At 43.0% G+C, this 127,525-nt stretch overlaps 1 protein-coding gene across 2 annotated transcripts; it reads right to left on the reverse strand.

The window, feature by feature from the left end:
• Window positions 1–33,974: 33,974 nt before the first annotated feature.
• GPBP1 (GC-rich promoter binding protein 1) lies at window positions 33,975–86,721 on the reverse strand. 2 transcript variants are annotated; one of them, XM_060235963.1, is made up of 13 exons: window positions 86,345–86,721; window positions 84,321–85,293; window positions 82,999–83,066; window positions 55,114–55,236; window positions 51,727–51,850; window positions 50,924–51,147; window positions 50,230–50,296; window positions 49,573–49,757; window positions 49,001–49,138; window positions 48,640–48,801; window positions 47,151–47,338; window positions 35,823–35,925; window positions 33,975–34,882 (listed from the first exon to the last, which is right to left on the reverse strand). In XM_060235963.1, exons 4-13 carry the CDS (start codon window positions 55,177–55,179, stop codon window positions 34,724–34,726), a joined length of 1,416 nt encoding a protein of 471 aa, XP_060091946.1. In that variant the 5' UTR covers window positions 55,180–55,236; window positions 82,999–83,066; window positions 84,321–85,293; window positions 86,345–86,721; the 3' UTR covers window positions 33,975–34,723. The 2 variants fall into 2 exon arrangements, with proteins under 2 accessions (XP_060091946.1, XP_060091948.1); XM_060235965.1 differs by having other exon boundaries at window positions 86,374–86,500.
• Between the last annotated feature and the right edge of the window lie 40,804 nt (window positions 86,722–127,525).

The raw sequence follows: 127,525 nt of genomic DNA on the forward strand, positions 1-127,525 counted from the left end.
GAGAGAGCTTCTAGTGTCCTGGCCCCACTGATGGACCTCCTGATGGCACCTGGATTTTTTGGCTACTGTTTGACACAAAGTGTTGGACTGGATGGTCCATTGGCCTGATCCAACATGGCTTCTCTTATGTTCTTATGTCAGCCTAGGGTTGCCAGCCTCCAGGTGGGGCTGGAGATCTCTCAGAATTACAACTGATCCCCGGACTACATAGATCACTTATTTATTTATTTTTTAAAAATATTCATTTCTCCTAGAGAAAACGGCTGCTTTGAAAGGTGGACTGTGTGGGATTATGCTCTACCAAGGCTGTCTCTTCCCTGAACTCCACTCTCCCAGGCTCCACCCTCAGATTTCCAGATATTCCAAGCTGGAGCTAACAGCACTCTTGCACTTTCCTCAACTTATCAACCCTGGCTGAAACAAAACTCTAACTGGATTCCTCTTTGCTGTGTGTTTGCAGTTAGCCAAGAGGAATGTCCCAGCGCCATCTTAATACTTCTGCAGACAGTTATGAACAGAGAGTCCATGAAGTTTTCCGTCTGCTTCAGGGGTCCCTAGGGAGATGTTCTGGGTCTCACACAAGGCTGGGGTGTTATCTTCAAAGCTTTGTTTGGGGGGGGGGGTTAAAGTTACTAGTTCGAATAATTATAGGCAAAAGGCTATCATATGTCTGCTGCCCGTTCTTCAAGTTCTAAATCCAAGAAATGATGGGAACTTGGCTTTTTACAGAAGTCAATCACAGCAAAATGCAAATACCCAGCCCACAGAATGAGACCTACAACACAATGCTAGCCTGAAAAGGAAATGAAATGAAATTTTTGCTAATTAGAAACATTATGAACCCTCCAGCATAATGTAACATTTACACTTCAGAAGAATCCATTATGTGGTGACCCATCTGAAAAGCCTCAATGACATCTGACAAATGGAATGAATTGAGGAGGTTTAAATCCTCTCAGTGTCTTCTACTGACATTTCTCTTCCCTGTAAGATAGCTGAATTTTAACTTTGCCAGCTAAACAGATCAATATGCCAGATGGCTGCGAACTCAGCTTCCTGCTTCATTTCTTTTTAACCACTTCAAAACAACAGTCTCTGCTTCTTAAGAGCCATTTTGAGGTCTGAAGATACTTGTCTCTCTTGCCAAATAAATGTTTTCAACACTTAATTTAAATGCTAGGGATTAAGAGTGCAATCCTAAACCTGTTTGCTCAAAGGCAATCCCACTGAGCTCAGTGGGGTTTACTTCCTAGGAAACATGCTTACCAGGGTTCTTTTTGTCTAAAAAGCCCAGCAGGAACTCATTTGCATATTAGGCACACACCCCTTGTGCCAAGCCAGCCAGAACTGCATTCCTACTCAAAAAAAGCCCTTCTGGTCATGCAAGGATGTTATCTGGCCCAGCCTCTCTTGCATGGCCATGAGCCCTGAGTCCACCAAACACCCAAACTCCAGCAGGAGAGAATAGTTCACAATTAGGATGTTATAAAAAGTGGATTCTCAGCTGAGGCACTTGGTGTGAGCAGACGGGATGGCTCAGAGCCCTGAGTCCACTTAACACCCAAACCCTAACAGGGGGCTGGACTAGATGACCCTGGAGATCTCTTCCAACTCTATGATTCTATAATAGGACAGAGGTATTCACAATCAGAAATAAATGATGAATGTGCTATGCTTTTAACAAGTTTCCTGTCTCTCTATCAAACTGCCAGTAGCCAACAGAGGAGAGGTTGAGAAGCTGAGCTGATATATAGTGAGCATTTTGATCCCATAAGGCAGGATGGAAACTCCATTACTGGCAGCCAGCAGTGTCTTTTAAGCAGGGCCGGATCTAGGGGGGGCAGAGGGGGGTGCTTGCCCTGGGCACCGACGGAGGGGGGGGCGCCAAATTGGGTATGGAGTCCGTTGTACTCTATGGGCCCGTGATAGAATGGCCCAAAAGGGGGTGTCATTTTTTAATTTCCCCCCCCCCTCAAAAAATATGTTGATCCATAGCTTTTAAGCTATGGAGGGCTCCTACCAGTGTTTCCAAGACTGGAGAATTCCAGATACACACACACACCTCATTGCTTTGAAGTTTTGTAAACAGTTTAGTTGAGCAGAGACACTGTCTGGAAATGTATCCATTCACAAACTGACATGAACAGCATCAAAGTCTGCGGAACGTTTGTGTCCATTGTCCTTCCACGAACATCACTTCATGAACCATGAACTGGCCAAAATTCATGACAGACTTTAGTTCATGAGTTGGTTTGCACCCATCTCTACTCACAGCTCTCAGATCACAAGGTCAACCATGCAAAGGAGGATACTTACAAAGTGAGTTCTAGAAAACTGTTATTCTAGTAGCAGTTGCCAAAAAGGGCTGAAGTAAGGGGTTCAGATTGAAGCCCCAAAACCTAAGAACACCATGAAGTATAATTAAAATTATTTCTTAAAAGACTTTGCCTGATCCAACATGGCTTCTCTTAAGAGTACTAAAATAACTTGCAGATGAGCCTCTGACCATTATTTTTGAGAATTCTAAGAGAACGGATGAGGTGCCAGAAGATTGGAGGCATGCAATTTTTGTCCCCATCTTCAAGAAGGTGGGAAAGAAGATCCAGATAACTACCGACCTGTCAGCTTGACATCTATACCAGGAAATGTTCTAGAAGAAATCATCAAACAGTCATTCCTTGAGCATTTAGAAAGGACAGCTATGATTACAAAGAGCCAGCAAGAACAAGTCACATCAGACTAACATTCTCTTTTTTTTTAAGTTACTACCTTGCTAGATTTACTTTGCTAAATCATATCTGCCTTTTAGGTACTGCATCACACTGATGACTCATGTTCAATGTACAATCTATTAAGACCCCTCTACAGCATTCCCCTGATACAGCAAGGTAGTCACTTTTTCCAAGTTACTTAGACCTTATATCTTTTCAATGGTAAAGCCTTGGCAGTGGCATCTACATCTGCATCATAAGAACATAAGAGAAGCCATGTTGGATCAGGCCAACGGCCCATCAAGTCCAACACTCTGTGTCACACAGTGGCAAAAAATTTTATATACACACATACACTGTGGCTAATAGCCACTGATGGACCTGTGCTCCATATTTTTATCTAAACCCTTCTTGAAGGTGGCTATACTTGTGGCCGCCACCACCTCCTGTGGCAGTAAATTCCACATGTTAATCATCCACACATCACTGGATATTGTGCTATCATAGCATTAATTCACAACTGAATTTTCCTGTGGGGACAAGCCAGTGCAGCTGCAAGAGAGTGCAGTAGTACAGTGAGAGTGTAATATCCAACCAAATGTGGATGCAGGGTGAGTGAGTAAAAAATCACACTGATTATTGTCTGTAGCAGGGTTATGTTAGTTTCCATTAGCCTCTGAGACTGAAATATATATATTACAGAGACACGCACCAAGCATTTCAAATTATTTCTAATTGTACAGTCATGCCCTACTAACAATGCAAAAGAACAATGACAATACAATATATGGAATACAAAAATATCAAAAATATTGTGCAAGACACACACTCTTGAATAGTTTATACAAAAAAGTATAGTGTATTGTGTCATATAATGAACAGCATACAAAAGTAGGCATACATTCATTATATGCTGTTCATTATACGACACAATACAATATACTTTTTGTATAAACTATTCAGGAGTGTGTGTCTTGCACAATATTTTTGATATTTTTGTGTGCCCTACTAACAGTCTGCTTCACTAGTTCATAGATGTAAAAAAATTAAGATAAGTAGAATTCCATCCACAACACACACACCCATTAGCACCCAAGATTCAGAAACATCTTCAGTAAGAAAGCCAATTTCAAATTAAATTAAGAGGATCACATAAAGAGGTACAGAAATCAATAATACCCTTTATGTGGAACACCATTACCGACTGATCCACTGACAAAGTTCACACTTTATTATAATTCTGTACTGGCTTTGGCATAGAGCAAGAGCACAATTCCATATCACAGCTGTACTCAGTGAGATTGAATTAGAAAGTTCATTATGTAGTGCTCTTTGAGAAAACAGAAGGCTAACATATTCTGAAAACAATTTAAGACTGAAGTAATACCAGTGACCCCGCTGACTCCATCATCCATTTTTCCATCATCATCATGAGAAGTTATATAAAAGTATGAAGCATCCTTTCATTGAACCAGACCATTGGTCCTTCTGAACTAGTACTGTCAACCCTGATTGGTTAGAGGGTTCTCAGGTACACATTTTCCCTAACCCTGCTGCCAATGATTCTTTAACTGGAGATGCTGGGGATTGAACCTGGAGCTTTCTGCATTCATTTCACAAACTAGAGATGGCCTAAAGGGGAGCAAAGACTAGAGGTATAAAATTGTGGTCCTCAGGAGCTAGATGAGGTGCCACTCTGAGACTAGCAGCATTCCTGTTTTAATTGCAAACTTGCAACAATTTTCTAAACAAATTATGACTGTTTTGATCATGAGCCTCATCCCATCCAGCCATGAAGTTAACCCATTGAAGGGAAACCTCACTGCTTCCTTGAAAGCAATCCCATCCATCTTGGTAACATAGGGCTGCCAAGCTCCCACCATAGAGTTTTACCGCAAACCTTAGAGCATCCCTGGTACGATGTGCCTGGTACAATGACATCACTTCTAGGTGACATCATCATGCTGCGCACGCTTTGTGCACATGAGAGAAATCCCTCACCACAGTGGAAGAGGGAGTTGGCAAACCTATGGTAATAATGTGGAACCTTCTTCTCATAATTCATTAACAACCGGCACATTAACAAGACATAAACATACCAGATCATTATTTAATTTAGAGCCTAATTAAGAGTCCCTACAATAACTACCTTTCAGTATATTGTTGATAGTTCCCATTATCAAGACAGCCATTAAACAATGGACACATAAAAGACGACTCAGCAAGAACTTCATTAGCAGGACATCTAAATCGGCATGATAAACTGAAGACACTCTTAGGCAAATGAGAAGCACCCATTCCAGATGTTGTTGAGTTAAGGCACTTTTCATACAGCCATACTTAATCACAGTCCTATCTAAAATGGAGCCATCTGCCATGAAAGTCCTTACCCTTGTCCTATATGTATGGGGAGGGACTGCCCTGTGATTACATTTTGCTGAAGAAAATGAAGACTTGCATGCATAGAAACATTGTTGTACTTACTATTCAAGGAGTCCGAGAATCAGAGAAATGAAAGCTGCCATAGACCACTGTTCCCACTGTGCCATAGACCACTGTTCCCACTGTGCCATAGATCACTGTACAAAGGAGAGAGATGCCACTCAGTTGCCTGCACTAAACCTTCCCAGTTTCTCTGTGACATCACAGCAACTAAACAAATACCAAACAGAGGAACAATATTTTGGCATAGATCTACTGTGATGCCAGTCTAGGCAGAATACCTGTGGCATGATCATGCTATTGCCTTCTATATTTAAGTGTGTCATTAATGTTTATTAATCATATTCAAATTGTAAATTATAATAGGTTTTCAGCATTGTCCCCAATGCAAAGCATATGGTAACCAAACAAGATGAAAATTCAAGTTAAACAAATGAATGTGAAAAAGAACTTCTGAGTTTCAATAACCTCAGAAGAGTCCAGTTACTAAAGTCATACAGCAATTTGTCTTTTAGTGCAATCCTAAACTTTCTGAGTGCACTAAAGTCAATGGACGGTGGCTGAGGTGCCATCAAGTCTTATGAACATAATAGAAGCCAAGCTGGACCAATGGCCCATCCAAGTCAAACATTCTGTGTCACACGGTGGCAAAAAAAAAGTGACATCAAGAGGTCCACAAGCAGACTCAAAATTCTGGAAACCCTCCCCCAAGCACCAAGAAGACAGAGCATCACTGCCCCAGACATAGTGCTTCATCCATGCCTTGTAGCTAATAGCCACTCATGGACCTCTGCTCCATATGTTTATCTACTCTTCTCTTGAAACTGTCTATGCTTGTAGTCACCACCACTTCCAGTGGCAGTGAATTCCACATGTTAATTACTCTTTGCATGAAATACTTCTTTATCTGTTCTAAACCTACTGCTCATTAATTTCATTGAGTGCCCACAGGTTCTTGTATTGTGAGAAAAGTACTTCTTTCTCTACTTTCTCTATTTTGTAAACCTCTATCATGTCACCCCTCAGTCGTCATTTCCAAGCTAAAGAGCCCTAACCTCTTTCACCTTTCTTCATAGAGAAAGTGTTCCATTCTCTTAATCATTTGAGTTGCCCTTTTCTGCACTTTTCCCAATGCTATAATATCTTTTTGAGGTGCAGTGACTAGAACTGTACACAGTATGCCAAATGAAGCCACACCATCAATTTATACAGGGGCATTACAGTATTGACTGACTGATTTTCAGTTCCCTTCCTAATAATCCCCAGCATAGCATTTGCCCTTTTTTATTAATGCCACACACTGAGTTGACATTTTCAGCGAGTTATCTACCACAACTCCAAGATCTCTCTCCTGGTCAGTCTCCACCAGTTTGAACCCCATCAATGTGTATTTATCATTAGGATTTGGGGCTGCAATGTGTATTACTTTGCTCTTGCCCACATTGCACCGCATTTGTTACACTGATGCATAAGTCACAGCCAACTCAAGGTGACCCCATAGTGTTTTTAGAGCAAGAGATGTTCAGAGGGGATCTGCCATTGCCTGACCATGCATAGCAATCCAGGACTTCCTTGGTGGTCTCCCAACCAAACACTAACCAGAGATGACCATGCTTTCTGAGATCTGACAAGATCCAGCTGGCCTGGCCCATCCAGGTCAGAGCAAATGGATTTAGCAGAGTTTAACTCTGTTTTTGAGAGCCCCTTGGACTGCAAGAAGATGAAATCAGTCAGTCCTATGGGAAATCAACCCTGACTGTTCCCTGGAAGGTCAGATGCTGAAGCTGGAGCTCAAATACTTTGGCCACCAAATGAGAAGGGAGCACTCACTGGAGAAGATCCTGATGCTGGGAAAGACAGAAGGCAAAAGAAGAAGGGGACACCAAAAGATGAAAAGGCTGGACAGCGTTACCAATGTAACTAACACAAATTTGAGCAGACTTCGGAGGATGGTGGAAGATAGGAGGGCTTGGGAGGGAACTGTTTAACTTTACTTACATTTGTCTCCTTACTTTCTAACATTCTGTGAATCCCTCATCTCATGAGAAACAGTTTTGTTAACCAAGCATTAACCAATACCCTGGGGTATTGTGGCTTATTAAGCAATGACTGCAAATCAATGCATACAAAAAAGATAACAAACACCTTTAGGGCTGTGTTGGTGAAGAAGGAGGCTTGTATTTGCTGGATCTTCTCAAGAGCATCTCTAGTCCCTGACAGTGTAGCAGTCCAAGGCACGTAACTGCTGAGGCATGTTGAATAAAGTACTTGACATTTCTTTTAGCAGCAGGCAAAAGGTGCAACAAATTATTTATACAGGGATTTTAGAATGTTTTTACTAGTTAATCCCCAGAACCCTGTTGAGGTTGAGATATTGACATGCAAAAATAGCCACGATCAAAATGAATCTGGGTGATGTGTTTGCCCCCTTCAGGAGATGAAGGAAAATAGGCCTCATTTAAGCTCAAAGGTGCTTTGCCCAGATGAAACTAGTTGCCAAGTGAATGCAAAGCCCTGCAAGTGAGGGCATTTCAGTGCAATCCCATACTGCATTACTTCAGTGAGCTCATCACAAACAGTAGGCTCAGACTGGAATATCTCTGCATTGAATTGCACTGTTTGCCTCAGCCAGCATGGCAGTTAAATCAGGTTCCTTAAAGGAACAAGAAAGAGAGGAAATACTGTGCTTTTTAGAGTCTATCTTTGAGGCTTCAGTCTGTCAACAAGAATTTGAACCATCATTTTTGGGTTGCTTTCAAATTCATGTCCATTAGTATTTTCTAATTCCCTGGTTCATCATTTTTAAGCACTGTCTTTAAGAAATGGCATGGTGACACTTCGGATGAGTCAGCTACATTTCCTGCAGATTAATGTCAAACTTTTCCCTTGTGATAAAAATGTTCCAAAATTAATGCAAGTGTCCTAATAATCTATTTATTTCTACATGCACCAAGACATCCTCTTGCAAAACTATGTTAGTCATATTTGACTACGGATGGGATTATTGAGAGCGTCTTTGGGTGCTTGATCAGTCAGGAGGCAGGAAGAGGAAATACACTTCAGCTTCCTGTTTTGAGGTTCCTGCAGAATGTCTAAAGTGGAAGCCCACACATCTCTTCTCTTGGCAATGCATGGTCTCATGTATAGTAGTGCTATCAGCACATGTTCCTTTTATTTTGTAATATATTTTTCCCTGTAGGCATGTAGACATGAGTGTCTAATGTCTATCTGTCACAACAGATAGACAGACAGACATAAATCTTCATTTCATGCATCTGATGAAGTAGGTTTTTGCAATAATCTTGTGACAGTTTTCATCCTAGCATAACCTTTCATGGACTAGATCATATGGTCAAAGGGGGATAACTTGCAGGAGGTATAGGGCAAGAGGTAACTATGTAAAATTCAAATGTAATGAAAAGTACAGAGACCACCTACAACAGCATCTGACAAAACTGGTTCTAGTGTACGAAAGGTGCACTCAAACTAAAACATGTTCATCTTTAAGATGCCAGAAGACTCCTTTTGATTTTTACAATGACAAATGTAGCTATTCCTCTGGAGGTTTTGCAGTAAACAGTTCATAAGGCAGGCATGAGCAGCAGGTAGACTGAAGTCCACCAGCAGACATCTGGCTAATTTCCAATGGATCAGATAAAAGCCACAAGTTGATGAGATGCCTGCAGAGAATACTGCCAGGAGGGCCTTCACCACATCCAACAAAGGAAAAAATATGTTCTTAAGTAAGAATGGATCATCATATTATTATTGCTGCTGTTGTTTGAAACATTTATATGGCTCTGATCAGATGTGCAGTTTGATCTGTTGCCGTTGTTGTTCCCTTCCGGATTTAAAATACATAATCAGACAGCAACATCTGTCTGTCATGTCCCAGATGTCTGCCTCCCTTTACTGCATGTTTCTTCAATATCTGTGAAAGTCTGGTGCTTTAAGGCTGAGCTGGTTTCAAACAGGATTTCCTGTTGTCTGATCCCTCTGTTGTGAACTCAAGCCATCAGGCAGTTCTGACTAGTCTCTTGTTTTCCCGGCCACCATTTTTTTTTACTAGTTTGCACTGTGCGCATTAACTGCATATTTTCACATTGTGCTCTCTCTCTGAAACACACACATAGGAGCTTCTCAAAACTGTGTTTTCTTTTTAAAAACTTCCAAAGAAATATGTCTGTGTACTTCAGCTTTTTTCTGTGCTTTGTGACACATGAGGTGGAAAGGGGTTACTTGAACAGAGATGAGCTTTTTCCCAGACAGGGAGGGGGGTAGTCTGAGGATGATGCCTGTGACTCCAACTTTGCTCCAAGATTTTAAATTAAAACACCAGAAGCACGCAGAATGAGGCTTCCCTATTCTTTCCCCCAGCTTCAAAATGTTTGAAATGTTGAAGTTTTCAAATGCAGTTTCAAAAATGCTTCCCCCGTGCTGGACTACATATCCCAGCAGCCTCCTCCAGCAATTCTATTGGCTTTCCAGCTGCCATCATTCTGCCAAAAACCTGTAGTGCTGCTTCCCGTAGGCACTTATGCACAGGCTCAAAAGACAAATGATTTAAAAATTGCTCACTTCCCACTTTGTGACTTCTGCGTCTGGTCAATCAATCATGGAATGAAAGTGCATTGAAGCAGGGAAAGGGAGGAGGGATGTTTGATCAAAACTGTTACCAAAAAACCCTGAATCAATTAGAAGCAGGGCCAGGGCTGACCCTGCCACCAGGCAAACGAGGCAATTGCCTAGGGCGCCGGCCTTCTGGGTGCACCAAATTGAGTGCCCCCATGTGACTGAGTGATGTTATCAGGTGGGGGGGGGCACCAGGCATTAGGCTTGCCTAGGTTGCCAGTCTAGGACCAGCCCTGGGCAGGGTCACAGTGGATCAAACTGCATGTCTGACTGCAGCCTATGTCACTTTTTCACACAAGTAGGGTCCCCTAGGTGGCAAACATTATTAGTTTTACCTTCACCTTTAAGAGGTCTGGAGTCTGTATGGAGGGAAAGGAATAGATCTGAAGACAGAAGGCAACTCACCATGATTTAAGGTGTCTCACGGTCCTGGTTTTCAGGCTACATTGCAATGGACTATATACACTTGCTGCCCTGCTTTTCCTAGGCAACTTGAATTGCAACTTGAATTGCTAAAATGATCAGGCTTTAAGATATGACAATTTTTATGAGAAGAGCAATCATCTCTTCGTACTACCGAGTCAAGGAACAAGCCTTGAAAGTTGAAAGTAAGTGCCAGTTGATTGAAAAAAGCAACTGACCTTTATCCATGTGGTTTTAAAATATATAGATCTGCCTATTCTGTCCCACGATATTTTTCTAAATAGAATGCTGACTTGAGTTTATGTTTGTAAAGGTGATCAAAAAGAAACCAAAGAAAGCAGAAAACTGTCTGCTTTAGAAAAACATAGGAAATGCAAGCAGTAATCCCCAGCAAGAGAATGATGTGTAATCATTCTTGCAAAATTCACATCCAGGAGGCTTTCAGCTCCAAGTCCACTGACTGGAAAAAGCCAGGGAATGCTATTCTATACCACAGTTCAGGTTCAGACACTGTATTTTTATGGAAGAAACAAAGTCTCGTGTACACCAAGATAATTATGAGATGAGGATTTCAGATTGAGCTTTACAAAATATTGACCAAACTATATGTCATACTGTGTTCTGTGATTGGTTCTCCCAAAGTTTTATTTAGCTCTTAAAACTAGCCTTACAGAGCAATTCAGAGAGAAGGTGAACTCTTCTCTTTTGTTATATCCCCAGTGAAAAACACACACACACACCTGCTTAAAGCTCTGGTAGAGAAAAAGAACAGGTTTTTATACCCTGCTTTTCTCTACCCTAAGGAGTCTCAAAGCAGCTTACAATCACATTCCCTTCTTCTCCCCACAACAGGCACCTTATGAGGTAGGTGGAGCTGAGAGAGTTTGGAGAGAACTGTGATTGGCCCAAGGTCACCCAGCAGGCTTCATTGGGAAAAGAGTGAAGAATCAAAACCAATTCTCCATATTAGAATCCACTGTTCTTAACCACAACATCACACAGACAGATACCCATATCATTATCGTCTTTTTCCCCACGGGACAGGCATTTTCAACAGGGAGAGCAAAGAAGATATAGCAATATGGTCCATATAACTTATCCCTTCCCCTTGCGTTGCCAACATTCAGGTGGCACCTGGAGATCTCCTGCTACTTACAATCAATCTCCAAATGACCAGAATAAGTTCCCCTGGCTGCTCTGGACAGTCAGCTCTATGCTGAGGTCCTGCCCCTCTCAAACCCCATCCTCCCTAGGCTCCACCTCCAAAATCTTCAGTTGTTTCCCAAGCCAGAACTGGCAACCTTCCCCTCCTCAAAGGCTGCAGTTAAGACCAGGTATCGTAACAGGATTCCAAAATCATTGTCTATTTTGCCCCTAAGACAGAACATATTTTAATGTCTTTTTAAAAACACAGCTAAAACTAGCATTGGATGCACATGCAGGATTTTATTGATTGTCGTTTTGCTATACAAACTCTGTATGTTAGACATATGGGCTAAGATCCAAAGACATTCACAACTAATTCCACATGCCCAAGAGGATTTCGGACTTGTGTTTCTGAAATGGCAGCTTCCTGCCTATCTGCCCTCTCCTCCCCTGCCCTACTCCCCCTCACCATATGGCAAACCACTTTTGAAGCTGAGGAGGCTTTTAAAAGCAGATTGTAATGCTAGGAACACATGCTGTTCAAGGAAATAGAACTCAGGAATCCCACTGGTGAAGCCCAAACCTTTACATTTGTTTAAGGTAACTCTTTGGATCTCAGCCACAGACCAATTTAATTTTTTTTAAGTGTTAGCACCACCAAACAACAAATGAGAGCCAGCATGATGTAGTGGTTAACAGCAGCAGAATGTAATCTAGAGAGGGGTCCTCAATCCCCGGGCCAGGGACTGGTACTGGTCCATGGCCTGTTAGCAACCGGGCCTGTTATCAACCGGGCTGTGAATTGTATAATTATTTCATTATATATTACAATGTAATAATAGAAATAAAGTGCACAAATGTATAATTTGGAAATCATCACACACACACCCTCCGCACGGTCCATGGAAAAATTGTCTTCCATGAAAGCGGTCCCTTGTGCCAAAAAGACTGGGGACCACTGAGAGAACTGGGTTTGATTCCCCACTCCTTCACATGAAGCCTGCTTATGCTTGCCAGTCCCCAGGTCCTGTTGGGGATCCCTTTGTTTTGCAGGCTCCTCTCCTTTGCCAGCCAGCTCTCTGGTGGGGGAAAACCCTGCCCCAACAGCCACCATGTGCCTTTCTGCCTCAGAAGGCTTAGAAGAAGCTTGGGAACTTGGAAGGTGTGTATGCCTTTAAACCTCAGTAGAAGCAAGGCTGAATGGGGGCCAGGCAAGCTGGCAGAGTCATGTGCTGTTCCTGGTGAGTCTGTGAAGCTGTGAGAAAGGAAGAGAGCCCAGTCCCTCCATTTGTTTTATATTCCTTTCAGAAGTTGTTTGCATAGTAAAGAGTAAACTAGAACCTTTCATTTCCTGTGTTGGTCCAAATTAGTTGGCAGAAATACAGCAGGTGGTTACACTCAGCAACTCCCATTAGTAAATTGCCCCAGTGAGATCACAAAAATGTGTGCTTGCAAATTGTATTTATTTTGGCTGTTTTGTGAGCATGTGTGGGTGTGTTCACTTTCATTTAGTGGAAGTGCAGCCAGACACTGGGCGATGAGGAAATGAAGACTGTATGCGCGGGAACTGCACTGCTGTATTTTTATTTACCGTATTTTTCAGACCATAAGGCGCTCCGGACCATAGGATGCACCTTCCTCCTGGGGGGCGATCCGCTGCCTCCGATCCTGGCGCTTCCCCCGCGCCTGCCTGCCTGGCTCCAGCTTCTTTCAGCAAGTGCTGGGATCGCTCCACACTGCCCCCACCGCAAACCAAGCACTTCGCGAGCGCCGGCTGCAGAGAGGGCAGCAAGCTTCCTCCGTACCTGTCTGCCTGGCTCCAGCTCTGACGCTTACAGCAAGCACCAGGATCGCTCCCTCTGCCCTCCGATCCCAGCGCTTGCTTTAAGCATCAGAGCTGGAGCCAGGCAGACAGGCACGGAGAAAGCACGCCGCGCCCTCCAAAGCCGGCGCTCGCGAAGCGCTGGGTTTGGGGAGGGGGCGGGTGCTTCCTCCGTGCCTGTCTGCCTGGCTCCAGCTCTGATTCTTAAAGCAAGCGCTGGGATCGGAGGGCAGAGGGAGCGATCCTGGCACTTGCTGTAAGCGTCAGAGCTGGAGCAAGGCAGACAGGCACAGAGGAAGCACGCTGCCCTCTCCTTAGCGGGCGCTCGCGAAGCACTGGGTTTGCGGTGGGGGCAGCGTGGAGCGATCCCAGCGCTTGCTGGAAAAAGCTGGAGCCAGGCAGGCAGGCGTGGGGGAAGCACCGGGATCAGAGGCGGAGGCAACGGATGCCCCCCCCCCCCGGAAGGTACCTTCGCTCCATAAGATGCACACACTTTTCCCCCCACTTTTTTTTTGGGGGGGGGGGGAAGTGCATCTTATGGTCTGAAAAATACAGTATTTATTTTAGGGAATGGGGAAGTCCACCCCCAATGTCCCCAGGTATTTTCTGAGTTGGACCTGAGAACCCTAAGCCTGCCAGGTGACATTGGCCCAGTCACAGTTCTCTCAGAGCTCTCACGGCCCAACCTATCACACAGGGTGCCTGTTGTAGGGAGGGAAAGAGAAGAAGATTGTGAGTCACTTTAAGGCTCCTTAGGGTAGGGGAGGTCAAACTTGCTTAAGGTAAGAGCCACAAAGAATAAATGTCAGATGCTTAAGAACCTCAAGACATGAACGTCAGATGTTTGAGAGCTGCAAGGAAGGAAGGAAAGCAAATAGGGAGGGAGAAGTGGAAAGAAAGCAACTTTAACTTTAAAGGTGTTCTCCAAGCCAACACTTGGCTTGGAGAAGTGATTTAAAGAGACCAATGCCTTCTCCAAGCTGGCCAACTGGACAGTGGGAGCTTCAAGAGTCACACAATATGTGTGAAAGAGCCCCAGTTTGGCCATCCCTGCCTTAGGGTATCCTTTAAAAATAGTAGCCCAGTTCCTTATTAAGCCCCATATGACACTGCAGCAAAGTCCCTTAAAAAGTGCCACCAAGACATAAGTAACTTATGGCAGCTTCTCTTGGAAGCTTGCGAAACAAGAGATGACCAGTGGTGAGTCACCATTCCTTTTCTCTGCATCCCAGCCATTGTCTTCTTTGGTGGTCTCCCACCCAGCTATTAAACTAGGCCAACCCTGTTGAGCTTCCAGGCTTTGGCAAGCTCAAGTTAATCTGGGCTATTCAAACTGCTACAAAAGCCCCACTGCACAGCTTTGTCTCCCACAGCACAAATCATGGCCAACTACATGTCAGCATGAAACCTGGGCTATGTTAGCCGCCCTGAGTCTGCTGTGGTGGGGAGGGCAGGATATAAATCTAATAAACTAAAACTAAAATTAAACTTCTGTATCCCTCACTCACCTTCATCAAGTTTCTCTTGCTATTTACGGCTGCCAACAGGCCTGGAGAAAAATTGCTCTGTGCCTTTAACAAGAGTTTAATGTGTGGAAATGGGCAGCTGAAGCTTTTCAGGGCATAGAGGTGAATAACATTCCATTAAGCCTCTGTTAAAAGGACAGGGCATTATTTTTCTCCAGGCAGTTAACAAACGTACACAGCTGGGAAACAATGATGAGCTAGAAAAATAATGAAATTAACAGGACAGGATGGAAAGACATTTATCTGTATAAGCAACAGCACATACTCTTCTCCGTATTCGGCTGGATATGTGGTTAACACTTCATTAATTTGCTAAGACCAGATAACAAAATGGGCCTAAAAGAATGGCTGTGATCCCAGAAGAATTAATCACAGATGGTGAAGCTGGCCTGATTTTAAAGTCACACAAGCACTGTGGAGTCTGTCCACGGTTAGCTTCTTCTCATTGCCTGTGTTTGTTTAGTAATAATTGGGGGTCCCACAAAAACACAAAGGTCTTGTGGCATAATTAATATTTGTTCTCTGGGAGCCTTGAAAAGTTGCTCTTTGACAATTATGAATAAAGTATTTTAGATGCAGGAAGCTTTCACCACAGACCATCTGCTTCAAGATGCATTAACTTCCTCATTTGAGGATGATCTTTGAGTAATGACTCCGGCACTGGAAGCTTTTAAAGGCAGAACTAGCATTGTAGCTGTTGGCTGTTCATGGTCATGTTTTTATCTCAATAAGACAGTAACAGATCTTTCTGTCTGGAAAAAAAAAATACTAGCTGTCATTTGTATACTTCAAGCATGCAAATCACCTGGGCTTATTCACCTGTTAAAAAATTGTCCTGTCCCTCACAAATCTGCCATGCCTCCTCCTGTTGGCCAGATGTGACTTGAGAGTTCTGTACACGAAACTTAATTCTTAGGCAGGAGCAGGTCCAATTTGAATCAAGACTGTTGTGTATAAAGAGAAAGGGCTTAACCCGTCCTCTTGTACCATATCCCTGACTTGGATCACTCTGGGAAGCTTTTTGCAAATAACATCTTCCTGGGGCCATTTCAGATTGGGCAACTCTGTCTGTGGTGTGTGTGTGTGTGAGAGAGAGAGAGAGAGAGGGAGAGAGACTCTTCTTTCTTTGCGCTATAATCCCAATACAAATAAGGCTCACACACCTGGAGATTAAGCATGGAACATGGAATTCCCAGACCATCTCTGCTGACCAGACAAACTAAAGACACAAGCACTTTGTAACATGTGAATCAGCCCTTACTCTGCCTTACTCTAGCATAACGGTTAGGGAGTTGAAGTAGGTCCAGGGATTTGGAGACCCAAGTTCAAAACTGAATTCTGCCATGAAGCTCAACAGGTGACATTGAGGCAGTTGCTTCCCCTAGTCTAACCCACTGACTGGACAGCATTGTTGTGAGAGTAAAATGGGAAGGGGTTCCTGTGTACACTGAGCTCTGGTTTTCCTTGCAGTGTAAAAGAAAAATCACTATGATGTACTGTCATGCTATGTTATTGTAATTTGTATGACTTTTTTGATATGCTATTGACATTCTGTAGGGCTGAACTAGTTACTGGTTGATGGTGCTAATACAAGAGTTCCTGGAGTTCCTCTCATCTCTTCCTTCCCATTGTCATTGCCTAAGCTGTGCCTTTATTTTTTTTTTTCTGCCCTAGGCTTAGGGCATGGATAGGAGGGTATGTGCATGCAGCGGTATGTATGGCTTCACACACAAACACCCACACACACACTTCTAGGAGCTGCATGAGCAGGAATGGTAGTTCTCAAGATATCTGTCAAAGATCCCTGCACTGGGAAATTCTCCTGTAAAAGCTTTACTGAAAGTAGACAAATTCTTGCTCTTCAAATGACTTCATTAAAATATAGGCTAAGAAGAAGCTGGGAAAGGGACAAGGGAGAAAGAAGAGAATAAGATCTAACAAAATTGTTCCTCAAACAGTTTTATATATGGGTATGCAAATTCTTTGCAGGCTATTTAGCAAAATTACAATGCACACAAAACAGTTCCTGGAAATCAATTAATTTCTTCACAATAAGGAACCTTTCCTGCTCACAAAGTCATAACACAAAAAGGGGAAATTTGCAATAAGGTCTGCAAAGAAAACTAAACAATGAAAATGAAATTAATTGCACTCTTATTCCTACTTCGCAGTTCAGTAGCCATCTAGCTCCTACTTTGCTAACATTGTCTGTTTCTATGAATGCAGATTTTCTCTCCCTAGTGAATGAATAGGACATGGTTTCTTGTCCATGTTTTTAGAACTATTTTATTTCAGTGGCCCAATATAGTTTTGTTCAAAATTACAGCCAGAGCTGGTCAATCTTTGTTAATCACTGGCTGCTGTTCCTTTAGAAGACAGCCCCCCCCCCTCCTTGGGAAAGATACAAGCACATAATCTTGCCCCTTCACTCAGTTGACACTTTTAAGGTTTAAAGTAGCTACCCTGCCATCGTTTTACAAAACAGGGAACATGCAGGTGCAAACTTCTAGCTAGCACTGAGTCACCCATCTTCCTTCATCAGGGTGGGCTGGCTTCTCTTGCAAGATAATCACAGGCCTCATCAGCATAATTAGACCCCCAATGGTAGCTTGATTTCAGAGACAAACCAAGATAGTTTGATGTTTGAGGCAGAAAATCTAAATGGCACCCCATGGTGGCAAAAGAATAATAATAAACAAAATAATTGGTTGCCCTTTAATGATACACCCAAAATCTTCTTTCTGAGGAGGATGGCCTCACTCTGCATAATATCACATACAAAAGGGAGGCAGAGGGGGGCGTCCTCTGAGGGTTCTTTGTGAGGGTTCCAAGAAAATAATGGTATTTAGTGAAATATTTTTATTTATTACATTTATTTATGAAACTTAAATTCCACCCTACTCCACACCCTACTCAGGGTGGCTTGCAAGGTTTTAAAGTGTTACAATGGGGGACGTTATTCTAGAAGTGAAACAGCAGCTGTTTCATATTGCTTTATAATTGACAGTATCAAACTGTAAAACACCACGCTTTAATAGCCAAGGACCACTTTCTGGGCGTTTTCGCACTGACCTTCTAGTGGCGCGACCACCCTCTTCACACCGGAGGATCTGCCCGGATTTCGCACAAGAAGCGCCGGCGCACCCAAAAGAGCCGGCGACTTCCGTCGCGAAACCCGCTCAAACGTTTTCCTGCTTCTTGGCGGTTTCCGTTTGAGCGGGTTTCGCGACGGAAGTCGCCGGCTCTTTTGGGTGCGCCGGCGCTTCTTGTGCGAAATCCGGGCAGACCCTCCGGTGTGAAGAGGGTGGTCGCGCCACTAGAAGGTCAGTGCGAAAACGCCCTCTGTGTAGCTAGACCTTTCTGCATAATGGGACCTACCACAGCTACAATTAGAGATCTGCAAACCTAGAGGAATCTCCCAATCCACAGACAAATCTTTGTTTCTTTAAAAAAAAAAACACCACCACACTCTTAATCCTAGAATTAATCATCTCAATTAATAGTGATATCTGTGCATGAGCAGAGGTTGAACACACCAAAAAGCCAGAGTTCAAGTGGGATTTTGAGCTGCTATGGTAGCATGAAAATTGGTGGATTGCATGGTTGCTAGTTTTCAGGTAGGACCTAGAATTCTCCTGGAATTACAGCTGATCTTCATACTATAGAAAGCTGTTCCCTGGAACAAAAGGCAGCTTCAGAGTAGGGTTGCCATGTCTGTGTTGGAAAATACCTGGAGACTTTGGGGTTGGATCCAGGAGAGGATGGGGCTAGGGAGGGGAGGCACCTCAGTATGGTCCAATGCCATAGAGCCCACCCTTCAAAGCAACCATTTTCTCCAGGGGAGTTGATCTCTGCCAACTAGAATTCAGTTGTGAAAGCTGGAGCTCTCCAGGCCTCCCCTGGAGGCTGGTAACCCATGGACTCTGTGGCATTGCATCCCTACTGAGTTTTCTGCCTTCTGAAAACTCTGCCCTCCCTGGGGACCAATCCCAAATTACCAGGGATTTTCCAAACTAGAGTTGGTGGTGGTGGCCCTAACAGTGGTGGAGATGGAAGAGGTGGCAGCTAGTGGTAGGAGGAGGCAATGAAGAAGAGCAGCAAGCTAAAACCAGAGAAAGAGAACCAAAGGAGGTAGTTGGAAGCAGGACCAGCAGAGAGACAGAACATGTCTGTTTACAGAGAAGGAAACAGGTGACTTAATCTCCTTCCCACTATCTACATCTCATCTGAGGCCTGAGGCAGGGCTGGATCTAGAGGGGGTGGGGCAGAGGGGGGTGCTTGCCCTGGGTGCTGACAGAAGGGGGCGCCAAATTGGGTATGGAGTCCATTGTATCCTATGGGACCATAACATAGAATGGCCCATAAGAGGGCACCATTTTTTGATTTTGCCCCCCCCCCTCAAAAAACATGTAGATCCGGTCCTGGCCTGAGGTGAGCTCTACAGGCTGGAGAGCATTGAGGAGACAGCAGATGTGGCAGGAGGGGTGGCACCCAATGCAGTCAACTGAAATAAAGATCTGCATGCAGAAGCAGACATCTGTCTCTCTGGACTTCTTCCAGCCAGAGTAGGCACCCCTGGGAGGGTTTGGGGGGTGGGGACAGGCCTTAGTGTCATACCAGGGTGTGATGTCACTTCCAGTCAAAACCAGAAGTTGTGGTGGTGTTGTGGAAATTTGGTGCTCTGAAATTTGCCAAAACAAACCATTTTTTTTTTTCAAAATTTCCTCCTGTGCCAGCCTTTGAGGCACCAGTACACAACACTGGGAGTCATCAGGAGGTCTTTGTTCACAGAGGGAAATTCAATATGCCTAGCTTAGAGGCAGCCAGAAAACTTTGGGTTTTTAAAAACCATGGAGGGGAAAATTGCACAAATTTCCATTTAATGTATAGTTTGAGCCTCACTGTGGCATGAAAATACCTACCAAACATTTGAAATATCTGAAGCGCACAGACTGAAGATATAATCATTCAAATGCTATAGAATTTATTCTGGTCTGTTAAACTATGACAGACTTGCCTCTTAGAGATAGAAAAAGCCCAGCAGGGGTTTTTCTATGCATATTAGGCCACACCCCCTGATGCCAAGCCAGCCAGAACTGCATTCCTGCTCCCAAAAAAAAGCCCTGGAGATAACCATTTATAAGGAGACTTTTCCTAATGGCACAGAGTGGTAAAGCTGCAGTACTGCAGTTGGAGTTTTCTGCTCATGACCTGAGTTCGATCCCAGCGGAAGCTTGTTCAGGTAGCCGGCTCCAGGTCGACTCAGCCTTCCATCCTTCTGAGGTTGGTAAAATGAGTACCCAGCTTGCTGGGGGGAAAGTGTAGATGACTGGAGAAGGCAATTGCAAACCACCCCGTAAAAAGCCTGCCATGAAAACGTTGTGAAAGCAATGTCACCCTAGAGTCGAAAAAGACTGGTGCTTGCACAGGGGACTACCTTTTTCCCAGTATGTAAAGTTAATTTCTGGATTTTTAAAAAATCAATGCTGCTGATAGACACAAAAAAATAATTCTGTATTCATTGATGACCACAACACTAAAATATGCACAATTTTTCTTTACAAAACATTTTTTAAATAGCACTGCAGTTGCAAGCCATCTAATTTAAACTCACTGGTGTAAAATTAAGAAGACATTTAATTACTTGCAGAGACAAACAGATGCTCAGCTCTGACCACAGTTGCAGACTGGGGAGAGAAGAAAAGAATGGGTGGATTTATCCCCCAAAGAATCTCACTTTGCAGCAGTTCATGGATGCAGATCCAGGAGAGGAAAGGGTCTCCCCTGATGGACCTGAATATCAGCCTGCAAAGTTAACGACAGGGTGAAAAAGCACTTTAGGGTTGGGGCTTTGAGGAGGAAAACTTGGAGCTGAGAGTGTTAAATGAATACTGATAGTGTTAAATGAATACATTGCTGGTCCTCTGCTCTTAGGTTTTTGTCATGTATACTTTAGACATTTTCCCACCCAATTTTTTCCTATTTCGTTAAGTACATCACTAACAGCTAGTGACTTTTGCTAAGTAGGCATTTCATTGGATAATTAAGTGATCTTCATTGTGAAGCTCTAGAATGCTTCATTCTAAGCACTACACCACACTATCTTTCTCATCTGTAGTACTTTTTACAAACTGTAGGATGAGTAGAGTCTTTCCTGTGTTCTGTGACCATAAATGAAGAATCTGCTCACTTCGGAGTTCTAAAGAAGTGACTAGATCATAGAAAGGCAGTGTGGTGTAGTGGCTAGAGTGATGTGTGAGGCCTAGATTCAGAGATCCCATGCAGCCATAAAGTTTACTTTGATCACCTTGGACTTGTCTCTTGACCTAAACTACCTCTCCAAGTTCTTGTAAGAATAAAATGGGGCTGGGAAGAAAAGTTCCGCATTAACTGCATTTCTATACTAACAGGGATGGAAGTAGAATCAAAGCATATAATACTGGCCTTTGCCCAACACTGAGTTAAAAGCACACTTGAGCCCGCAGAAGTCAGCCTAACAATAGATGATATCCCTTGAAGGATTAATTGAATCAAGATATGAGCCCTACAGAAGGGAGGAGGGAGCTCTGACTCACCACAAGCCAGAGATCATGATCTGCTTCTTTATGGGTCTCCCCCTTATTTTGCATTAAAAAGGCCTTTATCTGCGTCAAAGACTTTGTTTCCAGGAAAGTTTACAATTGCCCAGGAAGATTGTATCAACAATGGACTGTCCTAACTAAACATAAACAAGCAAGACCCAAGAGCTTTGGTAGAAATGGCTACTATTTTGTCCGATTCCAGCCTTTGCCATGGGATCATCCATGAATCACGTTGCTTTGCAATATAAACAGGATACTGTGCTTTCATACACAGCACTGTTCACTAAAATGTACATGAATAAACTGTGCAGCAGTTTCAGGTTTAAATCAAGCTGCAGCAAGAATTTTCATTACATTGGAGTTGCATCTGCTTATGCCAGGATTTCAGTTTGCCCAACTGATAAATGCAGCTCCAATTATACACACACAAAACTCTTTGTCATGTTAGGACCAGGCAATGAGGCTCAGTGCTTTCTATCCCAATAGATGCACTGGAGGTCACTGAAAGGCAGCTTTGTGGAGGCTGCTTCATGCACAATCCGTTTGTGTCCGCTATACCACTGGGTTATATTTGGGATGAGGCTATGACTCAATGGTTATGCACAGGAGTCATTTTGTAGAAAAAGAGGTGCTGGAGCTCATTAGCAAAACTCAATTGCGTAATCTATTTGCATATGACACGTGCCTTTGACATCACCAGAAGGTGTACTAAATTATATCAGCTCAGCTTCTACCTTAAAATGCTTCTTGAATTATAATTTCATAATAAAACCTTACTCCCACCCCATCATACTTTTTAACTTACTTTCTCCTATGTGGCCACAGGGGTATGATGAAGATTTCCATCTGTCTGCTTTATATGTTTTGATTATTTTCCCATTTTTTGTGGGGGAAAATATTGTTAACACCTCAACTAACCTTTTATTGGGGAATATTAATATTTCTTAGCTCAAAATGGTGAGTCTATGAGAGGTGAGGTGAGCAAGGATCTCTGTCAATGTTTACGGAGATAGACCACTGAAAATCCTTTGGTTAATAATGGGTTTTATTATAGGTATTGGTTTTCAAATAGTCATCCCAGTCAAATAATTTCAAGCTTACAAGAGGAATACAGTAGTTAGCTGAATAAATATGGATGGGGGGGAGAGGTGATACAATACCTAGATCTTGCAGAGTAGGCTCAGTCAGAGGAAACACAAGGCCTCTGGAGGAAGATTTATCTTGAGAAGAAGGTGTGTGGGGGGGGGGGTGAAGGCAGGAAGGGATGGAGGGAGGAGACAATGGAGGAATCCCCAATCTTGACAGGTAGGATTGCCTGTTTTCTAGGGTAAATTACATCACATCAAGCGATTAAATTATCCAGTGAGGAAGCAGAGTGTCACACCAATGGAAAATCAGAGTGTCATATGTGGAATATCCAATCAGAGATCATTGTGTCATAGACTCATACCACCAATAGAGGAATTTTAATTACACTAGCCAAATGACTTTTTATGGCCCTGTTTTTCCAAACTGATTCCTTTGAAACTCCCCAAAAGCGATAGATTTCTCCCTTAATGTCAAACATGGATAGGCATCCATCAAGTGTTCAGGAGATTGGTTGACTTTGATAGCCTTAGCAGTAATTAAAAAAAAATAGAAATTTTGTTAAAACTCAGATTCCCTGGCAGAAATGTTAGACCAGTTTACAGGTATACCACACATTCACAACAAGATGGCCACTTAACCTTTAGCCTTTGTGTTTCTGCTGTCTTGCCCTGAAGAATAACAGAACATATATATACAAGCCATTTATTTGTGGTGCAGGGTCCCTGGTAACCCTTATTTTTTATGTTTTGATAACAGAACTTAAAAGGTTGACAAAAGAAGTGAAGGAACTTTTACAGCTCTGCCCACTACGTGTCCCTCTCTGGGCCTGGAATTCTTCATTTCCAGGAGCAGAAAGATGGATACTCCTTAGCCTTTCAGCATAGCCGCCACATCTGTCCAGTCTGTGAACCAGACTTGACATCATTCCAGCCTACCTGGGGCCTAGAAGGAACTGGATTTTTCTCCATTATGCACAAGAAAGACCATTCCAATTCAAATGGGCATTGTTGTGTCTTATTAATATTTTAGGGTTACATTGCAATATCACATTCCAGGGGTGCATGGCTTGGGAATCAGTACAGGGGTGTCTTTCTGGATATCAATATTAGAAAGACCAATAGCCCTGATTCAGTGTAAAAGCACTTTCATATGTTCACTGTAGCACCATTTGCAACATCATGCTGAAATTCCCCAGATCTGAATGGCAAATTGGTACTGAGGATATGTAGTTAATATACCATGGCTTGCCCCCATCATAGAAGTGCGATATTGCATGCTGTAAATAAAACTCCCAGAAAATATATTGTAAAAGTAAAATTTACATTTATTAGGTAGATTCAGTTCATATCCATGATGCCGTCCAAACGTTGTCAAATCATTAAGAGTTCAGCAAAATTTTCACAGGGGTTTTCAACAATGGAGCCCAGAAGCAAGTATTTGGAGGAGCACAATAAAATTTAGAGATTCCAGAGCTCCACTCCTGTGAGCTCCTGTCCAAAATAAGGCCTGGTTATGCATCTGCTTTGCATGGAGAAAGTCCCAGATTCCATCCACAGCATCTTCTGCTGAAAGGGAATTTGATGATGTTAATGGCCCGTGCCTATGAACAACCTCAGAGAGATTCTGCCAGTCAGAGACGACAGTTTTAAAAAAGTACTACAGATGAGAAAGATAGTGTGGTGTAGTGCTTAGAATGAAGCATTCTAGAGAACCGGGTTTGATTCCCCACTCCTCCACTTGCACCTGCTGGAATGGCCTTGGGTTAGCCATAGCTCTTGCAGAGGTTGTCCTTGAAAGGGCAGCTGATGTGAGAGCCCTCTCAGCCCTACCCACCTCACAGGGTGTCTGTTTGGGGTGGGGGAGATATAGGAGATTGTAAGCTACTCTGAGTCTCTGATTCAGAGAGAAGGGTGGGGTATAAATCTGCAGTTCTCATCCTTCTTCTAGGAATATGAGGTCATTTTTTTCTACAGGAGAGAACCATATAAGAGCATAAGAAAACATAAGAGATGCCATGTTGGATCAGGACAATGGCCTATCCAGTCCAACACTTTGTCATACAGTGGTCAAAAAAAACCCCACTCAGGTGCCATTTTTGATGGAGTCAGTTCCCAGTTGCCTTGGCCTGGATGGCCCAAGGTAGCCTGATCTTGTCAAAAGCTAAGCAGGGTCAGCCCAGGAAGACCACCGAGGAACTTGAGGGTTGTTAGCCAGAGTCAGGCAATGGCAAAACACCTCTATTTGTTTCTCGCCTTGAAAATCCACAGGATCTCCATAAGGCAGCTGCAACTCAACACCACTTTCTGCCTCCACCACCAGTTCCCACATTGAGCTGGAACATGGACAGCAACCAAGTAATCTAAGAATCAGCCTTACAGCTGTTTTTGTAGCTTATGTATTGGCCTTCTCTGGCCTGAATTATTCCTTTCTTCCTCATATTCCCAGTCATGTTTGATAAACACTACTTAAGACCTATAGGTCAGAGGAGCAGAGGAGGGGGCTCTCTCAGCCCCACACATTCCTTGCATCCACGGCAGGGAGAGAGGCGCTGCATGGCTCCTGGTTCCTTCCTTCTTGGGTGCGCTGTGCTGTGAACCCTGGGTGGCACTGCAGATTCAATAGGGGACCCAACCCACAGCACCCCCTGGTGGCTACATGCCTGCTGTAAACACATAAGAGATAATGTGGTTTAGTGGTTAGAGATTAGAGAAGGATCCAGGAGACCCAGGTTTGAATCACTGTTCCACCATGGAAGCTCTCTGGATGACCTGAAGCCAGTCATGCTCTCTCAGCCTAGCCCACCAACAAGGGCTTCTGTGTGGATAAAAAAGAGGACAGGAGAACAATGTAAGTCACTGGGAAGAAAAGTGGGGAATAAACAGGGCTTTTTTGTATGAAAAGGCCAGCAGGAACTCATTTGCATGTTAGGCCACACCTTCTGATGCCAAGCCAGCCAGAACTGCGTTCCTGTGTGTTCCTGCTCAAAAAAAGCCCTAGGTACAAAGAATGTAAAGAAACACAAAGCTGCACTATACTGAGCCAGACCTTTACTTAATGAATTACTCATTTCTAAGCTCCCTGAAATCAATTATGCCCACTGAAATCAGGCCAATTCAAATCAGTGGGCAGAATCTAGAGGAACTCTCTGCCTAAGATTGCAAGTGTGTCAAGGTCAGTATTGTCTACTCTGACTGGCTGTGCGTCTCTGGGGCTTCGGGCAGAGGTTTTTCACATCCTCTACTACTTGCTCTTTTTAACTGGAAACAGAAGTTGTGCCCTTCTGCATACAAAGCAGATGCTCTATTACTGAGCTGCTACTCCGCCGCTGTAGCGACTCTCACCTCTTGCTGAACTCTTGTCTTCACCGGTTGCTATACAGATATGCTCATTTTCCCTACAGTGGCGTTGCATAATTTATACAGTGACATGGGGGGGCAGTTTCAATAGAATTAGATTTGCTCTGCTCTTCATCTTTAAAAACATACCGTCTTTCTTAAAATACAGAATTTGGATCCCATTGAGAGTCTCATATATTTGAAAACACTGACTTCCACAACCCCAGGAGTCACATAAAAAAACCCAACTCTTTTTGTCCCCTTTCCAATATACATGGTACAGTGATGATGCTTTTGATGTATATCAGTGCATTAAAAAAAGTAACTGGAGTCAATGAAGAGAAAAGTGGAGGACTGTCTAAAAGATCAATATGAGGAGGTCTGTATTTCAAAATCTGTCTCATAAATGTGTGCTATTAGAAATTTTTAAAAAGGAAGACACCCTCAAGGACTTTCAGGGAACACTTCATTTGCCCCTCCCCCATTTCCTCTTTTGCTTCCCTGAAAGTCCCCAAAGCCTCTTTTCTTTTTTTGCTTCCTTCTCTCCTTCCCACACACCAGCCAGCCTACCTTTATCTGTTCACCAGCTTTTCCTCCTTTCTTGGCAGCCTCTACCTAAGAGAGCCAGTTTGGTGTAGTGATTAAGTGCGTGGACTCTTATCTGGGAGAACCGGGTTTGATTCTCCACTGGGTTTGACTCCTCCACTTGCACCTGCTGGAATGGCATTGGGTTAGCCATAGCTCTGGCAGAGGTTGTCCTTGAAAGGGCAGCTGCAGTGAGAGCCTTCTCAGCCCCACCCACCTCAAAGGGTGTCCGTTGTGGAGGGAGAAGATATGGGAGATTGTAAGCCGCTCTCTCTGATTGAGAGAGAAAGGCGGGGTATAAATCTACAATTCTTCTTCTTCTTCTATCTGGACTTGTGGGTGCACCTTGCTTTCCCCTGTATCCACGTCCCCAAACTATTTCCTCTTCCCCTCCTCCTGGCAGCCCTCATATCTTCACGTTCTTTGCTTCCTCCTCTCCTTCCCACCCACCTACCTTCCTTTTATCTGCCCCTCATCTTGAGCAGCATTTATTATTTATTTACTCTATTCATACTCCTGCCTTTTTCCACAATGAAGATCCAAAGCAGCCTACATAATTCTTCTCTCCTCTATTTTATCCTCACAACAGCCTGGTTCAAAGTCACCCACTGAGCTTCCACAGCAAAGTATCACCCAGATCCGAGTCTAGAACTCTAACCACTACACTACTGGCTTTCATGGCGTAACTGCTGTTGAACAATAGCCGGAAGCAAGGCCTGTTAGTCATGTAAATCAGGTGGTATTGAATCACCATTGTCCTGACCCTGTATTTTGCTGACAGAAACCAAGACTTTAATACTCTCGTGGTGCCTAGCATTGGCCTCCAAGGGCATGTGTTTCTTAAAGCTATACTTCTTTTATCACTTTGGTGGGTTTTACCTCCCCTCCATGTTTCTCTTTCTTTTTTTTGTATTCTTGTATTTGTGTGTATGTGTGTCTCTGCACCTGGAAGCCATGCAGTCTCTGGTAACGGGGGGCCAGGAGGATATTCAGAGAGATGGCCAAATAAAGCCTGCCCTTGTCCTCCTGACTTGGTATTCCAAGGAGGTATCCCATCTAAGTACTTGCCAGGGTCAGCCCCCCTTAGCTTCTGAGAACTGTCGAGATTGGGATTGCCTGGGCTATCCAGGTCAGGGCCCCAGTTTTGTTGTTGCTGCTTATTGGTTTATTTTAGATTTCAGATTTTTCTTCAAACCTGTGTGTTTTCTAAGGTTTATAGAAAGATCTGTTTGGTCTATCTATGGACTCATTTGACGGACTTAAGTATCCATAGCTGGGACCATGTTGAGAATTAGATACATGGAACAAATTCTGAATAGAAATAAAAACAGGTTTAAAAAAACCTGGATTTTTTTCCATAAGGAAGCTACTCTGCTGACATCTACTGGCTATACTTGTGGCGGCGGCAGCAAAAGAAAATATCCATAAATGTCAATCTGAATTAGCACATTTTAATTTCTTGGTGGGGCAGGAAAGGAATGAACAGACTAATTTGGTGTTCTAAATAAAACACTCTAAAGAATCACATCTTTTGCACATGAAGAACTCATCCGGCAGTTAGCAGGGCCTTTTCTTTATTGTTCATGTGGCAGAACATGACCACTCTGGCCTGCAGGCCCTGGTTTTGCCTTGCCCTTCTTGGGGTTGCCATCTTCCCTGGAGGGGCCAGTTTGGTGTAGTGGTTAAGTGCATGGATTCTTATCTAGGATAACCAGGTTGGATTCCCCACTTCTCCCCTTGCAGCTGCTGGAATGGCCTTGGGTCAGCCATAGCTCTCACATGAGTTGTCCTTGAAAGGGCAGCTTATGGGAGAGCTCTTTCAGCCCCACCTCCCTCACAGGGTGTCTGTTGTGGGGGAAGAAGATATGGGAGATTGTAAGCTGCTCTGAAACTTCTTCTCTGCCAGTGCCACCTGGTCAATATAGGATTTTTCACTGAGGGGACCAGGACTCCCAGTTCCCCTTCCAAGCTCAGAGGCCTTGACTCAGTGTCTTCCACTAGCTCAGCACCTGGCTACCACTGAGACAGGTTAATGCCTTGTGCACCCCTGCGGGAACAGCCAGTTGCCAACTGCTAGCCTTCCCCCCTTCTTTTGGGTCCCTTTTAAAATTCAATCCAAATATCTTTATTGGCATAAAGCCTTTTACAATAGCATGTCTGAAACAGTGGTCTATGTGGCACAGAGAGCCACCTCCAGAATCAAAAGTTCAAAATATTTCTTAGAAAGAAAATGTTGACAAAATGTTGACAAGCATATTTTTAGAGCCATGCAAGATTGAAGCAAGAAAGAGCAAAAGAAACTGGTAAAATGGAAATCCTCTGCCCCTCTCTCTAAAACATACAGGACAGGCTCTATCTTAGGTGTTCTCTAAAGGTAAAGGTAGTCCCCTGTGCAAGCTCCAGTCGTTTTCGACTCTGGGATGACATTGCTTTCACAACGTTTTCATGGCAGACTTTTTATGGGGTGGTTTGCCATTGCCTTCCCCAGTCATCTACACTTTCCTCCCAGCAAGCTGGGTACTCATTTTACCGACCTCGGAAGGATGGAAGGCTGAGTCGACCTGGAACCAGCTACCTGAACCAGCTTCTGCTGGGATCGAACTCAGGTCGTGAGCAGAGGGCTCCGACTGCAGTACTGCAGTTTTACCACTCTGAGCCACGGGGCTCTACAGATCCCCTATTACCTTGAGAGTTAGTCCAGCTCTCTAGCTCAGCTGTCCAGCTCTCTAGCCCAAAATGGAGGTCCGTCTAGCTCAGCATCCCAAGAAGAAGAAAGTGATTTCCTGTCACCAGGAGAATTTATCCTTTCAGTTCCTCCTCCCCCTTCACCTCAGTCAACCCAGGTTGAGACGTCTTTTCCTGTTGCCTCCAGGAAGCTCCTTCCTCAGCCACTCTAGAATCTGATATTCCCTTCTTAGTTCCTCACTAACGGAAGAGAGAAGGGGAAAGTTTGACCATTCCATTGTCTGTAGCCAATCCCATTAGCATTTTTAAAGAGATGAGGCTGGAAAGCCATTGACGGACTTCCTCCTTCCCAGCCTGTAGGGAGGGAAACCCTTTTAAAACTCCAGCTTGATGGTTGCCAGCCTCCCTCCATGAGAATCTGTATTTCTCCACAGTTCATGAGGCTGTAATCAATTTGTATTTGAATCACGGGAATGCGTCCTCTGGCTTTTGGCTACGCACTACCCCATCTTTCAACTAGTTCACATAAGGGAGTGGGATTCTAATCATTTGAACTCTGAAGAGGGAATTTAGTAATGTCGATAGCATGGCACATAAAATCTCGACAAGTCTCAAGACAAGATGTCTTTAGTGCCACCTAGTGGAGATTAGTGAAACTTAATACCAATAATTTACCACAGAAATGAGGTAACAGAAATAAACTACAGACAGATGCCTGTGTCAGATGAGGATGTTGATTCAGATAAAGGTGGATTAGCCCCTGTAATCCTTCCCTGAAAGCCCATTGGAGGAAGGGACACCTGAAGCTAATGGCCAGTCTTGAATTGTAGATTTTAAAAAAAATTTAACTTGGAATCACATGCAGCAAATAAGCATTTGTTTGGCAAGCTCACTAACAGCATCATGCTTAATATATACAGGGTGTTTATTGTAGCAGGAACTCCTTTGCATATTAGGCCCAGGGTCGTTTTGTAGAAAAATAGGTGGTGGAACTCATCCAGGGATTGTTATGCAGCTGCACCTACTATTCAATGGTTAAGGTAGGTAGCTGGGGAGGAGGAGGGGGGCCATCAGCAGGGCTGAATTAACAATTAGGCCAAGTAGGCACTGGCCTATGGGCCTCCACATCTTTAGGGGGCCCCAGCTGGCTTCCCCCCACTCCGGTTTCCCCCCTGCTTGCAGCCCTCCCAGCCTGCACGTGCAGCCATCAACTGAGCCGTTCTTTGCCCAGCTTGCCTGGTCTGGCTGCTGCTGGCGTCGTCGCCAAGTTTGCCTCTCTCTGCCTCTCCCCTGCAGTTCTGTCAAAGGGGCTTTTGGGAAAGTGCCTGCAGGCTGCAGCAGGGGCCACAGGTGGCAGGGTGGGCACTCCAACTCTGAGATAATTTGCAAGGCCCTCCCCTCAAGATTTTGACTGCCTAGGGGCCTCCACAGGGTTTAATCCAGCCCTGGCCATCAGAAAGCTTCAGGAGCTGTGCTCCTGTGAGCTTCTGCTGAATTCAAGGTCTGATTAGGCCACGCCCCCTGATGTATCCAATCTTCCTGGAGTTTACAATAGGTCCTGTGCTAAGAGCACTGTAAGCTCTTGGAGGATTGGCTACAGGCGGCGCAGAGGGGGGTGTTTGCCCCAGGCGCCAATGGAGCGGGTGGTGTCAAATTGGACATAGAGTCCATTGTATTCTATGGGACCATAAGACAAATGGCCCAAAAGGGGGTATCATTTTTTAATTTAAGTTTAACTCATAAACTTTCTTAAAACAGCACCTGGAACTGTGTGCTGCAGCTGCAGCAGATCCTGAGACTGAGGCTACATCTGGTTGCTTTTTCTTCCTGCTTGCTTTTCCTTCTACCACCAGAGAGGGCGCCAGAGCTGACTCAGAGCACATGTGTGTGAGTGCTCTTCGTTTGCTCCTGGTTGTTCTCTGGCTCTTCTTTCTTCCTGCTGCGATCCCTCTGGATCTCCCACCCAGGACAAAGAGCCCTCGGCTGTGCTCTGGAGGAATCAGGGATGGCTGTGGGCCCCTCTCTGGGAAAGTTGGGGAGTAGCAGAGCCAGCCTGGGCAGGCTTGTGGGGTGGGGTAGGAGTTTTCCCTGTCAGGAGGCTGGTTGCCCCTCTCTGTGAAGGTTGGAGGTGAGGTGTGTGCGGTGGAGCTGGGCTTGCTGGATCCAAAATGGAGATGCTCCACTGCCTTGAGTGGATTCTCTTTCATTCCCCCTCCATCTCTTCACTGTGGGAGTTCCAGAATCCTCTTATCCTTCTCTATAGCTGGGACTGGAAAAGAGAAACACAAAAACAGGTGCCCCCCTCCACAAGTCTCTGGAGAGAGCAGGGTTTTTTTAAAGCATGTAGAAAAAACAGGCCTCCTGCTTTAAAAACAAATTTTTGCTCCTGACAATGAGTCTTCTGTGCTCAGGACAGCTTTAAAAGCAAGCCTGTGTCTGTCAGCAAAAAGCGAGCTTCAGTTGGGAAGCAGGGGCTGGTGTGAAAAAGAAAAAAAATCTGCCTATTCCCTTCCCCCTCCTCTGCTCCAAGCTTCTGAGAGGGCATGGAGTGGGAGCAATGATTTCCCTTCCCCCTCTGTTGGAAATTTAGAGGCATGGTTTGGGAGCAGAACAAAGCAAGTCTTCCATCCAACCCTGTAGCTACCAAGAGGCCTGCCTGCCTGGCAGTTTTTATAGGCCCCCTCTGCAGCCTCAGTTCCCCCAGTCCCCTGGGGCCCCTCATTTGTATCACCTGTTGGTGCTAAACATACTGAATGCTGGATTAAATTGGGCTGGGACAGGCTGCAGGGAGGATGACAAATCAGGCAGGAGGAGGAGCAGAGCCTGAGTCCCTCAGACTGCCTCACACCTTCAAATGGGCAGTTTGCTCACCCCTTTGATCCTGCTAACCAAAGTGCCCACTGATACTTTGTGTAAGGAGCCCACCCTCACCTATCTGAAAGAAAGAAACATAGTGCAGAGAAAAGCATGCAGCTACAGAATTGGGATCAGGCAAAAGAAACCAAACAAACCCTATTGTCTCTGGAAAGCAAAGAACATTTAAAGGTTACTTGCCTGTTGTGCTTGAAACTTAAGTTCCCTCCTGGCTCCTCTCCCATTTCTCAATGATCATTCTTAAAGGAAACAAGAATCAGAAAGCAAGGCATTTTCCTGAGAACAGTTGGGGGGAGGTGTTTGAGCAGCAGGCGGGTATGCTGGCTGGGAGGGGAAGATTCAGGGTAGAGCTCTGTTATAACAGCCACTAATGCTGAGGAATGCAGAGTGGGTGACCCCCCATTTTCCTCCTGGATCTATCCCCATTTGTTGGTATAAAGTGCTGTCATAGTGAATGGGCAATGTTAAGAGTAGGCAGGCTCTGCACAACACTGACGTAGAGGCCTGCCAGATACAAACATTCTACTAGCAGTAGTGAGAGCATTGCAGCCTGGTTGAGCCTCTTGCATTCACCAGCCAGCAGAACCTGTTCCACATTTTCAGTGCTCCTATTCTTGTGTGTGCAGCCTACAGTAAACCTCTCTGGACTCCAGGTAAGAGAGTGAGAGCGGGGGGTGGGGTTGGTCTTGGAGTTGTTGCAGAGGTCACTATAGTTGTCTGGGCTTGTGGTGGGGCTTGCTGCAGCCTGGCCTGGTTCTTGCTTGTTTCTGGTAGGTACCATATTGGCACATTTTTTGATGTTATGCTTTTTCCCCTTCTGTTGCTGGGGTGGGTGATTGAGAAAGCCTGGTGGTCTACTGCTGGCTGCTGTCTACCCCAGGCTAGACCTTTCCCAGTCCTACTCCTGGCTTAGTGCATTGCCTGGCCTGGTTCCTGTTTCAGCTCTGGGCCATCTGCAGCAGGACTTGGAAGCAGAAAGGACATTAAGGCCCTGTGTTTCTGGGAGGGATGGAATTATTTTTTTTTATTCCAACCCCCTTCTGCTTATATGTGGTGGCGGATATCATGAAAATTATGCATGGATCTTTTTTAGCTCATCAGATATCATTGGTGTTTGTGTATTTTATGTGTGGTCCAAAACAGTTCTTCTTCTTCCAATGTGGCCCAGGGAAGCCAAAAGGTAGGACACCCCTGCCATAGACAGTTTTACCAGTGATTAGATTTTGAAACACAAGCAATAAGATGGAACTTTCAGCTGAGGTCAAAAAACAATTATTTAACAGTATTAGTAGTTATAGATTTGGATAGATTTTATGTTTAAAAATCTTGTGAAACTGAATTGAAGAACATTCATGTTTGAGGCCAACACTTATGTTAACTGCTAGTAATGTTATAGTGTGTTTATGTGTGTACACACACACAAACGAAACTAGCAATTACAAATGCCTTTTTTGTACTTCAGTTTTAGAACTGTCCTTAATGTTTATATATCTCAATATATCAACAGTCACCATATAGTTAATTCAGCTATCACATATTTTCCTAAGATCACTTAAGGCTTTTCTTTTGATTGCTATAGAACTGGCAAATAAAATCTTGGCAGTCATGTGTAGGACAGTAGAGCTTTTCGTGAAAGTGATTTTTACATTCTTTTGCTGCAACAGCAACCCTTCAGTGAGTTATGAAATTGTACAAATCCAAACATTATTTATAGGCTAATCCTACTTCCAATTTAAGGACAACACTGGACAACAAAACAGTAACCAAAGGTTAAAGAAATGTTAATGGAGAGCATTATTACTCAAATCTTGGTGACAACTGCCTCTATTAATAGTGGGGAAACTAGATCCTAGTAGGCATACCTGTACAGCCGTACCCCTATTCAATTGAATATACTTTAAGTATCATTCTGGACTAAGAATCTCAAAGTGCACTTGCTGTGTAGTGACAGTGACCAGAAATCAACATTAGTGCTCTAAGAAGCATGACAGGCAGGAATATCAGACAATTAAAGAACCGTAAGTATCGTCAGTGTTATGTACCAAGGTGACAGTATGCAAAGACAGTTTATTGTGCATGAGTTTGACAGGATCAGTCAGTGAAATAAGCTTTCTGCATCTGAATAATTTATCAAAATAATGTTTATTTCTCCTCCCCCACAAGAATCAGCGCCCGCTGTGAGGATCCAGATTCCTGGGTCTCGTAGCATCCAAATAAAGCTTTTGATTTACACCAGTTCTGTGAAGTTCGGAATTGAAGCAAGTCTTTTTCCATAATTACTGTAGTACAAACTGCTAGAGAGCAATTACTGGTATGTATTAAGAAGTGGAACAATTACAACAGTTCAGGAAATGGAAGTTTTAGTGCACTTTTGTCATTTTTTTAGCCAACATGCTACACTTTCTATTGTCTGTGCACGAAGTGAATACTACGGATTTCCACCATAAAGAAATCCATCTCAGCAAGCAACACACTGTGTCAAGCTGCCCTTTTCCCCCTTAGGCCTGCCATTTTTAAGACAAAAACTTTGCCAAACAATACATAATCTTTTTTTTTATTATTAAATGAGAACATCTCATTCTCATACATTGTCACATTGCTAGTCAGAGAAATGCTGCAGTGATGAAAAAAAGTCAATGTTGGGGCAAAGTCCTCATTTCTACAACATCCATTTACAAAGAAATTATAGTCATGTTTTCAACACAGCTCATCAACACAACATTCTTAGGTTCCTTCACGAGGAGTCCCAAAGATCCTTCGTCTAACAGGGGGCACAGAGCACCACTTCATTTATAGTTCTTCCCCTCTTGAGCAACTCCCTCTTAAACTGCACCAGAGGCGAGAAAAAGCGCCTCCCACTTCCCAGCCGTCTTCACACATCATCATCGTCTGACGTGTCGCTGCTGCTTGTTTCTGTGTCTTCATTCTCAATTGTGGGTTTGAAAGTGCTGTTTTTCCAGGGACTGAATTTGAAGTCACAGATGAGGCCGTTTTTCAGAAAACCATTTTTTCTAAGGCCATTTTTTTGTAACTGAAACAAAAAAAGCAGTTTCAAAGAGACGTCACTAAAAGGTTTCTTTTGTTTCCTACAAAACAGCAAACTGAATTTTTTGCATTTGTCAACACTGCTTGCCTATCACTTCAAACAAAATTTTTCCAAGAGAAAAAACAAAACAAAAACATTGTGTTCTTCTTGACTATATGCCAGTCCTTCTACAATCTATTCCAAGTATTTCCCCAGAAGGATTCCAGAAAGTTCTAGCCTTATACAAAACTTAATAGGTGTAAATCTCTTTCCTTTTATACAAATCCACGAAGCTGGAAGTATCAAGTTTGCAAGCAACAAAAAGAAACTTTTCAGCCTAGTAATTTAATGTTCATATAACAATGCAGAAGTCTCCTAAAAGAAATCTCACTGTCAGGCTATTGTTACTTAGATGCACTAGCAGCAGGGAGAGCATGACACTTTCTTGTGTTTATACAGCACAATACTCTGGGAAGTTGCACATGGAGCTCTCATTCTAAAGAGCCACAGAGGATGCTATGGAGGGCAGTATATGCCATGCCATGCCATCCCTCATTGCTATCCTGGGTTGCGACAAACATCTGCAGTGGCCAGGACAGAAGGGAGATCATAATACTAAGGAAGTTCAGAAAGGGGGAGGAAAAGCACAAACAAGCAGGACAGGAAGCAAATGACTTCTGTAGCAATAATTTGTTTTGTGGCAATAATTTGCAAATATGAAGTCTCTAGAGTTAACGTCCTACTCCAACAGAGCGTGCAGACAATATCTACAGCTCCATCTTGTTAAGAAAATGTTCAGTTACTGGCTTTTGAAGCAATAGACCTCAGCATACTGATATTACTTCTCTTACTATTGAATGCTTGGAGGACAGATATCCATTCCACTTTGCCAATAACATATTTCAACACACAAGGACACAAAACACAGGTAGAGTTTGTTTCCCACCTGTTCACTGATAACTTGAAATTCCCTCATTTCATCCTCTGTTAATGGAGCGCAGGTCTCATCATTTTCACTGTCTTCCTGCCAGCCCATCTCCTTTAACAATCTAAAAAGAGATAGAAGATATTGGATAGTTTTAATTTAATTTTTACTAATGTTCATATATACTAAAAGCAATTAGCAGCTCAAGGCCCAATCTCACTGCCTTGAAGGAGACCAGCTGGGCAGTTACTTGCCAACTCTTTCCATTAGTTTCCATCTACTCTTAAGGTTTAGGTTTATTGGATTTATATCCTGCCCTCCTCGCCGAAGCAGGCTCAAGGCGGCTCACAACCAATGAAATCAGAACAATTAAACAATTAAAGCAAATTAAACAATTAAAACAGTTAAGAACAATTAAAACAGTCTGGTGCTAATCATATTTGATATTTTCTCACTTCAGATGGCGTTCAGTATATATTAGATGTATATCAGTCACACTATATCAGTCCTTCCATGTCAATTAAAAGTCTGCTGGAATAGAGTTGTTTTACAGGCCTTGCAGAACTCGGTGAGGTCCTGTAAGGTCCTAACTTCTTCCAGCAGTTGATTCCACCAATAGGGGGCAGCGATCGAGAAGGCCCTCTCTCTGGTGGACTTTAATCTAGCCTCCCTCAGTCCAGGGATCACTAATAGATTTTTCATCCCAGATCTAAGTACCCTCTGATAACATAGACATTTTTTTTTGAGATAAGAGAATCAGAGCAAAAGAAGACTCAGCTTCTGCTGACTGTGTTCCTCCTGTCTCTTCATCAACGGTTAGAAGATGGAGAGAAGAGCACATAATTCCGGGAAAGAATGAGTTCTCAAGTCCACACCAGTCGAAATAACTAGGAATCTATGAACTAGATTCTCACTGGTTGTGAAAAATTCCGTTTTCAGCAATGTTCCTTCTAAGCTGAGTTAGCGTGAGCTAGCTCACAGATTTTTAGCCTCCAGCTCACACATTTTGGTCTTAGTTCAGGAAGGATGACCCCAGAACACACTAATTTATGCAGTAGCTCACAACTTTAATGCCAGTAGCTCACAAAGTAGAATTTTTGCTAACAAGACTGCAGCTTAGAGGGAATATTAGTTACCAGATATGGGGGAGTTAAGGAACTCTGATCAGAGACCATAGAATGAGGGTGTTGATGCTCACACACACACACCATTTTCCTAACCTGCAATGGTCAAGGGAAGCTGTCTGCTACTTGTCTGCTTTGGCAAGATATAAATTCCAGTTTCATTACCTAATACTTAACAGGTGGTTGGGACCATTTTGAGTTAGGGAAACAACACAGAGGACAGGTTTCCTATCCCAACCCACCCTCCCCACACACACATACATGCCCCCTTGGAATCCTAATTCAGGCCCTGAGCACCTGATAACCAAATTAAAAACAATATTGGGAGCTCAGCTCATGGAACTCCCAACATCTTACCTGGTATGGCCCTCAAATCATTCCTACCTCCCTCAAGGTATAATGAAGAGGGAGAAAGACTTGCTCCCTACCCCGTTACCATCCCCCCAACAATCCATCTGTAATGATAGCAAGTCAGAGATCTACATAAGGATTTGAATTAAAAACCCACTGAATTCCTAGGATGGATTTTGCCACCCCTCTTACAGTCACTTGCATCCCTCCCAAAAGTCACTGAGGGGCAGAGAACCACTGGGAATGGTCTAGGGTCCAGAAATCAAAAAGAGGAATTGACAGAAATGCCCTATTGCCATCACTGCAACAACTCCTTACAAGAAGCTGGTACAACAGCCATTTCAAACAGCAATTTCAATCTATTTCCCTTCTGATTCCAACTTTCACACCACAACCGATCTACTCTATGGATTTAAGGGAGGGGGGGACATAACCCCCCCCCAAAGACTCCATTTGCATTATTTAGGATTAAATACACACATTTTTAGAACTATCAGCTATCAAACATGACCATTCATATTAAATTTTTTAGTCAGAACAGAAAAAGCAGCTCTGTGCAGTTAGACTGTAGAGAACTACAGATCTTTTCTGAACAGCAATATTCCTGACATTTCTACTTTCAAAGTGTACAGAAAGGAAGTTTTGTTTGCACATGACAGCTGCTCTAACGTAAAGAGGAATGATCATTGACAACCAGTACAATAAGTAAGAACACTGGAGGCAACCAGATAGTTTATTCAAAGCATTAAGCAACTAAAGATGATAAAAACTGCAACTGGGATTTATTTTAAATTACCTTCAATAGGACAAAACGCAGTAATGGCTTGGATCACTTTTTTTAATATCCAGAAACTTTTTACATAAAAAGACACACAGGAAATACTTTATCTGCTGTCTGCTAAAGTATCAATCTGAACCTCCCTATCTCTTACACACACATGCAGCATTTCAAAAACATTTGTGTGTTATATAGCAGAGGATATTATGCACAATAACAACTTTATTATGAACTTCTCTTTCTTGTTTCTATTTTATTTGTCCATTTCTCTTTTCTACCTTTTGCAAGCTCTTTAATGGGATTTCATTCAAAATTGCTGTCAATCAGCCTAACCTTTTGAGACAGGGATCCTGACAACAGGAGATGACAAATAAACTCCCAACGGAGGGACCTAGGAACTTTCAGAGGTTAGAGGGTATTATATAAAGCAGCAAGCATAGAAGATTTAAATCAGTGAAACTGTAACAAAATCCATGCACACTTATGCAGGAAATGTGGTATATTTGTGTGTATGCACACATAAAAGTCCTATTTCAAACACAGGAAGTGCAAGGCATGTGCATGTACTGTCACCCAGCAAACATCCAACACTCTTACTGCAAACATTAAGAATGTGGCTTCTTGGCACACAAGATCAAGTTGAGGTTATTTAACAGAACATTTAAGTACTTTTGAAAGGTCAACACTGTCAAGACATACCAAGACTTCACATAGTTGTGGGCTTAAATATACACTTGCAACTTTTCAATGTGTAACTTTTCAGAACTCTAAATTGCCAATTAGTTTTAAAAATAGAATGTTATTGCTGTACTTGTGTTAACAGATATCACACTGTAAAAATGTTTAAATAGTTCCTACTCCCACTTATAAGGCAGTTTAAGACTTGTATTATAAATCTTTCTACTGGGCAAGGGGGATCTTACCTGGTGAATTTCTTTCCCTGTCAATAGAGTTTATTCTCTGTATTGGGTTACGTCCTGCATCCTGCCTGGAGACTAGGGTCCTAAGTCCCAGGCACTGAAAAAGCCAGGAACAGGATACTACAAAAATGAACTACTACAGTAAGAGGTGGAAGCATAACAAATCACACTAAAAATCAAGAACCAAAGGTGTTCAAAGTTTCTAAAAATTCCAAGTAACACTGCAAGGCAGATTGAATGAACTCCTGTCTACAAGGACAACAAAAGTACACCAAATAAGAATCTCCCTTTTATCCCTTGTATCCACAATGTATTCTGGTTCAGAATGTTTAAAACCAGTAACATACTAGGGAGAGATGAATTCTACCAGGTACACTGGTAAGAAACCAGAATTCCTTGCAACTTCAGGACTTTTTGCAGCACTTTTCTCCCAAAAGCAGCCTCTGCAGAAAATCTATTTTATAAAGTTTTATAATTATGTGAAACCTGAAGCAACCTAACAAAACGTCTCCTCAAATGGAACTCTGGCCCCAAAGGTTTCTGAAATGGCTGCTTCTACTCTGACAAAAATGGCTAGAAGTGGCTCCTTCCCTTTCTACTCAAGGATTATGTATAGGCCAAAGCTGCAACTTCTCTTCGCTAATGAATCAAGGTAAGAGAGGAGACGTTTCTCCCCATATATTAACTGTGAAAAGAGACAACTTTTGAAATTTGTTTACCAGAATAGGGTGAAGACAGAATGAAAAAAGAATAGGGTTTCTAGGCCTTGAGAAAATTTGAATAAGTTTTTGGAATGGAAGCAGGATTTGGTCACAGAAACAGCGTTGACACATTGGAAGATATAAACTAACAGGACTTCCACCTGTAACACTCTTCCAGCCAATGATGTCATTACCAAGAACTGGGTTCTAACAGAAAGCACCTTCAGAGTATTAGCAGCCAGATACTCAAACTCCATAAAGGCACACAAACAACTGGAGATGAAAGAAGAAAGCTCACAAAAATGTTCTGACTACTTACTGGACAATCAGGCACAAAATTCTGTTGAATCCCTTTCAGGATACTGTACAATGAAGAGATATATTTCCTCAAAATAGACCAAAGCATAGGCAACCTCTTCTCCCCCACCCCCCACCAAAATCAGACAGAGCAAGAGGGTGCCAAAGCTCCAGATCTGGAACACCAATTCAAAAGGACATCCAAGAGTTGCTATTATATATTGATAGTAGAGGTTCTGCAACATGCCAGCAGAATAGAGATGAACTTGGGAAGACAGCAAATGACAGTGACAGATAATGCCCACTTGCCTATCTCCAAGCAGTCAGATGGACTAACTGCAGGCTTGGATGAAACAGAAGATCCTGACACAGAAATTCTGGAATATTATAGTTACAGCACCATGGATGTCTTGACCATCAAGGTACAACCAGAACAATACCCAATTTGAACATGCTGGTGGTTTTTGTATTTTTAAAAAATTATTATTTATTTACGTTATAGTCCACCTTTCTCACATGGACTCAAGGTGGATTACACCTAGTGAGTCAGTACAAGCAACAAGATGGAATATTCAATAAGTTCATTAGGCTATTAGAAGACTGGAAACCACCACAAAGGACAGGAGCAAAGAATAAATAATAATTTAATATTTTAATGTTAATATTTAATATTTGTTTTATGTTACCTTACTGGCTTTAATGTTTTACATTAACGTGAAACCCTTTGGATGAACAGCAACCAAAAAACTCAATTAAAAAATAAATAAGGTAAAGGTAGTTCCCTGTGCAAGCACCAGTCGTTTCCAACTCTGGGGTGACATTGCTTTCACGTTTTCATGACAGACTTTTTACAGGTTGGTTTGCCACTGCCTTCCCTAGTCATCTACACACTCCCCACCCCACCCCACCCCCAGCAAGCTAAGTACTCATTTTACCAACCTCAGAAGGATGGAAGGCCTAAGTGTTAATATAACATAATGAGCAGTACAGAAATTACATAATAAGATCCTGTTTACAATGTGCTATATACAGCAAAAAAGACCCCGAGTCTTGATCATCGATCCAAGTATGTTTGTGACCATTTTGTGCTGTGCAGCCTCATTACCTGTACAGAAAAACCCTCTTGAATAGTTCAGTTTTGCATCATTTGCTAAAGGCCAGGAAAATGGGTACTTTCCTGACCTCCTCAGGCAGGCCATTCCACAAGGGAGAAAAGCAGGTGTGCAGGTTGTTGATTTTCCCAATTTGCAGGTTGGCTGCCATGAGTGGAGTTCTGATGGCAGAACACAAAAAGACAGGCAGTCCCATAAATAAGTTGGACATGGAGAACAATGAACAAAGAGTTTCCATCTGGAAGAAATTCCTTAGGAAGTTATCTGAACTAATGTAAACTCCAAAAGCTAACCCTTTTTGGTAGTTTATCCACCGGGGAATATGGATGTTTCTCACATATTTCCAACAACAGATAACTGACCCCCCCTAAACTAAACTCTGCCCTTCCAGACGAGCACATAAGTCATACAGAGGAAGGTTTCATCCCTGGGTGTTAAACAGATGGAAATGGATTGCTTTTGACATTTCTGTAACCAAGGACTGAGACAAAAGAACAAATGAAATACCACTGCCAAGACTTAATTCCATCTTTTTTGGGAGGTTGCAGTATGGATTGTTTTTTTCCTTTGGTTCCCATCAATTGCCTCCAAAGGGTTGCTAAGTGGGGTTGTTTTTTTAAAAAAAAAATTCCAAGAAGGACATTGCCTTTAGCATGAAGGTCTGCACCCATTCCTGAGCTCCACACTGTTGTCAAAAGAAACCAGAGGAGGAGTTATAGAAGAGGAGGCTAGAAGATAAATGTTCAACAGCTTTAAGATAGGGGAGAGGTAGTGGCTACTTCCTCAACAGTAAAGTAACCACAGCCTTGTCCTGAATGATATTCAAAAGAAAGTCTATTGTGGTTTTCAGACTCACCCTCTGAAGAAGACTCTTTCTCTCAGACTGGGCAAATCTGGACACCCTAGCATGAAAATGACAAGTTCTGCATGAGGGAGAAAAGGAGTCATGCCATCTTCTTTTGGAGATGACAAATCCTTGCATTGTTTGTTAAGGAGTTCTAGAATAAAGACTGAGCTGTTCTGAATGAGCAGTGTCAATCCAATCCTGAAGGGAAGGGGGGAACAGAGGCTAAGGAAACATTCTGCCTAGAGAGGCAGTTGTACAGCAGTGCCTCAATGTCTGTGAGATGCCCCAGACCCACTGTGGCAAGAGATTTAGAAAAGGAATCAATGACAGCTCTGGGTGAGAAGAAATGCTCTGTCCTTCCTGCTTGCATGCTCACAAAACCAGGAGCACAAATGGCAGGAAAAGCTAGCCTGCTGAGAAGTGAGCAAACTATGCCCCTCTTCATAGGCTGTCTGCACTGGAAAGTTTAAAGATAAGAATCACCTTAATCCATTTCACAAAGTCCTGGTGCTAAGTCTCTCCTTCAACAACTGATAGGAAGAGTGATTTAGAGCTCTAACTCTCTTGCTGCACTGTTTGAGCCTGACCCTGAGGGTAAAACAGGAATGAGCATATGAAAATCTATGCCCCCCCTCACCCTTTTTTCACCAGTGGCTGGATTACAACTCCTGAAGTACTTCTTTCCTCAGACACAACTATCCAAGTCCAATCAGGGGACATGCAAAGAGTAAATGGGAGAAGACATAGTGTTGAGTAAATTTCTAGCCTTCTCCACAACCACCCCCATGAGACTAATAGAAGTAAACAGCCCCAATATATTTTTGCTTAGAGAGCACCCCCAAAAGGTGTTGTGAGTGTGGCAAATACACACCAAAAACTTTTGGCCTTAAAATGTCAGGAGTGAAAGGAAATGCATTTTTCTACAACATATTAAAAGAAGATCTCTCAATCAAAGCAAGAACTGATCAGACAAGCTCACAGCAGGAGCAGGTTGACTTCACAATATGTCAAGAATGCATCAGTCAAGACTCCTTTGAACCTCCAAAGTTCCTCACACATTTCTAGCCATAAACCAAGACGCAGGTTTTCAAAATAAATAAACAAAGCTATTGACGTTTCTTTTGCAAATACAATTTCGGGGTTATACAATCATAAACCCAGTAAGGACCATTTGTCTATCTCTCAACTACTATCAGCAGACTAGTGTCAATATTGTCATCTATACTATACAATACATATTAATTCAACTGGCTATGGTACAGGAAGATGATGTTACTGTACCTGATCCTGAATTTATGAAAACAGGGTCCCTGATCCAAAGCTGCATCAGTCAGAGCACAACTCAAAGATCAGCAATGACTAACTAGGTTCCAAAGATTGGGTCCAAGGCCACAGTAGGTCTTAGTCTGTGCCAAAATGGACTGGAAGCAAATTCTTTACATAGGCACCCAGATAAACTGAGGTGTATAAGGACTTCTTAAGCTCTTGATCTTTGCAGCTGATTCACCTCTAGGACCACTTTTCATTGTCACAAGCACAAAATCATTGAACCCTTCCTCTTAAAAACAAGAGTAGGGTTTCTTCATTCCTATTCTGCTTCCCTTTATGTCCTGCTTACCCTTTTACTATGTTCTCTCTCCATTCCCCATCAAGGACTGGCTTACTTTAACATCTGCTGCTGCTGCTGCATCCTGGTTAGGTGCTCCTTTCCTTCTACCCTAAGTACCATTCCCATTTATCCACTTTAACATCTCACTCAAAGTAACACAACTACACACCAGATTGGCTCAAAGCAATTTATTTGCATTGGTCTTCATGAAATAGTTCCTTGCCCCTTTGTCTCTTTTCTGAATCAATTCTTCATTTTCTAGTCTGTATTTTGGTTAGGGCAACAGACATGCCTGCTGGTTAATTGTATGTCTTCCTTTCATCTTTATCTGAAATTTACTCCATCAAACTGGAAGACATGTATACAACAGAGCAGAAGATTTCTTTTCACCCTGGACATGTTCTGGCTGCACAAGTGCTGTGTGACAATTCTGGCAAAGAGACTGGTTTGGGTAGCAACTGCCTGAGCACAACACTGCACAGCAAACACCTGGGCAACATCCCTCCTAACATACCTCTGAGGTTTACAAGATTATGCATAGGACAGAGAAGGTAGAGAAAGAAGTCCTTTTCTCCCTTTCTCACAATACAAGAACTCGTGGGCATTGAATGAAAGTGATGAGCAGTCAAGTTAGAACTGATAAAAGCAAGTACTTCTTCACCCAAAGGGTGATTAACATGTGGAATTCACTGCCACAGGAGGTGGTGGTGGCTACAAGCATAGATAACTTCAAGAAGGGAATGGATAAGCATATGGAGCAGAGGTCCATCAGTGGCTATTAGCCACAGCTTACTGTTGGAACTCTCTGTCTAGGGCAGTGATGCTCTGTATTCTTGTGCTTGGGGGTACATTGGAAGGGCTTCTAGCCCCACTGCTGGACCTCTTGATGGCACTTGGATTTTTTGGCCACTGTGTGACACAGTGTGTTGGACCAGATGGGCCATTGGCCTGATCCAACATGACTTCTCTTGTGTTCTTATGACAAATGCAAAGAAAATGACAACAGAACACCACCTACAGCTCACAACTCAAGCCAGTTCTATGCATTATTAATGACCTACAACCCATGCTAGATAATGAAACTTTTCTCACACTGGGGGCCCCCAATTTTTTCTTGCTCACAGTGTAGCAGTTCTCTTACAAAAGAATTTCAAAGGGAGATTAGAAAGAAACTGCTGAATTGCAACTTATAATGAAGCTTGGATGGAACTGAGACCTAGGTTTCCTGTCTCATTACCAATGCTGATTTCTCCACACCTGGTACCCCTCTGCATATCACAACTAATCAATTTAATATAATCACACCCATTATTGTCATTCACCTGCTACTGTTATTCCACATCTGAAATAACTCTACTCCAGTTATAAGAACAGGTGGGCTTCCATTCTAGCTGTATCTGAAAAAAGTGAGCACTGATTCACAAAAGCTCATCTGCTGCAACAAATCTGGTTAGTCTTTAAGGTGCTAGTCTTCATGGTGCTACTGCTTGTTAATCTTTAAGGTGCTACTTTAAGGTTCAAAAACACATATGATGAGGAAAGGGAGTTGCATCCAAGGATCAGCGTAGGGGTAGTAAATCAACATCTCATTTCATTAAATGAAACCAAGTCCTTGGGGCCAGATGAACTGCATCCAAGGGTACTAAAAGAACTTGTGGATGTAATTTCTAAGCCCTTGGCCATTATTTTTGAGAAGGCTTGGGAGAACACGTGAGGTGCCAGAAGACTGGAGGTGAGCAAATGTTGTCCCCATCTTCAAGAATGGGAAGATCTGGGTGACTACTGACCTGAACAAGTTTTAGAACAAATCATCAGTCATTCCTTGAACATTTAGAAAAGATGGCTGTGATTACTAAGAGCCAGCATGGTTTTTCAAGAACACGTCATGTCAGACTAACCTGAACTTTTTTTGGAGAAAGTGACTACCTTGCTGTATCAGGGAAATGCTGTAAACATAGTTTATATTGATTCAGTAAGGCTTTTGATAAGGTCCCACATAACATTCTTGTTGACAAGTCGGAGGTTTGGATCCTGTTACCGTTAGAGGGATCTGTAAATGGTTGACAGATTGCACCCAAAGAGTGCTTTTGTGAATGGTTCCTCATCCTCTTCAAGAGCAGTGACAAGAGGAGTGCCTCAAGGATCTGCCCTGGGACCTATTTTGTTCAACATCTTTATAAATGATTTGAAGGAAGGAGTAGAGGGAATGCTTATTAAATTTGCAGATGATAGTAAATCGGGAGAAGTTGCAAATACAGTAGAAGACAGACAGGATACAGGATGATCTGGAAAACTGGGCTAAAACAAATAAAATGAATTTTAATGAGGATAAATGTAAAGTTCTGCTTTTAGAAAGGAAAAATCCAATGCATCATTATAGGATGGCAGAGATTTGTCTTGGCAGTAGTATGTGCAAAAAGGATCTAGGGGTCTTAGTAGATCCATACACTGAACAAGAGTCAGCAGTGTGATAAAATATTTTGGTGCCTAGATCACACGAAGTGATGGTACTGCTCTGGTTAGACCTCACGTAGAGTATAGTGTTCAGTTTGGGGCACACAATTCAAGAAGGATATAGACAAGATGGAACATGTCCAGAGGAGGGCAACGAAGATGGTGAGGGGTCCTATCAGGAAAGGCTGAAGGAGCTGAGTATGTTTAGCCTGAAGAGGAGACGACTGAGAGGTAATATGATCATCATCTTCAAGTACTCGAAGGGCTATCATATGGAGGATAGTGCAGAGTTGTTTCCTGTTGCCCCTGATGGTCAGTCCAGAACTAATGGGTTGAAATTAAATCAAAAGAGTTTTTGGCTAAACATTAAGAAGAACTTCCTGACAGAGCAGTTCCTCAGTGAAATAGGCTTCCTCGTGAGGTGGTGGGCTCTCTGCAGGTTTTAAACAGAGGCTAGATGGCTGATTCTGTGAACTTAGGCAGATCATGAGAGGGAAAACAGATAAGGTTGCATCAGTTCTTGTGGCCATTTCTTACATGCCCAGGGAAATGGTGACTGCCACTTTGGGGTCAGGAAGCAATTTTTCTCCAGGCCAGTGTGGTCGGGGATTCTGGAAGTTTTTTGCCACCTTCTGAGCATGGAACAAGGGTCAATGGGGGAGGAGGGATATTTGTGCATTGAGCAGGGGATTGGACTAGATGACCCTGAAGATCCCTTCCAACTCTATGATTCAACTGCTTGTTAGTCTTTAAGGTGATACTTGCTATTTGCTGCTGCTACAGACAGACTGACATGGCCACCCATGTTGATCTAGACAGAAGAAGTGGGACTCAAGAAAAGAAACAAATCCCTAAGCTTCATCCTGCTGCTGGCAGAAATGCTACTCTTCCCCCCCACACACACACACACACCATCTTTTATTGCTGTTTTAGAGAAATGCAAGCTCTAAAAGAGCTTCAAGAAAGCTTTGCCTATGATACAGAAATTACTAGAAGTCAAGGGAAAAGTCCAACTCACAAGGCAAATCTGTCCTTGCCTTCCAGTTCCAATCCCATAATTCAGAACATAACTCCATGATGAATTAACTTGTACCCATTCGGGGAGAAAGATTTTTCTTGGAAGCTTAAATTGTACTGAGTTTTAAAACACACATACCGATGCTCTGCTTCAAGTGAGCTTGAAAGGACATCAGTCTGAGGAAATGTTGAAGAATGGATGATATGCTCGGAAATCACTGCAGCATTTCTATTTTCTTGCGGAATTTCATTTTCAAAGTTTCGGTTTATGTCCCTCTCTTGGTGGCCACTGTTGCTGTTATGTAAATTAAATTCTTCATCATCCTCCTGTTAAAAGAAATCATGTATTTCAGGAAGTTCCAAACATGACTTGCATCTCACAATTTCAAAAAAACCCCTTTGGATCGCACTTCACAGCAAGTTCTCTTTAAACTGGAAAAAGCTCACTAAGAAAAACTCTAAATTTGAAAAAGGCTTATTTATGCTAGTGGGGGGGGGGGGGGGGGCAGAACCAATTTCAGCAATTGAATGGTATGCTAAAATGCATAGAATATCTCAGAAGCTGCAATATGTTCCAGTGAACCACCATACTAGTTTGTGCTTCAAGTACTTTGGGAGATAATCTGGAAAAAAGCAAAGTACTGTAAAAAATATGTATATAGATCTACAAGCTATTCTAAGGACAAGAAGTGTGGGGAATGACAAAGAAGGTTTTTATACTCTGCTTTTCTCTACTCTAAAGAATCCCAAAGCAGTTTACAATTGTCTTCCCTCACCTCACAAACCACTCCCCACAAGGCTGAGAGAACTGTAACTGGCTCAAGGCCACTTAGCAGGCTTCAGGTAAAGGAGGTGGAAGAGTGGGGAATCAAACCTGGTTTTCCAAATTAGAGTTTACGGCTCTCAACCACTACACCATGCTGACTCTCTAAATACTTCCGTTTCAAGGAGGAAGACAACAAACTGACTAGAATATTGAGAAGTTGCACTCTCTTCCATATTGAAAGTCAAAACCTGTAAACTTTGCCATTAAGGTTCAGAGACTTTACAGAGAAAACAACATTTTAAAACTACTTAAAAGTGTCCAATAGTACTCAGAAATCTCACAGCTAAGTTGCGAGTGTTCTTGCACAAGTCAAAGGAAAAAAGAAGTACAAGGACAATTTATCATCTAAAAACTAGGTCAAGGAATTAGTCAAGTAAAAATACTATGCAAGTTGTAGAGTGCCAAGAGTACACAACCACCACCATGTGGATATTTAATGTGCAGCAGCATAGACACATATGTCTAGATGCAAACAGCTGACTCATACTGCTTCTGCATAAACAGAAAACAATATGTAGTAATCATGCACACTGGGTAAGCTGGCATTCAAACAGGATAGTATATGGATGTATATTGTTACTGCTATCAAAGAATAAGAAAAATATTTTTTTCTAATACAACAAAAATGTTAGAGGAGCTAGTGATAAACTGATGTAACAATCAATTTAATAATTTTAAGTCTTTTAATGCAAAGCTTATATGAATATCTGCCTGTAGCTAATATTTAGTATGACAGAAAGTTTAATGAAGTATGTTGCATGTGTTTGATACAATGCTATTATGAATAAGTATTATCCATTACCTTCTCTTGCCCAATACAGTTTTCATCATGTTCTTCTTCAACTCGATCCCGTTTCAACGTCTTCAAAAATTCACTCTTTTTATCAGTGCGCATTCGCGTTAATTTGGTTAAGCGAGGCTGGCCAAGTTTATCCACTGGGGATGAGGAATTTGACCGACTGCACTAAGAGGGGAAAAGACAGCATTGTGACATGAGAAAAGGTGAGGAAACTGTAACTTCTGGTAAAATTAATTGTGTTATTACCCTAGTTCAATAGCTTGGTTTCATGGGTGTTCAGATTCTCCAAATTCACGGTCTAATGCACAATCGACCAAGCCTGAATCAGCCCAGACAAAAAAGGAAGAACACAAAGCTGAAATACCTCTTTCACTGAATTCTGTGATCCAACAGTCTTGGCAGTAGATTTGAAAGTACTGAAGTTTCCAATACCATATGCAGAATCATGAGGAAATGGAGTCCCAAGTTTATTCTCTTTTGTTTGGCTCTTCCACTGCGTAGTCTAAAATCAAAATAATAAATATTTCAGAAATGAAGTTAACTCACTAGTTTAAAAAGTTAATCTATCACACTTATTACAGAGAGAACCCCGAAGTTACAATTTATAAGGGCATGTAAAAGCTCCTGGAGTCTGAAGCAAATGCATGTGAAATGTGAGGGCAGAAGAAATACAGACATGGTCAGAGAAGGTAGATGAGAAAAAAAGGAAAATTAGAAATTATTATTATTACATTAAGCTTATATCCCGCCCTCTCCGCAAGCGGACTCAGGGCGGCTCACAACATTACATTACTACCATTAAATGAAGGTGAGCAGATAAATTCTGTGAGGCTTAATTTCAATTTCATACATTGTTATATGAGCATTAGAAGCAAATAAAAAATGCAATGAAGTGAGACTAAACTGCTGTCCATATGCACCACTTTCAACTCTTACCTTTGCTGGTGGAATGACAGGCTTGGGAACTAAGCCTTTATAAACACTTGTACCAGTCCCATTCTTAGCTGGCTGTGAATGAGCACTTCCTCCCATAGGGAATCCAGATATCTGCAAATCTTTTGTATTGCCTTTTTTAATGACCAGCATTCGTGGAGATCTAGATTTAGGATTTAGAGGATATTCTGAAAAGAAGTTTGGAAAAAAAAAAGTGTCATTCCAGATTTCAGGGATAAATTCAACACAGCTGAGAGGAAGGCTCAAAGTGTGTGATCAGACAGCAGACTCATATTTCTGTAAGGCACTTGAAGCCAGGCCTATACCATATGAATAACACCCATCACCTGGTACAAAAATAAAGATCCCTGTACAGATAGTTTGTATATTTCTCAACACAAGGACTCAGCAGAAGTCCCCGGATAATAAATTTATAAACATTGCACTTGACACACCCACCCACACACACACACACACACAAAAATGAAGGGATTTCGTTATCAATGAAGAACAAAATTTTAGAGCAAAATTTTACAGACAAATTATTACACGGAGAAAAAGAATTTAGGAGTTTTAGAAATCAAATGACTTGTAATGTACAATAATGTAGAAAATACTATTCAAGAATTTTACTGCATTGCAAAGGGCAGTAACTCTTACCCCAAACACCTGCAGCTAAGGATTTATTCTGGTTTGGTTCTCTCTCATATTCAGGATTCAGGGATGGCTAAAGGGGGTGGGGGGTGAGAAGGAGTAAAGAAACACACAGTTCAATTATTTCAGAATCTTTTTTAAATGCTCCATATTTGAAATCTAGCATGCCAACTGTCAATTCTGCCTGAGAAAACAGTCAGGTCTTAGACCATTAAGGAGTACAGGTGAGTTGGTCAACAGATGGAAGTCCTCTTGTTTTGGTGCTGAATTCCAAATTGTTCAATCTCCTCTTGAGAGTATGGTATTGGCAGTCAGCATCTCTCTATGAACTGTCACTGCTTATTTGCATTTAAACACAAAGTTACAATATTTAGTGGTGATGGATGAATTCATTTCTTAGGCATACAGCTCCAATATTCAATTAAACTGAACTCATTATGAGAAACTGGGGAGACATTAGCTTACTATTAGAAGTTAACTTTTTGCTGTGACCATGGCTACCCCACTCCTGTATTAACCAGAACCCTTCTGTCATAACTTCAATAAAATTGTATGAAAAAGTTAGGATCAGGTTGAGCTGTAGCAATAATTATAAAAGGGGGGGGGGGGTTCCATTAGAAAATGAAACCCTGAACGCTGAAAAATTTGGGAGCTGTCTCCTAGAGCCAAAGAGAACTGTTTAAGGCCTGGCTGAACTCACAAAATCTTCAGCTTCAAATTGTTTGTGTTCTTCCTTGTCTTCCTTTTTCAGATTCTCGGAGTCAGGTGTATTGTTTTCATGCAGTCCTTGGCTTTTCCCAGAGTGGAAGCTGCTGGTGCGAGCACGTGAACCCCCGCCATGGTATCCCCCTCTGTGATTTGTGTTTTCAGTGCCATTTCTGCCTTGTGAGCGCCAGCCATTTCTCTCCTTTCTTCCCAAATGCCCTAGGGTTTTAAAAATTGTAACACAAAACAAAAACAAAAGTTTTGAACAGGCTTTACTTTGCAGAAAGGGTATAACATTTTAAAAATTCAGTGTTAAGCTATACCTAAGAAATTATTCAGACTTATGACTGAATCCTGAAGAGACTAGGCTGCGGTACTGTATGTACCCTTCTCATTCCTTATTCACCGCCACATGAGATGAGGAGGTAAGTGTGGACACAATTTCTCCCTAACTCAGAAAGACAATCACAGCCTATGACCTAAGCTGGGGTCCAGTATTAATACCAAGTTTTTAAATGCCTAGGTACATTAAGAACAGACTTAATTATCCAGACATATTTTACAAGTACCATTTTTTCATGGATTAACACTGTATTGGTAATCATGGATTAGGAGGGACAGACTAAAGTGGTACCGCTTGATCTATGTGAGCAGGATACTCTGGAGTATTGTTCCATATACTAAGTGTGTTATACAGTGAAATGTTTTGTATTCTACTTAAAGAGCAAAACCAGAGTTCCAGAACATTCAAAATAAGGCACCAAAAAATAGGAGAATATCTAAAGAGTAAATACAAACCTCCATTTGAACGGCCACTACTAGGATCAAATCCATCAGAAGAGTTGTGCCGCCTACGGTTAACTTCATAACGGTTCTCAGTCCATGAAAAGCTTTCTGAATGCTTCTCAAGATTCAATGATGACTATAAGAGGAACAACATTAAATGAGGAGTACAATAGCAACACTACCTTAATCATCACTAGCCTTCTAAACCATATTGCATCAAAATACTGACATTTTTCCAGTCTTGCATGTTAAGCATCCTCCAAAATCTTTCTAAATTCTACCTAAGAGGAAAGCAGGGCTAAAATCATGGCACTTAAAGACAAACTAAGTAACATCTACAGCAGGGGTGGCCACTGGAAGGAGGGACGGGATTAAAAGAGGGCTGTGCCAGGCTCCCCTTTAGTTTCATAGCTCTTGTAGGAGTTGTATTTACTAACCTTGGTGCCAAGGCATAGAAAGATGCATAATGATGCAAATGATGGTCAGTGATTTATATGGTACATGTGTGTTTCCTTCTCCCACTGGTGCCAAAAAATAATTCCCTAGCTTTTGTTTTTAAAGAAGTCTCCTTCTAGCATGATCGTGTTGTAAAGTGCATACACATGTATTTTGTATTTCTGTGCAAAGGAAGTATTAAGAGTTTTAATAAAGTCGCGTGTGTATATTTGTTCATGTCTTGTGGCTCTCAAACATCTGATGTTTATTTTGTGTGGCTCTTACATTAAGCAAGTTTGGCCACTCTGATCTATAGCATCCTACCACTCTACATGTGCTCCATTCAATGAAAGTGTATTTTGGGCTGACACACCTGAAGTAAATGCCACTAGATGGCTGTAGTCAGCATGTTCTACTACACCACAGTTCCCACACAAAACATTAAAAAGTTTCCAGCTGTTCAGGCTGAACTATTTGGGTCCCTGTTTGCACTTCCCAATCATGGAAGCTAAATGGTATTTATTCTGTATGCTGTAGCCACTGAAAGATGCACTATTTGGAAGCAGTCTTTTAGTGCTACATTCTACACAATTTAGAACCTAATTTTTTTAAAAAAGCATTGCTTCTGCATAAAATCATGCAGTCTGCATTTTCAGCACATGGTGGAGCTAGCGTTCTATCAAGCTTGCTTATGTTGCACTCCAGTTTTGTTAAAAGTTTTGATGATTTATGACCTTTCAGGCTCCTACTGATTGCTGCTCTACAATAAGATGAAAAACCTGATACCCAAGAAGAGAAGTTGGCAAGTACTGCTTCTTGTTAACAGAATGCAGGCAGCATTTTTAACTCAAGATTTTTCCACTACACACAGGCATCCTTCATATTATGAGACAGGTTCTTGGCTTCAAGATATTTTTTTTAAACATTCACATTCATATTTTCAAAAACTGAGAAGGTATCTGTCATAGTGACAAATGAAGAACACAATGAATTAAATCCTAAAGAAGTTTTCTATTAAAAGAGCCAGCAGAAAATACAACTTTGAGTTCTGTTAAGGTCAACCAACTGTATGTATTAATTGTGATACTAAAAAAACCTTTATTGCCAGAAGTATTTTGTAAATGGAACAATTTCAAGACATCCATACAAAGTAAATTCTTAAAAATCAAGGGGAAATCAGAATCTTATTTAGAATAACAAAGATCAAGTTATTATCTTTATGTTTAATAGCAAACTATGTTCCTACCTGCGGATACCTAAATCCGCAGGCTGGGGAAATTTATGCAGAAAAAAGATTTTCTAGCAAACTTGGGGGATACTCTAGGCTTGTGGGAAAATCCTAAATTGGGAGAAATGGGCACACGGGTTAAATAAATCTCAAGTGCAGGAACTTTTGTCTGCGCACCCACAGGTAACAACAGAAACAGCTCTCAGGGAAGCTGTGGCAAGCAAAGAGGAGGACAAGAGGGCAGGCAAAGTAAGAAAGCAAGTGGAAATGGAAGTCAAGAAAAGAGGAGCTGGATTGCTGGTGCTACTGTCCAGCAGAAGGGCAATGGTTGTGGCTGGAGCGAGGAAGAAGCAGTCAGACTTTCTCCTTCCTTTGACAGAAGGTGAAGGCAGACAAATGGCAGCAGGCAGGAGATGACAGATGGCGGGTAAAACTACATGCTCCCTCCAAATCCCACACTTCAAAACATTTACTCCTTCCCTCACATTAACAAAATGATTGTGATTCCATCCTAATTGTGCCCAATGTAAAACAACCAAGCCATTATAAATGGGAAAATGTAAAGACTGGGCTTCTAAGCTTTATTGCCTTCCCCCACTAGCCCCTCATAAGGTTCTCACAGAGCTGCTTCCTCCAGCCACAGCAGCTGATAATAGTTTAAAATAAAAAAGTATCTGTGTCTCCTAAACACCCCCCCAATCTGACAGGATTAGCAGCAACACTAAAACCATGGGGAAACCTGTTACAATTCTGTCAAAAATTAAGCAGGTCTGTAAAACACAAAACCAAAAGCAGCAAAGAAAAGGGGACTAGCATTCTTCCCCCCACCCACCCAAATTACCAATGAAAACGATTTGCAAGATTTTGTTGCAGGCTCCACTTGTCAACCAATCTAAAGCACACTTCCAATTTTGTGGCAACAATTAACAGTCTGCTTTACAATTAAATAAAGCCACTATACAGTGTAGGAACATAATGCAAAAACCTCAGCTTTATGCAGTCCACATGGTTTTTGCATTTCAGAGCTGTTTCTGCTAAGAGATACAATATATATTTTATGTTTGGCTTTTTCCTATGTACAGAAGGACACTAATGAAGACCATTCCCTTGAATGAGAAAGCTTCACAGTTCTTTGGAAATGTCCCACTGAACAAAGTGTTTTAACTAAGCACTTCAACAACGAAACAATGTATAATAAAATCTCACTTTTAAAATTACAGCTGTAATGTATTTTCTCTTTTTTGAAGTAATCTGATTTAAAAATGCAATTGGAATGTGACACACAAAAAAACCCTCTTAAAACTGAATTATGATCCTGTTGTAAATTGCTGCTTTTCTTTAGAAAGGAAAAAATGTGGAAAACAACTTTCTCAGTCATCTTATAGCATAACTGTTAAGACACTTATATTGTAGCTGGATACAGGACCAACAAGTCACTAAAGCTATCATCCACTGTGCCACCAGCTTAACTTTTTACTTCTGCTTTATGCCATCTACTTTGTATCTCAGACTAAATTTAAGACTTTATTGCATTCACTTTAGAGTTAAGTATCCTTTTCAACCACTTTAAAAAAAATAAATCTAGTTAAAACAAACTCAACCTAAACTTCAAGTCTTTAAAGTCTATTTTTCTACCCTGAAAACTGAACATATTTAGATATGGTTTCCACAATTTTAAAAGTTGAAATTTAAGCAAGTTCTTATACTTGTGATTCATGAGATAATTAGAAATTCACCTTTGATGATGATGATGGTGGAGTAGGAAAATTAAGCCAGGCTGGAGCAAAGTCATGCTGCGCCATTTAGGTCCAGTCTCACCAAGTCAGTGAAACAAGGCTTCAACACCTCATTGCAAATGCCTGTCAGAAAAGTGAGACATATTCTTACATATAAAGAGGCAGGAAAATATTTTCGTGTCTAAATCATCAAACTTCATTTTTTTTTAACTTGCTGAAATGATTCTTAATTGTATCAATTGCCTGTGGGAAGCCCATACACTGAAATCTACACATGGATTTCAATGGAAACTGCACAAGCAGAAGCGCACCAGAAATGTCACTGATGATTTCTGGAATCCAGTTTAAACTACAAAACAAAAACTGAAGGATGTTAGATTATCTGGCTAAACTGTGCAAAGACTAAAAGTGATAACAGTAAAACACATGAAGTCTGATCATGATGAACATCAGAATTAAATGAGAACACTTAAGCAGCGCTAGAAAAACAACACTAGCTACAGTAGAGTTCACCCAATCACCTATCTATGCTGCAAGATATCCTGTTAGACATTTTTACCTCCATCCTCAGAATGTTTGAAGCATTTTACAACATTTTTAAAAAATACAGCACTGCTTAGTATTATATACTTAGAAAAAGAACAGAAAGTTCAACTAAAGCAATGATGCACTCCACCTTCTGCCATTCAATCTTAGCTCTTTTGCTATGCAGAGGGAGAAAATTTGCATGTTTAAAGCCTACCTTGATTTATCCACTAAGAACCAAAAAAGATATGACATTGGATGAATTTGGAGGGGGGGGAGCTGAAAGGGCAATGAGGGGGGTGTTGATGTTCCCCACACTCAGCTTCACCAATTGAAACCTTACACTTTTCTAGCTCCAGGAAGCAAAAAAGAAAAAGCACAGAGAATGATTACTTCTTCCTACTTAAGGCTAGCAGCACCGTAAGGTTTCAGCGGGTGAACAGAATGGGGGAGAGGGGTTATATGCACCTTCAAGCACTGCAACTATTTCCTTAAACAACCTGTTTACTCATTACCCAGTATCATGCCTGGTTTTCCCCTAACTTACATGCTGTCATTCCTGTTCTTTAGATATGACATTTTCACATAACCTTCCCAGAGCACAAATCTCAGTTCCCCTTAGGAAATGAAGTACATCATTGTTTGCTTCGAAGCTCAAATAAAAAATACCCACTTTACAGCGGTGGTACTCAGCCACATATGCATTCACCATCAACTGAAAGAACCACATGACTACTTTATACTTTATTGGGCACACACCAAATATACAAAATAAGATTTTTAAAATTAATATTTAATATGTAACAGTAAAACTTTTTAATTGCTAGAGCACATCTGAGTAATTGATCCTGCCCCAACAGAGATTAAAAATTCCTGGAAATTTTGCAGTCATAGAAAACCAAGTTTTTTTCCTGTCCCCCCCTTTTTTTTGGGGGGGGGGGTGCGTGGAAATTTTGGGAAAGATATTTTCTTAATAAATCTAAACTTCTTAGTGGTTTAACAACATAAAATGCATAATTTATGATTTAGTTGCATACAGGTTCTACGTTTGCCACAGTTATAGAATTTAAAAGCATACATGTTTTCTATATGGGAAAACTGCAAGTATACCCAATACTTGAGAAACAGCTGAAATCGCTGCACCCAAAAGTTACCACAGCACACATATCTTTAATTTTTGCCATCAGAAAGACAGGCAAAATAAAAACTGAAGATAGAAAAACAAATTTTGTAGTAAAGTGTATTATTTACAAAAACTGTCACTGAGTCACAACGTGTAGGACTGAAAGCATGTTTTGATAGTAAGATAAATTTTAGAACATCTAAAACACTTATCTTTAATAATATAGTATGGCTTATTAACTGTTGCCAAAATTACATTTATACAAAAAAAAACTTTCTTGAAAACATTGTACTATATCTACAGTGCGTTTTACTCAGTTCCCCCTCCCCAAATCCAAATTTTTCCATTGGAAAGGTTGAGATTTCTCAGACTTTTTCATGCTATACATTTGGGAAATGATTTGTGAGACAAGATTTTTCTCAAAGAAAACATATTTCATAGGATGTTTTATTCAGTGTTCCCCCAAATCTCCCATTTTTTTCCATTGGAAAAACTGAGTAAGTCCTCAGACATTTTGATGTTATGCATTTTGAGTATGGAGAAAACTTGCCTTAAGAAGCATTCTATTCATTTTAAAAGAAATATTCCATTGACTTTTTTCCAGTACTCCAGCCATGAGAACATGGGGGGAGTCCTCAGGAAAAAAGTGTTTTTCCAAATCCCCTGGCCATGCCCCACCACTGTTGAACTTTAACCAGCTCTTGTGTATCTTCAGTGAGAAAGCCATACAACTTAGACTTCTGAAACAAAACTGTTCAAGCTTTCAACTTCTCCAGAAATCTTTATTAGGTAGATTTTTTTTTAAAAAATGCTTATGTTAAAACATTTGACCGCTGTGATGACTACAGAGACTACAAAGAAGGATGAGGGCTGATGGGCAGAACAACTCCTTTACTTCTATCTCTGGCACAAGGCTTGCAGCTCACCTTCCCCATCCTCCAGTTCCTCCAACAGCAGCTGTTTCAGGGTAGGAATCCCATGCCAATTACAAGTCTCACTAAGTAAGGGCCTTACCCACATTCCACACTGGAGAACAGTGTTTAGGAGAGCCACAGGTGGTGCCCAAGCCCAAGCCACTCAACCTTTAATATCTCTGTAAGGCTGAACTATAAATACAAGGCCTCCTAAAATGAAACACTGAATGTACTGCAAAGGTCCATTTCATATGAAGAACTCTCATATCCATAATCCCTGGAAGGAAAAGTAGGCTTACTCTTTCGGTCCCCAGAGAGGATGGAGAATCACAGCAAACTCCACAGCAAATAGGAGACTTCCACAGCGAACAGAGATAAATACTCTGCACCTCTCTTAAAGCTAGACACCCTTAACCCCACTTATTTTTTTAAACAATGTACTAACTCTTGCCAATATCAATCAGATCAACAGTGAAGAAAACGTTAGAAACTCCACAAGTGGGATATGACATAGATAAGCACTGTATACACACACAAAAAACCAACACAAAAAAGATTGGTGGGGGAGCTGAGACAGCTACATTAAGCATTCTTATACATGAAGATGCTGCCCAACCCTTTATCTACACAGGATGGTGTCATGTAATGAGATAAGAAACCAATATCCCTGTTCAGTCCCAGGGGAGGTGTTTGTTCCAAGTTTCACAGTAACTTGTAATTCAGCAATTTCCCTTTCCATTCTGTTCTTGAAGGGTTTTTTTTTTTTGCAAAGAAACATTACATATGCTAAACCCATTCTCACCAAGTAGAGCCATATATCCACTTTATTCCAATATCACAATAGTGTATCAGAATAATGTCTTTTTTGTATTGACAAATTGAAATAAGGGATATTGGTTTATTTCATTACATATGTTAAACCCATCTTCCACTGTATTCTAATGTATTGTTTTTCATATTGACAAACCGGAATATTTGTAATGCTATGCTACATGCTAAAAAGTATACTTGCTTAACCACTACTCACAAGCTACATGTAAGCACTGCTAACTGTACCCCATTTCATTGTCTGATGAAGTGTGCTTTTAGCACATGAAAGCTTACATTCTCAATAAAACTTTGTTGGTCTTAAAGGTGCTACTGGACTCCAACTCTGTTCTATGGAACAGGATATCCACGTCAACTGGGCTGCCTGTATTATTCCCAGTCTCTTCCAAAAAGAATATTTCGTGCTTTAGAGTTTATGATTGCACCTAGGTAAAGAACTGATTGCAAAGTGGCCAACTAACTCTTTTGATAATTTATTATGAAGCCATGTTGCTTCAAACATTGCATCAAGAGTCTTGAGATCCTGTAAGATCAAATCTCTGGAAGTGGACCTGATATGAATGAATGTGGATACCCTTTGTCTTGTTGAAAACCAATCCCTACACAATCAGTTTTTGTGAAGCTTCATGGTGCTGAAGCTAGCCTATATCATGGTGCTGAATTAGTACTGTCTATTCTCAAATGAAAACCTACAAGCTGGTCTGGTGGGAACATGCAAATAAATCTTGGGGAGGTGTATAAACAGATGGAGTCCCTGATTTGAAGAGGTTCAGCAATAGTTTTAAAGTTTTCCATCTTTAATTTTTCATATGTCGTAAACAGTGTTCCCTCTAAACTGTGGAGTCTTTTGAGTAAAAATTCTACTTTGTGAGCTACTGGCATTAAAGTTGTGAGTGAGTGATTTGGCTACTGCATAAATTAGCTTGTTCTGGGGCCATCTTTCCTGAGCTAAGACAAAAATGTGTAAGCTGGAGGCTAAAAAACTAAGAACATAAGAGAAGCCATGTTGGATCAGGCCAGCGGCCCATCAAGTCCAACACTCTGTGTCACACAGTGGCAAAAAATGTTATATACACACATACACTGTGGCTAATAGCCACTGATGGACCTGTGCTCCATATTTTTATCTAAACCCATCTTGAAGGTGGCTATACTTGTGGCCGCCACCACCTCCTGTGGCAGTGAATTCCACATGTTAATCACTCTTTGGGTGAAGAAGTACTTCCTTTTATCCGTCTTAACCTGTCTGCTCAGCAATTTCATCGAATGCCCACGAGTTCTTGTATTGTGAGAAAGGGAGAAAAGTACTTCTTTCTCTACTTTCTCCATTCCATGCATTATCTTGTAAACCTCTATCATGTCACCCCGCAGTCGACGTTTCTCCAAGCTAAAGAGTCCCAAGCGTTTCAACCTTTCTTCATAGGGAAAGTGCTCCAGCCCTTTAATCATTCTAGTTGCCCTTCTCTGCACCTTCTCTAAAGCTATAATATCCTTTTTGAGGTGCGGCGACCAGAACTGCACACAGTACTCCAAATGAGACCGCACCATCGATTTATACAGGGGCATTATGATACTGGCTGATTTGTTTTCAATTCCCTTCCTAATAATTCCCAGCATGGCATTGGCCTTTTTTATTGCAAACGCACACTGTCTTGACACTTTCAGTGAGTTATCTATCATGACCCCAAGATCTCTCTCTTGATCAGTCTCTGCCAGTTCACACCCCATCAACTTGTATTTGTAGCTGGGATTCTTAGCTCCAATGTGCATTACTTTGCACTTGGCCACATTGAACCGCATCTGCCACGTTGACGCCCACTCACCCAGCCTCAACAGATCCCTTTGGAGTTCCTCACAATCCTCTCTGGTTCTCACCACCCTGAACAATTTAGTGTCATCCGCAAACTTGGCCACTTCACTGCTCACTCCCAACTCTAAATCATTTATGAACAAGTTAAAGAGCATGGGACCCAGTACCGAGCCCTGCGGCACCCCACTGCTTACCGTCCTCCACTGCGAAGACTGCCCATTTATACTCACTCTCTGCTTCCTATTACTCAGCCAGTTTTTGATCCACAAGAGGACCTGTCCTTTTACTCCATGATTCTCAAGCTTTCTAAGGAGCCTTTGATGAGGAACTTTATCAAAAGCTTTCTGGAAGTCAAGGTAAACAACATCTATCGGGTCTCCTTTGTCCACATGTTTGTTCACCCCCTCAAAGAAATGCAACAGGTTAGTGAGGCAAGATCTTCCCTTGCAGAACCCATGCTGAGTCTTCCTCAATAACCCGTGTTCATCAATGTGCCTACTCATTCTGTCCTTGATAATGGTTTCTACCAACTTTCCCGGTATTGAAGTCAGACTGACTGGCCTGTAATTTCCCGGATCTCCTCTGGAACCTTTTTTAAAGATGGGGGTGACATTTGCTACCTTCCAGTCCTCAGGAACGGAGGCAGATTTCAACTGTGAGCTAGCTCACACTAACTCAGTTTAGAGGGAACGTAGGTCATAAAATGATTCAAGGATCTTAGGTCTGTCTAAAAACAGACCTCCAGTCATGACCAGGGGGGGGGGCATGAAAAACACCTGAATAAATGCCTAAGTTTCTCTGCTGTGATACTTCAGGCTTAATTATTTGTACCTCCAGCAAATGAGAGATGGGCTTCTTTTGTTTGGGAATTTGGAAACGGCATATTGTAGAAAGCTGTCTTGTGGGGCAGCATATCCTGACATAAGTGCTTTTACCACTTGTCTGAGACTGACTACTCACAGATCTGTTGGAATCCTTCAAGCTTCCTCACCACTGGCAGCAGCCTGAAGACAGTTGTGCTGCAGACACTCTTCACCTAGCTTCAAGGTGTTGAGAGGGTGTCCTGAAGCTTCAGCCCAGTTGTTCTGTCTGTACCCCCGTTTGGTTATATTCCAAAGACCTTTTAATGCTGCTCTGGGATCATAAAGCCTCTCATCTGCCTGAGATGGGCAAGGGCTTTTTCTAATCCTTTCTCTCTAAAAAGACTGTCTAGCTCAGGGGTGTCAAACTTGCAGCCAGGGAGCTGAATCAGACCCCTGGAAAGCTCCTATCAGGCCCCTGAGCAACAGGATGTCATCTGTCATCTGCTTCCTTCTCTCTCTTGCTTCCTTCTGTATCACAGCTTGCTTTGTCAGGTTTGCTCAATTGCACAGAAGCTACAGAACAAAGCCTCTATTTTTTTCCATTGGCTGAGGCTCCTCCCTTGGGGAGGGTGAGGGACAGCTTGCTTCACCAGGTTCTTTCAATCACACAGCAGAGCTACTGAGCCAAGCCTCTCTTCCCTTTTATTGATTGAGGCTCCTCCCCCCCCCAGTCCCCCACGGATAGGGTGACCATAATGTCTGAAGGCCAGCCAGGGACACCTGGGGGGGGGGGGAAGGTAGGGGTGCGCGAAGCGTGTGCGCCGCCGGAAACAGGAAGTGACGTCACTTCCGGTGACGGCACTTCCGGTGATGTCATGCCACCGCCGGAAACAGGAAGTGACACCACTTCCTGTGACATCATTTCCCCGCGTCACCTGCCGGAAACGGGAAGTGACATCACTTCCTGTGACATCACTTCCCCCAAATGACATCATTTCCCCCAAATGCCACTGCCGGAAACAGGAAGTGACTTCACAGCACTTCCTGTGACGTCCCCAAAAATCCCCCAAATATCACCGCCGGAAACAATTTTGTTCTCAAATCCTGTATATACTTCATCAGTATATGGGATAAGGCACTTTCTCAACTGTGCTGCATAATGCAGCCTATTTATTTTGTCCTGTTTGCTCTGTTGGCTCTATCTGCGCCACCTTCATCACTTTCGGGGTGTGGATCCCCCAGTGGGGTGGTCTCCCGACTCCCTCCGCCGGCTGTTTCTGATAGCCCTGCGCCCCCTCTTTCATTTGATATGTGTCCCGTGCGGGTGCCACCCTCACGCCAGGAGATGCTGCAAAATGAGCCCCCTTGAGGCTTATGGCGGCAGGGCTCGGGGGAAGCGAGCTAGACTGCTGTTCTTTTGAGGGGTTATAGAGTGTTTCGAGCCCGTCCCTGTGGCATCGGTCCCATCGTTGTGGGACCCAGGGGGCCGGCGCAGCGGCACGCCGAAGCAGCCTGTCACTAATAACACAGGTCGAGATGCAGGACAGGAACCCGGAAGTGACCGACAGGCTGCTTCAGCGTGCCGCTGCGCCGGCCCCCTGGGCCCCACAACGATGGGACCGATGCCACAGGGACGGGCTCGAAACACTCTATAACCCCTCAAAAGAACAGCAGTCTAGCTCGCTTCCCCCGAGCCCTGCCGCCAAAAGCCTCAAGGGGGCTCATTTTGCGGCATCTCCCGGCGGGAGGGTGGCATTCGCACGGGACACATATCAAATGAAAGAGGGGGCGCAGGGCTATCAGAAACAGCCGACGGAGGGAGTCGCGAGACCACCCCACTGGGGGATCCACACCCCGAAAGTGATGAAGTTGGCGCAGATAGAGCCAACAGAGCCAACAGGACAAAATAAATAGGCTGCATTATGTAGCACAGTTGAGAAAGTGCCTTATCCCATATACTGATGAAGTAAATACAGGATCTGAGAACAAAATTGCACCAGAAGACACAAACACAAAGCTCCCTTACACTGAATCAGTGCTTGGGTCCACCAAAGACAGTATTGTCTACTCCAGTCACAAACACAAAGCTCCCTTACACTGAATCAGTGCTTGGGTCCACCAAAGTCAGTATAGTCCACTCCAGTCACAAACACAAAGCTCCCTTACACTGAATCAGTGCTTGGGTCCACCAAAGTCAGTATTGTCACATAAGAACATAAGAGAAGCCCTGTTGGATCAGGCCAGTGGCCCATCCAGTCCAACACTCTGCGTCACATAAGAACATAAGAGAAGCCCTGTTGGATCAGGCCAGTGGCCCATTCAGTCAGGAAGGGAGGGAGGGAGGGAGGGAGGGAGGGAGGAAGGAAGGAAGGAAGGAAGGAAGGAAGGAAGGAAGGAAGGAAGGAAGGAAGGAAGGAAGGAAGGAAGGAAGGAGGGAGGGAAGGAGGGAGGGAAGGAGGGAAGGAAGAAAGGAAGGAAGGAAGGAAGGGAGGAGGGAGGGAGGGAAGGAAGGAAGGAAGGAAGAAAGGAAGGAAGGAGGGAGGGAGAAAGGAGGGAGGGAAGGAAAGAAGGAAGGAAGGCCAGCCGCCCCCCCCGCCAGCCGCCCCCCCCCCCCCGCTTTCGGCTTACCTTGATCCAGGGCGGTGGCGGCCTCTCCTCCGGGCTGCTGGCGGCGGCTGCGGAGGCCGGGAAGGCGGCGGAGAGGCCGGCGCTGGTCTCTGGAGGGCCTCCAGGGACCAGCGCTGGCCTCTCCGCGGCCTCCGCTGGCCTCTGGAGGCCCTCCAGGGACCAGCGCCGGCCTCTCCGCTTCCGGCGCTGGCCTCTGGAGGCCTCCAGGGACCCGCGGGGGCCTCTCCGCGGCCTCCGCGGGCATCTGGAGGGCCTCCAGGGACCCGCGGGGGCCTCTCCGCTTCCAGCGCTGGCCTCTGGAGGCCTCCAGGAACCAGCGCCGGCCTCTCCGCGGGCCTCTGGAGGGCCTCCAGGGACCCGCGGGGGCCTCTCCACTGCCGGCGCTGGCCTCTGGAGGGCCTCCAGGGACCCGCGGGGGCCTCTCCGCTTCCGGCGCTGGCCTCTGGAGGCCTCCAGGGACCAGCGGCGGCCTCTCCGCGGGCCTCTGGAGGGCCTCCAGGGACCAGCGGCGGCCTCTCCGCGGCCTCTGGAGGCCCTCCAGGGACCAGCGGCGGCCTCTCTGGCCTCCACCACCGCTGCCGGACCCCGCGCGCGGGCGGGGAAAGCGGCGAGTGAGGCAGCCAGCGTCCCTGCGCGTGCGCACACCGCTGTGCGCACACCGCCGTGCGCACGCGCAGGGACGCTGGCTGCCTCACTCCCCGCCTTCCCGGCCCGCGCGCATGGCCCGCCGGCTCCCCGCTGGCTATACCGGGACTTTGTAATGGTCCCGGTATAGACAGCCCGGGAGACGGGAATTGGTGGCCAGAACTGGGAAAGTCCCGGGAGACCGGGACGGTCTGGCCACCCTACCTACGGAAGGAAGGAAAGAGCCAGAGCTTTCCTGGATAACATGAGAGAGATACAAAGAAAGCACCTTTAAGACCAATGAGTGCTAATGTTTTAACGTGTTTTTCTATGTTCTTTATAAAATTTATATCTCTGCTACCTGACATTTTGTGACACATATGGCCCAGCCTGACAAGGTCTCATTTATGTCAGAACTGGCCCTCATAACAAATGAGTTCAACATCCCTGGCTAGCTGATCAGCAAGCTGCATACGCTCTGAAGCAGGGATAGGAAGCTGTGCAACTTGTAAGATGCATTATGGTTCCGTACTTTAGGCACAGATACTTGCATGTGGATACCACTGATGTCATTACTCAAGCTGCATGTTTCTACGAAGTTGGGCTAGCATATAAAGATGAATGCAGCAACTCCTTCCAGCCTGAGAAGCTAACTGAGGACTTTTTCAGTGGGAAAAGTCAATTGGAATATTGGAGCACTTCTTTTTTTTTAAGCTAGTGCTCTCCTCCCACTAAAGACTACAATTAAGAATTATCAGTAAACATGAGAACAGAATAAGCTTTAGAACACTTATCTTTCTCAATGTATATTATATATCATGTAGATATATTAAACAGGATAAAACCCACCAGAATGCCATTTAGATAATAAATAGTTCTCATGAAAGAAGACTCCTGATCAAGAGATCAGTCAAGAAGCTTGCTAAATTTGCCTCCTACAATGATGTGATTATATAAAAATTGGCTTAGTGTATTGAAAACACATACAAACAATTTCAGGAGCCAGATTTGTACCTGTAGCTTGAGACAGATACATAGCATAGTCAAAAAATGCACCAGCAGACTTTGCCTGCAGTACCAGAACACACCCATAGGAATCTCCAGATTCTCTTAAGAACTTGGATGTTTTTATGCATCAGGATATCCACCCCCTTTTAAGCATTTTTATTTTGCTGTAGCATGGATTTCACCAATCCAAACATATCTAAAAGTGAAGACAATGTAAACATTTGAGTGAGAAGTGGTTTAAACAAAAAATTTTCAATACTGTCTACTATTTTAAAGTTTTTTTTAAAAAAAATTCATTTTACTGTTATGTTTTTATAATTCCCAGTTTCTTGGGGCAGGGAAGTCATCCACTCAGCAGAAGATGAACAGGAGTTTACAAGAAATAGCATGTTTAAGCACTTTGGCTTTAAACTAATTATGAAATCCCTAGCAGAGTAAAATTAGGTGCATTATGCCTATACTGGCTCCACATTCCCAGATTGCCTACTAAACATGTGAATAAGATCTGCAGATTCATTCAAAGCATATTTCAGTCACAAGTTAAGATACACTGCTGAAGATGCTACAATATGCCTCAGTAAGACTGTTCAGTTTAAACAGCAATGGAAAACATGCAAACAGACTATATGTTTACAGCTATAATAGGAGTGATAGAGAACTTTGGGGTTGTCTAGTAAACGTATAATAAATAAGAATTGTAAGCAATTCAAATGTCAACTGTATTTATATTTGGTTTAGCAAACTCTCCTAGTTGATTTACATTTTAAATGTTTCTGAAGCTACTACACAACATGGCACAGCAGCCTTTCCAGGAACGATCAGTGCCTCAGTTCTAGTAATATTACATGTAAGATGCCTCAAGCTTGGATAAAGATGGAAAATGTGGTCAGAACCCAAATAATCATATTGGGTGCATCCAAGAGGGAGTGCAGATAAACCATGTGTACTTCTTGCAGAAAATCTACAAACCACCAGAGGGCCAAAGAAATCCAATTACATGGGGTATCTAAATATTGTCTAAAGTCAGTGTGGTGAAGTGGTTAAGAGTGTTGAGTTATGTGGGGTTCCAATCCTTACTGCCTGAGTTTCTTTTAAAGAGGATGCAACTTCTTTTTAATAAAGGAGGATGTGGTTGGCTATCATCAGGCATACTTGTTAACTTTTACTCATTACTGGGAACAGGGCTCACCCACTAGGGAAACTAGGCATTTACCCAGGTCGTCAGCACGGCAGGTACACTGAATTCAGCCTTCTTCCCTCCCCCACCCCCTAGGCAAATGCCTAGTTTGCCTGCTCCCCAGCCTCCTCCTCTCGCTCTTCCCCACCAGGTTTATTTCAATGCCTGGGAACGGGCAGTCGAGCTCCACGCTCCCAGGATATTTAAAGGCACCCCTCCACCAATCAGCTGATCGATGGGTAAAACTGCACTGGAGGCTCCAGGCTCCTATGCCAGCCCTCCAGCATGCTCACTATCAGTGCTGGATTGAAGGGGCAGGGCAGCAGCAGGAGGAAGGACCAGCGAGCTGCTGAAAGAGCGGTCGCTGCCGCTATCTCCTCCCCACTTCTGCATGGCACCCAAGGGGCAGACCTGATTGGGAATGCTCCCTGCAGTTGGACTATCTATCTTGGGCTCTTTTGAAGGCCTCTTGTCTATTACACCTCTCTAAGTGGAATGCATTAGTGCCTACTTATGCTACACTGGATCCTATTCCTCCTGTAATAACATATGATCCATTTTCATATCCTAAACTAACCTAATGGGTCAATTCAGCCCTAAATATTTATAAACTTTATTTATAGAAGGCTTGGCCTGGTAGGGGGATTTTCACATTGGACCAGCTGATAAGACTGTGCCAATGAGGTTTCTCATTTTCTCAGCTGATGTCTAGACACGACTTGACAACTTCTAATGAATGGTAGTATTTGCAATTGTGACATCTGTTGGCAGCTAAACATGGCCCTGTAGCATTAAATATCTCAGAGTTTCCTTTGCTCCTGGAAATTCTAATTGAACAGATGCAGAAAACAAAACCATCAATATTTGTCTATAAATATTTGATGTCAGTTAATAAATATGACATGCAGAGTCTCAAGAATGAATGGAATAAGGAGCTAGTTCATACCTGCTCTCTCTATGGATTTTATGTTGTGATATTCAAAAAATTCTGTTTAGGATACACTGGACACAACAGAGACCCTTTAGCATACAAGTGAGTATAGCATCTTAACTGCTGGTGTTATAACTCACAGGACAGGTCCCTTAAACATATGGTTTGGGTGTGCCCAATCGTTCAGTTTTTCTGGGAAGAAGTTATTACTCAGAAATTTTCTAGTATTAGAAAGTTCATTGATTTTTGAGGATGCTTATGTACTTTTAAACTATCTGCCCATCTCTTGGGGGCTAGGGTTAGGGTTAGGTTAATGAAAATAGACCCTCCACATCCTTATTGCTAGGGAAGGGCACAAACCTAAAAATTCTAGTTCAGGGAAGTCCCTGAACTGAACAGAGTCAAAAATACCCCAAACTGGACAGTTTGGAACTCCCTTTCTCCTGAAAAAGAGGGGGATCTTTCTGACCATATGTTATACTTTTTGACTGTATAGTGTGCTGACCATATTGTGATTTGCCTGCTTGGAGCGAAAGCAGCAGACATTTGCCTGCTTTAGATAGGCTGGTAGACAGTGCTGGGGAGAAGCCAGAGGTCACAGACCTGGGACATGTTGGCACCAATGATGTGGGGAAATGCAGTCATGAGGTCCTGGAGGAAAAAATTTAGGTTGTTAAGCAGGAGAATCAAGGCCAGGACCTCCAAGGTAGCCTTCTCAGAAGTGATACCTGTTCCACACGCAGGGCCGGAGAGACAGGCGCAAATTAGGAGTCTCAATGCATGGATGAGACAATGGTGTAGGGAGGAAGGGTTCAACTTTGTTAGGCAGTGAGATGCTTTTTGGAATAAGCGGAACGGTGCAAAAGAGATGGGCCGTTTTCCCACTGACCCTACTCCGGAGCGACGTCCCTCTTCACCGTGCAGTGTCTGCGCGGATTTCCCACCAACTGCTGCGCACAACCAGGAAGAGCCGCAGCTTTTGCGTCGCAGATGTAAACTGGTTTTTAGCGGTTTACATCTGCGACGCAAAAGCCGCGGCACTTCCTGGTTGTGCGCAGCAGTTGGTGGGAAATCCGCGCAGACGCTGCACGGTGAAGAGGGACGTCGTTCCGGAGTAAGGTCAGTGGGAAAACGGCCATGGTCTCCACTTGTCCTGAGAAGGAAACAGGCTGCTGCCGTTTAAAATCAAAAAAGCGGCAGAGCAGTTTTTAAGCTGAATCTTGGGGGAAAGCCGACAGGAGATGAAATGTCTCTGGTTCGGGATGGCTCATCTCAAAGAGATGGTTAGCTGTTACTTTTCTACAGGGCAATGGATTAGAATTGTCCACTGAGACAGCGACAAACAATACGGACAACATCTTGAGGCAGCAGGAGGAAGGCTGCAGGCCTAATGTGCCTGGGAAATTATAGATGTTTACGTACAAATGCTAGAAGTGTCCAAGGTAAAATCAGGGAGTTGAAATGCTTAGTGTTGGGGGAAAATACAGACATTGTGGGCATTTCAGAAATTTGATGGGATGAGGAAAATCAATGGGACATGGTGATTCCTGGATATAAATTATATCAGAAGGATAGGGAGGGAAGGGTTGGAGGAACGCAGCGACCTAGCAACTGTGATCCACGCAACGGTCATCTTGAGATTAGACTACTGCAATGCCCTCTACATGGGGCTGCCCTTATGCCAAACACGGAAACTTCAGGTAGTGCAGAACGCGGCGGCCAGGCTGCTGGTGGGACTACCTCGGTGGGAACACGTACGGCCTGGGCTGCGGAACCTGCACTGGCTGCCAGTTGTGTACCGTGTTCGCTATAAGGTGCTGGTTATTACCTTTAAAGCCCCAATATGGCCGAGGACCTGCCTACCTTAGGGACCGCCTCCCCCCATATGTTCCCCAGAGAACACTGAGATCTAGCTCTCAAAATCTTTTTAAAATCCCTGGGCCAAGAGAGGCTAGACTGAAGACAACCAGGGAGCAAGCCTTTTCAGTAATGGCCCCTCGATGGTGGAATCAACTTCCAGAGATGGTGCGAGCCCTGTGGAACCTGAATCAGTTCCGCAGGGATTGCAAAACCTTTCTCTTTCAGCTTGCTTTTAAGACAGAACCTGGCTAAATTGACCTGTAGCCATCTAGCCATCTTATGTATGATTGTGATCTATAGCACTTTATAGCACCTGTTTTATTCATTTTAATTAACTTATGTAACTGAATTGTATTTTAAATTGTTGTTTACATTGTATTTTATCCAAATCATGGTATTCCATGTCTGTGAGCCGCCCGAGCCCGCCTTCGGCGGGGGAGGGCGGGATATAAAAATAAAATTACCTTACCTTACCTAGAGTGGCTCTGTGTGTCAGAGAGGGTATAGTCCAATAAGACTGAGAAGGTCAGAGAATTAGATTCCCTTCTAGAAATGTTTTGGGTCGAAATAGTGGGCCCAAAAGGAAATTTAACTATAGGAGTTTCTTATCGCCCAACGGATCAAAAGATAGAGGACGATTATAATAGAATTAAAGCTAGCGGCTAAACGACTATAAAAGACTTAAAGATAGCGGCTAAACATAAAAACTGTGTCACAATAGGTGATTTTAACTACCCACAAGTTGATTTAGTCAATGTATGTTCAAGTCAGGAGAAAGAGATTGAATTTCTAGACATTCTCAATAACTGTGCTATGGAGCAGATGGTCACAGAAGCTGGATTTGGTCCTAAGAATTGCCTCCCAAGACCTGGTGAGAGACATAAAAGTGATTGTACCGCTTGGGAACAGTGACCATAATGTTGTTGATTTCAACATTTATATAAACTGGGAGTTGCTCAAAAAGACCAACACAAGCACAGTTTTAACTTGAAAAGAGGTAACTTCTCTGAGATGAGGAGGCATGCGAAGAGGAAACTGAAAGAAAACCTTAAAAAGGTCAAAACTCTTGGGGAAGCTTGGAGTCTATTTAAAACTACAATCCTAGAAGGTCAGATAAAATATATACCGCAAGTCAGGAAAGGCACAAATAGGTACAGAAAAAGGCCTGCATGGTTAACAAATAAAGTAATGGAAACTACCTAGAGGGGAGGCAGCAGAAGTAGCCCCAGTTTCCCCCCATCTAAAGATCCCCATGGGAGGCAGGGATATGGCAACCCCCAGTACTTGAAAAAATTGTCTTCCACAAGACCAGTCCCCTGGTGCCAAAAAGGCTGGGAACCACTGCTTTAAGTGGCGGAAAGATAGTCCAAGTGAGGTTAATAAAAGGAAACAGGCTGTGGCAAATAAAATGCAAGTCTGTGATCAGGCAGGCAAAATGGGTCCATTAGAAGCATATTGCGAAAAACAAAGACCAACAATAAAAATGTCTTCAAATACAGTAGAAGCAGGAAACCAGCCAGGGAGGCAGCGAGGCCCTTGGATGACCAGGGAGCAAAAGGATTACTGAAGGATGATAGGAAAATGGCTGAGAAGCTGAATGCATTTTTTGCCTCCGTCTTCACTGAGGAAGATAAGAAGTGCTTGCCGACTCCAGAACCACTGATTTCAGGAGGGGTGATAAAAAATCTGAGTCAGACTGAGCTGGTGAGAGAGGAGGTCCTACGACTGATAGACAGCTTAAAAATTCATAAATCACCAGGCCTGGATGGCATCAAAGTTCCTCATCAAAGTCTCCTAAGTAAGCTTAAGAGTCATAGAGTAAAAGGACAAGCCCTCTTGTGGAGCAAAAACTGGCTAATTAATAGGAGAGAGTGAGTATAAATGGGCAATTTTAACAGTGAAGGGTGGTAAGCAGTGGGGTACTGCAGGGCTTAGTACTGTGTCCATTGCTTTTTAACTTGTTCATTAATGATTTAGAGTTGAGAGTGAGCAGTGAAGTGGCTAAGTTTGCAGATGACACTAAATTGTTCAGGGTGGTAAGAAGCAGGGAGGATTGTGAGGCACTCCAAAGGGATCTGTCAAGGCAGGGCAAGGGGCCTCAACATGGCAAATGAGATTCAACATGACCAAGTGCAAAATAATGCACACTGAGGCCAAAAATCCTAACTATAAACACACGTTGATGGAGTCTGAATTGGCGGAGACTGACCAATACAGAAATCTTGGAATCGTGGTGGATAACTCACTGAAAATGTCAAGACAGTGTGCAACTGCAATAAAAAAGGCCAACTCTATGCTGGAGATTCTTAGGAAGGGAACTGAAAACAAATCAGCCTAGGTATAAATCAATGGTGTGGCCTCATTTGGAGTACTGTGTACAATTCAGGTCACCACACCTTAAAAAAGATACTATAGCATTGGAAAAAGTGCAGAGAAGGGCAACTAGAATGATTAAAGGGTTGGAACACTTTCCCTATGAAGAAAGGTTAAAACGCTTGGGGCTCTTTAGCTTGGAGAAACATCGACTTAGGGGTGACATGACGGAGGTTTACAAGATTATACATGGGATAGAGAAGTTAGAGAAAGAGGTACTTTTCTCCCTTTCTCACAATACAAGAACTCACAGACACGCAATGAAATTGCTGAGCAGTCTGATTAGAACTGATAAAAGTACTTCTTCACTCAAAGGGTGATTAACACATGGAATTCAGTGCAACAAGAGGTGGTGATGGCTACACGCACAGACAACTTCAAGAGGGGATTGGATAAATATATGGAACAGAGGTCCATCAGTGGCTATTAGCCACAGCATACTAATGCAACTCTCTATCTGAGGCAGTATTCTTGGTACTTGGGGGGGGGGGGGACAGTGGGAGTGCTTCTAGTGTCCTGGTCCCACTGGTGGACCTCCTGATGGCACCTGGTTGTTGTTGGGGGTTTTTGCCACTGTGTGACAGAATGTTGGAATGGATGGGCCACTGGCCTGATCCAATATGGCTTCATATATATATATATATATATATATATATATATATATATATATATATATATATATATATATATTGATTTGTATCCCGCCCTTATGATCACCCCAAAAAGGCTAAATTGCTTTGAAGCAGGGAGGAGTGAAACAGACAGGTTTAATGGTTCACTGACATTTAAACCTAAAAGCTGACACTCCACTGTTAGGCTTCAATGACTTGTAGCCATTCTGAAGTGGGGGAAAGCAAAACTGACCACTAAAATGACTTGTAGATGTTTAAACCTAACAAGTCAGCTGTGGACCCACGCAGCTCAACTGTTAAGTTTAAATGGCCCAAACAGCTGAACCAAACCAGACAAAAGTCCAGCCAATTTTTAGAGAAGGCGCCTTCCCCTTACATTGGTTCAAGGGTTCTGAACCAGGCCAAATTAATGCTGAATTTTGTCTCATGAACCGGTGTGTGACCATCCATACTTATTACAGCTAAAATACTCATGTTACAACATGCCCATCCTCAGCAAGAGATTTATTTCCCTGATGAAATTGCAGAGCTCCTAGCTTCAAACGTTTTCTAGAAAATACATTGCTTAGGTACAAATTGGGGAAATCCTAGCTGTATGAACATCCACAAATCTAGTATTTTATAATAGGAAACAGTTGTGGAGCTTCTTGGAAGTTTGGAACATGGGTTGAGTGACAGCAAGATTGCAGAAATCTTTCAGTAGATTGTCCAACTGTTTAACATAGTTCAAACTTAGCACCCTTCTGTAATCTTGAGCAGCAATGCTTAACATCCCTTTAAATAATTTGCCTTTTACTGGCTGAACCAAGGTAACTAAAAATCCGCAGTTTTTGAATTAGGTGTTTTTCCCTTAAAAATCCTAATGCTACTAGGAATTTGAAAGATTTCTGCGATCTTGCTGCCACTCAACCCATGTTACAAACTTCCAAGAAGCTCCACAAAACGCAAAGCGTAGGGAATGTTGGGAAAAGCATGTCCATTGTTGGGAGATAGAATGCTGGACTAGATCATGAAAAGCAAACATGTTGAAACAAGGCAATTCCTATCTGAAACCATTAAAAATGGTTAAAACGTGAAACATGAAGCTTTATATATTTTAGCATGCCATTTATGGAACATGGAGTGCTGAAAAAATAACTAAGAATTCCTAGACAATTACTAATATTTCGTTTCTTGGGATTTTCCTCAAGACTATTCAAACATTCTCTAAAGCTGCAAGATGTGATAATATGAGGTATTAATACAAAGTAACAGTATACTAGCAAAAGCTTATTTTTTAGCCTCAATGAAATATGCCACACATCAATTTTTAAATATCTATTTCAGTTCATTTTCAAGTGTGTGATTACTTTAGGACAGAGAGCTAATCAAGTCTTTGGTCCAAAAGGCTTCAATTTTCTAGACTTTAACCTCATTCCTAAAGATAAAGTTTTATTGAAATGCATGAACTATCAGATATTCATCCAAAATAATTAGTTTTGCTACTACATACTAACATTCATATTTTATAGCGCAGATAAAACAGTTGACATAGAAAAAATTTAGCCAGCTTTTAAAAGTCAGCAATTATTTGCGGCTGCTCCCAACTCTGCCCTTTCCACGTCCTCTGGTATGGGGAAAGGTTTCATCAGGCTTTGCACTGCATTTTGAAAGCATTATAAGTGGCTTCAAAAAGCAGTTTAAGTGCAACCGGGGGAGAGGGCATGGCAACTGTATTTGTAGACCTTTTAAGAAGACACAAATGAGCAGTGCATTCTGGAATTTTCAAGATGTTGAGACTTCCAGGATGTTAGTAAAAACCCTATATTTTTACAGATACACAGAATGCAGTTCCAGTTAAAACCATATCCAGAAAATACTAATTATCTCCCATCTGCATGCTGCTACAAATCACTCTTGCTGTTTGAGAAATTACTTGAACCCTACTGAATCACACATCTAATTGTGACACTAGGTGGCAAACAGAAACAAGAACTTTGAAGCAGTGATAGGTAAAGTATGACTATTGCTTTATTTTATAGCTGATTTTCGAATAAATATTTCTAACACAAGTTACTGTTTCATTTGCAGACTTTGAAAGAAATATTTCTTTGCACAACTTGCGTCAACTTCAGAACTAATTCTTCACTACAGACACATAAATCATTGAAACAACAGACTGCATTACTTAGCAGGTCAGTCAGAATTATTTTTTAAAGCTATTTATAGTCTGCCTTTCTCATTGAGGCTCAAGGCAGATTACACAATCTATACAATAAACAGGATGGGAAATCTAATAAACAGTACAATAGAGTCTGGATTGCAGTAATGCAAGTGTACACTTCGTACAACTGCAGGTTTACACTCCTATTTAAGGTTGAAACAAAAACTGGTGATCTCTAAGTTCCACTACCTTATGGTGCCCATTAAGCCACTCTCCCTCATATTGTTTTCTAATAAAATACTGTTCATATTATGGCAAGGAAGCTAACCTATCTTCAGATAGAAATTTCAGAGCCCCAAAATGCAGCACAGCACAAGGGCTAAACAACCCTTCCCGTTTCCCCAAAAAAAAAACAGTCCAAAGCAATTTTTGCTGTTGACGCTCAACAGGACTAGCCCTCTACATTGCCAGGTTGGATGACTTCCTGAGAATCACATGTAGGCTGCTCTGAGTTTGTTTAGAGAAAGAAAGAGATAAAAGCGTACCAATCAACTACTGAACACATTTTTATCCATACAAATAGAACAAAAAGTTACTATTTGCCAAAATGTTTATTGACTGAAAAATTCTGTGCAATTTCAGTTCATAAAACTGTAAAGCACTAATGCTATTTAGCTTGCTTTAAATCCCCATCCCCAACAAGATTAGTAATCTCTAAAACTTTATTGAAGGAAGACAAATAGAAGAAAAAAACATGAACAGATAATCATGTTTAAGGTCTAGAGGTCTACAGACTGGAGGGAGAACGACAGGATGTAACCTGTTGAATAACTCTGAACAGCTCTATATTTTAACAAACTCTTCTATATATTCTAGTCACTGTTGTTAGTCTTTTAAATATGTGATGTTATAATATTTAGTGAGAACAAAAACAGTAAAACAGACACAGTTGCAACATTGTTAAAAACAAAAAGGGGTTTGCATGATAGTATCAACTTCCTCAATACTATCATCGCCAACTATTTGAAATGCTGAATCCACACTATAGTCATAAGATACACAATTTCTACTCATGACTTTTGTGACCCTCAGCAGTGAACAAAGTGCACAGCTCTCCTTTATAGGCTTCCAACACCTCAATATTGCCATTTCTAGAACCTTTTCTACCAGGTTTACAGTGCTATTACTCTCTTGAGTGTCAGATAGTTGTTCGTAACTACTAGTCATCAGTACTTTTACCAACAATAAAAATGTAATTTACCAAAGTTTTGCCAATTCCTATACCTCAAGTAATACTAGGAAAAACCTGCACTTAATTTTCACTAGGTTGCATTCTCCACCTTTATACACTGCAAACTGCAGCTTAAAAATTAATACAGCCCATAATATCACAGAGTATGAAAATGCATGCAACAATTATATTTATCTTTCAAGCCAGATCCCCCACCGTTAAAACAAAAAATTTAACTGTTTTTGTAATTTGTATTTCACTCTTATTTTGGAATAAAATAGATCCTCATTTTTGAAAATGATATACTCTACAGAATCTCAGTGATATACAAGGTTATAATGTAACCCGAAGAGCCCCATGGCGCAGAGAGGTAAAGCTGCAATACTGAAGTCGGGGTCCTCTGCTCAAGACCTGAGTTTGATCCCAGCAGAAGCTGGTTCGGGTAGCCGGCTCCAGGTTGACTCAGCCTTCCATCCTTCCGAGGTCGGTAAAATGAGTATCCAGCTTGCTGGGGGGAAGTGTAGATGACTAAGGAAGGCAATGGCAAACCACCGCATAAAAAGTCTGCCGTGAAAACACTGTGAAAGCAACGTCACCCCAGAGTCAAAAACGACTGGTGCTTGCACAGGGGACTACCTTTACCTTGCACAGGGGACTACCTTTACAATGAACACCCATGTTTAATTTTATTTCATGTCAATACATATACACACTGGCTTGCCCCACCTCACCACTTCACCTTGGGAGTGGTAGGTCATCACTTTCTGTAGTATGTCACACCACTCTGATGTTATTACGCTCAAGAAACTTTGCATAGTTCAGCAGCAGCACTGAATAAAGCCTTCCATTAGAATAAAGCTAGTGTCAGACTTTGTTACTGATTGAGTTAATGTTGAAAAGCACTAATCAATATTGAGTTATTTATCATTCCAAAACTTGGGGTTTCTCCATGAAATGGTACTGTTTGGGTTAAGGATAAATATCAATGTGGTATCAGTACCCATATGTCACATAAAAGGGGGTTGAAAGATAAAGTAGTAGAGGAAATAGCTGAGACATTGTGATGGGAATGTGGAAAAATCCTGGACAATTAACTGCGCTGCAGTCATAGATCAAGTATTAAAATACAACCCATATTTACTCATGGAAGGAATCAGGGTGATACCATCCCTCATTAAGCTATCTGAAGAGGTCCTCCAAATCATGAACTATTTCACAATAATTCCCACAAATAACTAAACAAGTGGGAGCCACTGTGGCACAGCAGTTGGTGTTGGACTTGGACTGGTGAGACTAATGTTCAAACCCTCCCCTTGGGTGATCATGAGCCAGTCACTGATTAGATTCAACCAACTTCTGCACTGCTGAAAGGGGGCCACCCCCCACAAAAAGCCATGGTGGGATCACAGGACCTGCACGTACAAAAGCCATATGGTGTATATGCTACATTAAGGAAAGGAACTGGATATTAATAAAGAACTGCCTTCCATGAGCATTGCTCAGAGCTTCCAGGCCGGAGGTGGCCAAGCTGCAGCTCAAGAGCCACAGGTGGCTCTTTCACACATATTGTATGGCTCTTGAAGCCCCCACCACCCTATCAGTCAGCTTGGAGAAGGCATTTGTTTTTTTTAAATCACTTCTCCAACCCAAGCCAGCTGATGGCTTGGAGAATGCATTTAAAATTAAAGTTGCTTTCTTTCCACCTCTCCCTCTCTCCTCCCTCCCCATCCATTTTCCTTCCTTCCTTCCTGTCTTGCAGCTCTCAAACACCTGACATTCATGTCTTGCAGCTCTCAAACATCTGACATTTATTCTGTGTGGCTCTTACATTAAGCAAGTTTGCCCACCGCTGTTCTAGGCACAAGCAAAAAAAAAAAATCCCTTACAGATAACTTGCCCTTCACACACAACGTTCTCCCTACCAAATTTAAGTTTGACCAGAAAATAGGCACACTTTTTAAATATAGAAGAACACACCTTTTTTGCTTCCCTCCTCCCACAGCAGCTCAACACTGCTGCTGTAAAACAGAGGACCACCAAAGAACAAGAGGTTGCAGCTGGAGGTCTTCTGTGGGAGGAGTGAATGTTTTTTTCCGCTCCTGTGCAAATGGAAATTTTAGGCAGGATCCAACCTACTCTTTCTCAGGCTAACATACCTCACGGGGTTGCCATGGGAATAAAAAACAGGAAGGAACAACTTCCTTCTATGCACACTGCCCTGAGATCCTAGGAAGCAATGTGGAATAAAAATATACTAAAATTGAAAGTACAAAACGAATAGCCTACTCGGTCTTTTATTGACACTGGTTTACTTTGGACTAAGGCATTACAGCAGAGATTTCCCCAATACACATAATACGTATATTTGGTGCCAAGTCTAAATCTGCCATTTACCATTCAGAAAGGCAGACAGACTTTCTAACTATAAAGTTCAAACACATTCCTCCTGCACGCTTTTATTTAAAAGTAGCAGACCCTTCTTTTGGCGGGTTTCAGCTGCACATCAACACCGCACCCACCATGCTTAAATAGAAAAATTACGATTATTTGACTGAGTTCTATTGAATGAAGACTTTAAATTTGAAAGTTTTATGGTTGGACTCTGTCAGCAAAACAAATCTTTGCTGCCTCCCCATTTCACTAACATCCACTGAGTCCCTCAAAATGCTTCTCCTGGTGGACAGAGGATACAATATTAGAGAGCTCAATGGCCTGTAGTGGGAGAAAGAAGGGCCTTCTACAGCCCAAAATGCCTTCCAATAATTGAAATTAAATTTTAGATCAACCCATGTTACTTTGGGAAATCAAATACAAGCCATGACCTAAAGATCTTTCTGTTCAACCATGCCCGTGAGCATGTGACCAAGTTTCTCATCTGCAGTCCCTCCTCAAGGTGGAGCAACACAATGATTTAGAACTGCTTTTCAGGAGCTGCAGGAGGGTAGGAATTAACAACCACACACCCCAGAAGAAGTGGCCTCCTTCCTCCCATGACACACAATTCCGAGTGATCCTAGTATTTGCCAAAACAGAAGACCCAGTTTTCCATGATGGCTAGTATTGCACAAAGAATAGTTGTTGGATTTACATATAGTTAGTATGAGTTCATCTACTCACTGGAAAGATATTAGCCAAGTGCTTCAACCTAAAGTGGTGATGCAAAGATACAATTGGGGGCTGGGGGGGGGGGGGGGGAGAGAAGAATTTATGCTGGCATTTAGGTTACTTTTTAATTGTACCTTGTTCATTGAAAGCATTTTGATGTGCTAATAAACCGAGCCCCATTTTAGAAACTATGTTGACTTGCAATGGCATTAATCTCTTGCACATTTTCCCTTAGCTGTTTTCATTCACATGCATGTCTTTTTAGATAGTAATCCGGGGCACATCACAAACCAAGCAAGTTCACTTGAGAGGTAACATTTTATATTGTTAAATCAGTGAAGCAATAGAAGAGTACTGAATTTTCCCCAACATTGCCTTTTTTCGAGGGGGGGAGGGAAGCATTTTTTCCCTGTGCCTTCAACATTTTCAGGTTTTTAAAGATTAGTATGAGATGTGAACTGCAATGAAAAAGCAGAATTGGCAGGAATCCCACACAGACACACAAGCTCTGTTGTGCAAGAGCTGTTGGAAAAGCAGGAAAATGCAATTTCCACCAATTCCCCTATCACACTGAAGCTCTTTGCAGCACATCTCACATGTTTCCAAGAGATCTCCAACAAAAAACTGGAGAAGTGGGCTAGAGCAGGGGTATCAAACATGTGGGCCAGATCTGGCCTCCAAAGGGCTTGTATGCAGCCCATTGTCTGCTTCCTTTTTCCTTGCATTCTTCTGCGTCATGGTTTGCTTTGGCAGGCTCAACCAATTGTATAGGTGCTACAGAGCAAAGTCTGTCTTTCCCCTATTGGCAGAGGCTCCTCCCGTGGGTAGGGAGGGAAAGAGTGAGAGCCTGCTTTGCCAGGCTCTCTCAATCGCACAGCAGGGCTATTGAGCCAAGCCTTCCTTCTTTGGTTGAGGCTCTTCCTCAAGGGTCTCCTGGGCGGGGGGTGGGAACAAGAGCTTTGCCCAGTTCCCTCAATCTCATGGGAGAGATACAAAGAAAGCACCTTTAAGACCAACAAAGTTTTATTCAAGGTATGAGCTTTTTGCTTTGTGTGCATGCAAGAGAGAGTGTTTTGTTGGGCTCATTATGCTGGGGTGCAACATGGTCTGGCCCAACAAGGTCTCATTTATATCAGGTCTGACTCTCATGAGTTTGACACCCCTGGGCCAGAGAATAAATATCCAGTAAGGCTCCCTGTCATGAACTCTACTCCATTTGCAGTTATCTGGAGTCAAGCCAACAGCTGCACATGCACAAAGGCTGTCTCCTTGCTGCAAACCAACTGGGTTTTATGTTCCCACATCCCCCCAGTGTACTGTCTCTAGAAAGCAGCCCAAACAGCTCCAGAATAAGGTGTGACAGAGTGAGGAAGTGGGCACTTTGACCTAACCACTTCCCTCCATCTCACTGTGCACACACTCTTCAAAAACAAGACACATAGAGTAAGGGCAGCATTGATCAGTGCACACACATGTGGCTGTTTCCTTCCTCCATCCATAAACATCAAAAGTTGGTAAGCTTTTTGAGAGGGAGATATCCAAATGCCCTGAGTGAAAGACAGCAGTGCTCAATTAAATGAATGTCAAATTGGGGGTGCAGGGCAGCAAGAGAGGGCACAGGTGAGCAAACAAATCACCCTCTAATTATGTATTTCCAAGATCATGTAGACGCGTTCAGTTACCTCATACAAATTAACCACAGTCCACATCTACCTGGTCTAACCAGCTTGTAATTAAAAGAAATGGTCTTGTGATTTGGGTACATGGTTAAACCTGAAGATCTGGAATTCTATTCAAAGCTTTATTAGGTGGCTCTTATGTAACATGAAGCAAGCAATTTAATGTAGTGCAAACAGTTCCTTCTTGCAGACAACTATGTATGCAAAAACTATTATTGGCTCAGATGACACTAAAGTAGATTTGATTCTAAAATGTAAGAATTTTTTAAATTTAAAAATCAAACTGTCAACTTCAAATTTTAAGTGATATTTTAACTACAGATTAGATAATGCTGTATGGACGCTAGTATTGCTTGTTCCACTGTGTGTAATTTCATTTTTACATTTCAAAAATTTTAAAACAAATTGACACAGAGGTTCCTCAAATACTGCCTGCGAATTCTACATTACCATATCTGCTATAAAGAATACATTAAACTACATCAAAATGCTGAACTCAGAATCAGCAGAACCAAGTTCAAATCTCCACTAAGCAATAAGATCATTGACTGCGCTGAGCTAGTCAGAGACATAAGTGCATTGAAAAAGGAAAAATCATAAGAGGAATTGGAAAAAATGTAAACATTGACCTGAGTTCCTTGGAAGAGCAAGATACAAATGTGGTTTATGTGGAATTTGTAATATTTGAAGCATTTCACACACATTCTCAGTCCTTAATCACATAGTTCAGTATTCTACATTGTAGATGGAAAACTAAAACTGTAACAGCTTTCTCAGGCTACCAAATAGCTGAGATAAGTTCTGAAGTCAGAACTTCTCAGCTCAGATCTGTCCGGGAAGCAGCAACAATATCTAACATTAAAAGCATGAAATATTGACTTCCTAAGTTCTTACACTGTAAGGGTGGGGGCTCGAGGACAAAGAAATTTAGAGAAAGGAGATTTTGAAGTAATATGAGTGTTTCACCTCCACCCCATCCAAAAAATAGGTCACCTGAATTATCCCAAGAGTAAGAAACCTTCAACAATCCTTACTGATTATATAAGGCCAACTTTGCTATTTCCCATAACTTCCTCTATCTGGGAGAAAGTTCAGAGAGAGCTGCAGGTTTGTTATGGTGATGTACATGACCTCAGCTTTTACTGAAAGATTTACGCATATTCAGCCACAGAAGATATGGTCAGTTGTAGTTAGGGACAAAGAAGTTACAGTTTTAAACATACTCATAGTTCTAGGTTTCAGGACCTGATTAGGCCTGAGTTTTTCTGCTCCCACTGGCCAACAGTATTTCATACTAGAGAAGCCAATAACTGTGCAACATCTCAACCACACAACTAAGGCTGCAAAACCAACCAACCATGCTAATTACGGTTGCTAATGAATTATCACAACAGCAGAAAAAGTCTCGTTTTCAAGATACTTTGTACAGATCCTTATAATCACTTATTGCATTTATGAATCCATGCTGCCATCAACCCAGTCTCAGCGTATTAATAAAACAGCTTTGTAATCACTATTATGTACATAGTTCCATATTTATAGAGCCAAACAATTCTGAAATATTTACAACAGAGAGAAAAATTAGGGCCTATACGTGTAGCTCAATAGATGACATTACCGTATACACTCTCAACCCATGACTAATTAAAAGAAAAAACCACAGGAATGGAATATAAACTCCAACACGGAACATGCTATGGACTCTGCAGGCAGTAGGGAAGAGAGGAATACTTTTTCACCTGCAGAAAGTCCTGGAGGAATAACTAAAAAAACAACATGTGCCACAGTCTTAATAGAATACAAGAGGTTTCACTTTCATAAGTAAAACTGAGTTTAAAAACACCACCTACTTCTTTTTTTAATCACTACATCTCAACCAGGACTCAGGCAGCCTAGTGGCATAACACAGCATTTTTACAAGTAGCCCTTTGCAATTATATTCTTTCCCAAAGACCCTTCAGAGTTCTGAATAAACTTTTCAAAAGTTCAAAAAGAGCTCAGAGTGTTTGAAGGACACTGTGCAGCTAACCCAGAAAAACATTTTGATTCTGGCTCTGCTCCATGAGGTGCTGAGCTTCACATAACAATTAAAATTTAAAATATTGTGTTTAACATGTAATTCACAATCTATCATTTACTCCTGAACCAAAATCTGTAATTCCTACAAATCATTTCAACAAGTCTTGTGGCTAATTCTGTTTTAAGATTGCAGAACAGGGAAGGAAGAGCTAGTTGGAGTACTCTGAACCGTTAACACACTATTCTGGTCACAATCCACAGATCCAAAAGATAACCTTTACAAGTCTCCTTTTTAAAAATAAAAAGGGTGGGGGTGCTTGTACATAACCCCTTCAACCCAGGATAATGAGGTGTGGCTCCAGAAGGCACACACATACATAAACAAACCCTAGCTTCCTGAAAAGAAGAACTAAAAACTCAAATGTAAACAGAACTTTTAAAAACACTGCCAAGATCACAAAAAGTCACTCACTTTATGCACTAGGTTGTTTTGTCCATCTTATATATTTCAAGCAGCACTGGATTCTGTTGAAAATAAACCTGCAGAGAAATTTAAGACAATATGACTTAATATACTAAGAGGACACAGAACATCCTAATGATGGTCTCCCAATTCAGCTTTGTTGTTGTTTTTACCAAGTACAGAGAGAGACAAGTTTATGGTTAGTTATTACAGGACATGTTGAAAGGAATACTCTCATGCTTGAAAGATGCTTAAGAAACCAATGCTATCAATGAAAAATGTAGACACCTTGCCCCGGTCCAGTGCATCACAAGCCTTGAGTACTACCACTCCAGTGTAGGAAGCCCCAGATACATATACCTCACAAGAAGGTTTCAAAAGGCAAGGGGGAAGTGCTAAGGGGAAAGGCATCTTTACTTATTATTTCATTTGTAATCTGCCTTCCTCATGGAGATTTCCCAAATGCTAACCTGCCATACAGCACTGATGCATAAATGGACCAACAAAACATCATATAAAGAGTTTTTAAGAAAATCTAAGAGGCAAGTGAAGCAAAGTACATCTGAACTACTTTCCAGGGAACAAGATGCTGAACCTTCAAGTAGTGAGTCCAGCTGAACTCTCAAAACAGAATTACAGCCACCTTTTGTAAAACTAAACATGTTTTCACTGACTGTGAAGTCAGGATCCACCATGTCCATAAAAATCTTCCTGTACTAACAATTCCAGTCCCAAATGTATCACTAACTGCAGACTGGATGCTCTACAAAGCAAAGTTGCTGTCTAGAAAACTAAAACCAAAGTTGCACTTTTCTGCATTCCTAACACTAGAACCCTAAACATACTTATTAGGAAGTAAATCCCAGGCAAACAAAATATTAGCAGCCTATTGGCTAAATACGCTGTCAAGTATAAGACAACATAGAAAATGTTGAATCAATAGGATACAGATTTCCAAGTGTTTAGCTATTTGCCTTGAGCTGCAGACTGACAAACGTTTCCACACACAGGACTTCTGCCTGCAGAATGTGAGCTTCCGACCTCCTAAACTCTCCCAGCAGCTTAGAATGCACCAAAAAATCCTGCTTCTGGGTGGTCCCCCGTCCCAAAACAGGATTTCAGGGAGCATTTCAAGCTGTGATGGGAAGGAAGGAAATTCATACTCTGCAGGCAAAACTCTTTGTGCTGGGGAAACAATAGTACAACTTTTTTGTTGTCAGAAGTGAAGGGTTGGATTCAACTGACAGAACTGAAAAAACTGCACACATTCATACTCATATGTTTATCATCTACACCACACTAGGTCAATGTGAATTTTATACAATACTTACAAAATCCAAAAGAACTGAAGAGATTGACATTAACTCTCCGTGATTTTTGTTGTCCAGTTTGCCTCCCTTGTAGTAATATCCTGAGTTCCTTAAAGATACAACATCTGTAGCTACAGGTGATCCTTGGAAATCAGCTGCCCATTCTTCACATTTAAGGACTCCGCAAAGCTACATCCGGATCAGAATAAGTCTGATTTTTACAGCTTGTCTATTCTTTCAAAGCTTCTTCTCTTTCTTATTCCATGTACATCTCACTATTATGAGCATCAGTTCGAGAAGAAATAAATATACTGTTTATGACACAAGAAGCATAACTGAAAAGTCAAATTCCATATCTGAAGTGAAGTGCATCTGTAAGCATTATTGCAGGCATCTGCACAGGGCCATCCCCACTTCTTCCCAACATTTAAAAAATACAAAGGTGTCTAAAATTAAAAAAAGGCTAGTGAAAAGAAAGTCTCCTATTCTCTTCATTTAGGAAGTAGGCTTCATTGTGAAATACTACCAATTCTAGACTACCTAAAAAACAAAGTCAAAATATCTGCCATAAACCACTAAAGCCAGAATAGAATAATTAGCAGCTACATTTAATATAATCCTATAAACCTAGTGAAGAAAGTAAGTTGTCGTTCTGCACGAAATTCTCAAACTAGAAAGTAAAAATAAGTTTTGAAAGTAGCATGCAGAATTTAAGATTATCCAAGTATCCATTCCATAGAGGCAAAAATTAGTCCAAGATGATATCTTGATTTTTTTTGAAAAAGATAGTTCAGGTTTTTCAGCTGTTTTCCGCAGATTCACTAATGTATGAAGTAGAAAAGTGACTGAACAAGTTATAATCCCAGTTGCATTTTAGTCAATATTTTTTCATTTTAATGGTAGCCAAAGTTATAGGTCAATATCCAGTTAACTTCTCATAAGCTGAGGCAACAGGTTGCAAAAGATCCAGACTTCTGTTCAGAATCCAAATAACCTAGGAGTGGGGGGAGGGGAGAATAGAGATTCACACACTTCACTCAGGTTTGCTTGCTAGACAGCTCAGAGCACAGCATGTTAATTTACTCTCAAAGAATCACCAATACTACGCTGTTACTGTGAACAAACAAGAGAAAAAGCACATGGAAAGTTTTAAACAATTCAACAAAATAAACATGATCACAAAGGAAAAAAATGTGCTGAAGACAGGAGAAAGTGAGGGGAGTTCAACTCATGAGTGAGAAAAGCAGTTGGCGAAGTATAACTGATGTAAATAATTTTTTTTAAAACGGCATTGTTTCTGCTCATATAAGGATGCAGAACAGGTAGACCAAAAAAAAAAAAAAAAGTTGGAGAGTGGGGGAATTTACTGTTGTTTACCTATGAGTAAGCACTTTGAATCAGTGGGAATTACTTCGGTCTAGATATGCCAAGGCTGACAAGCAGCCAGATTCGGAAATTGGAACAGCTCTGACCCCAAAAGTCTTATAAAATGAGAGAAAGGGGGGGGGGGGACAAGCGCCCGTGTTTTGTATATCTAGGAGCAGGCGCGCGAGTTTCCTGCCAGGGCTTCGCTCTTCCTCCTCCCTCGCATTTTATAACCAGGTAAAGTCGGGCACGAGTTCCCAATTTCTTCCTTTTCTACAAAAGAGGCGGGGAGGGTGTCGCTGACTTCCTCGCTCCCCCTTCCAAGACCTCCGAGCTGCCTCAGCAGGCCCTTCTTGCGAAGGCAGCTGGGGCCAAACACAATCTGGGTCTGATATTAAACAGGGGGGAGGGGATGAAGAGGCCACATGCTCCTGACTTGAGAAGGAAGCGGGGGTTGGGGAAGAAGAAAATAAAGGAGCTGCTCTTAGGAACGGAAGACTCTTTCCAGTCAGGAGAAATTATATCCCGGCTGCTTCCCCCCCCCCCTTTCCCCAGAGACCTTCCTTTTCTCCCTCTCACCCCCCTCCCAGCTTTCACCCCTCCTCCTATATAAACATTGTTTCCTCCGCCGCCTCTTCCTTCGGCCCGCCCGACGGTTAAGGCAGCAGCGCGGCTCTAACCTGCCAGCCAAAGTCCCAGCAAAGCTCACAGCTTAAGCGGGGTCCCGAATTTGAAAGCTCCTTTTTGCCGCCGCTTCTCCCCCGCCGCGCGCACAACTCCTCGCTCCAGTCAGTCAGTCAGCCAGTCCCAAAATGGCGCCGCTCCGAGCCGCAGCAGCCGATGCTCTGCGCCCAAACCTCGCGAGAGTTCTCCCTTACTCTCCCCCTCCCTTCCGCGCTGCCGCCACGAGCCAGAGGTGCTGCTATGAAGGAAAAGCGCGCGAGCCTAGCGACGACGCGGTGTGAATTTAAAAAAAAAAATTAAGAGGGAGAGCGTTTGGCTTGGTGATGGGAAAGACTCCTCGGAGAGCGATTAGCGACAACGCACACCGGTTTCAAGGCGACCCGCCAAGCGGTGGTTTCGTGGAACCCACCAGCCCCAGTACTCCTAAGCGTTCCCCCTCCCACTTGCCCTTGCGCGGCGTCGCTCGACTGAAGGCCGGCCCGCCCGCGAGCCTTCTCGTGACGTCACTGGGAACAATCCCGAACGTTCTGAGCCGGGAAAGGGGGAATCCCCCAGCGCGCGCGTGCTTTTTCTGTCTCTCTTTGCAGGGAGGAGGGAATCCCCGAACTGCCGCCGTTTGGTGCAGTGTGGGAGCCAACGGGTGAGGATGGAGAACTGGCATCGTTCCGCTCCGCTGTTTGCCTGTCCAGCTGTCGTTATCTCTGGCTCTAAGTCCGGCGCGCGGAGGACTGTTCCTGAAAAACTGTTGCCAGGCTATCCATCAATATTGCATTGCTCACGAGGTGGAGGGAAACTTCCGCGGAAAAAAACGCCTCGCCTCCCTGCAACGGGAAAGCCCGCGTAGAATAATCTGTTGAAGGCGCACGCTTATTGCAGGGGGGAGGGAATAGTTTTGCCTAATTGGGGAATAGAATTTTTGCGGATTTTACTGCAAAATCAGTTGCGGCGGCGGGGGTATTGTAGGCAGAAACCTTTGTAGCTGCTGGATGGAAGAGCTCTCTCTGGAACTGGGACGCCCCCAGCCGCGGGCCCAGCGATGAGGTGATATGGAATGATTATGAACATTCCAACGGCTCAACGTGTTTTCTTTATTTCTTTGAGTGTATTCACTGTGCAGGCTAGATGGAGTGTTGATAGGAAGGGTGCAGCAAAGTCTAGAGGCACCACTGTGGCAATCCAAGCTACTTATTATACTATATAAGCGCCATTGGCAGCAAGTGCCTTGAAAAACTGATAAATCCAGAGGAGTTAGTCGCGTTAGTCTGTTGCTGCATAATAGTAAAGACTCTAGTAGCATCTTTCAGACCAAAATTGTAGCATAAGCTTTCGAGAAACAGCTCTCTTCCTCACTTGGTCTCTTTGTCAAGCATCTAATGAAGAGAGCTGTATTTCTTGAAAGCTTATCCTACAATAAAATTTGTTAGTCTAAGGTGCTACTGGATTCTTTACTATTTTGAAAAAGTTAGGATGTTTTAAGTCACAGTGCTTTGCCAAGCCACTCCCCTCATGCTTTCCCTCGCTTCCACCCGCTCACAGCTCCTTTTACATGCCCCACCCAAATTCAGCATGTTTGTAGATGTTAGGGACAAACAATATAGGAAGTCATTGCTTTCGCATCCAACTTCAGCTTTTCCCGAGGCACCTGGCTAGCTTCTGTTGCAAACAGAATGCTAAACCAAACAGACTGAAATCTGACACAGCAAGGACCTGCTTATGCAATAGTCAAACATAGCTAACCTTCTTTCCCATACTCACTGGAAATAGTTTCTTTCTTTACCAATTTGTTTCCCCTGAAATGGCAATTTTGCTTCATTTCTATCAAACGCCCTCCCAAAATTAGTTTCCCTCAGAAGAATTTCAAATAAGATTCCCCTGTACCTTCCCCCAGCTGCAGTTCCCTCTCATTTCTCCATTGGAGGAAAGAAAACCTTTCCACTACATATATACATTACAAACCCTGACCAGGATAGCCCAGACTAGCCTGATCTTATCAGATCTTGGAAGCAAAGTAGCAACATACGTCTATGCCTTGCTTAGTCTTTGGAGTGAAGACCCCCAAGGGATACTAAAGTCACCCCTGAACTTCTCTTGCCTTGAGAACCCCTTGGGTTGCCATGAGTCAGCTGTGACTTGATCTCCCCGCCCCCCCCCCAAAAAAAACCCCTGAAAACACACACACGTGCTAACTACAGTCTTTTTCAACCTGTGCTGCTTGATTCCACGAATCAGGGTTTTTTCCCAAAAAATATGCTTTACTCAAAGTTTTCAACATCAATACAGAAAATGCTATATAACTGCTTTAACAATAATTCTGTTCTAATAAGTAGAAATAACTTAACCAAAAGGATTATCAAAAGTAGATTAGTTTTTTTGTAATAAGAATTTTTTGGAATAATGCCATTTTCTTCAAAATAAGTCATTACAGGGTACCAAACTGCAACAAAATGCCTTTCATATTGGTCATATGTTACATCATACGAATTATATGCAATCTTACACACGAATCAGGTTAAGCCTTGCATTTGTTCTCCTGGCTCTGCTCCAGCTTCAGTGATGCTCAGGAGCAAGAACAGAGGCTAGCTACTCTCAAATGTGTTGCACATCACAATAAGCTTGCCTTGCCTTTGTTTTTTCATCCCCTGAAGAGCAGCACTAGCAGAGGTATAGAGCCATTGCTTCAGCAGGTATTATTCATTTATACCCCACCTTCCTGGGGACCCAAAGCAGCTGACATCATTCCTCTCTTCTCCATTTGATCCTCACAGCAACCCTGTGAGATAGGCTAGGCTGAGAGAAAGAATGGTTGGCCTATAATCACCCAGCAAGCTTCCATGGCAGAGCAGGGAGTCAAAGCTGGGTCTCACAGAGCTTAGTCTGACACTACACAGCCTAGTATGAAAGGTGTGCTCTAAATAAAGATGATATTAATCTGTAGTTGCATTCAGGGATTGGCTCCTTTTGTGCTGGGATGTAGGAGAGAGGATTTGAGCTTGGTTTAAGAAACGCTAAGTAGAATTCTTTAAGTCTTGCATACATGTAATGAATTTGCTCTCAACCTCTGAATGTTGGAAGAACAGTGCATTCTGTGTACAGAATTTACCAGTGCCAACAACCTGATCCTTTCATGTTTACTTAGTCTCAGTATGTTCATTGTGGTTTGCTCTCAGGTAAGTGTGGATAGGATTCAGGTAGGTGTGAGACAGACCGGGAGAGGAAAAAAAGATGTGAAAGGTATCTGGGAAGTTTTAGTGAGAGTGAGAACTGCAGTGGGAGGGATGGCAGAAGCTGTTACAAATTTTAAAAATACCATTTACATGTTTTTGTGGTTTCTCACTTTTTTATTTAGTCCCATCTAAGCAGTTCTATGTAGTAACATTAGCTCTGTGTAGTAATATATATCACTATTCCTCGCTGAGGAGTTTGCTATTTAAACGGCACCACCAAGGAGATAACAAAGAAAGGGGAGTCTCGTGTGCCTGAATTTGACAGGCCCCCCCAATGGGATGATTATTCAGCACTGCATCCAAACCTGCTACCTCAACAGCTCAGATACAGCAGGCATCTTTCTCTAGATGTGACTGATGCTATAAGAGCACACAGGGAAGCATACTTCTATGCATAAATGCCTCTGTGCTTATTTTCATACTTATGCATCATGCATGCACAGTAACAAGATAGCACAGGTGAAGAGGGACTTAAAAGTGGTTAAATTGAACATATATATGAACATATGAAGCTGCCTTATACTGAATCAGACCCTCGGTCCATCAAAGTCAGTATTGTCTACTCAGACTGGCAGCGGCTCTCCAGGGTCTCAAGCTAAGGTTTTTCACACCTATTTGCCTAGACCCTTTTCGTCGGAGATGCTGGGGATTGAACCTGGGACCTTCTGCTTACCAAGCAGATACTCTACCACTGAGCCACCGTCCCTCCCCAGGGTCATTTTGGCAGGACCATGCCCACGGTTCAGACTACAGTACTGGCCTGCGGATGGGATGCAACCAATAAAGTTGCGGATGAAAGGGGAGGGGAGAGCGAAACTGCTGGCTTGATGAGGCATCAAGTTTGGAACAGACCCATAAACAGCTGCTATCGCCAGCTGCCTTGGTGGGATGCCAGTTAAAGTTGTAATCCAGCAGCAACAACAAAAAGGGATTGGATCAAGACTGCAGAGATGCATTTAGTTTAATCTATGTGCGTGAAAACTGGCATGCCTTCTCTAAGAAAGAAAGTTCATGATTTGCTGTGTGCCATCTGTTTCCAGTGCTATGGTTCAGTCCTGGAACATATGAAGCAAGAATAGATTTAAGCACAGATGGGCTGGTACAGAATAGATCTCTCCCAAGTGACAGCCCCTTTACATCAAGGACTGGGGGAAGGGCTTTCAGACAGTCCTCCCCCCCCCCCCCCATCTTCTTTGCTGGAAATCACTGAGTAAGCAGAAACTGAAAGACAGCAAAGTAGGCTGTATGTCCCCCACGTGCCTGGCACAGGATGTTGCCATAGCAACCATGGTGCACAACACAGTTCTATTGCAGCAACTTGTATGTACAAGACTGGGGTGAAAGTCCAGGGAAATCAGTTGGCTCTTCTTTAGAACTGTTTTTTATTGGACAAGGAGTACTTAGATAGATGCAAAGATGTCTTTTTTCTCCTTTTCAGTTTTCCTTGTTATTCTGTGAGCTTTGCATTCCTGGCCAGTGAGAATCTCATCTTCTTTACTAGTGTTGTGCAAATGCAGCAGATGCTTTCTTGAAATCTTATTTTCTCCACATTGTTCCCTAAAAACAGAACAATACAATACAAACTCAATCATAGTCAAATACAGAGTCAACAACATTCCTACTCAGCCACAGAAACAGCGTATCAATAACATTAGTCATCTTGTGATCAGTGTTCCCTCTAAGCTGAGTTTGTGAGCTAGCTCACAGATTTTTAGCCTCCAGCTCACACATTTTTGTCTTAGCTCAGGAAGGATGACCCCAGAGCACAATAATTTTTGCAGTAGCTCACAATTTTAATGCCAGTAGCTCACAAAGTAGAATTTTTGCTCACAGGACTCTGTGAGGGAACTCAGGGAACATTGCTTGTGACTGAACGATGGCCTGTTGTGTCATTCAGTTATGCCAAAAGAAGTCATCCAATACAAAAGTTTAAATTAGAAGGTTTGAAAATAAGGTTATGACTTGTGACAAAAAATATACATAGACAGCAGTCTTTAAGATCAGGATCCTGTTAAGGATACAAGGCTTTCATTGGCAGGCTTTTCCAAAACATGCAGAATGCCAAGTGAAACCAGTAAACTAACTTGTCTAGTACCATAGTGTGGTAAATAGCAAGAGGCCTCCAGAGCTCTGGCAAAAGTCCAAAAGCTGCATTTAAGCCATCTGTATAGATGGCAGGGCTTCAAGGCTCTCTTTCCTAAGACAGCGTCTTATATGTATAAGTGCTATCAAGTCGCAACTGATTTAGCACAACCCCACCAATGGGCTTTCAAGGCAAGTGAGAAACAGAGGTGGTTTTCCATTGCCTTCCTCTGCAGAGTCTTCCTTGGTGGTCCCCCATCCAAGTACTAATTTTGCTTAGCTTCCAAGTTTTGACACCATCCCACAAGCAAAATAGCCTCTTGTGTCATTAAAAAAAAATCAGATCTCCAATGAAGAAGAAAGGCAATACTGTCAGAAAACAAATCAAAGAAGGTCAGAGGACATGCTGTTACTGCAGGGAGCAGTCTGTCTTCATCTAAGACCAGATGATGATTCCAGCAGCAGGGAGGAGGAAAGATGTCAGAGATGTTACAAACTTCTTTCCTCTGTCTTCATGTTTCCCCCAACGGCTGCTTGCTGCTGTCTCTTCTGCTCAGCTGAAAGTGTTTTGTTCTTTGTGTGGCTCAGTAGAAGAGCTCCTGCTTTGCGCACAGGTTCCAAGTTCAATCCCCAGCATCTCCATTTAAAAAGACCAGGCAGTAGGTGATGCAAAAGATCTCTGAGACCTTGGACAGCTGGTCTGGGTGTGTCTCTAATTTCTCTGGAGCTGTTTGTTCCAAAGAGGTTTGACTTGAGATGCCACCCATATCCTGCACTCACCCCAGACGTTGGCTGCATGACAGCCATAGCAGGGGTTTGGGCAGCTTCTTCCTCTGTAAAGGTCTGCCTGTGCAGGACTGTTCAATCCCCAGGGGCAACTATGCAGTTAAGCCCACATCACTTCCTAGAAGGGAAAAATGGCTGCCAGAAACTGGAAGCCTCCCTTTCCAAATAGCTTGACTGTGCAACGGAGGATTCAGACATCCAGAAGTACAGGGTGAAACCACCCGTGCTTGTAAAGACTGGACTTTCCCCAGTGCCTGGAAACTCCAGCTCCAAGATAGGTGAGTACTGGGTGCCAACAATTGGGGAACAAGAGGCGGATATTGCTGTCTGAACTTGCATTTTAAATTCACAGGGCAACAGCAACTACATTGGATTTAATCGCCCGTCTGACCACAGCTTGAATAGACAATACTGAACTTGATGTACCAATGGTTCTGTTCAGTATAAGGCCACTTCATATGTGTTCTTTTCCCTTTCTCTTGCAGGATAGCAGTCCATTTAGTTTAGAAGCTCTGTTAGAAATCCTAACTAGATGTTAGGTGCAACAGTCTTAGGCCTGGATCATACATGCTGGGAGGTGGTATAAGGAGAGTGCCGCATAGGCTAGAAATAACCTACAGATAATGGAGACCAGCTCCCATTATTCCTTTGCATAAAAAAAGACCCTGCAAATGGGAAACAAGCATAAAATGGAGAAAGAGTCTACCCCTCTTTGTTTGATGTGACAATTTGTATTTGGAGGGAGTATATATTTAAAAAAAAAAAACATGAAGGAGCATTCAAAAAATATGACCCTCCACCTGCTGTCCAAAGAGATGCAATCCAACATTAGGGTTCTGCATTGCATTGTATTCTCCTTTGATTAGCACAACCAAACGTGTTTAACCTACATATACATTAAGGGTTGGGGAGGAGGTGTTAGCATTCAGTCTCCTTTTTTTTGCTGTGGGCAGATGAGGCTGTATTGTTGATTTGTACTTTACACCTTCATATAACTTTAGGGGCTTGCTCAAAGGTACAAAGCCAATTGACTAATTGCTTCTCTGTGACAAACAAGAATGGGCCCAGCCTCGGGATGGCTACACTCTTGATTGTACAGAGACTGTCTTGGATAACATGTTCGTCGAGACAAGAAGTTATCAAGTTTGCATTAGGCTGTCCTTTGTATATCAAAGAGTAAACAGAAATCGAGTGGCACCGTAAGGGCTAAGAAGATGGATTGCAGCATAAGTTTTTACACTTCATTGGATGCAAGTATATCCAGAAGGCTGGCAAATTCATGTTAAAGGTTGCAATGCGAACAATAGAAAGTGTGTATAGGGGAGATGTCACTAAAAGAAGCCACTTTATAATGAGATCAGATCCCTCTCGTGGGTTTCACCGCTCCTGGCTGTTGACAAACAAGCAAAGAAGGATTCACATATAATCTGATCTAAAACAATGTGGGATGAAATGTGAAAAGGAGATCCAATTAGAAAGTTACTGCTGATCAATTTATAGGGTTGCCAAGCCCCAGATTTTCAGCATAGCATTTATTTATTATTTATTACATTAAGCTTATATCCCGCCCTCTCCGCAAGCGAACTCAGGGCGGCTCACAACATTACATTATTACCATTAAAACCAATAAAACATATAAAACATAATTACATATTTAAATTATTTAAAACCATTTCATGGTGCTGTGTTAATACAGTACAATATAGGCAGTTCTGAAAATTTGGTGGTGACCACCAGTACTCTACTTGGTGCTCTATATGATGTCTAGTGGCAGCTCTCTCTCAGTTAGATATCGAAGGCCTGTCGAAACAATTCAGTCTTACAGGCCCTGCAGAACGTAGGCAGATCCTGCAGGGCCCTTATGGCCTCCAGGAGAGCGTTCCAGAGTTCTGGCGCTGCCACCGAGAAAGCCCTGGTTCATGTCATATGCAACCTGGCTTCTTTTGGTCCTGAGATGGACAGTAGATTTTTCGTCCCTGAACGCAGTGCTCTCTGGGGAATATACGGAGAAAGGTGGTCCCGCAGATAGACAGGTCCCTGATCATAAAGAGCTTTAAAGGTCAGTACCAACACCTTGAAACAAACTCGGAACACAACAGGAAGCCAGTGCAGCTCTTTCAGCACCAGCTGAATGTGCTCCCATCGAGGGAGTCTCATTAACAGCCGTGCCGCAGCGTTCTGCACTAGCTGTAGACTCCGGGCTAGCGTCAAGGGTAGCCCCATGTAGAGAGCGTTACAGTGATCTATTCTTGAGGTGACCGTGGCATGGATCACCATTGCTAAGTCGTGCTCCAGGAACGGGGCCAGCTGCCGCACCCACCGGAGGTGAAAAAAGGCGGATCTAACAGTGGCTGCTACTTGGGCCTCCATTGTGAGGGAGGACTCAAGGAGCATGCCCAAGCTCTTGACCTTAGGGGCTGGTATTAATGGCACCCCGTCAAGAGCCGGCAGACAAACCTCCCTCCCCGGGTCACCCCGACTCAGCATATGGTGCCTCTCCTAAAAAAAAAAGCCCCCAAGTTTCAAAAGAATTGGACCAATTCTATGAGTTTCCAAAGAAGGTGCCCCTGTCCTTCATTATTTCCAATGGAGGGAAGGAATTTAAAAGAAGTGCAGTCTTTTTAATGCCAAATATGATTTTCTTTTTACAAAAAAGGAAATATCTTTATATTAGTGTATAGTAGAGTGGTAGCTGGCTTGCTGGAATAACCAGTATGGCAGGCAAATTTTTTAAAGAAACTTCTTAGAGGTGAACAGTTGCTAAAAATCCAGTTACAATCTAAGCACAAATTTATGCCAGTGCACTAAAACAACATTCCTGTACATATTTATTACTTGTTGTGAGACCATGTATGTGCCATTTCCTAAAAAAAAGGACTTACAACAGCCATTCTTTGGGCTGCAGAAACCACAACATACCACTTATCAGTAATATTCAGTTGTAAATTTCAGTTTTGCAAAATGGGATTTATTGAATGTGTTCGATTCTTTGACTGGCTGGCTACATTTCCATTGTCACAAATGCAAGCTGCGAGTGCCTAAAATGGTCAAGTCATTGCTTTGCTTCCTAAGTGGTGTACACTCAGGCATATACGCATTCGTGAGATTCTGCTTCACATTCTTCTCATCTGCTGTACATGTAACAGGCTGTTTCACTTGGGCTTGTTTGCTCAGTCACGCATTATACCTTCTTGTCGAGCATCTGCTACATCTGTTTGCATATTGCTAAAATCCATCACCTGGGGAAATTTTGCTCTTCTTAATCTAGGGCTAGCTTCAATTGTTGCAACGTTTTCACAACAGGAGCCTTGGGCTCTGCTTTTCAGAGCAGATCTTTAAGGGCCTTGCTGTTTTTATCCTCTTTGTGAAGAGTGGCATTGGGCCCCTTCAGCCTCAGCAGAAGGGCTCTTTCCAGTTTGGTCTTTCTCTTCTGACCAGAAAGATACACAAAGCTCCCTCTCACTCACCCTTCTGCTTCTTACATGCAGCTTTCCAGCTGAGCTCATATCCATTCTTCATTGTTTCACGAGTGGCCATTTGTTCACTAGCAGGCCATTGTCCATGAAGAAGCCTCCCTGTGATCTCAGGGAACCAGAAGAAACTGTTGTCTGTGCAGTGCGGCTTCCACTTCCTGTACTTATAACCTGTTTTTCTCCTTGATGGAGACCTAAGGCCGCTTCCAACATCATTTTCCCATTTTTTAATTTATTTTTTTTTTGCAGAAAGTAATTTTTTATTCAAAATTCCAAAATTACAATGAATATAACAATAAAAGTTAAATTCAAAATATTCACTTGAGATTCATACTTATAATACAATTAAACTTTTAACAGATGAAAGGTTAGTGGAATGCCGTTAATGAGAGATACTCCTCTTGTGCCACTGCTTTGAAACAAGATGTGTTCCATCGAAGGAAAGGTTCCCACTTTTGGCATAGGTATTTCATCTTCACAACAACCCTGTATGGTAGATTGGGCTAAGTGATGACGACTGGTCAAAGGTCACCCAACAAGCTTTCATTGCAGAGTGGTGATTCAAACTTGGGTCCCCCCCCCCTCAGCTCTTCGCCTGACACTGTAGCCCCTGCACCATGCTGACCATCCAGCTCTCCTCCCCATTCTGATGCTCCCTCTCAAGCTGGGTATTCTGCAAGGCAGCAGTGCCACCCAGGTCACCTCTGTGTGCCCCAACACACACATTGTTGTTCTCTCTCAGTCCAGCCTTTAGCCGTATCCATACCAGCACTGCCTTCTTGGCCCAGTAGACTCTTGTATTGCTGCTGCTGTATTTATTGTCCCTTTGTGGAAAGAGCAATGCTAGAATTGCCTGCTGCCCATTGCTGGGATGATTCCCTTTTCAGGAGTTTTCCTGCTGCCTAGAATGGTCTCAACCCAAGAACAGCTTCATTCCTCTTGCCAGGTAGGATTCCAGCTTGCTGCTCAACATAGCAGATAGGGGCTCCTCCAGCAGTTTCCTCTTCTCCAGCTTGGATTGCTTATCAAATTGATGGTAGTCTTATCAAGGCTGGCTCTGCCACTAGGCAAACTAGGTGATTGCCTAGGATGCTGGCCTTCTGGGGTTGCTGAATTGGGTGCTCCCCATGTGATACTGTGACATTATCAGTGCGGGGGGGGGGGGGGAGAGACACCAAAAGTTAGCTTTACCTAGAGTGCCAGACAGTCTAGGGCTGGCCCTGAGTCTTATTAGTTTGTTGCTCACAAAACAACAAATCAAAACAACAGGGCAAAAATCATACCACCACAGGATCAATTTAATTAGCAAGTGGGAGAAATAATAATTCATTATTATTATGTGAACATAACCAGATCATTCTTTATTGGGGAGGGACAGTGGCTCAGTGGTAGAGCATCTGCTTGGGAAGCAAAAGGTCCCAGGTTCAATCCCTGGCATCTCCAAAAAAGGGTCCAGGCAAATAGGTGTGAAAAACCTCAGCTTGAGACCCTGGAGAGCCACTGCCAGTCTGAGAAGACAATACTGACTTTGATGGACCAGGGGTCTGATTCAGTATAAGGCAGCTTCATATGTTCATATTCTTATTTTTATCCAGCTTTTTCTCTGAGCAGATCAGAATGATATGCATGGTTTCCCCCGGCCTATTTCACCCTGACGATAATCCTGAGAGATAGGCTAAGGCTGAAAAAGAATGACTCTAGCTCCACCAGTGAGATTCATGGCAGAATGGAGACTCACACCAGGGTCTCGCCAGCCCTAAGCTGCTTCCACATGGCAACTATTCTCTGTGTAGCTGTCATTGCTGTAAATACAGAGACATTCACAGTGGGACTAGAGCAATCCACACTGCAATTTTCCCCATCCGTTCCTTGCCTGAGGGCTGCCCTCCTCCACAGCCATCATTTCCACTCCAAGCTACCAGAGGGCTTTTTCTTTTTCTTTCAAAAATCAGTAATTGCTAGATCATTATAATGTTATGACAATTTATTCATCCACATTCCCAGTTTTCATTTTTTAAAAATTAAGCATCTAGTGTCGCCCTTTCCATGAAAGCTGTGAATGCAGAGCGAGTAGTACATCACATCCACCAATCGTTATAATGTTATAGTAACCTAGCAATGCCCTGACCTGGATAGGCCAGGCTTGTCTGATCTCATCAGATCCTGGAAGCTAAGCAGGATCCACCCTGGCTAGTTATTTGGGTGGGAGATCTCCAAAGAATAGCAAGGTTGCTATACAGAGGCAGGCAATGGCAAACCACCTCTGAACATCTCTTGCCTCAAACACGTTTCAGGGGTTGCCATAAGTCAGCTGTGACTTGGTGGAAGTTTCCATTACCAATTGTTATTTTTTACTCCCATCCTCCCCCCCACAAAGGCTTTGGGGGGGCGGGTATGGCAGCTGCTAGGGCAAAGGGAATGTGACCTTCTTGCCTGCACTGCATGCAAATGGGACATACAGTCTTTTTAAAAGGTTGAGAAAAGATTACGGTACATCAAAGGGAGGACAAACCTAGAAAGAGGAAGCTCAGGAGAGAGGATGTCAGGTGGGTGCTCCTCCAAACCCACTCCAATACATGTGCAAAGCCTCTGTCTGAAAGCTACACTGGCGTGATTCTCCAACTGCTACACCACACTGACTCTCCTAAATTTCATCTGAGTTGAACGTATTTGGTTATGAAATGGATCTCAGCACTAACAGCCTACAGATGTTCCAGTATTGACAAATAACCCGCCTCTGCCAAGCTCAGAAATCATGCATCTGAAATGGTTTTGGGATTGGTTCAGCAAGTCATTTGAGCTTTGCTGACCTTCTACACGTTTACTTATGTAGTAAGCAAGCTCTATGCACCAAGTTGTGTAAGGCCTTGCACAAGAGTCCATGCCATGTTCTAACAAGCAGGTTCTGCAGCAGATCTGGTGCTCTCACTCACACAAGTTGTTCAGTTGTTTTGTACGAACCCAAGGGACCTCTTTGGATTTTAATTTCATCTTTTTCAAACAATGTTCTGGCACAGGGAGTAGATGTCAATAGGACCCTACTGAAGGAGCCACCAAAAGTCACACCCATAGACAGATTTAGCTATGGCTGCTTCAAGAGAGTTTAGGAAATGTCTATCATGGTTTTGTCCTAGAGATGCCAGCCTCCAGGGGGGGGCCTGGGGATCCCCCAGAATTACAGCTTATCTCCAGACTGAAAGATCAGTTCCCCTGGAGAAAATGGATGCTTTGGAGGGCATTGTATAGAAGTTGTCAGCTCAAGGTTGGGAAATGCCTGGAGATTTTGAGGATGGGGTTTGGGGAGGGGAGAGTCTTCAGCAAGGTATAATGCCATACAGTCCATTTTACAAAGCAGCCATTTTCTCCAGACGAACTGCTTTCGCCTGAAGATCAGCTGCAATTCCAGGAGACCTCCAGCTACCACCTGGAGGTTGGCTACCCTACACCATACCTCCGTGAGATCCATGTCCTCCCCAGGCTCCAGCCTCAAATCTCCAGGAGTTTCTCAACCAGAATCTAATAAACCTACAACCTTCATTCTCTGTTGTGGGGGGGATGGGACCTGCCACTCTGTTTCCTTCAGTCCTTTGGAAAAAAACAGGGTTCCTTAGGCCACAAGAAAAATCATGGAAACCTCTGGTAGTGACATTCATAGTACAAATGATTTGTACCATGCATGCCATGAGAGGTAACAAATGGATAATAAGGGATGGGAGTTTTCCCTCCTTTCTGAAACCCATCACTAGTGACTTCTCAGTGAATGTTGCTCTCTTAGACTGACAGTATCACAGACTCCATTTTGCCATGTAAACTAAAGGATACAATTGCTGAGTTCATTTGACAGGCAGTGGGGGGATTGCTATATTCTTTGAACTGATTCTTAAGGCTGTAGCACCATCTTTCCCTGCATTTTAATGGTTCCTGTTTTACCTTTACTAAGCCATTGTTTATCACTCAGCCACGGAAACAAATATATTACCTTTTAATTTTTTTTGGCAAATGTTATAATGGGCTCCCTAAGTTCTATTCATTTCCCAGCAAACAGGAAGTGAACACCCTGCTTAAAAGCTTAAAACTACTCCACCCATGTAAAGCCCAGGTGTTTAGGCTCAATAGAAGAAGAATGCAAATATGTTAGATAATTGTTACACCTGGAATAGTCTGGTTTGGGGCAGGGAACTAGGCTACTGTCTCACCCTCTGATTTCCAGGGCAGTCCTCTTGGGCCTTGACTGGAAGGAAGGGGTTTAACCAGTCCCTTTGCTCCCTTTCCCACTCATGGCTGGCCCTTCAGCTCCCTGTTCCTTGCCCATAAGTGGTTGTCTTTGTTTCCTTGCTTATTGAAACACAGAATTTCTCAGGATAGCACCAAGATACCCCACCCGGGAAGGGTATCTATGGCATTTTACCACATTAAAGTCTCTCCCCTCCCCATACCCTGCCCTCCTCAGGCTCCACCCCCTAAAATCTCCAGATATTTCCTCTGTAGCTGGTTGTCCACCCTCCAAAGCACCCATGTTTTCTAGATCTTGCTCATCTGGAGATCAATTGTAATAGTTAGAAATCTCCAGGTGCCACCTGGAGGCTGGCAACCTTATACATAATGTTCTCAACTGACACACTATGCCTGTAATTCCAGGCAGCAATATATAATCATCCACATTAACCATTTACTTGACTTCTTACATAGTTAAGTGAACAATAAAGTAAAGGGTTATGCATTCATGGAAAGACATTTCCTCTTCTGATCCAGAAAGAATTGGGTAAAGTTTTTTCTCTCTCTCTCTGTTTGCTTTAAATGTTGGAGGGAGGACCAAAATGCAGTTTTCCTCCAGGGCCCCAGTGGTGGCTATTGGAAGCCCTGTTACCCAACACAGGATTTTACGTATGCAAGATGCTACAGCCCTGACCTGGATAGTCCAGGCTAGTCGGATCTCATCAGATCTTGGAAGCCAAGTAGGCTCAGCCCTGGCCAGTATTTGGATAGGAGACCTCCAGGCAATACCAGGGACCTGACACAGAGGCCGGCAATGGTAAACCACCTCTGAAAGTCTCTTGCCTTGAAAACTCTACAGGGTTGCTATAAATCAGTTGCGACTTGACAGCAAAAAAAAAAAAATGATGCTGCAATTACTCAGGAATATCCAGGGGACTGCTTGAGTAAACAAAACATTATTTGTAATAAAGTAATCAACCCAAGGCCTATCAACCCCCTTCATAGCAAATTGGGTGGCCAACTTACCCGAAGCCATAAGTAAAACCTAGGTTGGAACTACTCTGGAGTCTTGTACCCTTCAGCTATAATAAACCATGAAATGGATTTCTGAGCATTACAACATGCTTCTTTTCCCCGAGAACATTTCTTAATGGACTTTAAAGTCAATGTTTTCTCCGCAAAGCTGATGGCTAGAATTTTTTCTCCTACCTAAGACTGTACATTTAGCCACACCCACATTGCTTTAAAACTGCTGTCCTATTGATGCTTCCCCTGGGCTTTTTTTTTGTAGCAGGAACTCCTTTGCATATTAGGCCACACACCCCTGATGTAGCCAATCCTCCAAGAGCTTACAGTGGGCCCTGTACTAAAAGCCCTTTAAGCACTTAAAGGATTGGCAATATCAGGGGGTGTGGTCTAATATGCAAAAGTAGTAGATAGGGGGCCCCTATCATCATCAGAGTGACAGCTGCTCCGCCCACACATGCGCGCGCACACAAAAAATGAACACCGTATGTTTCCTTATGGGGGAGTGACACAACAGTCCCCGATGGGAGGCTAGGGATCCGCCCACCCCAAGGAATGCCGGCTGTTTCCTAAGGGGGAAAGGAGGGTCAGCCACAGGTGTAGCAGGCTTCATATTGTTTGGGGGAAAGTGTGTTTTGCAACACAGATGTTATTTAGAGAATTGTGGAGATGCAACGGTTCTAAGCGGACATAGTTTGGAGAGGAGACATACCCAACGGATAAAATGATGGCTTTAAAACTGAACACGGCTAACCTTATACGTGTAAAACCTCCCTTTAACATCAGGTTGCGTGTCGATACAACTCATGCTCTTTAACTTGTTCGTTAATGATCCGGAGTTGGGAGTAAGCAGCAAAGTGGCTAAGTTTGCAGATGACACTAAATTGTGCAGGGTGGTGAGAACCAGAGAGGATTGCGAGGCACTTCAAAGGGGTCTGTGAGGCTGGGTGAGTGGGCGACAACGTGGCAGATGAGGTTCAATGCGGCCAAGTGCAAAATAATGCACATCGGGGCCAAGAATCCCGGTTACAAATACAAGTTGATGGGGGTGTGAACCGGTAGAGACTGACCAAGAGAGAGATATTGGGTAGATAACTCACTGAAAATGTCAAGACAGTGTGCGATTGCAATAAAAAAGGCCAACGCCACGCTGGGAATTATTAGGAAGGGGATTGAAAACAAAGCAGCCGGTATCATAATGCCCCCTTGTATAAATCGATGGTGCAGACTCATTTGGAATACTGTGTACAGTTTTGGTCACCGCACCTCAAAAAGGGTATTATAGCATTGGAAAAAAGTGTAGAAAAGGGCAACTATAACGATTAAAGGTTTGGAACACTTTCGCTATGAAGAAAGGTTAAAACGCTTGGGGCTCTTTAGCTCGGAGGAACGTTGACTGTGGGGTGACACGATAGAAGTTTACAAGATTATGCATGGGATGGAGAAAGCAGAGAAAGAGGTACTTTTCTCCCTTTCTCACAATACAAGAAATCGTGGGCATTCAATTAAATTGCTGATCAGTCAGGTTAAAACAAATAAAAGGAAGTACTTCTTCACCCAAAGGGTGATTAACATATGGAATTCACCGCCACAGGAGGTGGTGGAGGCTACAAGCATAGCCAGCTTCAAGGAGGGGGGGGGGTTAGATGAAAATATGGAGCAGAGGCTATTAGCCACAATGTGTGTATGTGTGTGTATATATATATTGGTCACTGTGTGATACAGAGTGTTGGCCTGATCCAACACGGCTTCTCTTATGTTCTTATCATGATCTGCAACTTGTGTTTCACAACTTGGTGCACGCTCAAAGTCACTGTTAATTACTTGATCCCTTTTTAAGATTGGCAATGTGTGGTGATTAACATGTGGAATCCACCGCCACAGGAGGTGGTGGCGGCTACAAGCATAGCCAGCTTCAAGAGGGGATTGGATAAAAATATGGAGCAGAGGTCCATCAGCGGCTATTAGCCACAGCATTTTATTGGAACAGTCTGGGGGGGGCAAAGTGGTGCACGCTTAAAGTCACTGTTACTTACTTGATCCCTTTTTAAGATTGGCAATGTGTGGTGATTAACATGTGGAATTCACCACCACAGGAAGCAGTGGCAGCTACAAGCATAGCCTGCTTTAAGAGGGGATTGGATAAAAATATGGAGCAGAGGTCCAACAGTGGCTATTAGCCACAGTTTATATATATGTGTGTGTGTGTGTACGTACACACACATATATTGGGCACTGTGTGACACAGATTAGATGGGCCATAGGCCTGATTGGATTAGATGGGCCATAGACCTGATCCAACACGGCTTCTCTTATGCTCTTATGTTCTCAGTGTGTTTTATGGGGGGAAACTGTTGCAAAGACATTCATGACTAGTTCTGCAACCCATTCTAATAACACTGTTCCATTAATTATTAATTGCAAACACCTACAGTTTCTTATTAACATTAAAACCTATCTTTCTAGCAGCTTCAGCAACCTGTTCTCAGATGATCATGAAAACTGTCTCTCCTCCCCTGTAATCACAGGGAGGTTACCAGTCTCCAGGCTGGAGAATCTGGCTGTCAAAACAAGAGTTCTCACAGAACCGTGTCTAGGAAACTGGTCTCTCCCAAGGTATCGTTTCCCACCTTCTAAGTCGATCGATCTTATATATTGCTAATTGTGAGACAAAAGTATTTAACCACACAAACTGTCCTAAAAGGTCAACTGCTCCAGACCAGTGATTTTATGGTGAGAAGTGTAGATATGTATGCCTCTCAGACGTAGGAGAGTACACACCTGCGGTTCAGCAAGAATGTTGACAAAATACGGATATTATTAAAGCTGACACAGCTTAGACAGGACAAGATAAACAGAGAGAAGTGAGGAAATTAGGTTCTCACGCGATATATTTTCAGAGTCAAGTTGCCATATATTTTCTGAGTCCCCCACCCAAACAGATATAAACAGAAGCCAAAGCTAGGAGCAGGCTCAGCAATAAACCCAAAAGAATCTTGGCAAATTACAAAAAGATTTCTGTACATTGCCCTAAACAGGAAAGCCTTATAATTCTTATTAAGGATCTCCAAATATATCCAGCTCAGAGAAATCCACCGGCAGAATTTCTAGAGTCAGCGTGTCATAGCGGTTAAAGTGCTGGACTGGAATCAGGGAGACCCAAATTTGAAACCCCCACTCTGCTAAGAAACCCTGCTAGGTGGTAATTTTGTTTTTTATTTATTAACTTACTTTGGCTTTATATCTCACCCTCTTCGCAAACGGATTCAGGGCGTAACCTGGTGCTAATCACTCTCTCTTTCAGCCTAACCTTACAGGGTTGTTATGAGCAGAAAATAGAGGAGGGAAAGCTTTTATAAGCGCTGTTGGCAGTCCCGGTTTGTATTGGCTGTGTCTGTTTGTTATATGTTTTAAAGTAATTAGTTTCCCTCACACTTCAAATGACTTAGTAAAGGTAGTGTTGCAAATGCCTAACTGCTTAATAAGTACTATATATTGCGTAAAAAATAAAATTTCTTTATTGGGTGATTCATATTGTGGCAAGCACTCTCAGACCACAGAACTAAATTTTTAAAAAAATGTCCATTGCTTTGAAGTGTTGGCACCCCCAACCTCCTTGTAACAAGAGGATCTTATGACATGGTTCCCATAAGTCTTTTTTTCTCTGAGACCAGAGTCCCCTCAAGGAACTATTCCTGACATCCTGTATCACTTTATCATAACTGTGTCTCACCTCCATCCTCTCTTGACACATGGACAAGATGGAAGCCCTAGTTCTGCTTAGCATGTAGTTCCCTGATCAGAAGCAGAAAAGAAAAAGAAAAGGGAGCTTCCCCCTCCGATCCTGAGAATTTATAATGTACTTGGAGGAGTCTGTCCCCCTGCGGGGGTGGACAGTCATTGGTTCTTCCTGCCTCAAAAAGAGTAGTTTACTTTCCAGCCAATGGGCTGTTAGCCAGACTCCAGCCCTCTGGGTGTGTGAGGTACTAAGCCATTGTCCTGTTTCAGCCGGACTCAATAGCATAAGCAAGAGCTTCAGCGCTTGATGGCTCCTTTCTTCAATCTCCTTGTTTTCTGCCAGCTACTAGCCTTATAGCCATGCTCCTGTATGTACCACAATCCTCAAATTGTACTTAGAGATGCTCTGGTTTGTTTGTGACAGGAAGCAGCCTTGGTTATTTTCAGTCCATACACCCCTTCTGGTCTTCTTTCACTCTTTGGACATGGATTCAGGAAGGAAAGTAATCTCATTTAGGAAGTCTTTGATTTAACTACATGATTTGTTTTGACAGCTGAATTTGGGCATGTTGACAAATAGCACCACCACACACACACCTATATTCTAAATCAGGTTTAAACTGATATTTAGAATTCAATTTGTTAAAGGAAGCCAGCAAAAGTAAATCCCTAACTTTCTAGAAAAACAAAAGATAAATTAAATGCATGTTCTCGTTTTTTTCTTTTTTTATCACTGAGTTTGTATAACTGTGTGTAATCTCAAATGTGGAAAATATTTAACCTAGTAACCCACTTGGGGTGCACAACATATGAAAGAAGGGGGCCAAGCCAAAAAGTGGGGGGAGTTAGTTTTTTTTACCCTGCTTTTCACTGCCTGAAGGAGTCTCAAAGTGGTTTAAAATCTTCTTCCCTTCTTCTCCCCTCAACACACACCCTGTGAGGTAGGTTGGGCTGAAAGAGTTCTGAGAGAACTGTGACTGACCCAAGGTCACCCAGCTGGCTTCCCGGGAAGGAGTGGGGACTCACACAGAGAAGTGGGGGCTGCAGTGGTGTAGCTAAGATTGTGGAGCAAGACACATTTTTGGCCCTCTATGCATACACTCCCGTTTGCTTAATGTATAATTCAAATGCATTGCTTTAAATTGCTTCTCTATTTAATTTCCTTCTGTAGTTGCCACCCAAAGAGCTTCAAAATGCAGAACATTTTGAAAGACATCTTTTGAGTGTCAGAATGTACTTTATTAGAATAGATATCTCTCTACTTGAAAAGGAACACTGCATTTTTAATACTAAATAAAGAACAGTTCCCTGATATGAACAGGTGGCAAACCTACTTCCCTGCCTGCTCAGCTTTGCTTTTTCTTGGTTAGTTTTTATAGTATCCTATTGTAAAAATCATACAGAATTTTTTGAAATGTAAATGCTTCTTCACTGCATATGAAAAGCAAATTACCTTTTACATAATATGCTAATATGGGGCTTTTTTTGGCTGGCTTGGCATCAGGGTGTGTGGCCTAATATGCCAATGAGTTCTTGCGGGCTTTTTCTACAAAAAAAATCCCTGTGTGAAACAATGGTGATGTCAGGGGGTGTGGCCTAATATGCAAATAAGGTTTTTTCCCACAAAAAAAAGCCCTGTGCAAATATAACTAAAGACTTCCACAATACATTTAATACCATGTGCAAAATTAAATGACACACCTTACCCTGTTAGTAGATAACTGGGCCCTTCCCTCTGCCCAGGCTAATTCTTGGTAGCCTGAGATGGGGCTATGATCCTATACAGGGCCGGCCCTGCCACTAGGCAAACTAGGCAATTGCCTAGAGCTCTGACCTTCTGGGGGTGCTGAATTGGGCACCCCCATGTGACTCGGTGACATTATCAGTGCAGGGGGGTTGGCAGAAGTTAGCCTTGCCTAGGGTGCCAGACAGTCTAGGGCCAGCCCTGATCCTATATGGATTGTAGCTCTGTGTTGCCAAGAATAGTCTTAATTAGCCCAACAGCCCTAGCTGGTGCTCTGCCTTCCCCTAGCCCTGGGAGGCAGCCACAGATGGTCCCACAGCACTTCCAGTGGTGGGGAGGAACCAGTACAAGGCTGAAGGTGCAGACACTGCCAAGCTGTTGGGGCACTAAATGGTTGTTATAGAAATAAACTGTATTGGCTGATAAAAGCTGATCAGTTGGGATGGAATCTCAGGACAATTTCTCCAGCTTACCCTAATAGACACTAAGGGTGATAACAGATGGGTATTTAGGGGTGGATGGGAGGTGTTCCAAATTGGGTCAGCTCAAAAAGAACCATCCCAAACCCTTCACATGCTCCCCCGCAAGCCGTCCCCATCCTGTCCATGGGATGACATGGGTACAATCAAACGGTTGTTGTGCACCATCTCTGTTGCTCAGATTGGGTTTTTCCCCCATACATTTTTAGTGGTCATGTGCATGTGCATGCAAACATGCACTCTGAGCTGTTTTTTGTAGGGAAAAAGCCAGATGTGGCTTGGGGTGACTTGGCGGCAGCCACATTTCAACCTAGGTTATGGATTGGGAGCAGGCTTGTTTCACTTTCTCTTTGTTCTAGCCAATGAAGGAAGTTGAAGATATGACTTCCAGGTATGGAAAGCTAAAGGGAACACTGCCAGGAGCAGTTGTTTGTTGAGAGCCTGATGCTTAGTCTGTGTTTTCCGCTTCTGTTTCTTCCAAAAAGAATTTTTAAACCATAGAGTAATAGAAATGAGCTTCTCCTTTTCTTTTCTTTTTACAATTAATTTATACTGTTTACTAGGCTTGCCAATTGCCAGGTCCCAGCGGGGGATCCCCCAATTTTGCAGGCTCCTTCCCATCCCCAGTCAGCTGACCGGCAAGGGAAAGCCTGACAGAGTTTGAATGCGTAGGAAGGTGTGGTCCCCTGAGTGAGTAGATAGTTGGGTGCACTCCAGAACACTGTGGTAAAAACAAAGACTCCACAACAGCCAGTTAACAGATATATTTTTGGGTTAAACGTAAGAGGCAGTCAAGGCAGGCAATTGGTCATACACAGAATAGCAGTCCTCCAATATGCAGCACCAAATCACAGTCCAATAGAGAAGTCAAGGTCAGTCCAATACATTACATGAATCAGCAAAGTAGTCAGTCAGTCAGTCCTCCAAAGAAACAGTTCAACAGGGTTTCTCCTTCACATATGTTATTCATCCAGCATCGCCCAAGGCCAAGGCACGGCATGTAAGCCAAGGCAAAGTGCTGTGGGTAATGCTACCACAGATATAGTGCAGCCACCCAATCCTAAGCCTGATTGGTAACATGAGCTACACCTGTGCTTCTCGTGACTTCTATCACAGCTGTATAGTTTTAGTTGCATAACCTTGACTCAGCAGTTTAGTTCTTAAAGGAACTCAACACTGACATCCTCCCCTTATGAAACTAAAAACATTCTATACAGGTAACATAAACTATTTACATTCATAGTTCACATACATTCCAACAACACGGTAGTAATATTGCAACTTCACTTCAGACCAAGTTTTATACAGTTGTCTTTATGTTTAACTGGTGTCTGAGCCTTTGTGAAAATGTCTGCAATATTGTCACTCGTTGCACAGTATTCCAGAGTGATTAGCCTGTCTGTTAAGCATTGCTTTACATTGTGGAACCTGACGTCTGTGTGCTTGGATCTTGATTTAACTCCAAGATTGGTTGCTAGCTTTAAAGCCGCCTGATTGTCCTCAAACACAGTGATAGGTTCTATGTAAAACAAACCAAGGTCAGCTAGTAGCTGTTTGTACCAGGTTAACTCACTACAGACTGTACTGAGTGCGGAATACTCTGACTCGCATGTCGAGAGAGCCACATGTCGTTGTTTCAGAGATCTCCACCCTACCAGGACACCACCCATGAAAATTGCCAATCCGGTGGTTGACTGCCGGGTGCTCTGATCACTAGCAAAACTTGCATCTGCGTAAGCATGTACCTTTAGATCCTTAAGAGGTGTTATGTACAAGCTTAACTCCAGAGTATGCTTTAGGTATCTAAGGACATGTTTAGCAGCAATCCAATGGCATTGTCTTGGCTCCTTTACAGCCCTTGCCAATTGGTTAGTTGCCATAGCTATATCAGGTCTTGACCAGTTAGCTATATAAGATAAACTTCCAATCAAAGACTGATAGATGCTTTGGTCAAACAGTGGACTATTACTATCATTTAAGTCAAAGTTCTGCAGCATAGGAGATTGCACTCCCCTGCTTTGGTCCATTTTATAGCTCTTTAGCAACTGAGCTATTTTACCCTTCTGTGAGACACGATACCCACCATTTACAGGTTCTATGTCTAAGCCAACATATTGTCTGATGTTGCCCAGATCCCTCACAGTAAACTGATCATTCAAAGTTTCAACAATAGATTTCATCATCTTTTCATTTCTACAAATCAAAGCTAAATCATCAACAAAGACCAGGATTAAACATTGCTGCTCCCCTTTTCCTTTGAGAAATATACAAGGGTCAGCTATGCCTTGCTTGAAACCAAGCTTCTTTAAACATTCAGTTAAGAACTGATTCCATTGATGCCCAGACTGTTTTAAACCATACAGTGATTTTTTAAGTTTCCAGCAAACATTTACATTGCTATTTCCACCAGAAACACCAGGTGGCAACTTCATATACAATGTGTGTTCCAGAGGAGCGTGTAGGTAAGCGGTTTTAACATCTAGATGTTTTACAACACAATTATGCCTGGCTGCATAAGTCAGAGCACAAAAGATTGATGTAGCCTTGAGTGTGGGGGCAAATGTTTCGTCATAATCTTGCATGGACTGCAAGTACCCCTGTGCTACTAGTCTAGCTTTATAACACACGTTTCCGTCTGCCCCAGATTTTAATTTGTAAACCCACCTACAACCCAAGAGTTGTGATTAGGTGGTAATACAGACTCTTCGTAGACTTGTAGATCTTGTAACGACTCAAGCTCCGCCTTCATGGCTGCGTTCCATCCAGCCTGTTCGTCTTGCGTGAGATGCTTGATGCTGTCGTAGCAGGAAGGCTCAGCAAGGACGATGCACGCCTGACCAGGACTGTAGCGATCTGGAGGACGAGTTTCTCTCGTAGATCGTCTGAGAACTGGTTCTGGTTCCTCATCTGACACTCCATGCTGGCTCACCGGCTGCTGCTGCTGCTGCTGTGACACTCCCGCTCCAGAAGACGCAGGTGTAACAGGTTCCGGCTTGATGACTCTGCTGCTGGGTGAAGGACTCCGCCTCTCACCTCCAGTTGGTAGTTGCGAATCAGTTTCCACTGCTGTAGGCAGGAATACTGTAGAGGACGTTCTCTCCCAACCGACAGAGGTTTCCAGGAACTTAGCAGAGCAGGACGTTGTTATCTTCTTGTCACCTACTTGGGAAAATCTATAAGACTGGTGATTATTGGAATACCCAAGAAATAACAACTTTACAGCCTTGTTTCTCCCCTTTCTCTGTAGCTGTTTTGGGATGTTTACATAGGCTGGTATCCCAAAGATCTTTATATGGCTAATGGATACTTTCCTGCCGTACCAGACCTCAGCAGGGATCTTTCCAATAGCAGAAGACCAGGAATAATTCAGCACATGGGAAGCACTCATGATACTTTCCCCCCAATAACTCATTGGAAGGTTACTGTCTCTCAACATAGAGATACACATATTGTAGAGGGTTGCATTCCTCCTCTCGCAAAAAGCATTATGCTGTGGCCTATAAGGTGATGTTCGTTGATGGCTGATGCCATATCTCCTAAACAGAGAAGACATGCGGTCATTACAAAATTCTGTGCCGTTATCAGAAATAATAGCCCTTGGAACTCTCCCAGTTTTCCTGTTGACAAAACGAAGCCAGTTGCTGATGTTTTGGTAAGTCTCAGCCTTGGATTTAAGTAAATAACAAAAACCATAGCGAGAATAGTGATCTTCTATATGTAAACAGAACTTAGCTCCGCCCACACTTCTGGTTGGGAATGGTCCAATCAGATCCATGAAAACTAGGTCCAAGATTTCTGCAGACTGGAATTTTGTCGGAGGCACTGTGGGTGCTGCCTTTGATTTCGTTGCTTTGCATATCTCACAGTCAACAAAACAATGACAGGCTCTGGGGGTAATTCCTGCAGCTTGCAAGGTTCTCTTGACTGCTTGGAAATTTATGTGCCCCAGCCTCCTGTGCCACATGTGTATACATTCATCATGAGGGGGTCGGTTCATACTCACATGTTGCACAAGGTTTTCTTTCTCCAGAAAATATAAGTTGTCTCTCCTTTTAGCCACCACTGAAACGCCATCACCACTAATCAAGCAGCTCTCAGCTGTAAAAGACACTTTAAAACTCTGCTCAGTCAAGGTGGAGACAGATATCATGTTGTACTTAATGCTTGGCACGTGAAGCATTTGGAGCTTTCTCCTTAGACAAGGAATGTTAACAAGCCCAGTTCCTTCTACGTTGGCACAAAGCCCATCTGCTAACATAACACACTGACCTTTAATTGGTGTGTAGGTGTCGAAGAGACTCTTGTTCTTAATAATATTAACAGTTGCGCCGCTGTCAATTAAAAACTGATTGCAGAAGGAAGAATAGTTAACAACAAGGTTCACAAGGTGCATATGCTTGCCTCCCACCGGAGGTACAGAAGACTGTTTCCCTTTGAAACGGTTACAGCTCCGCTTGAGGTGCTTAGTGCTGTTACATATAAAGCATCTCCTCACTGAGTAAGTTTTCCCAGCTGCTGCATGACTGTCGGCCCCTTTAAATTCCTCCCGGGCGGGAGACTTGGCTGAATGAGCTGGAGACTCACCGAACAAAACTGTGTTCCTTCTCCTCATGTCCTCATTCAACAAACGTTGAGCGATGTTAGACACAGTTATCTCAGCTTTAGGCAAGATATCCAAACAGGATACAAACTGATCATAACTAGCATCCAGGGAGCAAAGGATTATGTAGGCTTTCTGCTGCTCAGAAAAAACCACCTCCTTCTCCTGCAACTGTTGCAAGGTACGTTGCATAAACTCTAGGTGGACATTCATTTCCCCACCAGACACATATTTTGCACTAAGGAGTTTCTTCATTAAGTATATATGGGAGCCCACACTCTCACTGACATAGAGAGACCTTAAAGCGTCCCAACAAGACTTTGCACTGCTGGAGGACTTTATGTGGATAAGCTGGCTGTCTTCCAACGTTAGACCAATTAGTGCGCAAGCTTTATCCTCATTGCTCCTGTGTTTTGCTATAACAGCTGCGTCATCAGCAGCGTCTAACACGGCTATATTGGGTGGACTCGTCACGTACTCCCACAAACCATGATATTTGAGGATCATTGTGACCTTCTCAGACCAGGTGCAGTAATTCTCCCCGTTCAGCCTCTTGATGAGGAATCCGGAGACTTGGATACTGGACTCCATTCTGCCTGCGTAAAAAACAAAAAAAACTGCCACGCCCCAAAATGGCTGTTACTCACGAGTAGACCTCGAGTAGACCACAGGAACTGATGGCACGTAGCGCTCTTACTCTCCAGGAGACCTACGCTGGGCCCATAACCGATGACAGAGTTTGAATGCGTAGGAAGGTGTGGTCCCCTGAGTGAGTAGATAGTTGGGTGCACTCCAGAGCACTGTGGTAAAAACAAAGACTCCACAACAGCCAGTTAACAGATATATTTTTGGGTTAAACGTAAGAGGCAGTCAAGGCAGGCAATTGGTCATACACAGAATAGCAGTCCTCCAATATGCAGCACCAAATCACAGTCCAATAGAGAAGTCAAGGTCAGTCCAATACATTACATGAATCAGCAAAGTAGTCAGTCAGTCAGTCCTCCAAAGAAACAGTTCAACAGAGTTTCTCCTTCACATATGTTATTCATCCAGCATCGCCCAAGGCCAAGGCACGGCATGTAAGCCAAGGCAAAGTGCTGTGGGTAATGCTACCACTGTCGTGCCTGCCCCTGCTGACTCAGAGCAGGTGCCTGCTGCTGACCCCGCCCCTGCTGTGCAGATGCCTTCAGCAACAGAGGACGTAAGTCCTGAAGGAGCCAGCCAGCAGCAGGGGCCACCTGAAACCAATCTGGCCACACCAGGTACTAGCTCATCTCCCCCAGACTCACCAACACCTGGGGCCCGCCTGCGCGAGAGGAGACGCCTGGAATTCAGGAACAGGCGTAGAGAGGCGCGCATGCGGGCTAGAAGAGATCTGAGCCCGGAGTTCTAACGAGCCAATTAGCCAGCAGTATATCTGGGATCCTGGCCTCAGGCCAAACTGTGCTGGCAACAAGCGAACACCCTTGGATGTGTCTGCGTCTCGCACCCCTTGCTTCGGAAAGAACCTGTGCATTCCTGACCCGGCCTGACCCATAGACTGGTATTCTGGACTCTGGCTTTGCTTATCGGACTGGCTTAGGTATCGTTTGATCTCGGCTTTGCTTCCCGGCTTCTGACTCTCGGCTCTGTTTCCCGGCTTCTGACTTTCGGCTCGGCTCCCCGGCTCCTGACTCTCGGCTTCCCTGACCAAGCTTCCGTCTCACCCTCCAGCCTGCCTGTTTACGTTATCAATCAACTGGACTGTTTTACGACCACTCCCTGTGCTTCGCCTGGGCTGTCTGCGAGAGGTCCTGGCTCGTTGCCAGGACGATAGCAGCCGCAGCTTCGTGTCAGAGACTCGGGCCGTGACAACCACAGATATAGTGCAGCCACCCAATCCTAAGCCTGATTGGTAACATGAGCTACACCTGTGCTTCTCGTGACTTCTATCACAGCTGTATAGTTTTAGTTGCATAACCTTGACTCAGCAGTTTAGTTCTTAAAGGAACTCAACACTGACAAAGCCCCGCCCCAACAGCCACCATGTGCCTTTCCACTTCGTAAGGCTTAAGAAGATGCTTGGAAAGCCTTGTGTGATGGACTGAAAGCAGTCTGCGTGAGTGACAGCTGAGACGCTCACTGTGATTGGCTAACCGCCTCCATGGTAACCAATGTAGCAAGTTAAAGGGGACAGGGAGAGAGACTGCTCAGAGCAGACTGAACTGGCATTCACTGGAGTTCCAGTTTAGCCCCAGTGGCATTCAGACTGAGAGAAGTCTGGGTAAGACGGCAGTCCAGGCTGTCTGAGATAGGGCTGGTGATTTATTGTCTGTGAGAGTTCCTGTTTATTAGAAAGGGCTCTTTTTCAGGAGAAGACTCTCAAGGCTGTGGCACAAAGTGTCACAAGGCAGAGAGTGAGATTTTAAGGCTCTGCTGAGGAAATCTGTCAGAGTCAAAAGGGCAGACTCCTGGAAAAGATTGTACACAATGAAAAGCATGCCCACAAAAAAGCAAGTCCAAGTTTCCTTAATAGTTCTTCAATATAACCAGCAATTCTTCAGTTGAAATTGACTTGTGAAACAAGTTTAAAATTCTTTACTGTCTTAATAGCCACCAGTGTTCCTTGAGAAAACTAGACCTGGAAAAAGTCCCGCAACTTGAGAATATTGGTTAAAAAGAATCTTCTGACAGGCTGGCTAGCTGCAAAAAAAGCCACGTTTCACTGGAAGCTTTATCAAAGAACATCCTGCGGGATTTCATCATTTGAATGGTCGACGTGCGTCTTTTTGAAGTTTTTATCCATTTTGCAGAATAACAGAATGTTATGAACTTGAAGATGTGGTTCTTTGATAAAGCTTATAATGAAACATGAGGGGGTTTTGGAGCTAGCCAACCTGTCAGAGCCAGCCTCTCCTTTCCTCATTCTGTGGTCCTGTTCCAAAATAGGTTCTATAGTGCTTACAAAATAAATTCCCCCACATCTGTGGTTTGGCTCCGGGGAATGAAGGGCGTGTCAGGAGTATGTCAGAAGGGTGTGCCTAACCCCTGACTTGTAGCCTAATGACTCCTGCAGTTTGGTCCCAAGACTCTGAATTCAGCATTCTTTGAGGTGCAAACTAATCTTGCTGAACTCTTCCTTCTAGTTGCATACCAAATATTCTAAGGGCACAGTATTATTCCTACTACTTGATTATCTACCCTGTATTGATCTTCAGGATCAATACAGCCTTCAGGAGCCCCATGGCGCAGAGTGGTAAAGCTGCAGTACTGCAGTCCAAGCTCTCTGCTCATGACCTGAGTTCGATCCCGGAGGAGCTTCAGGTAGCCAGCTCAAGGTTGACTTAGCCTTCCGTCCTTCCAAGGTCGGTAAAATGAGTACCCAACCTTGCTGGGGGGGAAATGTAGATAATTGGGGAAGGCAGTGGCAAACCACTCTATAAAAAGTCTGCCATGAAAACGTGATGCGATGTCATCCCAGAGTCAGAAATGACTGGTGCTTGCACAGGGAACTACTTTTACCTTCACCTTTTATTGATCTTCAGCATATGTTCTGGTTGGGTATGCCAGTAAAAACCATGTTTGGGTTCCGCAAACTGGAGGTAGAGTGAAGCAGCAGCATAAGCTGCTGTTGACAAGGAGGGTGTTTTCCCACAGAGCTTACCGCAGAGCGTCTGCGCGGATTTCCCACCAACTGCTCCGCAGAACCAGGAAGTGCCAGACCTTTTGCGTCGCAGATGTAAACCGCTAAAAACCAGTTTACGTTAGCGACACAAAAGCCCCGGCTCTTCCTGATTATGTGGAGCAGTTGGTGGGAAATCCGCACAGACGCTGCGCGGTGAAGAGGGACGTCGCTCTGCGGTAAGCTCTGTGGGAAAATGCCCATAAGTCTTTTGCAGTTCTTGGGATTCAGATAACTGGATCTGGACTGACACTAAACTTGAGTCTCATCACCATCAATTTCTTAAATGTTTGTGCAGGGAGCAAAATATATGCCCAAGACAGGCATATATCAAGACAGGTTGTAGAAAGAGATCCAGAATATGGTGAAATTAATGGCTTACCAAAATAATAGTGATGTATTCAGATTGGATTCATTATGGTCAGAAGTTATATATGGGGTAGATCTGGCAGCAGAATAATTATAAGTTGAATCATGATTGTTCAATTCTGGTACTTTTGTTTTTATGCTTATGTGGATGGCATTCATGAGTAAATTTTTGACAATGTAATTGCTTCGTTGTTTTTACCCACCCCCCTCTTTTGTTGCAATTTAATCATTCTAAATTAAAAATAATTTTAGAATGTTTGTGTGGAGAAACTCTTAGATTCAGTAGTGTTTTATACTTTTGAGAGATGTTTGAGCTATTTAAGGCTGCAGGTTTGCTCAAATCAGTTTGGAAGTTAGTTCATTTAAATGGATAGGATTTACTTCTGAGCATATTAGGTTTACCTTGACCTGGATAGCCCAGGATAGCCTAAACTGGTCAGATCTCAGAAGCTAAGCAGGGTTAGCCCTGGTCCAAACCACCTCTGAACATGTCTTGTCCTGAAAATCCTACAGGGTGGTAGGATTGCCAGGTCTGGGTTGGAAAATACCTGGAGACTTTGAAGATGGCTCCAGGAGAGGGCAGGGTTGGGGAGAGCAGGGGCCTCAGAATGGCACAATGCCATAGAGTCCACCCTTCAAAGCAGCCATTTTCTCCAGGGGAACTCATCTCTGCCAGCTGGAGATCAGTTGTAAAGGTAGGAGATCCCCAGGCCCCACCTGGATGCTGGCAACCCTAATGGGTGGTCATGCAACTTGGTGGCAAAAGAAAACATTAGACTTGCAGATTGTAGTTGTCTTCACACCCTTCTGACAGCAAGTTTCATGAAAACCAATGGAACCCCCCCCCACACCACATCTGCTGAAATCAATAGAAAGCAGGTGTGCACAGAACAGAATCAGATTAGTACAAAGACATTCAATTTCTGCTAACTAAGGCTAAATGCTACAAGCATGTGTGGGTGTTTGTATTTAATTTATTTGCCAAGTATTTAATTGTCACAAATTCAAGGCTTGGGAGACAAACAAAAACCTTCTTCTACATGAGAAGTTCTTGCAGATTAATTGAACAGATGCTGTGGTGGAGCAACATAAGCCAAGATCATTAGGCACGGGGCCTTCATTTCCCCATCTTTCTTAACATTGGATGTGCTTTGCTGTAGAACAAAGCCTGAGCAAATTCTGAAATAAGCAAAGAGTTGGATAGGTACAGAAATGTCTTCTCTGATCCTTCCCCAATTTTTCTGACAATTGATAGGAAAAGACACAAAGCAACTAGTAGCTAACCCAGCCGTTTATGGGCTTGAGTTGCATAATTGGAAAACATACACTGCAAACTATATACTGTACAAATTAGGTCACCTATGAACATGGCCTATTTCCACATGATGATCATTCCCTGTTGTGTGCTTATTGCCACTGGAAATAAGCAAAACCATTCCAAGTGGTATGGAACATCTGTATGTTCCTCAGTATTCTTTCATGTCTACAGCCCCCCTCCCTATACACACACCTGTGCCATTGGTAGGCTTTTTGCTATCTTTTAAAAATCAGTAGTAGATACAATAGTAGTAGTGATGGTGGTAGTAGTAATAGTAGTAGTCATAATGCTATAGCAATATTTATTTAAAGCCAGCAAAAAGCCCACCAGTCACAAGGAAAAAAAAGAGGTGCCACAGAATATGGATAGAGATGGCACTGGTGTGGGGGTAGGTTTGGTGATGAGCACCTTTCCCTCCACAAAGTGAGAAAATCCCCTGTGATTCCAATCCTTGTGCAAAGATCAGAGCAAAGAAGATTTCAAAAATATCAGAGCAAACCAAGAGAAAGCACAGAAGAAGATGAAAGCATTGATATTTCTCAATAACCAGTCTTTTGTTATTCAATCAAAAGTTGCTTTATTGTAGAAACTCCATAGCTTTGCCAAGGACAGAATCCTTGGAAGTAATGACATATACAGACACACATAGATACTTTATAGGATAGCTTCAAAGAGTAACATAAAGATGCAATTTGAGTCACGGGTTCAAAGGTTACTACATAGTATCTCTTCCACTACTTAGGAATGCAGGCTGTTACAAACATCTCCCTTTCTCACACTTTCTTTGAGAGCAGATAAGACCTGCCTGTGTGAATCTGGGGGAGAGGCACATCACACTGTTCACAGCAAGGCTAACCTAAACATTCTTGGGTCAGATGGATTTATTACTTGCCCTGGGTTGTAAAAGAAGAAAAGGGGGAAGTGTCCTGCTCTTTGTCTTATGGTCTATCATGGCACACAGAAATATGCATGCTTAACAAGGACAACATCTGGAGGACAATATCACATGGATGGTGCAAGAAAACACTGACTGCAGTTGGAGAGCCAGGGCAGTAGAGCAAAATGCCCAAGTGATATCAGACATGGATATAAGAACCCTAGTCAGAGATGACTTGCATATTGTAAGCCTCATAGAGGAGAAGAGGCGGCATCGTATCTCCTTCAAAAATGTGTTATTTCATCTCCAACCATGCAACTCAGAATATCTCAGTTTACTCTATCTCTAATTTCCCCCCCTCCTTTGAAATATCTTCTTTCCCCCTCTGTTTGTGCTGGTTGTTGTCTACATCTTGCACAAGGTCGATGCATACTACCATTGCAGAAGGTACATTCTATAATAGTAATAGCATACATTACTCTTTATGCTGATATTCTTTACATTCCATAATTGATGGATTATGACATTTTACATAACTTGCTGTTAATCTATGTGCTATGTTTCCTATTTTTTATTTTATTTTCCATACATAATGCTGCTGTTATGTTCTTATCCAACAAGGTTTACATTGTGTACACATACTTGTTACTTAGCTATAGTCAATATTATTTACTGCACTGCAATGTTATTTACATCCTTGTTCCTTTGCATTCTTGTTTGTTTTATGTATTGGAAAACTCCAAAAAAATGTTAATTACCAAAAAAAGGTGTTATTTCTACAGTGCTAATAACTTTTCAGCCCTGTGATTTTCCAAGAGAAGCACAGCTCCTTCAATCAATGGCCAAATGCTATTTCATCTAGAAGGGGTTGGACTTGGAAAAGGAAAAGTCGGAAATAGATAAGTGTTTGCCATTTGTTTGCACAGTGTAAGTTTTCCACTGGATCTTCCAGACAGTTTTTTAAAATAAATAAGTCGTTTCTAATTAAGTGCATAAGTGTCTTGTTTCTATAGCAGTTCTCACAACACTATAATTGCAAAGTTGGCTTGGTGCCCTAGTCCACAGGTTTTTGCACACTGCAGCAGGCTGCGTGCAGACAACAGCACACAAGGATCTCCGTGCGCTTGGCTGTGAAACAGATTGTTGATGCTGGGTTGAAAAGTGGTGGGGGAGCAGAAGGTAGAATAAATTTACACAAGGGGGCAAGCTCAAACAAGCTTGGTAAATGCTGATTCAATTGCATAAGTGTAAGCAAAGGCATGAATATTGGAACAAAAAATTAATTTGCTGGGGAAAGGAGATTTATAAGGAAATTCTAAACAGATACATTGATGCTTCTAATGGATTTAGTTCAATGGATTTAGAAGAATGTAACTGTACTTAGAAAACTGCACTATTATTTTAAAAGCAGAGCTTTGCAGAATTTTAGGGTTAGAAAACCCTAGAGATTTTCTTTATAAAAATGAATGCTGGGAACTAGAACTAGAAGGTCATGGCAATAGAGGTATAGCAACTAACAATTAAAACACAAAACAAAAAACAGAAAAAGCCCTCTGTTATGTTGGGAGGAAAAATGCAGGGAAAAAATGGTAGCTGATCCACACAAAATTCCCATGCCAACATTCCATTAGAGCAAATACTTCTGCATTATGCAAATGGGGGAGGATGACATAAAAAAAATTTTCCACTATGAAAAAGAGGGGGGGAGGGTAACATTTGCTCCCTGGATCTTTGTGATTAAGCTTGTAAAGAGGATCGCCTCCTCCCATGCACTCTTAGAAGTGATTTGAAGTGTGGTGTAGCGACTTAGGCTGCAGTTGCACCAGGGATGACTCCAGGTTTTGGGAGGCCCTGAGCAGAGAGTGCCCAGGAGCCCGCATCTGACCCCCACCAGGACATCCCTCATGCCCTCCTTGCTACCTGCCCATGACCTTATACCCCCTTCCTCTTTGTGCATTCTTCTCCCTCTCACCATCTGTGCTCAGTTGCTTGCAGCACCTGCCATTGCCACCAGGAGTGCTACCAATGTGAATCACCCGCATGCATGCCCTCCTCAATGGCTTTGCGCAGGGAGAACACAGGTACAGGCAGGTGGCAGGGAAGAGGTGAGGATGGAACTAGCAGCAGTGAGCCTCACTGGAAGTCCTGTGCCCTGGTGGCTGATACTGGCTCCGATCCATTCTAGTCATGAATGCAGAAGTATTTGCTATAATGGAAAATTGGCATGGGAATTTTGTGTGGATCAGCTACCATTCTTCCTCCCAATGTACCAACAGAGGGCTTTTTCTGTTTTTTGTTTGTTTTCTGTTTTGTTTTTATTGTTAGTTGCTATTAGGGTTGCCAAGTCCAGTTCAAGAAATATCTGAGGACTTTGGGGGTGGAGCCAGGAGCAAGGGTGTGACAAGCATAATTGCTCCAAAGGGCAGGACCAGATCTACATGCTTTTTGAGGGGGGGGGGGCAAAATTTAAAAATGGTGCCCCTTTATGGCCATTCTGTCTTCTGGTCCCATAGAATACAATGGATTCCATACCCAATTTGGCACCCCCCCTCTGTTGGTGCCCGGGGCAAGCACCCCCCTCTGCCCCCCTAGATCCGGCCCTACCAAAGGGAGTTCTGACCGTCACATTTAAAGAGACTGCACACTTTTTTAAACGCCTTCCTTCCATAGGAACCTCCTTTTGGGGCTCATAGAATTGGACCCCCTGGTCCAATCTTTTTGAAACTTGGGGAGTACTTTGGGAAGAGGCACTGGATGCTACACTGAATATTTGATGCCTCTACATCAAAAATAGCCCCCCCAGAGCCCCAGATACCCATGGATTAATTCTCCATTATTTCCTATGGGAATAAGTCTCCATAGGGAATAATAGAGGTCATAGCAGACATTTCCCTCCCCTCCCCCTGCTTTCTGATGACCCTGAAGAGGGGAGAGGGCCTCCAAACTGGGGGATCCCTTGCCCCAACTTGGGGATTGGCAACCCTAGTTGCTATAACTCTATTGCCATGACCTTCTAGTTCCCAGCATTCATTTTTATATAGAAAATCTCTAGGGGGTTTTTTTGTTGGTTTGTTTGTTATACAAATACCAAGAGAAAGGTATATCTCCACAACAGTCTAAATAGCCCAGACTAGCATGATCTTGTCAGAGCTTGGAAACTGAACAGGGTTAGTCTGATAAAGTTGCAGGCCTCCAGGTAGGATAATCAACAAAAAGGGATCTCAGTTGATAAGACAGGCAATGAAAGAAACAAATACTGTGATGTACTGGCTAACAATTTTTAATAAAAGCATTTAAAAACCTTTAAAATATCTTTTTGTACTTCACTAGACATAACTATTTCACATAACAATATTAACACAGAGGTTCATTCTCACATTCCAATATTACAAGAAAGGTCCTATGAGCACCCAGATATAGGCTTATTTCGTCAATGGACTTCCTCAGGAGTAATCCTTCCTATATTTCTTCCAGGGTTACCAGCCTCTTGTAACAACCCAATGTTAATGCTCTTCTGCAACTTCTTCTATCTTAATTTTTCTCATCCTGGAATAAACCAAAGTAATAACAACAAAACATACCACAAAGCTGAATGGAAATAGATAATTTTTAATTGTATGTATAATTGTAAAAAATTTACTACTCAATGACACTTAAGTGCATATATTTATATTAGGAGCTTAAGGCAATCCAAACTTATTAATTTAACCAGATGCACAAGCCTTCTGGAGTTTGGTGGCCAATAGCTTTCTTCAGGGGTCATTTTGTAGAAAAATAGGTGGTGGAGCTCATCCAAGGATTGTTATGCAGCTGCAATATTATCCAATGGACAAGGATGTGGAACTCTCAGAAGGAGGTGGAACTCTCAAAGGTTCAGGAGCTGTGCTCCTGTGAGCTCCCACTGAATCTGAGGCCTGGCTTTCTGCAATATTTTTATTAAAGGCAAGCTGTTCTTATAGATGTCCAATTGCTCTTATACTCTCTATAATAATTATTTGTTTATTCTTTCATTCTTAATTTCGAGCAAGCCATTCTTTTGACAGCAAATTAGCTCAAAGACACTTAAGTGTAAAATTTTTAAGCAGGCCAGTTTTTTAAGCTGACAGGGGGCCTCTAGGTAGGGCCTGAAGATCTCCAGTTTTTACAACTGATCTGCATCTGGCAGAGATCAGCTCCCCTGGGGAAAATGGCTGCTGTGAAGGGTGGACTCAGTGGCACTGTACCATGCTGAGCCCCCTCCCCTCCGCAAACTCCACCTTCTCTTAGATTCATCCCCAAAGTCTCCAGGTATTTTCCAGCACAGACCTGGCAACCAGTGTTCCCTCTAAGCTGAGTTAGCGTGAGCTAGCTTACAGATTTTTAGACTAGCTCACACATTTTTGTCTTAGCTCAGGAAGGATGAGCCCAGAAGAGCACACTAATTTATGCAGTAGCGCACAACTCTAATGCCAGCAGTTCACAACTTTAATGCCAATAGCTCACAAAGTAGAATTTTTGCTCACAAGACTCTGCAGTTTAGAGGGAACATTGCTGGCAACCCTGGTTGGCTATGGTTAGTACTTGGATAGGAGCCCACCAAGGAACATGAGGGTTACTCTGCAGAGGAAGCAAACCATCTCCGCTCATCTCTTGTCCTGAATATCCCATGATGGATGCAGTGTGACAGCATAATTACCTTCAGGGCTTTTCTTTCCTGCTGGAGCCCACAGAAGCAAAACTCTGCCTGGGCTGGCCAGGGCTCCGGCTGGCCCGACCCACCCTGCAGCAGCCACGGCTCCCAGGCCAAGCAGTGTGACCTAATATGCAAATGAGCTCCTGCTGGATTTTTTTTTCTACAAAAAAACACCGGTTCCCTTATATCTCTACGGTGAAAAGGGCTAGATGCTTTATTTTAAAAACGACAGCTGGGAATTCAGAGGAACCAGTTAGGATTACAACCTGGAGATTCGAGGGTGGAGCCTGGGAGAATGGAGTTTAGGGAAGGCAGGGAGCTTGGCAGGGTATAATTCCATGCAGTTCACCTTCCAAAGCAGCCCTTTTCTCCAGAAGTAATGGAACAAATGTTTTAAATAAATAATAAATAAGTGATTTAAGTAATTCTAGGAGATCTTCAGCCCTCACATGGAGACTGCCAACCCAAGAACCAGTAGACTGTACCCCTAGAATTGTTGTAATACTGTTACAGCAACCTAACTACTGATTTTAAAAAACCTCCTTCTTCCCAAAGCCCTCTAATGGCAGAGGGACCTTGGCAAAGAAAATGGTGCTGATTGGGTGACCATCGTGCACCTTTCTGTCCGTAAGGTATGCAAACACACTTCAACTGTGACCTTTTCAAAAAGATAATATCAAAGTGCATTTGAGAAACATGGGAGCAAAGAGGGGGGAGGGGACCCAGGAAGTAGACTGTAAGTAGCAACGATGACATTATATGAATGCTCCCCCCCAAAAAAACCCACCCTGCTCCAGTTTGGATGCCAGACTGGAGCAAACACTTCATGTGAAAACCACTAGACTAGGATTAGGAACAGCTGACTTCAGGTTCCTAGTTGGCTGAACATTCTCATAGCCTAACCTATTTTATGGCTATTTTGTAAGGGCAACAGGAAGGAAACCTTGTATGCCACGTTAGGCTTCTTGAGCAATAAGCAAGATTTTAAAAAAATGTAAGAAAGGAAATAAAATCTATATGCTGCTGTCATATAATCACAACAAACCTCTGTCCTTGGTGGGCACAAACATCCCTTGTTCTCATGCATTCCTCCTTTCCTCAAGCCGGGAGCATCTCTGAAAACATCTTGGTTTGCAAAGCCTAGTTTGCAGACTTTGACTGACTGCAGCATCCAAATGGAGGAGTTTGCTTCCACCCCTCAGCCCAGGATTTGCCCATTTGCCCAGGCACCTGCCTTGGGAACTCATGGCAAACAAGAATTTGGCTGAAGCCAGCAAAACCAGAACACCTTCTATGGCACTCTGTGCACAAGGGGAGAAGGGAGTTCACAGTCATGACAACGGTCTGTGTTTTGTGCTTTTCACAGACAAGCCGAGGTCTGTCCTCTGAATGCAGACAGTGTCAGCAAGTGCTTGCTGCCTGTTCTGAATATTGCCCATCTCCGCGCTCCTGAGATAATGATCCTCCCATTTTTCTTTACAATCCCATTTATCCAGCAATTAAAAGCAAGTCAAGAGACCCTAATTATCCTGGTGCTTTTCCTTTGCTCTTTTCCACAGATAAAAATCCCTTGGCAATGTAAAAGTGGTATCATCTCCTGCAAGTCGCATTGTGAGTAATGAGGCTCAAATTCAAGAAACCGTACTTGAGGTCTTTAGGCTAGATTATTCACAATCCTTCCCCTGCCCCCTCCTTCATACAGAAATTGCCATCCATACATTAGTGCAAAATGACTTGTAAATTAGCAGTCTGTATAACAAAGAAGAACATCTGTCAGAACAGGACCTAATTTTTTGTGTTAAAGAAAAAGATCTCCTTTTCATGGAAGGGTGCTTCCTTCCCTGCACGCTATGTTCTTTCTCTTTTTTAGATGTGAAGTGTACTTCTCCCTTCGTAACAAACACCCTGCTACCCTGCCGGATGGTTTTGTCCTCTTTAAGAGGCAGGTAGCATAAATTGTTCTTTCCAACATTATCTCACAGTGCCATCGACAATATCAGTCTGTGTGGTTATTTGCCTGAGTCCACAATAAGCTCTTTGAGGGACTAATCAAGGGAGCAATTCTAAGTATGTTTGCTTGAAAGAAAGTCCTATTTTGTTCACTGGGGCTTACTCCTCTGAAACTGTTCTTAGGATGGAGCTGTCAGAGTCTCCAACCCACACAGGTCGGCAGGTCATCATTCTGCAAGCCAGGTGCAAATTTGTACAGGTCTTTAGGCTCAGAGTGTCTCTGGGGTCCTTCATCATAGCTCACTTCTCATGCTGAGGATGCATTCCTTTTCCCAGTCCTGGTTTTTGTCTCTCACCTAACATGTGCACAGAACCAATCCTAGCCACAGGGCATACAGGACAGCTGCCCTGGGATGGCGATAGGGTTGTCAGTCCCTCCTGGCCACATTGGGTTGCCAGATCCAGGCTGGGAAACTCCTGGAGATTTGATGATAGAGCCTCGGGAGAACAAAGACCTCAGTGGGGTAGCAATACAATACAGCCCACCCTCCAAAGCATCCATTTTCTCCAGGGGAACTGATTCCTGTAGTCTGAAGATCAGGTGTAATTCCAGGGAATCCCCAGGTCCCACCTGGAGGCAGGCATCCCCAGTTGGGAAGGGCCTCAATTGCCCATCGCTCCATCCCTACCCTTGTCAGGGAGAAAAATTCTGCACTAGAGTTTTAATCCTGGTTCAGCTCTGTCTCCAACTGATTTTCTACATGAGAGTCATAGACTCATAGAGTTGGTTTCTATGACTCTATGATTCTAGTGTAGGATTTCAGTATGGGGACAGGGCCGAACCAGGATTAAAAGTCTAGTTAGGAATTGGCCAAAAAGAGCTGAGCAGTAGCCTCATGTGCCAGGCTTTCTCCAGGGCTCAGCCAGCAGCCAAGACAGCTGAAGCTAAGATGGAAGCCTTGCATGGTGTTAGGACTGGCGCTTGCTTGAGCCTGAGGTGGTTCATGTGAGAGATACGGCAGTGATTTGGGGACCCATCCTGGACTTTTGCCCTAGATGCCAGAATCACTAATACCACTCCTGCCTCTGTAGTTGTGCAGTAAGAGTTAAGTACTGTATAATGGCAGCGCTAAGATACTCCTTTTAGTGCTGCCATTGCCATTGAATGCAACAGAGCTGGGAACTCCACTCCTTTCAGTGTCCCTCACACTGGGAAATGAGAGACTGGCCAAAGGCTCCTGCAATATCACAGGGGTCATTTCATTAACGCTCCATTTCATGATGAGACAGGTGCCCCAAGGTGGTGGCAGAGCAATTCTCGGAGTTTTCTCTAAGTTTCCTCATTGGGAATTGGAGGATCCATTCAGCATCTCCAGGAGGCACTGGGCCAGGGGCCTTGGCAGGTGCCCAAGAATACCAGCCCTTGGCACCAACTATGATCAGTCCAACCTAGTGATGCCTATCAGTGCAGCAACCAAGGATCATAGATACGCCAGCCTCTCCTGTCCATATGATCCAAGGTGCAATGTTTGCACAAGAACTGCTTTGCAGACTCAGACCAAAGTCCATCTTTTCTGGCATTCTGATTCCATTTCATGACCTGCTATGGTTGTCCTACGCAACATTATACCCTAGGCTGTTTCCACACAGGGGAAATCACCCCTGCTGTGGAAACAGGAGCATGTGGGGCGGAAGTGCATAAGGATGGCATCCACATACCCTGTCCCTCATTGCAGCCCCTTCCTCTTTCTCACATCAATGCAAAAGCATCAATGTGATGCTGATCTTGCCGCAATGCCCCTTTTCTCTTCTTTCCCTCTTAACGGTTGATCTGCAGCTCACAGCAGAAACAGGGGCAGTAGAGCTCAGCTCTGCCACCACCCCTAGATTGTCTGCACCCCAACTGTCCACAGGGACACTTGCTCACAGCACCGCCTCTCTCTTTTTGACAAGATGAGGATAGTATGGAGGAGATTGTTTTGCTCTAGTTCAAAGGGGAAAGCTTCATAAGCAGAGAAAACCCAGCAGGAACTCATTTGCATATTAGGCCACACCCCCTGGTGTTGGCATTGTTGCGCACAGGGTTTTTTGTGGGAAAAGCCCAGCAGGAAATTCTTTGCATGTTAGGCCACACCCCCTGACACCAAGCCAGCTGGCACTGCGTTCCTCTGCGTTCGTTTAAAAAAAAACTCTGCTCATAAGCAAAAAACCTTACTGAAGTTTTAGAGCTCTTTCTAGCAGCTACACTCTTAACTAACACCTGAAGGAACTGTCTCTGGTTCAAGCAGAATGTGCTTTATATCTGATCTCACATGTCCCTTATGTGTTCACATAATCTTCAGAAACTTGCTGTTAAATAATGTTATCCTTTCAAGATGTGTGTCAGGGACTGCTAAAATGTTCTGCAATCTCACATTATCTCTGTGTGATCTGGATTATAATAATGTTTTGGCGAAGGTGAATAATTGCAAATGATTTGCTTGCACTGTGGCATGTTTAACAGTGATAAGTAAGAACTTTTACACAAACCATTTCCATTTCATAATGCTGCCAAGTTGTTGGGTTTAAAAAAAAGAAAAAGCAAGATGTTAACATTGCAACGAAAAAATGCAGGACCTAAGATTAATTAGATAGCCACAAATCAGAGAAAATACGCGGTGCTTCACCATATATTTCTGTGTGGATAACATGACCAGACAACAATATAATGTGAGGTCTGCTTCAAACATTATGGGGTTCACAGCTTGGATCTGGGATCCCGTTCCTTTGTAATAGATATAATAATAATAGACATTCCTGTGCATGTGCTATCCAATGCTGATGCCAGGAAACACATGGACTTCCCCTGTGGGCCAAATAGCACCCCAAGGACCATTTCAGGTTGGAGAAACAGCATGGTGGAAGGCTGAAACACCTTCTCAAAGTATACCATAATTATGATTCAAATTGGGCTCTGCACAAAT

The sequence above is a fragment of the Heteronotia binoei genome, chromosome 4, assembly GCF_032191835.1.
Source record: "Heteronotia binoei isolate CCM8104 ecotype False Entrance Well chromosome 4, APGP_CSIRO_Hbin_v1, whole genome shotgun sequence".
NCBI lineage: Eukaryota > Metazoa > Chordata > Lepidosauria > Squamata > Gekkonidae > Heteronotia > Heteronotia binoei.

Bases quoted from the DNA above. Each gene is read 5' to 3' on its own strand.
- GPBP1 (XM_060235963.1), bottom strand. From the start codon at position 55,179: ATGGCGCAGCATGACTTTGCTCCAGCCTGGCTTAATTTTCCTACTCCA. The intron at 49,758-50,229 runs GTAAGAGTTACT...ACTTCTTTTCAG, and splicing joins CTTAGCTGCAGGTGTTTGGG to AATATCCTCTAAATCCTAAA. The intron at 34,883-35,822 runs GTGGGAAACAAA...TTTTTGTTTCAG, and splicing joins TTCAAGTTATCAGTGAACAG to TTACAAAAAAATGGCCTTAG.